Here is a 138,215-nt window from a genome sequence, read left to right as displayed (position 1 = left end):
ATGTATCGGTGAACTACACATACCTTTAATAACTTTTTTAAGATCTCTCAGCTATGCAGGTTTCTTCACGACGTTTTCTTTTACCATTAAAGTTTTAATACGCACGTAATTTCGAAAAATATCAGTACCATAGTTCAAAATACGGGGACTAACACTTGAAACTCGTACAAGAATATGAAAAATAATCCAGTAAAAGCTTCAACCGAGTGTGACGGAATACAAATCCGCACAAATATTACAAATCTCTTGTTTAGATTTGTCGTAGGGTCGACACAGATATTATTAGGGCTGGAAGTGACTTTGTAATATAGAACGTAGTATATAGTTGTATTTTGAAGGTGATAGAACTCTTTGTGATTCGACTCCGGCAACAACACCGCCACACCTATTTCTGTTATAATAGCAGCGTTAAGCGCTGCTGTGTTCTAGTTTGAAGGGTGTGGTAAGGGAGATATACTTTTCTGACGTGTTCCAGGTTAGTCCTCAAGGGTGGCGGCGCATCTGTGGTCAATCTCAGATAGGAATATGTAATCCTGTCTGGGTATTGATTACAAATGTCCATGGGCGGCAGTAGTCACTTACCATCAGGTGGTCCACTGGTCCGGTGGTCTTACCATGCTTGTCTGCTACTCCTATATTGAAAAAAATAACGAAGTAGTATATATTCGTTGTATTATAGAAGGTAGCAGAGTTATACCTATGTAGAATTAAAAGCTTATCGTGTGAATAGCAAACGAACATGCAGTCCACCTGATGGTAATGGTCACTGCGGCCCGTGAACATTTGTAACTTACTCCATATAGAATTGGTTCTATCAAAAGCCGATCACAGATGTGTTGCCACTTCTGATGATACACATAATCTCCTTATATCGTCAGTTATCCACAACCGTCCACGGAAACGCAAGAACGGCTTTATTTTAGAAACTGGTGTGACGGTGGTACCATGCCAATCGAACCTTACTCGTTCTGTCACTTTCCAAAGTACTGAAGCGTGCATCTAATTTACTCACCCATCGATCTTCCTATCGTAGCCAACGTTATACGAGTATAACCTCATTTCATAGAGCTGTTACGATCTACACAAGCCATATAATAGAAAATAATGGCACTCCAAGCTGTAGAAATTGGCACCAGGCCATCCGACAACGTTTACTAGCAATTTTTAGGGTTCCGTATCCAATGGGTAAATTACCCATTACATGGGTAAATTACCTAATACTAAGCCTCCGCTGACTGTAGGTCTATCACAGGGCTCTAGCTGTGAACCGTAATAGATAGACACTTGAAATTTACACAGAATGTGTATAGTGATGGCCGCTACTACTAAAAACAAAAATAAAAGCTTAAAAATAAATGGGGATCGCCATACACGAAACCCCTATTTTTCAACGTTTTTCGTTTTATCTATTAAACCGTCATAGGTAATAATCAGTTCAAATTCTCGGAATGCATTTATTTCTCTAGCTGCTATGATAACAATATATAAATAAAAAAACAATGTGAGCCGTCACGGGACGCCTGGCAGATGTGAAACATCGACATTATTTTGTAAAAGTAATATGCAGAAAAGAACATATTGTGATAGGAACTAAATATGTCATAATGATAAAATAAAATATTTCGATTTTTGCGCATGGCGACGCGTCGCCACACCGTACACACTACTGCATATAGACTGTATATACATATATACCATCGTATAGCGTGGCGACGCGATATGCGTCATGCATATCGCGTCACGATATGCATGACGCATATCGCGGCATGCGTCGCCACGCCAGAAATCGGTTTTACGTGCGGCTATAGATGTTTCACATCAAAAAATTAAATGGTAGGGGAGCCCACGATGCTAAATGTGTAGAAACTCGAGCGTCATTGGGACCTATACGATAGATTAGACGTTAGAATGAAGAAAATGTTATATGATATTTTCCGATTTAACTGGGTGTTTTCTTATTCTGAAGATTTGAAAAAAAAATAGTATGAAGAATGATGTATTTTCCTAAAAATTAGGGATTCATGCTAATAAGTGATACTATCAGATATCATAATAATACAGGGTGTTTTTTGACGTGATAACGTCTTATAAATTGATAATCACCAGTAAAATTGAAAAATAGTAACGTTCCGCCTGAGCCTGTGCGTGCAAGCGAGAGCGCGCAACAAGCGATAGAGAGGCGCGATAAAACAAACGATAGAGGCCTAAGCGTTGGCTTGTGACACACATATCTTTCTTCTCGCGTGACGTCAGAGCTAGCAGTTAGAATAGTTCTGCTACTGGAACGCTGCCACGCGAGCTTCTTCGAGAGCTTTTACAATAACCTCCGTTCACCTCGACGGAAGCTAATATTTGTAAACAAGTGATGAATACGCGACAACGTATTTTGTGTTTATTTCTATATTTTGATAAGATTTAATTGATTTCCTTCATTTTATTTACCTCAGTTAACTGTTTTTCTCAGAATAGTGGCAAAAAAGGTAATTAATTCTTCCATTTTAAGAGTAATATGATTAATAATAAATAAATAATAATATAACTATAACTAATTATTTGTGATTATATTTAAACAAATTGTTTAAATTAAATTTTAAAAAACTGTAAATAATATTTGAAAATTAAAAAACAACCATCGATTTGACTTTTTCAAGACACATTACACTTCAAACACTCCCCTTGATTTCATACTTTTCCTATCATCGTCCTATCCTTAACAGAATAATGCAGATTGGAGAATCTTAAATACAACACATGTATATAAGTTGTAAATAAATTGTTAATAGCACATTGTTACTTGTAATTAATCTATATAATTTAAGTAAAAAAAAAATTGAGTTAACGCATGTAAATAAATGTTAATTTATCTAAAAAATTGTAATTTTCAATTAACTCCTTTTTTGTATTACAAAAAATAATGATTATGACGTTATCACGTAAATCTATCGTCCGTAAACCGACTTTACAGACAACCAATTTGTTTTTTTTTCAAAATGACTATTTTTTCACTACTTCGACGTGTGGTAATCGGCAGATTATGATGTTTCCCGTTTTCTAGCATTATTTCCTTCATATTAAAAATAAAGTTGACCGTGCTCGAGCATGTCCAGTTCGGCTCACACTTGGACATTTATTTTAATAAATCTTGATATCACATCTAGTTATACATATTTCCTTTGGCCACGAGTCAATAAGCTAATGTAACCACTTAGCTCCATCGGTCAATATTTGTGAGGGACGTACTCAATTTGCCCTTTCATTGTACAAATGTTACTATGACATCTTTAGTACCTACCCTTCATTTGAATTATTATTAAGTGTTATATGTATAAAGGCGAAAGTAAATTCAACCTTCATTTTAAATATATTTTCGATCGATTTTTTTTAAAGATTGGAGCAGCAAACTTACACCGAACTCGATATTACTAAGTGGTTTGTGCTGTCCACGGACATTGTATCATCTCCATATAGAGCAGGAACTACCTGTACCCTTACCATGAGTTTTCAAAACATCCCACAATTTTTAGTTACGTTTACTCAATCCATTATTCTGTTCCGTTTGCTTCAGTAGACTGAGTAAACGTAACAATAAGTAAGTGCTCAAGTCTTTTTGTCTGCCTCACATGTTCGCAAAAAAGAGAGACAAAACATAAAGCGCCATTTTCTCAATTTAGACATTTAATGTTACGTTCCTGACACTATAGTTCTAATACAATCTGCTAGGGGATTGGAATTTCTCTGCTCGCTGATTGGAATTTTATGGGCAAATACGTAAACAAATACCAAAACAGTTATATTTGTCGAAACGTAAAAACTCATGGTAAGGGTACTGAAGCCGATATAATAGACACATCATAGATGTATCGCCAGTGCTGAAGACTAAGATGGTCGCAATCATAAATGCGTCACCCCTGAAGATGGTCGCAATCATAAACGCGTCACCCCTGAAGATGGTCGCAATCATAAACGCGTCACCCCTGAAGATGGTCGCAATCATAAACGCGTCACCCCTGAAGATGGTCGCAATCATAAATGCGTCACCCCTGAAGATGGTCGCAATCATAAATGCGTCACCCCTGAAAATGATCGCAATCATAAATGCGTCACCCCTGAAGATGGTCACCTCATAATAATATGTAAGTCAGCCAGCATAAGATTAAAATAAAATTGTTTTTTGGTTAAATTTATGTTTATGATCGAAGAAAATAGATTTAAAATCCATATTGATCATTTTTTTTCATTGCTGGTCATATATCCCATTTAGGATAGAAAAGACAAAACCCTGAGAAATGTTATTATATTGTTATTTCAAAAATTCGTGGTTACTCTGTAGCAGGCTTACGGATTTTCAAAATTTCCACCACTAAACCTGCGCTATGGATTCCTACAAACATTGATTATTTGCTTTTAAAGAGAACAAAAATAATGTATTAACGCCAAAAAAAAGTTAGGACATTTTATTTAACTGGGACTGAACATTACATACAAACAAAGCTTAAGCTACTTAAGTAGTATTTTTCAAACAAACTTTAACATTATCCATAATAACTCGTTTGGGTCAATTTCAAAATCCAATTGGCATAATACGATATATTTGTGAAGATCGCCAACTTAATATCGCATTCCCTGGGCTTCACCGCTAGAATACCAACTATTTTATCACCAGAAAAGATAGGCCCGAATTCGTGGACAAAACAATCCTCGTGTTCCGATAAATCAACGCAGATTAAACTGGAATCCATGTGGACCCCGTAGTTCTCAAAACACTTGTCATTTGGAGCGATAATCATGCTGAAATTTGCGAAATCGTTCGTCAAGAATACCTTTCTATCCATTGTGGCGACAGTCTTCCAAATACTGGCTTCTATATCCGTCGCTGGACGCTCATCAAACGTCGCTGACTTCAGAGAAAACGGATAAGAATCCACATTTAGCTTCGCGACGGCAATATCATACTTCGGAGTTGGGTTACTATTGTTAAATTTCTCGTGAATACGCCAGAATAAGACAGGATAAGTCCTTGTCACATTCCGTGCGAAGTCGTAAAGGAGGAGCACTCTGTGTGAAGATCCTTGTCTCCTGCAATGCGCGGATGTGACAATCCATTTGACTAAAATAACCGTTCCGAAGCAAGCGAACGACCAGGATTTTGAGGAGTTTCTGGCGATCGCGACAACGTATGGGAATCTGTTTGCCATTGGTTGAGTAAGGTTATCGTTCAAAGCAATCACTGCTATAGACTTGGTGACTTGGTAGACTTCTCCGCTGAGCTGGAACTCCCGTTTCCTCTCCTCCACGGTGATGTCTGTGGCGAATTTCACCATCACGCAAATAGCCATTATTGCGACGAAGATTATTAATGACAGAATGATACATGCTGCTTTCATTTTTGTACTTATTTCGGGTAAATTTTGAAATATTATCCTAGTGAAGGTTAGTGACAGGTCTGACAGGAAAGTAAATAAGTAAATACTTTTTATTGAAACGACAAAAGTAATGCCAATAATGCCAATGCAGCGTCCTTACGCTTCCCACGCCGTCACAATCTATTTTACTTATCAAAGCTGTGGATAGAGCATTTGCCTTGATCCGTGTAAGTTTGTCCATGGTGGTAGCATAGCTTTTAGGTAGAGATTTGGAGATTGCAGCAAACACCAACCGCGTGAATGCGGTATATGTATAGGTAACACATGCCTTACATCTTTTAGCATCGATTGGCGGTTCTGATGCTGTTTAGAAGCTACTTCTCACCCACATTGAAACAACAGACATAAAAACGTCTGTCGTAGCAGATAATCGTGAAAACGTGACGCATGCAATCGCAAAAACGCGTTGTATACCCCAACCAAACGCCAAAACATGAAACTCTGCTATCTATCTCTTCTCTACATCTCTTCAACATAAAAGTCAGTAGGAAAAGTTTTTATATCAATAGTTCCAGCACATAGAAGAGATTCGGCAAGTCATAAACAATAAACAGAATTTTATTACCCCGCTATCCCCTCGAGCCAATGTACCATGACGAGCGTCTCTTTCTCTCTCACACTGATTTATATACCCATCTCTCTCCAGTTGTAAGCATAATATTTCAGTTTACATTTGAAACTTTGCTTTGGTTACAGCGGCAAAATATATGACGCGTAGTACAGATAATAAATCTGTTTTGTATCTGTTAAATAGGAATGTGTTCGAAAGAATTGCAATGTTATGCATGCTTACAAAAGGAGGGAAAAATAAGAATGAGAAATATATTCTTAACTGTTTATGGAAGTTTTTTTTTACAAAAATACCTTATTTGACGGCCCGCGTGGCGAAGCTGTCACCATACCGGTGTGACGCGCAGAGGGTCCCGGGTTCGATCCTCGGCCAGACAGATATCTAAATTATGAATTTAGGTTTCTATTTCTGGGTCTGGTTATTTATGCATTTGTCTCCATGTGTGTCCATATTATCCACGATACAGGGAAATCTTATATTATTTTTCTTTATTTAAATTCAAATTATATTAATACTGAAGTAGCGAATGTGCATGGAGTCTACTTGATGATAAGTGCCACTCATGGACATGTGTTACCAATATGGAGCAGGAGGACTTCCTCCGATACGCGGTAAATACTTTACGTTAGAACGACTCCAGCGGCACCACTGCCACACTTATTCTGGTTCGAAGGATGTGGTAAGGGAGATATACATACTTTTCCGAGGCATTTCAGCTTAGTCCTCAGAAGTAGCGGCGCATTAGTGGCTGACTTCCGGTAGAAATTTAATCTTATCTGGGATTGATTACGGAAGCCCATAGGCAGCAGTAAGTTTACCATCAGGTGAACTGCATAGTCTGCTACTCTTATATTAAAAAAAAACATAAACACCAATGTAGGAACCTATTCATTTTGTGTACCTTGCTGGAAGTCGCACCCAAATCTTTCTAACAAACCGTTCGACTTACAAATAAAGTTATAACACTTAAGCTACACAATAAACAGTGCATAAAAACATAAAGCCCTTGTCTTATTACTTAAGATTATCGCCAGCCCTCCTACATGAAGCGGGGTTGAGTAATAGTTGTCATAACTCGATATAGCTGAGAGCACTTTAGTTGATTAATAGAACGGTTTTAACAGAATTGGCACTATGTTTTGGCGGATTTTGGCAGTGATTTGCTATAATGGCTATAACAAAATATGCAAATATGATTTTTGCAAAATTCGAGCATCTCTGAGTAGTCACCGCTGGATGGATATCTTTATAACAGTAACTAACGAGCATGGTGTCCATCTGATGGTCAGTTTCTTCTTTTTTTTATAATATAGGAGTAGCAGACGAGCATGCAGTCCACCTGATGGCAAGTGGCTACTGCTCATGGACATCTATAATATTCCTACCTGAGGTCAACCACAGATGCGCCGCTACCCCTGAGGACTAAGCTGGAACGCCTCGGACAAGTCTGTCTCCCTTACCACACCCTTCAAACCGGAACACAGCAGCGCCTAACACTGCTGTTATTAGGTAGAAATAGCTGTGGCGGTGGTGCCGCTAGAGTCGAACTACAAAGAGTTCTACCACCTTTTAATGTGTATTTTAAAAAAGCAAAGGAAACATTTATATTCATTTGTTTTTAAAAATGTTATGGACTTTTTTCCCCAATTCTTTTCCACAAAAGACACGGTATTAATGTTCAAAGATAATTCTTGTATAATCTAAATACTTTTAAAGAAATATTTTGATTTGATTTGATCTAATAGGCGATAGTGTCACCCCAGTGTCCCCACATGGCAAATTTTATTGCGGACGCGTGCCGAGATAGTATCTGTCAATATACAATTAAATTAGAATCACCCATTGAATTCTCATTTTTGTTTTGGAAACAAAAATTATCTATAACTATCGATCGATCAGTCTGCGCTGCAAAAAGATTTTTTTTATAATATAGCAGTAGCAGACGAGCATGCAGTCCACCCGATGGTAAGTGTCTACCGCCCATGGACATCTGTACCCCAACCCAAATAGGATTAGATATTCCTATCTGCGGTCGCCCACAGATGCGCTGCTACCTCTGAGGATTAAGCTGGAATGCCTCGGAAAAGTATGTTTCTCTTACCACACCCTTCAAACCAGAACACAGCAGCGCTTAACACTGCTGTTAGGCATAAATAGGTCTAACGGTGGTGCCGCCGGAGTCGAACCATAAAGAGTTCCACCACCTATCACCTTATCACACCCATAATCTAGAAGAAATCAAATAATAAACATAATTAAATACAAAGTTGCTTTATAGAATTTAACCTAAGAAAATCGATGAAAGCACAAAAAATCCTTGTTTACAAGCTTTTTTACGTAAAATATAAATCAATTTTTAGCTATTACTTTAATATATAATTTAGTGAATAAATAAATGAGATACCTCAAATTTATATATACATACACTTTACTATGTATAAGCAATAAGCAAGAGCCATAAATCAGGCAAATAGGCACTTTTATGTGCCTATCTGGCATCTCGTACGAGGGGAACACTAGGAAGAATAAGGAATAAAATGAATTAGATCTTATCTCGAAGAGATAGAAATTGCGAATTATTTATGGGATGGGTAAATTGTTGTTCAGTGTGACGCTTTTTAGATCCCACTGCTGGACATTGACTTCTCCACACAAGGAGGAGACCTGAAAAATGTTATTCACGTAATAACATTTTCAGGTGTGGATTAGTGATCAACCCTTGTTTTAAAACAAAGCATTCGACAACATTTAAAAACTGCTATCTGATATTAAGAACTATGTCAAATTATACAGAAATTTAAACATTTTTATGTAGAATATTTCATGTATCTCTAAGAATAATCGCTTTCTTTCAAACATTTATAATATTTAACTTAAGTAACTATTACTTTCTATAACTGATTGAGACTTGTTTAAACTCTTTCTAAAAAATGCCTAAAGTCTAGCAAATCTGAATTTGTGACCACACCATAATTAATTTAATGTAAATCTCTGTTCTCATATAAGTGACGTATTTGTCTTATTTTGAGAATAAAATTCTTTAAACCTACAAAGACTAATCGACCACACTGAATATAACTAAATAGGTATTTCGTTGGAAGCATGGGGAATTTAAAGATAAATAAAACTTTCCTACAATTTCTTTATACTACTGAGATAAGTAAATATAAGTAGTTACGAAAGTCCGGTAGTTGGTTCTTATCAGATAAAACTGGAGCGTAATACTTCGTAATTTTGTTAATCGCAGCCAATTTCGTGTAACATTAGATTCTTGAAAAACAAACTCGAAAACTAACCAATGCTAGCAGATTTTTCCTTTTCTTTAAAGTTTTAACGAATTAACTTAGGAAATAATTCTTATTTTAGGAAATTTTGCGATCTTTTCTACAAGTTTTGTGACTTAAAACTTTATTGCCTCTCCTAAACTAAGATGGAGGAATTATAATGCCTCTCCTAAAATACTTCTCAAAGATCATCCCCGCAATAAAACTCAAATTAATATTTTTGATAAATTGTCCGTCGTAAAACAATAACCATTTACATAAAACAAAACAATAACAGTTTTCACAATTATGGCTCTTTGTTCTCAACGCATTGTTAGCTATCACCATAATGTAGAGCGGATAGCAAAACTAATTGTGTTTCAAGCGAGCATCTTAATAAACATGCAAAAAATTAAGGGATTGAGATGTTCTTTGGTTGATATTCGTGTTTATGTCGCTGTATTAGACCCTTAGAAATAATACATTAGTTGAAAATTTAAAAAATGTAAAAAATTAAAACAGCTTACAAATAAATTTTAAGATAATCAATAAAAAGAAGTAGATACAATCGAATAATATAGCAAACAGTTTTACGAACTTAGGTGACTTTTTGACAAAAAAGTATTTACCTACGTATAGTTGAAAAATTTGTAACATGACAAATATGATTGTAACTCTTATATTTTTACTTTCGATGCAGATCTTCTGAGTGGTAATAGATGCCAAACGTACTGCCTGGCTCACTAGCTTTCTTTATTTTTCAACTTCTTTACGATTTAATTGGCCTAATTTGTAAAATAGCAAATATTGGTTAATAAGTAATTGCCTAAATGTAAATGCCTGGAGAAAAACTGTGAAATTTCGAACCTTGGTAGTCAAAAAAAGGTTAAGTTTTATTTTTACTAAGTCATTACCTTTTCCGTCCATACATTGGGATACATTATATAATGTCCCACAGAAGCTTTTAAAAATATATGCCTCTACATTATGTAACTTGTAGTTCAGATTTGGATCAAATATGTTTGCCATAACGCGACTCCACCCCAACTACCCATAGGGTACCCAAGCGCCCCCTCGGGACGAATAACATTTGTTATTTTAACCATTAACTATGGTTTAATTGTCACCACCAAAATGGCGTTGGCTGGCTGCCACCCCATCGAATGAATATTGTTTTAACGGAGTGACTTGTCGAATACTTATTGCTTATTTTAGTTTTTAAATTTTGGATATTTTTGAAAAGTGGCTGTTAAAATAAATTGTCTGCTTAAATTATGAGGTTTTTAGACCGATTTCTAGGTTGGATTTTGTGTAACTTTGTGCGATCATCTTAGTTCTCAGGGTACCTTTATTAAAAATCAATATATCATTTTTTTGACGTGGGGGAAAGCTTCCTAAGGTGCCATGGGAGCGACATGGGGTCATGTGGGATTCTTACCGCATTTATACCTCCAATTGGCCGTCCTCAGCGGCTCTTCTCTTGGCTCGTCGGGCCACGTCCAGGTGAGCATGAAGCTCGCCACTCCATCTGGTGTGTACAATGGTATTCAACCACACATACCGCCGTCCCTCCCGGGGTCGCTGGCCAGACAGTTCGAGCTCCCAATCTTGTCACCCTCATCCTCGTAAGCCCCCTTTTAGTCGTCTCTTACGAAAGGCAGAGGATACTGTACCCCTGCTTTGGTTCTGGAACTACAGGTACAGTACAATTTTTACCTAACAAAGATTGACAAATAACAAGAGAAAACGAGACAAACAAAACTGCCAAAAGGCAGAAGAAATTGTGAAATATCGATCATTTGGCAAGCAAAACAAACGATAGATTGATTATCAATAACGGGCGAAAGAGGACATTGTGAGTTATAAGCTTTTGTTGTATCCTTATTGTAACAAAAATAATGGCTTATGAATTAAAATCTGCAACATAATCCATCTACCAAAAACGAAGTCATGCTAATAAACTAGATGGAGCCAATTCACAGAACATAAAACAAACATTAGGAATCCTCGCAGAAACCTCGAATCAATCATCTAGATGATTCGCGTGTTTCTGTTGCCATTCATATTTATAATTCTGTTCATACTTACTTTTGAAATATTCTTTTATATTCCAGGATTAGTGACAAGAAAGTTTTGCAGTCACATTTTCGAAAAAAGAAACTTGACTGTGTAAAAAAGCAAATAAAGACGCCATTTTTTTTTCATGTAATGATGACACACCACATTCATATGTATGTACAATCTATGTTAAAATCCATGAAGCCGTTTAGGACACAGCATTTTTTTTTTATAATATAGGAGTAGCAGACGAGCATGCAGTCCACCTGATGGTAAGTGGCTCTTGCCACCCATGACATCTGTAATCAACCCCAAATAGGATTAGATATTCCTACCTGAAATCGGTCACAGATGCGCCGCTACCCCCGAGGACTAAGCTGGAACGCCTCGAAAAAGTATGTCTCCATTACCACGACCTGCAAACCAGAACACAGCAGCACTTAACACTGCTGTTGTTAGGCAGAAATAGGTGTGGCGGTGGTGCCGCCGGAGTCCAACCACGAAGGGTTCTACCACCTTCAATATGTACAGAGACGTACTTATCCGAGGCTATCCAACTTAGTCCTCAAGCATCTGTAATCAACCTCAGATAGAACTTCAATCCTATCTGCAGTTAATGTAACGGCAGTGACTACTTTCTATCAGATAAACTGCAAACACGTTACATACTTCAACTTCACAGAAATCTTTTAGTAAAGCCACGATGTTTTTCTATCAGAATTTCGGCGAAAACAAATATTTTTCCCCACATCCCCCTCCCGTCAAGAAAACAGATCGCAGCTTCCGGCGTCGCTCTTCCGGCGTGACGTCATCCGGGAAGCTCGGGCGGCCATTTGCCAGAACTTATAAAATTGATGACGTAACGCAGGGATTTTATGAAAGCTTTTTTGTGCTTTAGAAATAGGAGACAATTACTGCTGAGTTAATGTTAGATGGTGACGGATAGATTAATTATTGAAAGTGCTAGAACCTTTGTGATTCGACTCCGAAGGCGCCACGGCCATGCCTATTTTTGCCCAATAACAGCAGTGTTAAGCGCTGCTGTGTTATGTGTTAAAGTGTGTGGTAAGGAAGGCATACTTATCCGAGATGTTCCAACTTAGTGACCAGGGTAGCGGCGCATCTGTGGCAGACCTCAGGTAGAACACCTATCTTATCTGGAGCTTAATACCTACATGTTCATTGTAAAGGTATATTATGCAACAAATGATTAATAAATATATAATTATAAAAAATAATAATTAAATATTGGTTGTATTAATTATTCGTATTGTAACATTAATCATATATCGTAACGTAAAGCTCCAGCATAACTGTTTTCGTTACAAAAATAGTTTCTACAACACTTTTCTCTCTCATGTGCACCATGAGAGAGATAAGTGTTGTGAGAGAGAGCGCCATGAGAGAGATCAACGAATTAAACTTATAAATAACTAATTTCGTACCTACCTAGACCACGGATGAAATCACCGCCAGATTTTCTGATATACGGTTGTCAGACAAAATGTTACAAAACGGTATCGTGAGGGTTGATCAGAATCTCGAGTCACGTATGTAAATGCGCTCAATGAGGCGTGGGGCGCTGATCGGCGGGGTGGAGCCTGATGTATTACGGTACTTTATTTAAGAACATGTTTTGATGTTGAAGACACGGACTTTTTTGCCACTCATAATATAAACAGTTTGTGTTGTGAGCCAACAAAATGTGTCGGAGAAAATCGGAGAATCGATCTTTTGGACCCAAAACATCAATTATTTTAATCGACTAGTAAGGATTGAGTCGTAAACTATGAATTTGATAAAGTGATGATCTTTAGCAAAGTTGAAGGTACGAATTTTCATTTTTATGTACCTATGTTAGTATGTTATATTATTATCTTTTAAACGCGGGCGAAGCCGCGGGCAAAAACTAGTATTATAATAAGTTTACTGAGATATTAGTAGGTTTTAAGCCCTGATTCCAGAATTACCTATAGGTATACCTAAACAACTTATAATATTATTCTTTTGCTGTAGGTTATATCAATATTGGGTCTAATTTTGTTAAAAAAAAAATACGTATATATTCATAAGATGATGGTCTAGATTTTTTTATATTATTTTCTATTCATATATCCATAAAGCATTTAATGATTAAAAACACTTAAACAAATGCATCACTCATCTCGTCATCACTTACTGTAATTAGATTGTAACTGAGTGAATTTAAAACGCCATAAATCTTCGTCTATCGAATCAAAAGGACATTATGCCGAATGTTCACAGTTTAGCAACTCAACAGATAAATAAGAGTTAAGACACATACCCACTAATGTTTAGGGCTTAGGGTAAATGCATACTTACGTTTTATACAGTTTAAAAAATAAATTAAATGATTTTTCCCTCGGACGCAAATTTAAAAAAAATAATATTTGCGTTACGTTTATGTGTTTGGGTTACAGAAATTCGTATGTGTAAAATACATTTGGCCTTAATCGATTTAAAAATATTGAGAAAATTTGCTTTCAGAGACGGCAGATAGACTGACACAAGTAATTATGTAAGAGCTCTGTTTTTTTGTTTAGACCTACGGAACCCTAAAAAGTATGTTCCTCATTTTTCGTCGACGTCAACACATTACTGTCCCACTGCTGGACACACGTGTAGGTTATTACAATGTTTTTCTTCACCAATATAGAAAGTCATAAGTAACTAATTTCTTATCCGCATATAGTTTTGAAAAATCACAGGTGCGTACCTACTAGGATTAGAACTTCGAACTTCATTAGACTATTTATAATCAATCTATTTATTTTACTTACTAAAGATCCAAAATAGACAATTTATAATATGTAGAAGTTGTAAAGTGCCAACCTTTAGTTTTTTATATTTGATCCTCACGATAAAGCAGACGTGCCACCTGATGGAAATTAGTCAACGTCGCCTATGGACATTTGCAACACCAGAGGAGTCGCCAATGCATCGCCGGCTTTGAAGAACTCTTTTGGCACCTTTTTTGAAGACAAAACATTGTCATAACGGGCATGTATAAATTACCGTAACATACTTGAGAATCGGACAAGTTCCGCCTAATAATCGTGAAAGATAAAAACTTTTGACTATACACCAACCCTAATCGGATAGTAAAGACATTAATCCAAATTATACCGACGAGCGACAGGCGATTTTAACGACTCACGCTTCACTGCTCTCTCCCCTGACAGTTGTCTATGCTATATGGCTCTAGAATTGTTTATTGTTTAGTTAGGAGGGAAAGATTCGCGAAATAACCATAACTAAAGAATTGAGCGAAAATGTAACTCGTAGAAAATAAATTTGGTTTTTATTTAAATAAATAAGTTCTTATATTAAAGCATACATTAGTATGTATATCTATGTTTTTTTATAATATAAGAGTAGCAGACGAGCATGAAATCCACCTGATGGTAAGTGGCTACTGCCGCCCATGGACATCTGTAATCAACCCCAGATAGGATTAGATATTCCTATCTGAGGTCAGCCACAGATGCGCCGCTACCCCTGAGGACTAAGCTGGAACGCCTCGGAAAAGCCTGTTTCCCTTACCACACCCTTCAAACCGGAACACAGCAGCGCCTAACACTGCTGTTACTCGTATTAGGTAGAAATAGGTGTGGCGGTGGTGCCGCTGGAGTCGAACCACAAAGGGTTCTACCATCTTCAAAATTATGTAACCTATGTATTAAAGTTATAATAATCTAATAGTAACATGATGAAAGCAGCCTCTCAATCGAGGAGCCCAATGTTTTTGAAAAATCCTAGGTTTACCTCTGATTTTTCAAAGTTATGTGCTTATTAGGAATTAATTATCACTTGCTAAATGGTGAAAGAAAATATCTTTATTAAACTTCATCATCATCAACCCATTATTGTCCCACTGCTGGGCACGGGTCTCCTCTCAGAATGAGAAGGATTAGGTCATAGTCCACCGCGCTGGACAAGTGCAAGTATTGGTAGACTTCACATACCTTTTGAGATTTTTTTTTTTTAAATCTCTTAGATATGCAGTTTTCCTCACGATGTTTTCCTTCACCGTTCTAGCAAATGATAATTAATTTCTAAAACGGACATAATTTCGAAAAATCAGAGGTGCGTGCCTGGGATTTGAACCTCGGACCCCTCGATCGATAGGCCGAGTTTCTTAACCACTAGGCTATTACTGCTTTTTTAACTTATACCCTGTTATTAAACTTATACCCTGAATTCTTAAAAAAAAACTTCTCAAAGGTGTGTTAAGTCTACCAATTTGTACTTTGCCAATTCTTAATAATTCTGAGTTTGAATTTGAATGGAGACCCGTGTCTAGCTGTGGGACAGTAATGAGTTGACGAGAAAATATATTTTTTTGTGGTAAAAGAAATAGGTGGTAGAATTTTGACGATTCTTCTTAAGCAATACTACTTATTCCACACGTATTTCTACCTATAACGGCAATGTTGAACGTTGCTGTGTTATGGTTAGAAGGGTATGGTTTGAAGGGTATGGTAAGGGATATACTTTTCCAAGGTGTTCCAGCTTAGTCCTCAGGGGTAGCGACTAATATGTGGCCGACCTCAAGTACGAAAATAATACTATCTGGGTTTGATTACAGATGTCCATGTGCGGCGGTAGCTACTTACCATCAGGTGGACTGCATGCTCATCTGCTATTCCTATATAATAAATAAAATCTCGTTTGTTATTCTATTCTATGTGAAATAAAATCTACTTATTAAGGAGTTTAGTGGTCACTTCACCCTTCATAACTGACCACTAATTCCACCCCTAAAACAAATAAATTGTATTAATTTGAGACCAAGTCTCGCTTGATAACGGACCACGATGCAATCTGAGATATCTTAATGTTTATGGAGTTTACAGATGTTGATTTTTCATCTGGTTTGTAATATACTTGCCCATTTTCTTGTTGTAACGTTTTTAAGATTTTCTCATTTAGTTTAAAGTAGAAATTTGAATAAAAAATAATACTTAGACATACATTCTTTAAGTATAGAAGTATGGTAAGTGGCTACTGCCGCCCATGGACCAAGTCTGTGATCAACACCAGATAAGATTAGAGTCCTACCTGAGGTCGGCCTTATAATTTTAGCATCACACATACATACAACGTAAAAAAACACCCATACCCACAAACATTTTCTCTTTTCATTCTTTTAAATTGGGTACATAGACGTGGGTAGATTTTATGTTAGTTATTTTGTCCTCTTTTTCTACAATATGAAGATTTAGTTTTCTACTTTGTCCAAGTATTTCTCTATGATATAAAGATCTAATTTATTTTGTAGATGTTACGGGCGTGGTCATGTTGTTTAGTTTAAAATAAAGCAGTAGGTGTTAGGGGAGGTGCCTGCCAATCAGCAAGCAGGACAACAGGTGGTTGGCGGCCATTTTGAATTTCCACAAGGTACACCGTGGAATATAATTGTGGGTTGTGGGTGGTATTGGGATATTGTATATATGTTTCGAGATTTTACGACACAAATGAGATGAGAATTCAATCCGTTAGTGATGAAATCAATGTTTATTAATATTCAATCTATGGAATATTTTCCCACCAAAGACCGATATTTAGACTATTTCTACGTATAAGAAACTGAAAATTTTCGATCTTTGACAAGCTAAATTTGGATAGATTTTGTATTGATAACGAGCGTTTATGATGTTTTGCCTACCGTAAGCCTACCTAAAGTAAGACACTTTTTCAAGGCATATTCAAATTTTGAATTTTGCTAGACAAAATTTTGATAAATTCAGTGTACCAAAAACGAGGGATACTAGACATTAACAAATTTCAATTTTTAGTACCTACGATAAAATTTGATAGAAATTGCGGGTGTAAGTTTCTTTTATAATATAGGAGTAGCAGACGAGCATGCAGCCCACCTGATGGTAAGCGGCTACTGCCGCCCATGGACATCTGTAATCTCCCCAAGATAGGATTAGATATACCTACCTGAGGTCGGCCACAGATGCGCCGCTACCCCTGAGGACTAAGCTGGAACGCCTCGGAGAAGTATGTCTCCCTTAACACACCCTTCTAGCCAGAACTTCTTTTTAGGGTGGTAGAACCCTTAATGGTTCGACTCCGGCGGCACCACCGCCACACCTATTTCTACCTAATAACAGCAGTGTTAGGCGCTGCTGTGTTCCGGTTTGAAGGGTGTGGTAAGGGGGACAGACTTTTCCGAGGCGTTCCAGCTTAGTCCTCAGGGGTAGCGGCGCATCTGTGGCCGACCTCAAGTAGGAATATCTAATCCTATCTGGGGTTGATTACAGATGTCCATGGGCGGCAGTAGCCACTTACCATCAGGTGGACTGCATGCTCGTCCGCTACCCTTATATTATATATAAAAAAAAACACAGAACACAGCGGCGCTTAACACTGCTGTTAATAGGCAGAAATAGGTAAAAATCTAATTACGTTAGTTGAAATCGATTACCTTTACCAAAATTCTGTTATACCTTTTTTTTTTCTTTTTGTTTACGAGGAGAAAACCTTCAAAAGGTACCCGGCGACGGGGGTGCGACGCAGGGTTATGTGGGATTTTTACCGCACTAAAACCCCGCCGGTGGCCGTCCTCAGCGCTGCGTAGAGGGCACCGGGATCTCCAAAGGAACGCAACCGGAGTCTTAGTGCGTTGCCCCGTCGGGCTCTTCCCAGGTGAGCTTGACGCTCGCCACACCGTCTGGTGCGTACGACGGTATGCGACCACACATATCGCCGTCCTTCCAGGGGCCGCTGGCTGGGCGGTTCGAGCTCCCACTCTTGCCGCCCGCAACCCCGGAAGCCCTCTTTTAGTCGCCTCTTACGACAGGCAGGGGATACCGTAGCTCTATTCTGGTCCCGAAACTACAGGGACAACTGCTATTATACCCAAGGCAGAAATAAAAATGACCGTGATGCCTCCGGACGAAGGATTCTTCAAATCCAAAATAATGTAACACAGTTTTAACATTCTTTTTTAGAAAAAAATAAAAATAAATTAAATAACAATTTAATTTCTTAAAACGTTACAGTGTTACAGTTACAGTATTAAAACAAACAATTTTTACATTTGGTACTTACATTACATAATATCTAATACAGACACTTGAATGCTTATAACAATATTTAGATTATAATAAATAATAATTTACTTTTCTTGTATAATTTAATACATAAATTTATGACACGAAAAAGTATTATTGATTTTTAAGCCATTGCGAAGAAGTTCGCCGTTATAAGTAGCATATTATGGATTGTGTAGCACCTTATGATTGGATGTTTTTAGCGTGACTTACGAGTGAGTGTTCGTTACTAATGATTTTAAATTGATGACGGCACATCAGCTCATCATCACAGGTGAGAGAGCATTGACCTGCACAAGCAGTACTGGCGCGAGTGTGGGCAGCCAGTGCGTGTGGCTCGGTGCGTGGTTGCACCAGCTGCCCGTGCACACGCACGCGTGGAAGCGCGATGACGTCACATCAGCTCATCATCACAGGTGAGAGAGCATTGACCTGCACAAGCAGTACTGGCGCGAGTGTGGGCAGCCAGTGCGTGTGGCTCGGTGCGTGGTTGCACCAGCTGCCCGTGCACACGCACGCGTGGAAGCGCGATGACGTCACATCAGCTCATCATCACAGGTGAGAGAGCATTGACCTGCACAAGCAGTACTGGCGCGAGTGTGGGCAGCCAGTGCGTGTGGCTCGGTGCGTGGTTGCACCAGCTGCCCGTGCACACGCACGCGTGGAAGCGCGATGACGTCACATCAGCTCATCATCACAGGTGAGAGAGCATTGACCTGCACAAGCAGTACTGGCGCGAGTGTGGGCAGCCAGTGCGTGTGGCTCGGTGCGTGGTTGCACCAGCTGCCCGTGCACACGCACGCGTGGAAGCGCGATGACGTCACATCAGCTCATCATCACAGGTGAGAGAGCATTGACCTGCACAAGCAGTACTGGCGCGAGTGTGGGCAGCCAGTGCGTGTGGCTCGGTGCGTGGTTGCACCAGCTGCCCGTGCACACGCACGCGTGGAAGCGCGATGACGTCACATCAGCTCATCATCACAGGTGAGAGAGCATTGACCTGCACAAGCAGTACTGGCGCGAGTGTGGGCAGCCAGTGCGTGTGGCTCGGTGCGTGGTTGCACCAGCTGCCCGTGCACACGCACGCGTGGAAGCGCGATGACGTCACATCAGCTCATCATCACAGGTGAGAGAGCATTGACCTGCACAAGCAGTACTGGCGCGAGTGTGGGCAGCCAGTGCGTGTGGCTCGGTGCGTGGTTGCACCAGCTGCCCGTGCACACGCACGCGTGGAAGCGCGATGACGTCACATCAGCTCATCATCACAGGTGAGAGAGCATTGACCTGCACAAGCAGTACTGGCGCGAGTGTGGGCAGCCAGTGCGTGTGGCTCGGTGCGTGGTTGCACCAGCTGCCCGTGCACACGCACGCGTGGAAGCGCGCGTACAGCGAGATGCCGCGCGACAGCGGCACCAGCGTCGCCATCGGACTGCTGATGCAGCCGTCGTCTAAGTTCTGAAAGAGACAGGAGGTATGGTAAGGAGCAACCACCGCCTCAAGTGTTTCTAACGTAAAGAATTTCTGCGTTTTGATCAAAGGGTGTGACGAAGGATGTGCTGAGTTACATATGCAGCTATGATCTCAATCCTCAGGAGTGGTATCTATGATCGGCTTCAATTACAACATGTCCTAAGTATATGTAGTTGGTCACAGATGTCTATATGCACCAGTGTCCACTTATAACATTTAGATAACCGTGCAATCTGCAAGGTTGTTTTCAATGTATCAAGGTTGTATTCTAAAAAAATATGAATAAATTGTCATCATCTTCTTCTGACATCACAACTGACTACAAATCTATTGTTCAAAAACAACGTTAACTAATTGGACCTTCATATAGATAGGATCTCTTTCGTTTACCAATGTCCAATTGTTTTTGCAAAATTTATAAAATTGCAACTGTCTTACGCTCACTTTGCAAAAATATTACGAAATATGCTAGTTTAGAGAAATATTTCCACAACTCCTCAACTTTTCATCACGCAAACGGTAAATACCGCCACCGTAAGATATAAAAGAGCTTTGAGCCCCTTACATTGAGCGCCATTTCGAGTTTCGCCATCCGCTTGCTGGCGTAATGTCGTCCCATGATCGCTCGCTCCCGATTCCTGCAGGAGCGCTGCGTGTAGATGCCACTGAGGTCGATCCAGCGCACGGAGCACCCGCCAGACCATCTACCGTACACTGATCGCGGCATTGATGAGTTCACGTGGTAATGAGGCCTGGAATTATTTTGAAAGCCCTTTGTGGGTCGACTCTGGATACACTACCGCCACCGCCACACATATTTCCGCCAAATAACAGCAATGTTAAACGCTGCTGTGTTCTAGTTTGAAGGCTGTGTTAAGGGAATACATATCCGAAGCATTCCAACTTAGTCCTCAGAGGTAGCAGTGCATTTGTGAGCGACCTCAGGTAGGAATGTAATATTTTTTAAGATTGATTACAGATGTACATGGGTGGCAGCAGCCACTTACCATTAGGTAGATGGCATGCTTTTTTATAATAAATGCTACTTCTAGATACTAACACGTCCAGATACCGACAGTACTTCCGATACTTGGATATCTTGCCGCGAGCCGTCATGTCCACAGGCACCAGCGGTAGGAAGTCCCCAGCGAAGGCGTCAGCACATTGAGCGTGCCGAGGGACCTTCTCTTCCTCCAGACCACACACGAAACACTAGAAAATGTCAAGTTCAAAAATTACAAAAACTACACTCACAGCCTCACACTGGGATTCCCTGTGTCGTAGGTGCCATAGACACACACAGAGACAAATACACAAACACCCAGACCCAGAAACAGAAATCTAAATTCATCATTTAATGTCTGTCTGGCCGGGGTTCTAACCCGGGACCCTCAGCGCGTCAGAACAATATGGTGATCGCTCCGCCACGTGGGTCGTCAAAACATTTTTTGAATTCATACTTCTTTAGGTGCACCGTGAGAGGAAAAGTATTTTTGAAAGGATTTTTGTAGGTGTAAATATTTTGAAGGTGGTAGAAACTTTTGAAGGTGACAGAACCCTTTGTAGTTCGACTTCGGCGGTACCACCGCCACTGCTATTTCTGTCTCACAACAGCTGCGTTAAGCGCTGTTATGTTCTGATTTGGAGGGTGTGGTAAGGAAGACCTACTTTTCCGAGGCATAATCTTCAATCGATCTCCCTCCTATGGCCAACCTCAGGTAGGAATATCTAATCCTATTTGGGGATTACAGATACCTATGAGCGGCAGTAGCCAGTTATCATCAGGTGGCCTGCATGCTCGTCTGTTACTCCTATATTATACAAAAAATCAAGTTTAACCTTAGCTATGATACTTCCAGTAGCATTCGCGTCATAATCTATAAAGTGTCCAGCTTTCACTGTTGTGGTTGGGGTTCCACACGTGGGTATCGACAGCTTAAGTAAAGTCTCATTGAGATTGTCCGTCAAATTCATTTCGTAGTCATACGTCAGGTTCGATATGATTTGCAGCAGCATTGGGACGTCTAACTGAAATTTTGTCGTCGTCCGTCTGTATGTCCTTCTCGTTGTCGATTTCGTCTTTGATATTGATATGGCCTTCCCTGCAGCGTCGGTTAGAACGTTCGTGCCACCTCCCTTACCAGTCGTTTCTATATCACCTGACTCTTTTGTGCCTTGCGTTGAATCTCCTGTTCCTTTGTCATTTTCCATTTCTACGTTTTCATCGCTTGATATTACTGAATCTTCTGCGTCGCTTTTCTCGGGTACTTCCTCGCCTACCTCTGTTCCTGGCGTGAAAGGTTTTACTGATTCTTTTGTGTCGCCTTTGGTGGTTTTTACCACCTCATCCTCATGTTCTGCAGTGGGGGGTTTAACCGGTTCTTCTATGCCTTCAGTGGATTTTTTGGTTTCCTCTAGTTCTGTGGAAGCCTTTTCTGGTTCTGCGTCGCCTTTTTCAGGTTCCTCATCCTTTGCTTCAGCTGTAGCAGGTATTTCTTCTTCCTCTCCTGTTTCGGTCCAACTCACCACATCTTTCGCTGGTTCTGTTGCAGGTTTTGTGGGTTCTTCTTCGTCGCCTTTATCAGATTCTTCAGCTGGGACTGCGTCTTCTGGGGGAGGTGTTTCCGGCTCTTCATCATCAGCCTCTCGCTTTTCCACCACAACACCCTTAGTAGCATCCGACGTTGAAGGTGATTCAAAATAATCTGGTGGAGTTTCAGCCAATGTTTTGGCTGTAGTTATTGGCGTATGATATGACGTCACTTGCTGTATTGTGTCAACTTTGCCGGGTTCGAAGGAAACGACTTCCCAGATCTCTTGTGGTGTGTACATCTCATAAAATGGGTAATAGGGATGTGCATTACTTCTTCTGGTTAAACTTTTAGGAATTTTCGAAACTACAGCAGATTCGTTACTATACTGTGTGTGCAATTTCTGGTGCTGGTAATATGAGTTGTATGGGAGTGGTGTGGGATCAGCTCCGCGTACCTCCCGGAGCTGAGTGAACGAGTTTTCTTCATGCCCCGGAAGCATTTGTTGTATCGCTCCTGGAATATGTAGTTTATATTAGTGCGATCAGAAAATACGAGTAATACGACCTTATTTGTTCGACATCCAAAGGCAGAAGGAACTTTATTCAAAAAAAGAAGGACATAGACAAATAGAGAGACAAACGTTCATAGATTATAACACATGTAAGTGTTTATTTGAGGTTGCCATTATGTAAATATTATTCTAACAAGTACTAATTATGTTACTTATTTCTGTCCTAAGTAATTGCGGTGTTGGGCTATCTTCTGATTTGAAGGTTGGTAGAGAAACACTAATAAAATGAAGTTTAAATTACCTAATCTTAAACACGGTACCACAGATTAATAAATAGTTACTACGTAAGTGGAACTCTGCTGGCTTGAAGGGTGTGATAAAGGAGACATAATTTTCAGAGTTTTAACTCAGTCCACAGGGTTAGTAATCTGTAGCCCACCAAAGGTAGACATCAAGTCCTACCTGGGATTGATTGCGGATGTCCACGGGTGGTAGCCACATACCATCTAAGCTACATGTTATGTAATACGAAATGACTATGCTTTCTAGATAATGACGTATAATACCAGTATAAATGTATTGTGTGTATTAATTAAATTATTTCACAAAATTTTCATAAAAAAGCAATGATATGGGTTCAAAAACTCGGCGTCTTGATCGAGGGCTCGGAGTTTCAAATTTAATTTAATAAAATTTATGTTATGTGCGTATTATAAATTAATTATCCCTTGCTCAAACGGTGAAGGAAAACATCGTGAGGAAACCTGCATTCTTACGTGAGAAAACTAAAAAAAAATTCAAAGGAATGTGAACTCTACCAATTCGCACTTGGCCAGCGCGGTGGATGACCTAATCTTTCTCATTCTGAGAGGAGACCCATGCCCAGCAGTGGGACAATAATGGGTTGATGATGATGATGATTATTATAAATGATTATTACTTTTGACTTCTTCAATTTCCTCTGGACTTAGCGTCTTGATAGTCGGCTTGCTTTCAGTATTCTTGTTTGTAATGGAGTCATCAGAGTTATCTGAAAAAGTCAAAGTTAATAGTCACTAAGTTTACTATTATGTAATACAAGTTTACTTTTAAAGCTATACTTTTGCGCGTTTGGGAAAAAAATATGAGAGTGATTTTTACAAATCCGAGAATATTTAGGTCTCAAATATAGGTAGGGACAGCTCAGTGGTTAAAACTCGGACTTTCTTTTAAGGGGTTCAAGGTTCGAATCCCAGGCACCTTTGTTTTTTTATGTGCGTGTTAGCATTTAATTATTGCTTGATTTAACAGTGAAGGAAAACATCATGAGGAATCGTATTCGCTTGAGAGTTCTTTAAAAAAATCTTATAAGTGTGTGAAGTCTACCAATTCACACTTGGCCAGCGCGGTAAATAGCGTAAACCCCTTTTACTCTGAAATATATGTATTTATTGTTATATCTAAGTAGGTATACACAAAGTACTTTTTTTGTTTTCGAGGGGGAAACCTTGAAAAGGTACCCGACGACGTGAGAGCGACGCCGGATTAAATATTAACAAGATAAAACCCCCCCAGTAGTCGTCCTCAACGCTTGTTGGAGAACTCCGGGATCTCCGACGAAACAACCGGAGTTCTCCAAGCGCGATACCCCGTTCAGACTCTACCCTGGAGGAGCAGATTTCGCTCCTTCCACATCATCTGGTGTTTATGACGGTATGCGACCACATATACCGCCGTCCTTCCCAGGTTCGCTTAATGGATGGTTTCAGCTCCCACTCTAGCCGCCAGCAACCCCGGAAGCCCCCTTTTAGTCGCTTCTTATGACAGGCAGCGGATACCGTAACCCCATTCTAGTCCCGGTACTACAAGAACATTGCACAAAATACCAACCGTATACAGACTCTTGCAACTCATAACTGCCATAATCATACTTCTTGTAATCACCATACGGAGTTGTGGTTATGTGGTCAATCCCGTCAGCGCCCTGCAACGCTAAAACCACTGTAACAATTTCCAAAAGCATTTTGTCCAAAGAAAATACTCACGAGCGAATTTTGACCGAAAGTATGTGAAAATTGTCCGAAAAAAGAGAAATTACGAAATTTACATTTCGGTAGTTATCGAAACGAAAAATTTGTGCCGCGTTCAAATTATGTTTAGTGCTCGTGCAAGTAGTTTAGTACTTACGCTAGTACTCAGTAAAATCAGGAATTATTTTCATGTACTGTAATGTTACTACACTTGTTAGACATGCAAAGAATTCTGGGTTCAATCCAGCCACGCAGACATCTAAATGATTAATTAAAAATTCTATTCTGGGTTTGGGTTTCTGAATATTTCTGTGTGTGTATAAATAGATTGCACGAATGTAGTGTAAGCTTTAAAAATCTCCTTCTTAAGGATTTTATATGGAGTACTTCTGCGTTTCCGCATTAAATAAACAAGTCAGAATGTATTTTTAGAGTGAGTATAAGTTACTTACTAAACATGCCCAGCTTACTAGACAAATATTTTTTTATGTAACAGAAGCAGAAAACAATATGCGCCCCAGCTGATGGTAAGCGTTGCACGCCCCAATGGATATCTGTACCTTATGGACCCATAAAACCCGAACACAGAACCGCTACACTATCATTTAGATATCTGTCTGGCCGGGGATCGAACCCGGGACCCTTTGCGCGTCAGACCGGTATGGTGGCCGCTCCGCCACGCGGGGTCGTTATAAAATACTGTTTTTATAAAATAAAAATAGTTGTTGTGGTACACAAAGGAGCGACAAAGATTTTTATCACTTAAATAATTTATTTATTTTGTACTAAATAAATACTTAATGACCACTTAGACGCATAGTACTAGCGCAAGTAACTTTCTGTGATGTAAAGACAACAGATTTTGACAGCGTATGACATATTTTTTCTTCTAACTATTTGATGTAAATGATAATTTTTGATGACAAATAGAGTGCCAGGTGTAACGTAATATGTAACATAGATGTCGCCGTATTCGATAGTAGCAGACCGCACTACGAAACCGTGTACTTATTACTTATTAATCGAGATCTCGATTAATCGAATCGATTGCTTAACAAGAGGTGATAGAACCCTCTGTGGTTCGACTCCGGCGGCACCACCGCCACACCTATTTCTGTTATAACAGCAGTGTAGCGCTGCTGTGTTCTGGTTTGAAGGATGCGGTAAGGGAAACATAGTTTTCCGAGGCGGTCCAGCTTAGTGCTCAGGAGTAGAGGGGCATATATGGCTGACCTCAGGTAGGAATTTAATGTTATCTGGGATTGATTGCAAATGTCCATTGGCAGTAGTAGCCACATACCAACTTGCTTGCTTTTTGCAAATTCTATATCATAAAAATGCAATATTCCACGAGGAATCGTCTACTTTGGTCTGAGCATTAGGTATCGCCTCCCTTATATCTAAAGTACCTATACAAAGTAAATAACATATCTGATAAAACTTTTCCGAGGCTTTCCCCTAATCAATAGATTTATTTCAAAACAACTCTTAAACTATTGGGGTAAGGTGTAAAGTTCCACAAACGTCTGGATTGTAGCCACTGGCGCCACCCAGACATCGCTACGCCAACGAAAAATATCTTTTCATAATGATTTTTGTACACACAACCGAAAATGTACCCAATTTCGTGATAACAAACTCTAAATTCGGGTACGAAGCGTTTTTGGCAACTGAACGCATCTGAAAAGCGAGTCAATACTGAAAATGCGTGAATACACAAAAACCAACTCTATTTCAACCGTATTGAATGTTAAATGCAATGTCTAAAGTAATAACTTACAACGTTTCGTAGTCGTGTCGCATTTGGCGCCAGAAAGTCGGACGCCATCTTGTCGCGCGCGACTTCCGCGTAAGCCTATTATGGCTAATTTACGGTTATGGCAACTCCGAGCTTCCACTGTACGGTTGGCGTTCCGCAAAGTGTTTTTCTAGCAAATGTAATGCAAAGGCATTTTGGGGAGTTGTTTTTATTGCTTTGCGAAATTTTGCGCATCCCTTATGTAATTTTTCGGTTGGGAAATACCGTCTATTGTGTTTTTAGGCCCTTCTCCCTATCAATAGACCAATAAGAAAGTACCTACTTGTTTTCTACGAAGTGAAGTTGGTGTAAAATCCAAAATATATCCAATTTGTCTTACTATAAATAGTCAGTTTAGGGCGTAACTGAGTCGTAAATTTTGTCGCATCATTGGTCTTAGAAAATTAATAATTTTAGTTCATAGAGAAAGTTTAAATGCTCAGATCTTTGCATTGATGATTATATTACAAAGTACCTACAATTTCATCTAATTATCTATACTAATATTATAAAGAGGAAAACTTTATTTGCTTGTTTGATTGTAATGAATAGGCTCAAAAACTACTGGACCGATTTTAAAAATTCTTTCACCATTCGAAAGCTACATTATCCACGAGTAACATAGGCTATATTTTATATGAAAAATATTTCATAAATAGATTTTGAGGCGGTACAAAGTTTGCCGGGTCAGTTAGTCGTAAATAAATGGCTATTATTAAAACTATATTTCTACTACAGTCAGCGCCGGCTCTATCCTTTGTTCAGAATTACGAGTAAATAGATCAAGATTGTCTTTCATACGAGAATTAAAAATTAATTAATTACTCTTACTAAACGATATTATGGTTATTAAATTTTTAGTAACAGCATTTTACCCAAAATATTCACTAAACTTTACTAGATAAATAATTATATAGAATGTTAAACTTTATTAATACCTATAAAACCTTTTGCAGACTTGAAAATCTCTTTTGACTTCTATCAAAAATTTAAAAAATATTTATTTTACTTTCACGTGAGAGTATGTGACTGTTTTTAATTTTAATTTTCCCCCTTTTCGAATTAAATAAGAGCAAATGCTCCCAAAAATTATTTGTGTCTTGTTAGTGGTGAGGGTGGTAGAAGTGGCTTACCGGGATGAGGAACCGACGAGTGGTAGCTATGTACATTATAAAGAAGGTAATGTTGGAACAAACTTATAAAAAATAATTACAGACATACTTTTTCGATGCACTCCAGCTTAGTCCTCAGGGGTAGCGGCGAATCTATGGCCGACCTCAGGTAGGAATAAAATAATAGAATAAAATCTTTTTTTATAATACAGGACTAGCAGACGAGCATGCAGTCCACCTTTTTTAATAATATAGGAGCTGCAGACGAGCATGCAGTCCACCTGATGGTAAGTGGCTACTACCCCCCATGGACGTCTGTAATCCACCCCAGATAGGATTAGATATTCCTACCTGACGTCGGCCACAGATGCACCACCGCTACCTCCAAGGACTAAGCTGGAACGCCTCGGAAAAGTATGTCTCCCTTACCCTTCTACACCCTTCGAACCAGAACACAGCAGCGCTTAACACTGCTGTTACTAGTTAGAGATAGGTATGATGGTGGTGTCGCTGGAATCGAACCACAAAGGGTTCTACCACCATTCTTACTGAGATTGATTACAGATGTCCATGGACGGCATGCCACCCAACACCAGGTGGATTGCATGCTCGTCTGCTACTCCTTTATTATAAAAAACTTATATTTATAATACATCTGTTATTTTCAGATGCTAATGAAGATATCGAGCCTCTTACAGTCCGAAGATATGTAGCGAAGCGGACTGTTAAAACTTTAAGCCCTAGAGAAATTCAAGCAGTTAGGGGTAATTACCTTATTGTTAATCGAACCTTGATCCCTGATGACTAATAACAGTATTGCAATATCGGTAACAACTCCATATTTTAGGAGAATCAGTAATTAAAATATTAATGGTATTCGAAGCACTATGTTCTAAACTTACAAAATAATATAAACAAAAATACTTAGATAGATATAACTAAGATGTTTCAATTCAAGTATTTTTAAACTAACCCCTAAAAAATCATAAATTTGAAAAAAATATTTTCCAATATTTCCCATCAAAATTAGAATAATGTGCGAGGAATACAATTTGTATTTATTTTGATTGCAGGAGCCATAAAACAAATGCTTTCTGGTCATAAGCAAGACAGACTATTTAGTTCAATGCCATCAAATGAAAATTTTGAGAAAAGATCTATAAAAGACAAACGTCTACATGAGCCAGTAACAGACGATTCTTATGATAATCGGCAAATGAGAACAAAAAACACTTACTTCACAGAACATACAAGTGAAACCAAATTTGAAAGTACAACTCTAAGTACGACTGAATCTGAAAATGATATTTCAAGTTTAAATGACGGTGTCGACGCTAACTATGAAATTAATGAGTTTAACGCAAGAATACCTACACGGTCTTTAATACCACTCAGATTTGGTGGTATAGCACATGCAGATGAAATTACAAAAGAAAATTACCAAACTGAGACTAATGAAGAGCTTATAGGTGCTACAGAGGCGATTTCTATGAGACCTACCCTATTGAGTACATTCAGAACCGATGATACTTTATCGAACACAGAAGGCAGTACGAAGGAAGATTACCAAACTGATGCTAATGAAGAAATGAGCACAATAGGAGCAACTCCTACACGATCCTCTTTACCCATTGAATTTACGTTTCAACGAACATTCACAGATGAAGCTACAAAGGAAACGACAGATGCCAAAGACTTCATTGGAACAAGACACAATTATGCTTTATCAAGTACAGATGATAGTAGTTCAGTAGACTATCAAACTGAAGTAACTAAGCTAGAAAGAACAGGACCTGATTCAGCAACAATGGCTATAACCGGAGAAATTAAAGATAATGGAGTAAAAGTAACAGAAGCGAAATATTTTGGAACAAAAAGGCCTGGAGCGAAACAGATTGAACTGAAAACTAATCTGAATGATGCTGTAGTGAAGGATACTGCATTAAGAGACACCGAAGAGAACGACGAAGAGAAAGATACTGATAAAGATATTGAAGCGAAAGAATCTGAAGAGAAAGAGACTGAAGAGAAGGAGAGTGAAGAGAAAGAGACTGAGGCAAAAGAAACTGACGCAAAAGAGACTGAATCAAAAGAGCCTGAGTTAGAGGAGACCGAAGTGAAAGAGACTGAACCAAAAGAACCTGAGTTGGAGGAGACCGAAGTGAAAGAGACTGAACCAAAAGAGCCTGAGTTGGAAGATACCGAAGTGAAAGAGACTGAACCGAAAGAGCCAGAGTTGGAAGATACCGGAGAGAAAAAGACTGAAGCAAAAGAGACTGAAGCGAAAGAAACTGAAGCGAAAGAAACTGAAGCAAAAGAGACTAAACCAAAAGATACTGAAGCAAAGGAGACTCAAGCGAAAGAAACAGAAGTACAAGAGACTGAGTCAAAGGACACTGAAGCAAAAGATACTGGTAAAATGGAGAGCGAAGCAAAAGTGAGCAAAGTAGAAAAGGCTAAGACAACGAAATGGAACAAAGTTATAAAAACAACAAAGACGACAACAACAACAACAACAACAAAACGAACGACAAAGTTCCAACTGGACGTGCCAGCGCTGTTGGAGATCATCGCAAATCTCACTTACGATTATGAGATGAATTTGACGGACAATTTAAATGAGACTCTACTAAGGCTGTCCATACCGACGTGTGAGACGCCTACCACCACTGAGAAGATTCGTGATTTTATAGATTATGATGCGAATGCTACTGGCACTATTGTGGCTAAGGTGGGTTTTGAGTTTTAGGGTTCCTTAGTCGAAGGGTAAAAATATAATCTGTTAGTATGTCTCCAGTGTCTGTCCGTCTGTCACTAGGCTCTATTTATCTCTTGAACAGTAAGTAGACACTTAAAATTTTTAGAATATGTATAATCGTTGTTCATATTCTAAAAATTTTGGGCCACTATAACAAGAAATACTAAAATAAGAAAGCTTAAAATAATAGGGGTCTCCGTATAAGAAACCTGTATTAATTGGCGTTTTTCGCTTCAACTATTGAACCGTAATAAGTAGAGAAGGAACTTTTCGCAATGCACTTATTTTTATGGATGATACGAGTATAATAACAAATAGTAACAAAAATGATAATATGTTGTCCTACGGAACCCGCTGAGTGCGAATCCGACTCGCACTTGGCTAATTATTTATTTATAAATATATCTACTTTTCCCAAAGCTTATTCACGTAAACTTTCTACTTTTCAACACTAACAATTTAATTTCAAACCATGTTCATTTGTAGTGTTTTGTATGCGGATTGGAGGAAGAGGCTGTACCTCGGCACGCTCAATGTGCTGACGCCTTCGCTGGGGACTTCCTGCCGCTGGTGCCAGTGGACATGACGGCTCGCGGCAGGATATCCAAGTATCGGAAGTACTGCCGGTATCTGGACGTGTTAGTATCTAGAATATCGGCTAAGTGAATGTCTAATTAACGTGGAAGGTTTCGTATCACCAAAATTTTCTGTGTTTTGTTTTTACAGACTGCAAAGAGTTATGTTTTTCGGACGTATGTATGTATGTATGTATTTATGTATGTTTATATGTATGTATGTATGTATGTATGTTAAGAAATAGAACGAGCTGGAAAGATATAGAATGGAGAAGATAACACTTTTTGCTTACGTGGGGATGAATTAATATCATTGCACAAGTAACATAAGAAACTTCGTTCCAAAAATCAAAGCTATAAAACGAATTAAATAAAAAATCAATATGTAATACTCGTATATCAATAATCAGTATTGCCAACTAGGTACTGTTTTTTTTCCAAAATATGAGATAAAATATTTAGCGTTCTGTTAGGAATTTCTAATAGCAAAATATTGTTTGATATTTCATTTTGAAAAAAATACATATCTATGTACAAACTTAAAATGGCACACGTAAGCTATAGAGACTAATTAATTCCGGTCATGGAATTATCCTTAAGAATAATTTATCCATTTTACTCTACTGTCGAGGTAATATTTTTCGAGTATGTATGTATTTTTGGCACGTCCTAAAGTCCAAAACAGCTGGACAGATTAAAACATATAAGGTATCGTTGAATTCCTGTTTTTCATAACATTTCCGTAATTCCTTTTAACTTCCAGCCCGCACTACCTAGTAAACGCATCAATGCCGCGGTCAGTGTACGGTAGATGGACTGGCGGGTGCTCCGTGCGCTGGATCGACCTCAGCGGCATCTACACGCAGCGCTCCTGCAGGAATCGGAACCGAGCGATCATGGGACGACATTATGCTAGCAAGCGGATGGCGAAACTCGAAATGGCACTCACTGTAAGTGAAAAGTGGTAGAACCCTATGTGATTCGACTCCGGCGGCACGACCGCCACACCTAATAACAGCAGTGTAGCGCTGCTGTGTTCCGTTCTGAAGGGTGTGGTAAGGGACACAAACTTTTCCGAGGCGTTCCAGCTTAGTTCTCAAGGGTAGCGGCGCATCTGTGGCCGACCTTAGGTAGGAATACAGATATCCATGGGTGACAGTAGCCACTTACCATGAGATGGACTGCATGCTCGTTTGCTACTTCTACTCCTTATTAATTAATCCTGTTCCAGAGTTTGACGGAGGGCTGCATCAGCAGTCCGATGGCGACGCTGGTGCCGCTGTCACGCGGCATCTCGCTGTACGCGCGCTTCCACGCGTGCGTGTGCACGGGCAGCTGGTGCAACCACGCACCGAGCCACACGCACTGGCTGCCCACACTCGCGCCAGTACTGCTTGTGCAGGTCAATGCTCTCTTACCTGTGATGATGAGCTGATGTGACGTCATCGCGCTTCCACGCGTGCGTGTGCACGGGCTGGTGCAACCACGCACCGAGCCACACGCACTGGCTGCCCACACTCGCGCCAGTACTGCTTGTGCAGGTCAATGCTCTCTTACCTGTGATGATGAGCTGATGTGACGTCATCGCGCTTCCACGCGTGCGTGTGCACGGGCAGCTGGTGCAACCACGCACCGAGCCACACGCACTGGCTGCCCACACTCGCGCCAGTACTGCTTGTGCAGGTCAATGCTCTCTTACCTTTGATGATGAGCTGATGTGACGTCATCCATTTTTATAAAGAACCACTGACTGCCTGACAGCTCCCCACACTTGCACCAGTTCCAATGTATGTCAGCAAGCATTTGTCAGTAAGGTCAGGTAACTTAAGAAGCTTGTACTCGTTCTGAAAGAAGCCTTGTTCCGTGGACTGTGGGAATCTTAGGTTCTGGATGAAACGAAAGACATTGGATGATAACTAGAGCTGCGACTATAGAGACGTTTGTTGGTCGGTGATTTCACTTTGGAACATGAAGCAATTATGGAATAGCAAGGTACTGGTTGTAATGATGCGAGAGATTCTTAAATCTTCTGGGGTTTTTTGATCTTAGTGATTTAGATCCAAGAATTGAGATTGTGGAGAAAATAATTTTAAAACGTTTAGAAAGATATTTTAAAGACACAAAACACTTGTTGTGAATGACGGAAGAATATTAGAACAAGAAGAGATCAAAGAAATTTATTAAATTACTTTTGTTGTTGTTCAACATGTGTATTTTTGATAGATGATACAAAGGTGTTGGCGTACTTATTGGTAGTATTTGTTGACTTAATGAAAGATCAATTTTATTATATTATAGTCCGCACCAAACTCCTAGTCCGCTCTGAAGTTGCGAGCAGGTGTAGTCATACAATTTGCTATGGCGACGCAATTCGTTGCTATATTCAGAGCGGACTAGCAGTTTTACGCGGACTATATGCAAGATCAAGTGGTTTTACAGTTAAGTTGGTTCCCGTAATTTTACATGTAAAATGTTTGTTTGTATAAGAATCTGTTAAGTCTAATCCTATCATATTTTTATACGTCTTTTGTGAATAAATCGAAAAGGGGGAATTGTCTTTTGTACAGCGTTTTGTGTTGTACATTATTATTATTGTTGTTTTTTTATATTTACAAAAATAAAAATAAAATATTTATAATATTTTAAGTTTTATTCTTCCTCCAATTTGTCAGACATGATAAATATTTAATTTAATTTGGTAGAAAATTTATATATGTAATCATAATTATGTAAATTAAGTATGCACTATGTAGTTTTACAAGAAAAAAACATTATTATAATTTACTCCTGGATTGTAAAATACTGCCATCTATGAACGGATACACGAAATGTATTGCTTCGATTGTAGTTGTAGGCATGTCATGCATACAGTCACCTTCGTGTCGTAACGCCATCTAGTGTTGAAAAGAATTACCACGACATGCGCGCCTCTAGTGATGAAAATTGGAAACTTTCAATCTATCAGAATCACAGACCTGTATTTGTTTTGATCAGAATTTATAAGTATAGCAATAGTAAGGAACAGTATAAATTGATTATTTATTAAAACAAACCGTAAAGTATTTAATAATATATTTTTATTACGATATAAATATGTTTGTTGAGATATTTCGAAAAAATCTTTGTTGTTAGTTTCTAACGTCCATTAGTAAGACTAATAATCAATACAACATAATCTAGATTTGTAAATTTTTTTTAATAATCATTGTCAAATTATAAACTTGATTAGGCAAATATTGGTTAAGATTGATTTCATAAATAATACATGTAATATTGTTTTGTCTAAGCTTTATCTACTCTATTATTTTGATTGTGGATATAAGAAAAATTCTTGCTAGTAATATACAGGCTTATGTGTGATGTGTGCGAATTAATTTGCTATTCCACTCGTTCAACCTGTTTGCAAATTATATTTGGCATGAGCCACTACCATTTGTAAAAGTCAGCATACGAGATTATTATGACTTCTCTTTAGACTTAGCAACGTATCTACGATTGGAGGTCAATCCATAGTTTATAGTCCTTAACCTCTGTTAAGTTTAGGTGGTAGAACCGTTTGTAGTTTGACTCCGGCGGCACCACCGCCATACCTATTTCTGTTAAAACATCAGTGTTAAGCGCTGCTTTGTTCTGGATTGAAGGGTGTGGTAAGGGAGACATACTTTCCTGAGACATTCCAGGTTAGCCTTTGGGGGTAGCGGCGCATTGGTGGCTTACCTCCGGTAGGAAAATCTAATCGTATATGGAATTGATTACAGATGTCCATGGGCGGTAGTAGCCACTTACCATCAGGTGGACTGCATGCTCGTCTGCTACTTCTACATGTTAGAACCAGCATAGTTCGACCGGGGAGGTATAGTCCGCGTAAAACTGCTAGTCCGCTCTGAATATAGAAATGAATCGCGTCGCCATAGCAAATTGTATGACTACACCTGCTCGCAACAACTTCAGAGTGGACTAACAGTTTAACGCGGACTATACCACCAATCACCATACCTATTTCTAGCGTGAAGTAGTTCTGTGTTTCAGTGTGCGGGTGTGAATGCCAGATTACATTTTAATCCTCGGGAGTGACAAAGCATCTGTCATCAGCTTCAAATAGATCCACTGTCCTATGGAGCTGTTTACAGAGGCATGGGTGGCAATGGCTACCCATCAGATGAACGTGCACGTTTACTTTAAAAAAAAAACAATTTAAGTAATTTTTAAATAGTCATCATAAATAATTGCCTTATGAAATTAATAATTATCTTGTAAGAAGAAATATGTGCTTTTATTTTTATTATCTGTTAAATAACTGATAACAGTATTTAGAATCGACATCTCTCCGTTATCTCGTGGTAGGGGACATAGGTCAATGTCGCCGTGTGGGGTGACCTAGCTGTAGGACAGGTAAGGACATATTTAAAAATAAATTGGTAAAATATGGTAAGAAACGATCATGCAGTGCACCTGATGGTACGTGGCTACTGCATTACATGGACATTTATAAACAATCTCAGATAAGATAAGAGATCTACCACAGATGCGTTGCTACCAGAGGACTAAGTTGCAACGCTAGCAGAGGACTTAATTAGATTGCCTCGGATAAGCATGTCTTTATCACAACCATCAAACCAAAACACAGGAGCGCTTAACACTGGTGTTATTAGGCAGAAATAGGTGTGGCGGTGGTGCCGCCGGAGACGAATCACAAAGATTTTGCCATCATCTTATTGTAATTGAAATTCAGAAAAGATAGAAACAGATAAAAGGTTTTCCAAGGCTAAAGTTGATAACAAGTAAGTTCCTTTTTACTATATTTGATCACCTCATATTATCCCTTATTATCAACTGTATAACTTCAATAAGTACCTAGATGATAAATGAAACTTTCTTTTGGATATTTAGTTGTACTTTTTTAACAGACCAACCTTCAAACCAGAACACAGTAACGCTTAACACTGCTGTTATAACAGGAATAGGTGTGGCGGTGGTGCCGCCGGAATCGAACCACAGAGGGTTCTACATTCTACCATCTTTACAGTAAAACACGATGAGTTCTTCAATAAAATCACCGGAATTATCCGACTAAATAAAATCACTTAGCCACCATACCAGTACTATGCATGCAGTGTTAGCAAAGCAAGCTCAGTCTACCCAACCTGACATTGACTCTCACGCCATGGCGCGGGTTATAGTGTTTTACGTTCTTACCTGTTTATTTTATTACGGGGTAAGTTTATTGCTGATTTATAGAATTATAATTTAAAGATCAATTACTTAATAACGAATTACTGACTGATTCATGAAAGTAAATAAGCAAAAATTTTGCTTCATAAAATATATCGCAGATAAAAAGTTTATCTTACTCATTAAGATTACCGTGTAATTGTAAAATTCTTAAGTAAGGATATATTTACGTTTAAAATATTTGGATTATTCAGTTTTGGATATTGCAGTTATAAGACTGCAAAAAGTTGTAAAACTTGAACTGCGTGATAAGACTTGCATTTAGCTACATTTTATGTTTTAAATGCGATCAATTTTAATTGTATTTTACTTATAAGAGAACAGAAAACCTACATGAATAGTGTGTAATTATTTAACATTGGACAACCGTTGGAGTAGACGACTCTTGAACGTCCTCCTGCAAGGTGGCGCGATGATCTGCACCGCAAGGCTGGAACTACCTGGATGAGGAGAGCCGAAGAATGGGCTCAGTGGCGCACCTTTGGAGAGGTCTATGTCCAGCAGTGGACTAACGTGGGCTGAAGATAGCTAGATATTTAACACATCATTTATAGAAAAGATATAATTTCAGAATGGCGTGGTGACACCGCCGAAGCTAAAACTGAACGATGGTAGAGACATCCCCGGAATAGCGCTGGGAACATGGTTGGGTAACAACACAAAGGTAAATATACAATTTACCCTTTCAAAATAGTTAGAACCTTATTGTTCTATTACGAAAACACATGTTTTTAATAATATAGGAATAGCAGACGATCGTGCAATCTACCTGATGGTAAATTACTGCCGCCCATACACATCTATAAATAACCCCAGATAGGATTAGATATTCCTGCCTGAGGACGGCCACAGATGCGCTGCTACCCTTGAGGACTTTGCTGGAACACCTCGGAAAAGTATGTCTCCCTGACCACACCTTTCACACCAGAACACAGCAACGCTTAACACTGGTGTTATGAGACAGAAACATGCGTGGCGGTGGTGCCGCCGGAGTCGAAACACAGATTATTATATTATTTCAAAACTGATTACTTTCAATCATATTAAACCTTCCATAAAATTATTATTTAGTATTGTTTAAACCTTTAAGACCTAAGTTAGGACACGTGTGCCTTTTTTGCACTCTTCAAACCAGAACACATGAGCGCTACACTGCTATTATGAAAAAATTTAATCGTAAAGGAACAAAATAATAACTGTCTTCTCCCCACATGGCCGTGTGGAGCCGTCGTCGAATGAGGTGGAACTGGCAGTGACGTGGGCGGTGGAGGCCGGCTACCGGCACATCGACACCGCGTACGCTTACAAGATAGAAGATCAGGTCGGCAGAGGCCTGAAGAAGAAGATGGCGGACGGCGTGGCGAGGGAAGACCTGTTTATCACGACTAAGGTAATTAAGAACAGAAATGGAAACAATTCCACCTTTGGGATAGGAAGTTTAATAAAATATTTATGGTATCTATCCTGGATTAAAGATTAAAATCAATTATTTCGAATAATTCTTGAAATTTGTTCACATTTTTAAAGCAGTTGTTGTTGTTCACACTTTTTAATGTTAAATTCGGTCTCTTACTTACGGTGCAAGGTTCAAATTCCAGCTCCCGCCGCAGGACATTTGTAATCAACTGATAAGATTCGATTCCGACCTGCGAACGACCATAGATGTGCCGCTACTTCTGAACACTAAACTGGAATGCCTCGGGAAAGTATTTCTCTTACCACACCCTTCAACCAGAACACAGCAGCGATTATTTCTCAATTCATAGCATGGGAGAGACGGAGAAGCTTATATGTAAGGAATATCCCTTCCTTCTTCCAGTTATGGAATGACCACCACGCTCGGGAGGAAGTGGTGCCAGCGCTCCGGGAGTCCCTGGGAAAGCTGATGCTGGACTACGTGGACCTCTACCTCATCCATTGGCCGTGTGGACAATTTGTGAGTATTAGCCTTTACCGTGATTTGATTGTTGAGTTTGGCCACGAGAGATATCCTCGGACAGCAGCCGTGCTCCGACAGTCTCAGTTCGGAGCTTGTATATATGCAAGATGTTGAGAAAACTTCGATAGCGTGATTCAGCATTCGTGTAGCGCCATCTCTTGACGAGTAGCGAGAAGTACAATATAAGAACGCCACGCTAGCAATTTTTTTAATAAGATTGGATAAGAAAATGAGGATGCAGTTCACCTGATGGTAAGTGGTAGTGTACCACTACATCTATGGTTAGTGACGATGGTCCATGATCTTGAAATTGGTAATAGATGCATTGCTGAATGGACGTAGTTATAACGTATTTTATACGAGCTTTTGCCCCCGGCTTCGCGCGCGTTACGAAGTAATATTTTCATCCCCTATTTTATCCCCTTGGGGTTAGAATTGATCAAAATCCTTTCTTAGGGGATGCCTATGTGATAACATCTACCTGCATGCCAAATTTCAGCCCGATCCGTTCAGTGTTTTGGGCTGTGCGTTGATATATCACTACGTCAGTCAGTCACCTTTGAGTTATATATATTTAGATTTCAAAGCAAGCAGTTGTTTTTGAAAACTTTTTAAAAATATGTAAGTAAACTCGAAAATTTGTAGGATTCTGACAATTTGATAATTTTCTTAAAATTTGTAATTTTTACAAAATCTGTAATTCTTGTCTAAATAAAAGGAATTTTTAACGAAAATTTGTATTTTGTATTTCGATTTTTTTTGTACAATATTTTATATATCCTAAACATCAAACCAAGACCTTGATTTCCAGGACAACCAAACCTACGACTACACAGATTACCTGGAGACCTGGCGCGGCATGATCGACGCCAAGAACCTGGGCTTGGCGAAGTCCATCGGCCTCTCAAACTTCAACCAGGAGATGATGGACAGGATCGCGGCTAATGGGCTGGAGAAACCAGCTGTTCTCCAAGTCGAGGTTTGGCACCTTTATATTTTTCATACTACATACGTAGCGGCTGAGCTTGCAGTTCTTCTGGCTACTGCCGCCCACGGACATCTGCAATCAAGCCCTAATAACCTGAGGAACCTGGAATCTCTTGAATAGGTTTTTTTTGTAATATTAGGGTAGCAGACGAGAATGCAGTCCACCTGATGGTAAGTGGCTACTGTATGTGGACATCTGTAATCAATCCCAGATAAGATGTGATCACTACGAGTACCAGAGATCGGCCACAGATGCGACGCTACACCTGAGGACTAAATTGGAAACCCTCGGAAATGTTTTTTTTTCTTTTTATAATATACGAGTAGCAGACGAGCATGCAGTCGACCTGGCCCTGATAAAATTAAAGTCCTACCTGAGGTCGGCCTAAAAGGAACACCTCGGAAAAGTATACAGAACGCAGCAGCTTAACACCGCTGTTGACACAAGATTGAACAAAAATTGTTGAAAAGTTGAACAGAAATTCGTGGTGCCGCCAGAACCTAATCACAAAGGGTTCTGCCACCTTCAAAATAATTTTGTAATTTGCAAAGAACATAAAAAATAGTACATTTCCTAAATTAAAACTACATTTACCTTCCTTTTCCAGGAAATCCGTATCCAGACTATTCAACCATACACTACTATTCTTAAAATTGTTTAAATTTCTCCCCAGCTGAACCTCAACCTCCAACAGCCAGAGTTGCTGGCGTACTGCCGCGAGCATAATATCGTGGTCATGGGCTACACACCCTTCGGCTCCATATTCTACTCCAAGGCTAAGGAGGACGCTCCACCACCTCGCGTCGACGACCCCGAGCTGGTTGCCATTGCGAAGAAGTACGGGAAGACCGTTCCTCAAGTCGTGTTGCGATATTTGGTAACAAATCTTTCTACACTTGAATAGTGGTATAGTCCGCGCCAAACTTCTAGTCCGCTCTGGAGTTGTTGCACGCAGGTGTAGCGTAGAGCCAATGTGGTCGAACACAACTACAAGCATATATTCCGTAGCAACGTAAGGGCATACTAACTATGCTATGTCCCCGTGGGCCAGAGTAGCGGGGGGTGCCGGAAGGTCGCCTTGTCGTAGTCCCGCTGATATTTACACTTTACTGTTGCGACGCGACTTGTTTCTATATTCAGAGCGGACTAGAAGATTGGCGCGGACTCTAGAACCCTGTTGTTGTACTTGATGAAACCACCGTCACTCCGGCGGAATACACACAACACCAGTTTCACGCGCAGAGGGTTCCAGGTTCGATACCCGCCCAGACAGATGTTTAAATTATGAATCTAGGTGTTCGTGTATACACACAGCAGCGCTTAACACTGTTTTTATAACAGAAATAGGTGCGATAGTGCCTCCGGAATACTATTGGTAAATATATTAGAGGTATAACTTTTGTGTCTAAAATTTACTTATTTCGTATTTTTTTAATATTCCAGGTGGAGCTAGGCATTATCCCGATCCCCAAATCTCTAACCAAGTCTCGCATAGAACAGAACATAGATATATTCGACTTCAAATTGACAGAAGAAGAGAAGAGTCTTCTGAAGACCTTCGATAAGAAGTACAGGACAATCCCGCAGCACAAGTGGCTCGACCATCCTTACTATCCGTTTGAGAAGAAACAATAAATTATAAATTAAATCTTTTTAGTAATGTCGTTTTATTTTTCGTATTCTTCTCCGAACACCTTTCTTTCATACCTTTGGGATAGACTTCACATACCTGTGAAAACTTTTTTTAAAAGATTTCTCAGGTAAATAGGTTTCCTCACAATGTTTTCCTACACCGTTTATGTAAGTGATAATTAATTTCTAAAACGCAGATGAAAAATCAGAGGTGTCTCTGGGATTTGAACCTCGAACCATCGATCAAGTGGCCGAGTTTCTTATCCACTAGGCTAACACTACCTACTAAGATCATATACATAGCATAAACGTTTTATTTTAAATTTCTTTTTACCTTTTTTGCATTAAAAATCCTATGAAAATAAGTGAGTTTTTAATTTTAGGCTTTGTGCACGGAACCATACACTTAGAATTTTTTCGCCATCCTATATCTATGCACGGAACCACAAAAAGTAAAATAAGCCTATTATGTATAGTGGAAAAATTTAACAAAGGAACAATAACTCATTGTGACGTCACATCGGTCTATAAATAAAAAAATGAAACTTAGCAGAACATGTAACTAAGTTTTTTTTATAACCAATAAGCTGTGACTGCGACTTCGTTCGCGTAGACACAAAAAAGGCGTAGATTCAGAATATAACGTCAATTGTACAACGCCATCTATAGATGTAATAAGCATATATTACACTAAGGTGGTAGAACCATTTGTGTTTTGACTCCGGCGGCACCACCGCCACACCTGTTTCTCCCTCATAACAACAGTGTTAAGCGCTACTGTGTTCCGGTTTGAAGGATGTGGTAAGGGAGACAGACTTTTCCGGGGCGCTCCAGCTTAGTCTTCAGGGGTAGCGGCGCATCTGTGGCCGACCTCAGGTAGAAATATCTAATCCTATCTGGGGTTGATTACAGATGTCCATGGGCGGCAGTAGCCACTTACCATCAGGTGGACTGTATGCTCGTCTGCTACTCCTATATTATAAAAAAAAGTCTGCATACTTTTTTGCAAATTTATTCGACGTAAGTACAGACACGCGAAGCGTATTATATATAGATTAAGTACCATTAAAATGTATAAAGACGCAGTGTTATTAATTCTGCCTAATTAATTTTTTTAGCCTAACACCTGGCCTCGCCCACATCCCCTGCTTTTTCTATGATGTAAATTGGATGTAAATAGAAACATGATAATGAAGTAATAAAAAGTTCTTAAAAATAGCTAAGCGCGAGTTGAACTCGCATATGGAAGGTTCCGTAGCCGTACTAGGTACTAATTTTTCATTTATTTTTCAAGTGAAGACTTTTTTAGCGGCGTTGTGCATTTTTGCGATGGGTAAAAAATGTTAAACTCGTGTTAGGACACGTGACCTGATCGAAAATTCGTAAGACCCTCATGTTTGTGTACAATAGCTCAATAAATTTACCTTACCACATAAATAATACTACTTTTATACTGATAATTAAAGCAATTCGTGCAAATTGTTTCCCTAATAATTAAAAAATATCAAAAATGCACAACGTTAATATTCAAGTTTTCACTTCTGCCAGCACCCCAAGAGTGCTACAAGAGTTTTTTTTATTTTAAGTATGTGTTATCATAGCAGCCATGAAAATAATTTAAGCAGTAGTACATAAAACGAAAAATATCGGTTTCTTGTATAGTGACCCCTATTTATTTAAAATATTTTTTTTTTATTTTTAGTATTTTCTGTTACAGCGGCCACCATAATCTGTAAAAATATCAAGTGTCTATCTAATACAATTCATGAGACAGGCGGACAAATAGCGGAGGCTTAGTAGGGTTCTATTTTTAGCTTTCGGTTGCAGTACCCTTAGTACGAGTTTTTACGTTTGCTCGAAAACGTTCAACGTTTACGATTTCGCTCCTACAGCGCTCCAGGGACCATATCGGAACTAAAATTCTGCAGTAAAAGTTTAAATTAAAAATGTAAAAATAACTGCATTGCATATATTTTAAAATTAAATGTCGTTACATTTGACTATTCAGTTTTTTAAAAGTCATAATGCGAAATTTTAGTTCCGATAAGGTCCTCGCTGTGTGAGCGAATTCGTAAACACTGAACGTTTTCAATCAAAGGTATACTAACTTATTATATTATTAAAACTTATACTAAGGTACAGAACCCTAAAAATAAAAAAATAGTGTTAAGGAACTCCATTCGTAAGTTCAACTCATCATCATCATCATCATCATCATCATTAACCCATTGCTGTCCCACTGCTGGGCACGGGTCTCCTCTCAGAATGAGAAGGATTAGGCCATAGTCCACCGCGCTGGCCAAGTGCGTATTGGTAGACTTCACATACCTTTAAGATTTTTTTTTATAAATCTTTCAGGTATGCAGGTTTCCTGACCGTTTAAGCAAGTGTTAAATAATTTCTAATACGCACATAAATTTGAAAATCAGAGGTGCGTGCCTGCGATTTGAACCTCGGACCCCTCGATCGAGAGGCCGCGTTTCTTAACCACTAGGCTATCACTGCTTCAACTCGCACTTGTTAAATTATGATAATTAGTTACGTAATACTTAACATGAGATCTCAAGTCCGAGTTTACCGGGTTTCAACTTAATAAGTCTTTTTTATGGAACTAGATTATAATTGTGTTATTTTATCAGATTTAACCTTTGGGTAACTTACGAATACATAATGATATTACTCAACTATAACGAATTAAGTATGTACAGTACTTTTTACCCGACTGTGAAGGAAGGGTTATGTTTTTCGCCCGTATCTTGATTTGTTTTTATAATATAGAAGTAGCAGAATATGCAATCCCCCTGATGTTTAGTGGCTACTGCCGCCCATGGACATCTGTAATCAACCCCAGATAGGATTAGATATCCTATATCCTATCCTACCCGAAATCGGCTACAGATGCGCCGCTACCTCTGAGGACTGAACTGGAACGCCTCCGAAAATTATGTCTCCCTTATCAAAACACTGCTTTTATTAGGGAGAAATGAGTGTGACGGTGGTGCCGCCGGAGTCGTACCACAAAGAGTTCTACCACCTTAGCTATTAATAATAATTCGCCAAGTACGAGTCGAACTCGCACATGGAGGCTTCCGTACCATCAAATGTACGGAACGGATGTATTATTAACTTATTTTATAAAATAACCTTATTAAAATATGTTTTCTTGTTCTTATTTGTATTTATTGTAATAGCAGCTTGCAAACGGATTGTAAAAATTTCAACTGTCTTCCTAGTACGTTTAACAGTGAGATTGAAAACTGCCGAAAAATACCGGTTTATTGTATGGAGACCCCTTTTAATATTCAACTTTATTCTATTTTTAGTATTTGTTGTTATAGCGGCCACCGTTATCCTCTGTAAAAATGTGTGTGTCTATCTATTACGGTTCTAGAGTCTATCTCTGTCTCTGCCCTGTGACAGACGGACAAACGGACAGACAGAATCTTAGTAATAGGGTTCCGTTTCTATCCTTTGGGTACGGAAAGCTAATAGTATAATACAGATATTATTAATAGTATATTAAGTAATAGGGCTTAATCCTTTAAGTACGGAACCCTAAAAACCAAAACGTACAAACATTATAGAGTTCTTCAAAGAATGGCTTACGTCTGTTTGAATGCAAACCTTGTTTAGACCATTGTGGAGATAGGTCTTGTACGGGTGTGACTTATCCGAGTTACATTCTATTTATGTTTCATTATAAATATGACTTGGAAATCTATCGTGTTTAGTGTCTTTGTGCTTCTCGAGGTGAGTTTAATGTTTGTTATTTTAGTTTAGATTTTATTTAGACTTTTCAAGCTATGAAAGTTAATCACTGAGCATTCCAATCTCAGGGCTGCTGGAAGATTTTATGTTGAAATAATCAGTCCTTTGTACTATATTTCTATAAAGTTTGCTATTAAAAATTGTTTTTTCCGTGTACAAAAACTTATAAATAAAATAAATAAATAAGTAGGCGTTCAAATATATAAGTTTTTAACAACCAAATACTGTAAAGTCTTTAAAAATAAGAAGTGTTACATTTATTTACATACGAGCTTAAATTCTTATTTAAGCTATTTTATAAATAATCAATAAATGTAAATGTAAATTATTATCAAAAATAATTATTGATTGATCAAGTGGACACACACACATAAATAAAACTGTTTAAAAAGTATTTTAATTGAAATAACAAGCGAGCATAGAGTCCATGTAATGGTAAATGACCACTGCCGTTCATGGACATTGGATTGCAATAGGATTAGAATAAACAGGTATTAATTAATTAGTAGATATAGGTACTAATCTAATGCGTCAGGGTATTACCATAGTAAAGTTACTATGGTATTATGTTATATAAGCACAGTTGAAAGTGGTAGAACCCTTTGTGGTTCGACTCCGGCGGTACCACCGCCACACCTATTTGTTTTAACAGCAGTGTTAAGCGCTGCTGTGTTCTTGAAGAGTGTGGTTAGTGGGACATACTTTCCGAGGCGTTCCAGCTTAGTCCTCTTATAGATACAAAAATGGGTATAAATCCAAATTTTGACACCCAATTTAATGGGTATCCAATTTACCAATCAGTATTTTCTCGCATTTTCACCTTACTTACATAATTACTTAAATATTTGTACTTAACTAATACCTACATTTATAGTCTAAATAAAATTATTTATTGACAATATTTTTGTTATTGACGTGACAGAAAATAGTCCTTTTATTTGAAGAACAATTATAATTAGATTTAAATGTGGTAGAACCCTCTGTGTTTCGAACTTTCGACCCCTGTGGCACCACCGCCACAAATATTTCTGCCTAATAACAGCAGTATTAAACGCTGCTGTGTTCTGGTTTGAAGGCAGACAAGGGAGATATACCTACTTTTCTGAGGAATTTCAGCTTAGTCCTCAAGGCTAGCGGCGCATCTGTGGCCGACCTCAGGTAGGAATATCTAATCCTATTTGGGTTTGTATTTCCAAGTGCTGTTTTCCTTTTGATCTTATTTTTATACATATAAGTGTTAATGTAATATATAAATAACTAGATGTCATTGTGTAAGTACACGCTCATGTTTCATCATCAACCCATTACTGTCCCACTGCTGGGCACGGGTCTCCTCTCAGAATGAGAAGGATTAGGCCATAGTCCACCGCGCTGGCCAAGTGCGTATTGGTAGACTTCACATACCTTTAAGATTTTTATCTCTCATGTATGCAGGTTTCCTCACGATGTTTTCCTTCACCGTTTAAGCAAGTGATAATTAATTTCACTCATGTTTACTTAAGCCCTAATCTTAATTGCTCAAATTTTAATTAAACTTTGTGATTACATGATGATCATAGAAAATAGAATGATGAATAGAAAGTTAGAGATATACGTAGTTTTTTTTTATATAGAAGTAGCAGACGAGCATGCAGGCCACTTGATGGTAAGATTACTGCCCATGGACATCTGTAATGAATCTCAGATATGGTTAGATTCCTACCTGAGATCGGCCACAGATGCGCCGCTACCCCTGAGGGCTAAGCTGGAACGCCTCGGAAAAGTATATCTCCCTTACCACACCCTTCAAACCAGAACACAACAGCACTTAACACTGCTGTTGTTGACCAGAAATAGGTATGGCGGTAGTGCCGCCGAGGTCGAACCACAAAGGATTCTACCACCTTAAAGTTTTAGAATCTAGAGTCAACCTATAGGTTGCGCTACCGCGATTTTTTTGCAGGAAAATAATCAAATATTCATAAAAAAACAAGTAGGATTATGTAAATGGAAAACCACAAAACCTTGACGTGCCTTGACCCGTCGATATGCATTGAATCATAATAATATTACAATAAATAAAGATAGAGGCTAATTAAAATACCTACCTCAGATAAAAAGCATAACGTATTTATGTGCGCGGAAGAAAGCAAATTTACAATCATGGGCGCCGGTAGAGGGTGCAAGGGGGTGTAAGGTCTAAGCTGGAACGCCTCCAAATAGTATGCCTCCCTTACCAAACCCTTCAAACCAGAACACAGCAGCGCTTAACACTGCTGTTATTACAGAAATAGGTGTGGCGGTGGTGCCACCGGAGTCGAACCACAAAGGGTTCTACCAACTTAATTCGGGCCACCTAAGTTACTCATCAGGTAGCGACGCATTTATAGGCGACGTCAGGTAGGAATCTTATCATATCTGGGGTTGATTACAGATATCCATGAGCCGCAGTAGCCACTTACCATCAGGTGGACTGCCTGTACGTCTGACCTTATATCATAAAAAACATAGCGATTTTTTTTTTATTTATTCACAATTTGCACTTGGGTGACAGTGCCATGTTATTTCGTAGTCTGCATTTTTTGGTCTGAGACGTAGATAAAGAAAAGTATAATATGTAAATTCTGTCTATAAATTAATTATGACTTCTTTATAGATTTCCATGAGAATTCTCTTAAAACATATATTTACTAAAAGGTAACATTTAAGATCAACGTTGCGGAACGGTCACTATAGTGGTCTGACACGCAATTTTCCGGGTTTGATCCCCGGCCAGACAGATACCTATATGAATTTAGATTGTTGTTTTAGGTTTAAATGTATGGGTAGCCGTCTTTGTGTATCCATGGCACCCACGTCACAAAAAGTCCTAGTGTAAGACAATGAGTGTAGAAATTTACACTTCTTTTAAATATACCTTTGCCTATGCCTTATATTTTTTGAAGGTGGTAGAACCCTTTGTGGTTCGACTCCGGCGGCACCACCGCCACACCTATTTCTATCTAATAACAGCGGTGTTAGGTGCTGCTGTGTTCCGGTTTGTAGGGTGTGGTAAGGGAGACAGACTTTTCCGAGGCGTCCCAGCTTAGTCCTCAGGGGTAGCGGCGCATCTGTGGCCGGCCTCAGGTATGATATCGAATCCTATCTGGGGTTGATTACATATGTCCATGAGCGGCAGTAGCCACTTACCATCAGATGGACTGCATGCTCGTCTGCTACTCTTATATTATAAAAAAAAACATATATAAAATTTAAACTGTAGGTACCTATTAGGTATGTTTTAAATTTTCCACTACACGTAATTTCATAATAACTAATAACTTATACAAAAAAGGCTATGAAAAAAGGGTAGCAATAAATAACAAAGGTATCATGTTTTGTAGTTTTTGCTCTGTCTTAAAAAAGAGCAATTATTGTTCCAAGCCCGAAACTTGACTAATTTACATTGCAAACACTATTACAACCAAAAATAATAAAAAGCAACCAAATGTAATTATAAAGATTTGAAGGTGGTAGAACCCTTTGTGGTTCGACTCCGACGATCATCTGTTTCTGTTATAACAGCAGTGTTAAGCGCTGCTGTGTTCTGGTTTGAAGGGTGTGGTAAGGGAGACTTCTGCGAGGCATTCCAGCAGCGCTGAACACTAACGTTATTAGACAGAAATAGATATGGCGGTGGTGGTGCTGGAATCGGTTCACAAATAGTTTAACTTCATTAAAACAGACACACACATTCATACATCTCCATACACATAGATATACGAGTATATTGTAAATCTATGCATCCATCCTTATAAGTCCACTACTGGACTTATAGGCCTGCCCTAATTGTGCCACTCGAAATGGTCCTAAGCCATCTGAATCCAGCGGTTTCCCGCCGTCCTCTCAGTTCACCAGTCTACCTTTTGTTTTTAATATAATATAGGAGTAGCAGACGAGCATGCAGTCCACCTGATGGTAAGTGGCTACTGCCGCCCATGGACATCTGTAATCAACCCCAGATAGAATTAGATATTCCTATCTGAGGTCGGCCACAGATGCGCCGCTACCCCCGAGGACCAAGCTGGAACGCCTCGGAAAAGTCTGTCTCCCTTACCACACCCTTCAAACCGGAACACAGCAGCGCCTAACACTGCTTTTATTAGGTAGAAATAGGTGTGGCGGTGGTGCCGCTGGAGTCGAACCACAAAGGGTTCTACCACCTTAAAACTAGGGTTCTACCTGGTCGGAGAGGTCCTGAACTCCTTTTTTGATTACTCCTTGTGCTTTTTTTTTATACACGTAAATACATCGACGAATTCACAATGATAATGTCTTAGATACTTATAATCCTTATCCTTACTAATATTATAAATCCGAAAGTAACTCTGTCTGTCTGTCTGTCTGTCTGGTTGTCTCTTCTTCACGCCCAAACCACTGAACCGATTTTAATGAATTTTTTTATAAAGATAGTCTGAGACCCGAGAAAGGATATACAGGATAGTTTTTATCCCGGAAATCCCACGGGAACTAGGGATGGAGATCTAAGATCGATTAATCGGAGAATCGATCTTTTGGACCCAAAACATCGATTATTTTAATCGATATTAGTAAGGATTGAATCGTAAACTATACATTTGATCAAGTGATGATCTTTAGTAAAGTTGAAGGTACGAATTTTCACTTTATGTATGTTAGTATGTTATATTATTTTCTTATAAACGCGGGCGAAGCCGCCGACAAAAACTAGTTGTACATATTCGTAAAGGTTACTTACAAGGCCACGGACCGCAATCATCATTGTTTTTTACACGCTTTTTGCTACCGGAGCTTTTAGAGGTCCATAATACATATAAGTGACCTTAAAACATCGTAATAAATATATTTTCAATGAGTTTCCTAAAACTTAAGTAGTATTTTATGTAATAACAAATGATAACAATACAATGTTTAAAAAACAATTGAACAATATTTAAACTAAAATTAACACAAAAATTTAATAAATAAAATAAATGAGCCAAATCGCTGCTCCGAGAAAGCGCGAAAAACCTTTTATTTTTTTTTTCTTCTCGAGAGGGAAACCTTCAAAAGGTACCCGGTGCCGTGGGAGCGACACGGGGCTATGTGGGATTTAGGATACTAGCAACATTATCTCGCTGATTTTTTTCTTAAAATAAATAGGTACATAATTTCATAACAAAACATTTTCGAATTAGAACTTAAAGTTAAGAGAACTTGGAAGTTTAGGTATGCTACGTAATAATAAGCTACTTTGTCCAAAATATCATGCTTGTATATAATATTGAAAACTCATATTTATGAAATATCACCGTCCCAATTAAAATTAAACCCAATTAAAAGTTAAAATCCATCAAGTTTGAGCTATATACATAATAAAATGATATGAAATATATTTATTTTGTATAGGCCAACGGCGGCACTTACAAATTGTCAGTTACAATATTTTCTCAAACTACTACCGGATCGGAACGCGACCTCTACTGAGAAGATCCGGTAAAAAACTCAGTGGGTTTGTCTTTTTTTAATAATAATTATTCTCTTTTTTCATATGTACTTACATACGCTTGAAAAACATTATTCTCCACAGTTGGATAAAAAATTGGCCAAGTGCAAGTCGAACTCAAGAACGGAGGGTTCCGTACCACCAAAAAACTTTCGAAATTGTGGATTCTTTTATAGCGACCGCTTATTTTCAACTCCCCTATTTTTAGTATTTGGTGTTATGGTGGCCACCCTTCTACGTACTCTGTAAAAAAATCAAATGTCTATTGATTACGGTTCAGGAGATAGAGGCCTATGACAGACGGACAGACGGACAAACGGGCAGACGGACAAGCGGACAGACAGACGGATAGATGGACAGACGGGCAGACGTACAAACGGACAAGCCGACAGACGGACAGCCTTACAGACGGACAGATGGACATATGGACAGGCGAACAGACGGGCAGACGGACAAACGGACAAGCGGACAGACAGACGGACAGATGGACAGACGGACAGACGGACAAACGAACAAGCGGACAGACAGACGGACAGATGGACAGACAGACAAACAGACGGACAGACGGGCAGACAGAAGGACAAACAGCGGAGGCTTAATAATAATAGGGTTCCCTTTTTACCCATCGACTACGGAATCCTAAAAAGTTCTTTATGTATTCATTAGTCACGCGAAGTCTTTATCTAGTTTTTATTCTAGACAGGAACTTTAGAATACCATGAACAAAGTCATTTGTAATGCAAAATTCATCGCATAGTATTGTTATTGCAGCTTGCGGTATTACAATAATGTTTTGTTGCGGGCGAATAACTAAATTAGGTAATTCAACAAGAGCCTAGTGTATTGAAGGCTTCTTATTAGACAATATATATTTTTTATAATATAGGAGTAGCAGACGAGCATGCAGTCCACCTGATGGTAAGTGGCTACTGCCGCCCATGGACATTTATAATCAACCCCAGATAGGATTAGATATTACTACCTGAGGTCGACCACAGAAGCGCCGCTACCCCTGAGGACTAAACTGAAACGCCTCTGAAAAATATGTGTCCCTGTGTTGGCCGCTGCTGTGTTACGGTTAGAAGTGTGTGTGTGATAAGGGAACCATTTGTCCGAGACGTTCCAACACTTCTCAAGGGTAGCAACGCAAAGGTAGCGATTGAGGCCGACCTGAGAATGGGCATGATGACAAATTTTGAAGTTTTCTACTATACTGTAGGTACATGTCTACTGATTCTAAAAATCGTTTATTTCGGCAATAAATTTAGTATTGACGGAAATATTAGCATTTTTAAAACAAATTTTGAATTAAGCGCGAAAACACTCACGGGTGCCATGGCGTCCGCGAGTGACGTCACGCTTCAATATCCCATAGAAAAGTTCAAGCAATACGGTGACACACCAAAAATATGACGTCATATCGCCCCGATAAGCGTTTTACACAAGATGGCCGACTGCATTATTTTAAACTTTTATTTTATTGAATATATAATGAATCCTAAAGTTTTTATTAAAACTGGACTATTTTTGAGAATGCTTTCAACATTATTGTTTTTAAGTACCTAAATTACTTATTCTTCGATTTTTTAATACTGTCATCATGCCCATTGGCGCTCATCTTATCTGGGGTTGATTACAGATGTGTAGCTGTTGCCACTTAAAATCAGGTGAAAGACCACTATGCTTCGACTCCGGCGGCACCACCTCACCTATTTCTATTATAACAGCAGTGTTAAACGCTGCTGTGTTCTGGTTTGAAGGGTGTGGTAAACAAGCCATTCTTGTTCAAGGCATTCCAGCTTAGTTCTGAGGGGTAGCGGCGCATCTGTGGCTGACCTCAGGTAGATCTTATATCTTGGTTGATTACAGATATCCATGGACGGCATTAGCCACCTATCATTAGGAATCCATGTCTGTTTAAATGTTCTATATTAAAAGTATGTATTTGACAAAATCACATAAACAATATTGTCTTAAATAGTCTTTTAATAAAATGTCTGATTTTACGATACGCCTGCAACATACACAAGTATAGTAGAAGGCCAACTACTTTGTAAAGATCGTTTCTTAGTAACGGAGCTTTGGAGGTCGGCATATTAATTAAAATTTTAACTATACATTATAGATATTTGTGATAAAATATGAAAAGAGACAAAAAATCAACGGGTTGTACTCCGGGAGTACTAGCAGAAAAGAACTTCGATATAGTCCGCGTAAAACTGCTAGTCCGCTCTGAATATAGAAATGAATCGCGTCACAATAGCAAATTTTATGACTACACCTGCTCGCACAACTTTAGAGCGGACTGGCTGTTTGGCGGAAACTATACCTAACCTGAATAATAAAATATAACAAATAAAAAATGAAACCGACACCCATTTACATATATTTTCTATGCTGACACCGGATGACATGACTTTTGCAGTTTGCTTTGCCGTCTTTCGAATTTTCGATCAGGCCACGTGTTCTGGTGCGAGTTTAGCATTTTTATCCACCACATAAAGTGGAGAACGCTGCTAAAAAATCTCTTCAAAAATATAATAGTTCTTCATACTAATCATTTTTGTATGAGTACAACTCAAAAACCTATTAAATGTCTGTTAATAATGTTTGATAGCAAGCAAGTTAAGGTGTTTGATAGTAGTTAAGAAACTCGGCTTCTTGATCGAGGGGTCCGAGGTTCTAATCCCAGGCACGCACCTCGGATTTTCCAAAGTTATGTGCGTATTAGAAATTAATTATCACTTGCTAAACGGTGAAGTAAAACATCGTGAGGTAACCTGAGAGATTTAAAAAAAATATATATATCAAAGGTATGTGAAATCTACCAATTGACGCACTTGTCCAGCGCGGTGGACTATGGCCTAATCCTCCTCATTCTGAGAGGAGACCCGTGCCCAGCAGTGGGACAGTAATGGGTTGATGATGAATAATGTCTAGATTTAGATTTTTAAATTTATTTAGTGCCTAAATAAAAAATTAAAGACTTTCATTAATAAATTCCTGAAAATTAACAATTAATGTATATTAATTAATTAATTATAAAAATTGTATTTTCCATAAATTACAATTAAAACAGTCATCGTACATTACTTAAGTATAATTTTGTTATATAAGAACCAAAACATTATATGTACTTAGATAAAGAAAATTGTACAATAATGCAATAACGTAATTAAAAGTATATTTCATGCAATTAAGTTATTTTCCTTATTACATACCAACTGTCGTGTCAATTATCTGTAATTATTTAATGACTAGACCATGTTTTTATGATGAAAGAAACAAATATTTCTACTGCCATATCTGAATACGGAAATATATCACGATCACGTGTTTTGCTACCCCTTTTTAGGGTTCCGTACCCACGGGGTAAAACGGAACTCTATTACTAAGCCTCCACTGTCAGTCCATCTGTCACAAGGCTCTCTATCTCGAACCGTTAGACACTTGAAATTTTCATAGACTGTATATAATGGTGGCCGCTATGACAACAAATACTAAAAATTAAATATATATATATATATATATATATATATATATATATATTTATATATTTATATATTTATATAAATGGGGTTGCTATAAAAGAAACTGCTACATTTGGATGTTTTCGCTTTATCTTTTGAACTGTAATAGGTTGACTGTTCTAATTTTTACAGAACATCCACGTCTATGGCTGCCAAAATAAATACTGATAATCAATAAGTAATAGTTTATGAAAAACTAAAAAAAACACGCTTTTATTGCTAATCGAACTAAAAACTAGAAAATAAATCAATCAATCATAATGAATCGAAATAAAATAAAATTATAATGAAATTTACGTTATTATAATAATAAATCAGAGTAAAAAGAGTGGGGTTACAGATGTCCATGGGTGACTGGACACTTACTGTATTCAAATCATAGATCTTAATTGCAAGAATAACAACTTAATGAATAACTTAAACACAAGTATAACTTGTACACAATGTTATCTATTGTCTATACTAATATTATAAAGAGGAAAACTATGTTTGTCTGTTTGATTGTAATGAATAGGCTCAAAAACTACTGGACCGATTTTAAAAATTCTTTCACCATTCGAAAGCTACATTATCCACGTAACATAGGCTATATTTTATATGAAATATATTTGATAAAAAGATTTTGAGGCGGTACAAAGTTCGCCAGGTCAGCTAGTTATAAATATCCATAACAAACAATTTCATATTGAGTATTTGTGTGTTAAAGTTTTTAACTGTTTAGGGTACCGTACCTAAAGGATAAAAACTGAACCCTATTACCAAGATTCCGCTGTCTGTCCTTATTTCGAAAAACACCGAAATGTGTCAGTATTTCGGTGTTTTTCGAGCAATTAAACCACAATAGGTGAACAGTTCAAATTTTCACAAAACATTTACATACTAGTTATGGGAGCTGGGCGTCAAGGAAAGAATCGATTATTTACGCTAACGAATTAAATTCTTTATTTAAATTTTTCACAAACTTTTTAATAGGGAATAATAAGAAATACATGAGATAGGTAGAGTCACTTTCCGCGATGGAGGTGAACTGTTCCAATGGCGGAAGGCCATCTGCGCATGGGACGCGCCTCGTCAGCGTTGGCCGTTCCGCGAAGGCGCTATGCAGCGTGAGCGCGGTGTAGGGCTGCGCGATGCAGCCTTAACCTGTAGGGCTGCCTCTTACACGTAACTTACTTCTATGGTTGTTATGATAACAAATACTAAAAATTAAAAAACAAATAAAAATTTGTGGTACGGAATCCTCCGTGAGAGTTCGGCTCGCACTTAGGCAATTATTTATTTTTACCCGACTATGTCACGGTACAGATTACAGATCCTTATACTGTGACTATGTGTAACGTAAAGTTCTTCGAGCGTATGTTAGCACGTCAATGTGTAAGTCTCATTCTTTGTGACGCTCTACAGCTCTAGCTTGACGAATTAACTTAAGGTGTCGTTAGATTCGTCTAAATTGTAGGAGTGATATAGACTATATTTTTAAGTCGACTGTTTTGTTTTCATAATAGTAATGTTAATTATTTTTGTCATTTTAGGCATGCAGCACATCAGGCGTTCCGACGGTGACGCTCAACGATGGGCACCACATGCCGGGCTTCGGTTTTGGAACCTGGCTTGGTTTTCAAAACGATGTGAGTTTTGTTTTTACCACGCTTTTATTAGCTTGACCTGTACCTTGAACGGAATCTTTGAACTCAGAAGGTGGTAGAATCCTTTGTGGCTCGACTCCGGCGGCACCACCGCCACACCTATTTCTACCTAATAACAGCAGTAACCTGCTGGGCATAAGTCCCTCGGAGTGACATAATCCCTATTTTTTATTTTATTTTATTATTTATTTCAGACAATATAAACAAAGATACAAAGTATATTTGTATAGTATATATACAGAAGTCCATGTCACACCTTACAGACTAACGTACATGATAATATATAGGTACTTAAAGCTAAATATGTAATTATATTATAGCCTAAATAGTCCACCGCGCTGGCCAAGTGCGAATTGGTAGACTTCACACGCCTTTAAGAACGTTTTTTGAAACTCTTAGGCGTGCAGGTTCCTCAATCACCTTCACCGTTTTAAGCAAGTAATAATTAATTTATAATACGCATATAATTCTGAAAAATCAGAGTTCGTGTCTCGTGCCCCCCGAATTAGAAGCCAATTTCCTAACCATTAGGTTATCAGAGCTTTTGATGTGAAACATCTATAGCCGCACGTAAAACCGATTTCTGGCGTGGCGACGCATGCCGTGGCCACGCTATACGATGGTATATATATACAGTCTATATGCAGTAGTGTGTACGGTGTGGCGACGCGTCGCCATGCGCAATCGAATTCAATAAATAGTCATCGTTATCTGGAAAAAAATCGTAATATTTTATTTTATCATTATGACATATTTAGTTCCTATCACAATATGTTCTTTTCTGCATATTACTTTTACAAAATAATGTCGATGTTTCACATCTGCCAGGCGTCCCGTGACGGCTCATATTTTTTTGCAAATGGGCATATATGTTACTATAATATATTAAAAATTGTTTTCTTTTCCAGTTACAAACTTTGCAGACAGTCAAAGACGACTCAGTTCAAAAGGCGGTTGAAGCAGCTATCGACACGGGCTACAGACATATAGATACTGCTGCCATCTATGATACTGAAGACCAGGTACCAATCAAAAAATTTTATAATCTAGGTCAGAGGTCTGCTCGCGGTCCGCGGGCCCCAAGTGGTCCGCGACTTCCTCCTTGCGGCCCGCGGATCGAATATATCGTTTATATTCGCGCTCAAATTTTTGAGAATATTTGTGTTTCTACTTGTCCTACCATTTGTTTTGTCGTCAAAGTTCTTTCTTGTATGCATTAAGTATTCATAACTTTCAAAAGTATGCAAAAGAACGCAAAATCTAGCGTGAAGTGTTCTTGCGCTTCTGTGGGAGGATGTGGATGCATAAATTGCGTGCATACTTGCATGTGGGACGACCATCTAATTCCTCAGCAGTGGCGATATATTTGTAGCCGACTTCAGGCATATACTCCTGTGCTATAGAATTGTTACGTATGGAATTAATTACAGATGTTCTTTGACAATTTGACTGCATCTGGACTGCATGCTGTCATGACTCGGCTGGATTCTGATTTTTTTCTTACCCTATTCTAAGGAAAGATTTCGGAATTAAATGGACTTCAAAACACAATAAAAATAAAAGAGATCCTCCTGTACTTCTATATAAATAAACTGAAATATGTGTTCCAATTATTTATTGTGTTATAGACACATGGAGATTAAGACATAACAATATTGTTTTCAATAAATTGTAAAAATGTAATTGTAGAGTTACCTACTTCACATTTTCCACAGTAAATATTTGCGTGTTTTCACAGGTGGGTCGTGCTATCAATAACAAAATATCTGAAGGTGTGGTGAAGCGAGAAGATCTTTTCGTTACAACAAAGGTTGGTAAAACATAAAAAAATTACTAAAGTTTATCAAATATGTAATGAAAATCGTTATATGGTTACAGCGCCATCTATTATGGGTTCGAAAATTTAAAATGGCAATAACAAAAAGCGGGATTTTTTTTTCTTTAGCAGATAACGTGATGAAGTGCCGACATTACTTATATTGATTATATATAAAATATTATTTTATTTCAGTTATGGAACGACCACCATGCTCGTTCTGATGTAGTGCCCGCGCTTCGGGAGTCTCTTTCAAAACTTAACTTGGAGTATATTGATTTGTATCTGATACATTGGCCAATGGCACAATTTGTAAGTATTATATCCCAATTATAACAATTTCATTAAATAATCAAACTTAGAATTTAAAAAACAAAAATTAAAAATATAGAACATAGAATTTAAAGAACAAAAAAACTTAGATATTTATCAACAGATGGCAGTGTATGCCAAGAATGTGATTAAGTCTACTACACACTGCGTTTTTCGAATAACGTTTCATTTTGCATTTAACGTTTTTTTAAAGCATTTTCCTTCAAGTAAACGCAGCTTTGTTTTATTATTGATCGTAACAAATACTAATATTTGTCTTGTTAAGCGCAATTATTGATGAATATTACCATTTTTTTGATTTTTTAGAAAAACGGTTCATTTCAAGACATCGACTATTTGGAAACCTGGCAAGGCATGATGGACGCTAAGAATTTAGGCCTCACGAAGTCTATTGGTGTTTCGAACTTCAACCAACAGATGTTAGAGAGGATTATAAAGGAGAGTGGCGTGAAACCGGCTGTTTTACAAATTGAGGTATTCAATACAAATATATACGAATAAATAAATAACATAGAAGTGTCTTTTTGTAGTGTCAGAATAACTAATTGCGTGTAAAGTAAGTTTGACCGACTGACTGACTGTCAGTTTGCTCTGGCTAAATTACGAAATAGCTGGACCTATTTTAATTGGAGTTTCACTGGCACTTAGCTGATATTATGAGGAGTAATTTATTTATGATTTGTGCATCATTACACACATAAATGTATTTCTTTTTGTATTCTTTTCTGTTATATTTGTATAGCGATAATAGTTATGCAGTAATATAAAATATGTATATGTATATGCATGTGATCGATAAAATTTATACATTATGTATACATATTTTTTTATAATTTCGTTTAATTAAACATTGAAACAGAAAATATATTACGCAATACGTATCCATCTTTCAAATTCCTTCTTTAGACAAAGGGACTCACCTGTTTAATTTTTAATCCATTTCCTTTCCAGACGAACCTGAACTTGCAACAGCCGTTACTGCACCAGTACTGCAAGGAGCAGCAGATCGCGATCGTCGGCTACACACCCTTTGGCTCCGTGTTCCGATCTAAGCCCGACTCGCCCCCACCCCGCGCTGACAACCCCACGCTCATCAGTATCGCTGAGAAACATAACAAGACTGTGGCTCAAGTGGTGTTGAGATATTTAGTAAGTAATACTATTTTTTGTAGAAAGCCTGTAGTGACACCTATTAAATATAATCAAACGTATACCTACAATACAAAAATGGATAAACCAAATTTGATATTTTATATAAAACTAGCCGACCCGGCAAACTTTGTACCGCCTCAAAATATATTTATCAAATATATTTCATATAAAATATGGCACTTGTGTTACTCGTGGATAATGTAGCTTTCGAATGGTGAAAGAATTTTTAAATTCGGTCCAGTAGTTTTTGAGCCTATTTATTACAATCAAACAAACAAACAGAATTTTCCTCTTTATAATATTAGTAAAGATATATTTTACGGTGAAGACTAATGTCGTAAGGAAACCTATACTGACCTACTTACCCACACCTACAAAGAGTTCTTAAAAAAATCTCTTAACTGTGTAGTCACATTTGGACTATGACCTAACCTTTTTCACTTGTGCTAGACAGTAAGGAAATAATGGGTTAACGATACGATAATTAAGGAGTTAGATAAAAAGATAGAACAAGAATAACGATTTTATTTTTGCAGATTCTATAGGACTAGGCGGTTTGGGTCATAGCTGAAACCAAATGCTAGAACGCCTTATATACAAAAATACTATCAATAATATCTTTAAATTGTAACACCACATTTATTTTCCAGCATAAATAGGCCACTTTAATATTTAAACGACGCACTAACATAATGTTTTTTTTCTATTTACAGGTCGACATTGGAGTAACACCCATTCCTAAGACAGTGAACAAGTCCAGGGTGGAAGAAAACTTCAATATTTTCGATTTTGAACTCACGGACAGCGAGAAGACGGTGCTGCGTGGCTTTGACAAACAGTACCGTTTTATAGACATCCCCTTCTGGAAGGATTCGCCTTATTATCCCTTTGAAAAGAAGTAGTTTTAAGTATAAGTAAGATTATTAATAAAAGCAATAAAGGACAGTTTAAAACATAATGAAGAATTTTTTTCTTAAAATAACCCTAATAGATTTTTGGATACTATAAATATATATAGAGCGTTATATACTCTTCTGTTTTATAAATTGTCTTTTCTGATATTACTGCAAAAGATAAAACAGAAAAAATTGTTAATTTGAAGTTAGATTTCCTAAACAATGTACTCAATCATAAAAAATATTTAAATAAAGTGTTTATCCTCTGGCCGATTTTATTCATTGGTTATATTTTGTACATTGATCCAGCTGAAAATTAGCTTATTTTAATACAATCAAGTTGCGCTTGGTTAGTTTCAAGTAATAAAGTAGTCTTCAATTTAAAAATTCTATGTTAACCAGCCTTAGATACTCATTTTATGAAACAAAAAATAACAACAATTTAATTAGTATTATATAATTTTTGATGTTATATAGATTATTCAGTATAATAAATAAATACATCACAGTAAACATTTAATTCAAATGGATTGACGATAATACATCGTTGACGATAATACATATAATATTTCCATAAAGTCTACTTGGTACTAAAGTTTGAGAATGACAAACACAACTACGCTTAAGCGCGTGATGTATTCCGCAGTGGGTATCTATTCTAATATTCAGTACTAATATCCTAAGTATGTCTACATTATGTAAAATTATATTAAATATATACAGTATTTACTACTTAATAAACTTATTTTATTTTTAACGTATATAAAAAAGTATATATAAAAAACTTAAGTAAAGCTTCAGAAACTAACTTTTATTTAACGAAACGGAACGTCAAACGTCTTCCCATTCCATTCGTCGGATGAAATTATTTTGACATTCGCTTCTTTAAGTTCGGGTGGTGTCTACACCATGTCTTTAGCAAGTTTAAAATTATTGCTGTGCACAGTGCTTTGTGTTTTAGTGACTACGAACACACAGACGATACACAAACGTTTTGAGTACAAATATTCGTTTAAACCGCCTTATTTAGCGCAGAAAGACGGTTCAGTTCCCTTTTGGGAGTATGGTGGCAGTAAGTATTGCTTATTTTTCATTTTTTTCTATTATACGTGATATTTAAAGACTAGAAATGCGTAGAATAATCCTTTGTGTGTGTCTAGTATGGTTTTATATACGTTTTTATGTTAGAAAAGTTATAAAAATATATAAAAACGTAGTGTTGTTACGGTATATTGAATTTGACAGAGACACGTCAATGGTATCTGTCAGGAGGGACAAGGATAGCGCTACGTGGAAGTGGGTACGTGTGAAAGAGAAAGCAACGCGTGTCGGATCTTGTTTTTTACTTCCACGCCAGCATCAACATAATTTCGGATCGCATTGTTTTAATTTAAAAAAATACAATTTTTATTTTCTATTCTCCGATTAAATTTTGGGGTTTAAAAGCAATCGTTCTAAATTTAATTTTGATTTTATATGCAGTTTAATTCAGAATTCTCTTATTATTATTATAATTATTATAACCTTTTAGATAGTATAAAGAAAATCTTTTTAAATAACAGCTACTCGATGTATAGGAGTACTAGTATTGATCCCATTCTGCCAGCGCCAACCGTGGCAGAATGGGGTTAATACCAGTATTGCCCACTTTGCCATGGTCAGGACTTGTATTCCTCACACATGTCGGTCACACATGATTTACTTCACTTGAGAACTAAGTTCAAAGATCTCAAATAATTGTATCATTTATCACACCCTTCAAACCAGCACAGCAGCGCTTTTAGGCAGAAATAGGTGTGGCGGTGGAACCACCAAAATTGAGCTGCAAATGGTTCTACCACCTACAAAAGTCCACATCATGAGAGTGCAACTTCAAAAAAGTAAATTTCAAAATCATAACATTTTTGTTAGGGTTAGACTTTTTTTATAATATAAGAGTAGCACACGAGCATGCAATTCATCTGCTGGCTACTGCCACTCGTGGACATCTGCATTCAACCCCAAACAAGATCAGATTACCACCTGACGTCCGCCACAGATGTGCCACTACCCACTGACTGCCACTGCCACTGAGGACTAAGTACTAAATCAGAACATAGCAGCACTTAACATTGCTGTTATGCAGAAATAGGTGTGGCAATGGTGCCAGCGGAGTCGAACCACAAAGGCTCTACCTTCAAACGAATGTTCATAGTTTGTGATAATATTGACATATAAATTCATGATAATATCGACTTGAATTCATGCCTGTTAACTATTTTCATAACAAACAAGTCTTAAACACCTCTACAGTAACAATATATAGTCCACGTAAAACTGCTAGTCCGCTCTGAGAATATAGAAATGAATCACATTGCCATATTGTATGACTACACCTGCTTGCAACAACTTTTTTTTTTATATTTAAACCTGTAATAAAGCAGACGTGCTACCTGATGGAGAGTAGTTAACGTCGCCTCTGGACATTTGCAACACCAGAGGCGTCGCCAATGCATCCCCGGCTTTGAAGGGTAGCTCTTTTTGTACCATTTTTGGGGAGCCCCATGTCATAGCCCTCCGGGAATACCTCGGGAGGAAGCTCATTCCACATCTTACACATCCATGGCAGGAATGGCCGTGCAAACCGAGAGAACTTCAGAACGGACTAGCAGTTTGGAGCGGACTATACCTACGGCTCACAGCACATAGTTTTTGCAACGACGCAAGATTAATGTTGTCACGCAATCAATTTGCCTAGTTCATAGTTTCTACTTGTGAGTTTCATAAACATCTTTCTTGCGAGCTTGCCAATTGAATCTATAATTATATACAGTTTAAGTTCATAATACCTTTGTTTTGCGTACTGTAACTAATAAGTGTAGAATCAGCTCTCACACATGTGCAGTTTATGCAAATTTTCACTTTGCAATATGACTTTTGAGTTGAATTCTTATAAACAATGTGCTGAGTCAGATGTGTTATGTGGTTCGAAGAAATTAGCATACTATGTTTTATGTCAAGAAAATTAAAATTTTATACAATACTAGACAATATATTTTCATAATGTAAAAGCAAATGGGTATGCATGCCACTTGATGGTAAGTGGCTACTGCCTCCCATGGACTTCTGTAATCAACAACAGATAGGATTAGATATTCCTATGACTCATAAGGTTTTACAACTCTTATCTTTGAAGGTAGTAGAACCCTTTGTGGTTCAACTCCGGCGGCACCACCGCCACACCTATTTCTGCCTCATAACAGCAGTGTTAGGCGCTGCCGTGTTCCATTTTGAAGGGTGTGGTAAGGGAGACGTACTTGTCCAAGGTTTTCCAGCTTAGTCCTCAGGGATAGCGGCGCATCTGTGGCCGACCTCAGGTAGAAATATGTAATCCTATCTGGGGTTGATTACAGATGTCCATGGGCGGCAGTAGCCACTTACCATCAGGTAGACTGCATGCTCGTCTGCTACTCCTGTATTATAAAAAAAAAAATACCTAAGGTCTACCACAGATGCTATGCAGCACCTGAGGACTAAGTTCCTAGTTAATGCCTAGGATAATATGCCTCCCTTACCACACTTCAAAGCAGAACACAGCAGCGCTTAACACTGCTGTTATAACAGAAATAGGTGTGGCGATGATTTTGTCACAGTTCAACCACAAAGAGTTCTACCATCTATCATCATCCTCTATTGAATATAGTTGGAATGTGGGGAACTACTTTTGTTCAATAGCATTAAGGGTACTTTAATAACAAAATTTGCATATTATAATAAAAGACTCAATAACAACTTCATTTTTTATTTTCTCTGACAATCCAATGTATGACTTCTTATTCTCTAAACATTATAATAACCTTCTTTTAACCAGCTATTAAACAGACTCTTATTAACATAGAATAATTAAAAAGTATTGTAATGAAAATATACTCTTACAGTATTATAAAGTTCTGAACTCAAATATGATGGACAAAATATTTATATACAAGATTGTTTTTAATTTTTTTTTTGTTTTTTGTTCCCATGAAAAATATTCTACTATCCGGGATTACCTAATATAATTCAATTTATTAATATAAAAATAAGTGTTTGTCAGTATGTCCTTTATAGAATCGTAATATGCATTTGATCATGTGATGATCTTTAGCAAAGTTGTTGTGCATGAGCCCACGAAGGTTTCTGAGTTAGTACGACCTATTATCGACAAATAGCGCCACTGTCATTCTAATGAAGGTACAAATATGCAGTTGGCATGTTATTTTTAGGGTTCCCTTTCTAAAAACGGAACCCTATTTCTAAGACTCCGCTGTCTGTCCGTCTGTAACAGGGCTCTATCTCCTGAACCGTAATAGATAGACACTTGAATTTTTTACAGAGTATGTATAAGGGTGGCCGCTGTAACATGAAATACTAAAAATAATAAAAACTTGAAAAAAATGGGGGTCGACATACAAGAAACTGCTATTACTCGACGCTTTATCTATTGAATCATAATAGGTAGAGAGTTCAAATTTTCACAATATATTTACTTTGAAGGCTGCTATAATAACAAATACTTAAAATAAAGAATATATGAAAATATTGGTGGTACAGTACCCTCTGTGTGCGAGTTGGACTTGCACTTGGTCAATTTATTTAAAACGCGGGCAAAGCCGCGTGCGCTACTAGTCTATTAATCTATACATATAAATAAAATTGGAGTGTCTGTTATTAATATTGAAATAACCGCTTTTTACTATATGCATATTAATATACAATACACATACCGTACATAAACCAAAATAACATTTTTACAATTTTTGTCTGTCTGTCTGTTTGTTCTGTCTAATCTCTGAAATGGCTGGACCGATTTTGACGGGACTTTTATTGGCAGGTAGCTGATGTAATAAGGAGTAACTTAGACTATTTATATTGTATGTTATGCATATTGTTAGATTTCTTTTTAACGCGGGTGAAACCGCGGGGCACAGCTAGTAATTAATATCTTTATATATATATATATATTTCTTATGTGCGTGTGTATGTCACTAAACTCCTATTAACGGACGGGACTGATTTTGATGAAATTTGTTGTGTGTGTTCAAGGGGACTTGAGAATGGTTTAGATTCACAATGTAATCCGCGGGAAAAGGTTTTTTTAATTAATTTTTAATTCGTAAGTAGTTATAGAATCGGTAACTATGCATTTGATCAAGTGATGATCTTTAGCAAAGTTATTGTCCAAGAGCCCACGAGGGTTTGGGAATTGGTAAGACCAATTTTCGACAGATGGCACCACTGTCATTCCAATGCAGGTACACATTTTCCGTTTTATGTAGGTATGTCATATTATTTCTTTAAAATGCGGGCGAAGCCGCGGGCAACACTAATATACATATAATACCAAAATGTTAATGGATCTTATCAGTCCAATGTTTTTAATAAACATTTCAGCTACTGTAACTAACTAATACATGTTTTATCTTATTTATTGTCCATCAGATAATCTCCTGATAATACTTATAAGGTTTATGTGTCATAAAACATAACACATTATCAGTAAGATGGATAATTTTATTAAGAACACTAGTAGTGACCGCGGCTTCGCCCGCATTTAAAAAATAATAATAAAATGACATACATATAACTGGTATTTGTACCTTCATTGGAATGACAGTGGCGCCATCTGTCGAAAATTGGTCGCATCAACACTGAAACCTTCGTGGGCTCATGCACAACAACTTTGCTAAAGATCACCACATGATCAAATGCATAGTTTACGATTCTATAAAGCACAAACATCAATTTTTAATATAGATTTTTTACAGAAAGTCCATTTTTAGCTCGCCAGAAATAGGTGTTGAAGGTGGTAAAACCATTTGTGGTTCGACTCCGCCGGCACCACTGCCACACCTATCTCTGCCTAATAACAGCAGTGTTAGGCGCTGCTGTGTTCTGCTCTGAAGGGTGTGCTAAGGGAGACATACTGTTCCGAGGCATTCCAGCTTAGTTCTCAGGGATAGTGGCGCATCTATGGCCGACGTCAGGTAGTAATATAATGCTATCTGGGTTTGATTACAGTTATCCATGGGCGCAATAGCTTACCATCAGGTAGACTGTATGCTCGTCTGCTACTCCTATATTTAAAAAAAGAAATAGATGAATACAATATATAAAAATTTGTACTTGTTATAGATGAACAGTAATAAAACTTTATTGTGATAATTTCATTATTACTTGTCTGTCATATTTTACGAAATGCCGGTGACCTGGTTATGTGCCGTAAGCAACTGCGTGCCCCCGATTCAAGGAAACGTGTGTTGTCAAAATGGCATGAGTTGCAATTATGTTGTTGGAAGATTTCGATGCAAGACTTGTTTTAATGAAGATCTTTATCGTAATTTGGTTTTACGTTGGTTTTAGGGTTCTGTACTAAAATAATAGAACCCTTCTAGGGTCTCTTGTGTGTCTACCTGTCTGTCTGTCACAGTCAATTGGCTCCGAACCTACTGGACCAAATAAGTTTTAAATTTGGCAGTTATATGCTTTTCCGTGTCGCAAAGAGGAAGGTATAACCACAAAATATTAGTACAAATTAAGCAACTGAATTTTAAAAAGGGGGTAACATTTTTGGGGGTGATATAAATATTTCAAAAAGTTTTGCAAACTGTATCGTGTAGCATATTAACTTCAAGGGTTTATTGTATAGATCTCAAATATATCTTGTTTAAAGATCTACAATAGATAGTTTTGTAATGATCCATGAAAAAAAAGGACCGTTGATCATTCCTATCTTTAGTCGATAAACAAGTTTTCCCATACTTTACGTATGAGAATATATGTTAACCATATGCTACATTATACGGAACCCTCTACACGCGAGTGTAACACGCACTTTTCATAGTTTTTTGCAGAGACTTGCCCTGACCGACCGAAAAAAAATTCGGACTATTGCACTTAAACTCGCTTGCAATTGAACATATCTAGTTCAATTTTTTTTTTTTGTAATATAGGAGTAGCAGACGAGCATGCAGTCCACCTGATGGTAAGTGGCTACTGCCGCCCATGGACATTTGTAATCAACCCCAGATAAGATTAGATATTCCTACCTGAGGTCGGCCACAGATGCGCCGCAACCCCTGAGGACTAAGCTGGAACGCCTCAGAAAAGTCTGTCTCCCTTACCACACCCTTCAATCCGGAACACAGCAACGCCTAACACTGCTGTTATTAGGTAGAAATAGGTGTGGCGGTGGTGCCGCCGGAGTCGAACCACAAAGGGTTCTACCACCTTCAAACTTCAATTGTGAATATTACGTTTAAATATTAATGTTCTATCTCTTTCCCCCCAGACGCGATAGCATCTGGCGAGAGCGTCCGTCTCGCTCCCTCGCTGCGGAGTCAGAAGGGCGCGATATGGACGAAGCAGCCGATCAACTTCGACTGGTGGGAGGTGGACATCATGTTCAAGGTCACTGGCCGGGGGCGGATTGGTGCTGATGGGCTGGTAAGGTTCCTTTTAAGTTGTTAATTGGTATAACGAATCATGTTGGTATAACATATACACTGCCTTCCACGGACATCTGTCATCAACCCCAGATAAAATAAGATACCTACCTGAGGTTGGCCATAGATGCGCCGCTACCCCTGAGGACTAAGTTGGAACGGAGAAATATGTCTCCCTTACACACCTTTCAAATCAGAACACAACAGCGTTTTACACTGCTGTTATTAGGCAGAAATAGGTGAGAAGGATTAGGCCATAGTCCACCGCACTGGTCAACTGCGGCTTGATAAACTTTTTGGTAGTTTTTTTATAGATCTCTTAGGTGTGCCGTTTTCAGGATGTTTTCTTTCATTGTCAAATTTGAAAAATCAGAGGTACATGCCCGTGATTCGAACCTCGAACCTATCGATCGAGATGTAGACAACTAGACTATCACTACTTAGGTTCTACCGTCTTCTAAGATGAAGCGTTTGTTCTCCCCAGGCGTTCTGGTACACGACACAGCGCGGCGACTACAACGGCGATGTGTTCGGCTCGTCGGACCGGTGGAACGGCCTCGCGATCATATTCGACTCCTTCGACAACGACAACAAACACAACAACCCGTACATCATGGCCGTGCTCAATGATGGCACCAGGAACTTTGATCACAAGAGGTAAGTCGCAGCCTCTGTGTACTCTGGTACACGACTACACGACACACGACAACAAACACATACATAATGGCGGTGCTCAACGACCTCAAGAGGTGAGTTAGATGTAGGCATGTTAAGTATGTAGATGGAAAGGCTTTGCATAGGGTTCCGTACCCAAAGGGTAAAAACGGAACCCTATAACAAAGCCTCTGCTGTCTGTTTGTCACAGGGCTCGGATCTCTTGAACCGTTAGACACTTGAATTTTTTACAGAGTATGCGTAACGGTGGACGCTATAACGACAAATACGAAAAAAAATTAAAAAAAAACTTTCTGGGTCTAGACCCAGAAAGAAACATCTAGATGTTTCTATACTTGTCTTTGTGTGTGCGTTCATATCATCCACGACAGGAAACCCTAGTGTGTAGAAAGCGTAATTTTTAGAAACATAGGAGTAGCAGACGAGCATGCAGTCCACCTGACGGTAAGTGGCTACTGCCGCCCATGGATATCTGTGGTCAACCCCAGATAAGATTAGTTATTCCTACCTGAGGTCGGCCACAGATGCGCCGCTACCCCTGAGGACTAAGCTGGAACGCCTCGGACAAGTATGTCTCCCTTACCACACCCTTCAAATCAGAACACAGCAGCGCTTAACACTGCTGTTATAATAGAAATAGGTGTGGCGGTGGTGCCGCCGGAGTCGAACCACAAAGGGTTCTCCTGTAAACGTCCACATGTCCTACTGTTCTTCTATTAACACCTGCAATGTGTTTGCAGCGACGGCTCCACGCAGCTGTTGTCGGGCTGCCTGCGCGACTTCCGCAACAAGCCGTTCCCGACGCGCGCGAAAGTCGAGTACTACCTGAACACGCTCACCGTGTACTTCCATAATGGTAACTACTTGTTTATTATCTCTGTCTCTCGCTCTCTCTCTCTTTCTCTCTGTCTCTCTCTCTCTCTCCTTCTCTCTCTCTCTCTCTCTCTCTCTCTCTCTCTCTCTTTCTTTATCTTGCTCTCTTTTTCTCTGTTTTCTTTTACGCACATTTTCTTTTATGCAATGATAACAAATTTTCTATTCTATTATTTTAATGCTTATTTTCTTTTCAACAATAATAACAACTTTACTACGGTAACTACTTTACTATTCTTGTCTGTTTCTTTAGCTTAATGCTATTTTTAGTTTCCAAAGTGGTAAACTATGTCTAGATTTTTTCTTTCTTTCGTTTTTATTCTCCCATTCTCTTATATATGTCATTGTTTTCCTCCCTTCTATATATTTCTGGCCGCTATGATTATTTTCTTGCCATTATTTTCTTTCCACTATTGTACTGTCTATTCCTAGAATTTTGCCCCTATCGCTCTCTCTTTTATCTAATCTTTCATGTCATCTTTCTCATTCTTATGTTAATTCTCTCTTCTTCTTCCTTTCTTATCCCATCTCTCTCACGTCCTTCTTACAAATTCAGTCTACCTCTAAATTTTATTCTCTTGCTTAATAAAACACTCTTTCTTCTATTTTTTATTTGTAAACTTTGCTTATTTAATCCTACTTTATTCCTATCATCATTTTTACACAATATCAAAGATATTCTCTTAACCATATCTCCCCCCAGGTCTGACCAACAACGAGGTGGACTACGAGCTGTGTTTCCGAGCTGAGAACGTGGCTCTGCCCAGAGGCGGCTACTTCGGTCTGTCCGCGGCGACCGGCGGACTGGCCGACGACCACGACGTCATACACCTGCTGACCACCTCGCTGCACTCCACGCAACAGTCCTCGGGTGAGTGGGGGTACAGGGGCAGGGGCTCCCCCGGGGGGTCGGGGTCTCGGGTGATTGGCGCAGGCTGGGAGTATAGGAACACGTGGGCACGTGTGGTAAGGGAGACATACTTATCCGTGGCGTTCCAGCTTAGTCTTCAGGGGTAGCGGCGCATCTGAGGCTGGCCACAGGTAGGAATATCTGATCCTAGCGGGAGTTGATTACGTATGTCAGTACAACAGTAGCCACTTCCCATCAGGTGAACTGCATGCTCGTCTACTACTCCTACATTAAAAAAAAAAGTAAACGAAACAATACAAATCCGATGTGTTCCAATTTAGTCCTCAGGTAGCAACGCAACTGTGGACAACCTCAGATAGTACTCTAAACTTATCTGGGTTTGATTATAGATCTTCCACAGCAGCAGTAGCCACTTACCATCAGATCAACTACATGCTCATCTACTACTTGTACATTATAGACAAAAAACTAAAATGGAACATTTCCCAGGTCAACAGATGAGCAACGACGAGCAACAGAAGCTGTCTCAGGAGTACGCGGAGTACCAGAAGAAGCTGGACCAGCAGATCAAGGACTACAGGAAGGAGCATCCCGATGAGGTGAACTTGGTTTTGTCCAAATTTTTTTGGCTTTTAATCATGAGCCCATTCAATTCAAGCTTTTAACCCCCGAGAGGGTTTTTAAAAGTAAATATACATATACACACATATATAATACAGTTCTTAAAAAAATATTGTTGAAAATGAAATTGTTTATTAAAACTAAAATTGTAGAATAAATCAGTATAAATTAAATGAATTTACTGTTCAATATAGCTTCTAGTAGAAAAGAGATAACAACCATTAGATTTACGCATATTATTAATAATCAATCTATCCAATTATCTACCAAGGATTGAAATTTGACTATGTCTAGAAGTCTAGAGATTCTAACAGCATAATTCAAATATCGATCTTTATTACACAAAAACATTGGATAGATCAATTATTAATAATAGTTGGCAAATTAAGATTTCAGTATATTATTTATTTATATTTTTTTATTTTTCTATTATTGGAAAACATACAATGTAACATAATTAGAAGGAACTAAACACCATTTCAAAAGTTATGACCAACTGAAGCAATTTAAAGCATTTGCATTATAATAAAGAGTTACATGAAACCAATCCTGTGTCAATTTGATGTCTTTGTTATTTGTATAAAACGCGTCAAAGTCAGGGAATTCGTAACTCAATATCTCCATCTCTCTCTGTCGCCAGGTGCGCGACAAGGACGGCGAGTTCGACGACTGGTTCGAGTCTGACGGGCAGCGGGAGCTTCGCCAGATCTTCCAGGGTCTGGGTGTTATCCAGGACGTCATGAGGGATTTGCATAAGAAGGTTGATGAGGTTGGTAACACACATTTTTTTTTTATAATACAGTAGACCTCCGGTAATCCGACAAACATTATGCAGGGCAGTGTCGGACTATCGAATTTGTCGGATTATAGAGCACTGCCTAAGACCCCCTATAGTCCGGAATTTTCTACAAAAGAGTACCTTGTAATCCGACAAATTACATATCCAATGATAAGATTCTATATGTTATATGTACATATGTACATACTTTGAAGTACAAATCATACTTAATTTATGTATGTCGAATTTAGTAAATTAAATAACAATAGAGAGCTTACGTTTTATTATAAAATACATATGTACCAACTATTACAAAATGCATAAATGCACATACATATGTACCAAGATTGTCAAATACATATGTAATACATATTCAAAGTCATGTCGGATTACAAGGGGCGCCGGATTAGACAGGGGCCGGATTATCGGGGGTCCACTATATAGTAGTAGATGGGTATGCTGTCCACCTGATGGTAAGCTACTGTCGCCCATGGACATCTGTAATCAACTCTAGATAGGATTAGAGTCCTACCTGAGGTCGGCCACAGATGCGCCGCTACTAACGACTAAGCTGGAATGCTTAGGATAAGTATGTCTCCCTTACCACACTTCAAACCAGAACACAGCAGCGCTTAACACTGCTGTTATAACAGAAATAGGTGTGGTGGTGGTGTCGTCTGAGTCGAACTATGAAGGGTTCTACCACTTTCAAAATTATTCACTTTTAAAATGTTTGCTTGATTGTTATGATTTGATTTGATTAGTTATGGGTCTGGGTGTCTATGTATTCGTCTCTGTATGTGTTCATGACACCCACGACACAAACAACCTTATGCAAGGGACAATGAATGTCTTTAAAACTAAAGTCCGCTCCACATTCTCGCGAGAAAAGCACGGGAAACTATGGAGAATATGGAGTCGATACGAATCAGGTTTTTCTCGCGTTCTCGCGAGATTCTCGCGAGAATGTGGAGCGGGCTTAAGAATATTCAAAATGAATTTCATTAAAAAAAAACATGTTTCTCTCTCGCTCTCTCTATCTGTCTCAGTCACACATCATTATCTTTCAGGTGATAGGCAAGCAGACGAACTCGATGTCGCTACTGTCGGCGGTATACAGCCAAAGCCAGGGACAGCAGCCGCTGCAGCCCGGACAGGCGCCCGTGCAGGTCAACTACATACACACATTAATAAATAAATAAATGAATAAATAAAATAAATAAGAAATAAATACCAAAATAAGTAATAAAATAAATTAATTAATAATAACTAAAATAAATAATAAAATAGGTAAATTAATAATAAAATAGATATAATAAATAATAAAATAAATAAATAAATAATGAAGTCATCACGGCGCTTCATACGATTGCTTAACGTTCATTATTAATAAACAATCTATCCATTTCTTACCCTCAAAACCATCATATTCTCTCATACTCATGCTCAATCCATGCACAGATCGAAGTTTTTCAATTTCTAGTATGAAGTAATTGTCAAATGCCGATCTTTGATAGGCAAAACATTGGATAAATTGAATATTAATAATGGACGTTAAAACAATTCAAATAAAACATTGAGCGGACAAGAAACCTTTTACGACACTTTCCATTTGGTGACCCTAAACAAAAAAAAAGACAAACCCACTGAGTTTCTTACCGGATCTTCTCAGTAGAGGTCGCGTTCCGATCCGATAGTAGTTTAAGAAAACTTTTCTAACTGACAATTTCTAAGTGCCTCCGCAGGCTTACACAAAATAAATCTATATTTCACTAGATGGCGTTGTAAAACAATATTTTAATAATTTCCAGATGCCATCACTGCCCATCGGCCGCCAGGACTGGGACACGCTGGTCGCCAACAACCAGATCATGATCAACACCATCGCTGAACTCAAGTTAGTAGAACATTCTTTGAACTATAACATCTTTACGTTTGACTTGGGGTACAATTAGGGAAGGCGATGCGAACGGAAGTTGAGAGGGAAATATAAGTTAGTGAAGATAGAAAGAGACAAGTGAAGTTTCGTATATTTGAATATTTGTATATATGTACAGGGTGAATTTTTCAAACGGGCCTTCAGGGCCAAATCCGAAACTATAAGGATTAGCGAAAAATGCTGAAAGGAGTTACGAAGCCGATTTTGATAAAAACTAAAACTGCATCATTTGTTTTTTAAAATATCTTTTTCGCTAGCCGGGAATCGAACGAGTTCATTTTGAAAAAATATACACCCTCTATATTATATCACTATCTGATAGTGTCGCTTATAAGGATCAAATTCTAGAAAGTAATGTTATGTGACAAATTATGGAAAAAGGATTTTTTAAAGAAAAGACATTTTTTCATACATTGGCATACTAATTCTTAAGGATTATACATAACATATGACATAAAAAAATGGTGCAGTTTTATCAAAATCGGCCTCGTATAGGCCTTCAGGGCCAAATCCGAAACTATAAGGTAGTTTCGGATTTCGCCCTGAAGGCCTATTTGAAAAATTCACCCTGTATATTCGAAACTATCAGGATTAGTGAAATTGACAGTTGACTGGTTATCATTATTATTAAATATTTTTTTATTTATTATTATTTTTTTATTGTGTATATGTACTTTGCCGAATAATTATTTTTCTTTCTTCATAGCTTTCTATTCTTTACACATCATCCACGATACGGTACTAATCCCACGCTTATTTCACAGAGGTTTCATAATCGAGGTGTCTCGCAAGTCAGACGCGATGTTGTCCGGCGGCGGCCAGGGCGGAGGCGGGGCTCCGAGCCAGCAGCTCGTGACGGAGATGAGGGACAACCTCCACAGCCTCAAGCAGAGCGTGGCCGGCGTGGCGCAGAGGTATGTGCCACTTTTGTACACTAATAATAATATTATAAAGAGGAAAACTTTGTCAGTCGTCGGTTTGCACGGACGTTCTTGTCACGAACGTGCAAGATGTGGAATGAACCTCCTGACGTATTCCCGGAGCGCTACGACATGGTGCTCTTCAAAAACGGTGCAAAAAGAGCTCTCATACAAAGCCGGCGATGCATTGTCGACTCCTCTGGTGTTGCAAATGTCCATAGGCGACGGTGACTGCTTTCCATCAGGTAGCACGTCTGCTTTATCTTTAGGCTCGAATATAAAAAAGAAGTTAGTTTTAATAATAAAGTGTATTAACATGACAATGTTATTTCCTAATCTTATATAGAAAATTCTCGTGTCACAGTGTTAGTTACTGCACTCCTCCGAAACCACTTTACCAATTTTCACCAAATTTTATATGCATATTCAGTAGGTGTGAGAATCGGCTACTATCTATTTTTCATACCCCGAAGTGATAAGGGTTGGTCACTCTTAACATTTTTTATTTATATGGCAACACAACGTTTGCCGGGTCAGCTAGTTTATAATATAGGAGTAGCAGACGTGCATGCAGTCCACCTGATGGTAAGCTACTGCCGCCCATGGACATCTGTAATCGACTCCAGATAGAATTAGATATTCCTACCTGAGTTCGGCCATAGATGCGCCGCTACCCCTGAGGACTAAGCTGGAACGCCTCGGAAAAGTCTGTCTCCCTTACCACACTTCAAACCGGAACACAGCAGCGCTTAACACTGCTGTTATTAGGCAGAAATAGGTGTGGCGGTGGTGCCGCCGGAGTCGAACCACAAAGGGTTCTACCACCTTCTCAGGTAGCAGGTAGCAGCAGGACTGTACGCTTTTCTGCTACTTCTATAGTAAAAAAAAGTTTTCCGTCATTGTTCAAGCAAATGATAATTAATTTCTAACACTCATAACTTTTAAAGATCAGAGATTCCTAGGATTCGAACTTGAGACCCTTCGATCGAGAGGCTGAGTTTCAAACATTTCGTTATTACTGTAAAAAACGAAAAAACTATTACTGACCAAAGAATATTACAAGATGATATCACAAATTTCTGCAAATCTAAAAATTTTTACTAATTATTTTTTAATGATATATTTCTGTTACTGGGCCTGGGATATTGTTTATTTGCCTCTGCGTGTGTGTAAGTATAGAAAGTGTTTTTTTTTCTTTTGTAGCGAATTATTGCGAAATACAAGTTTTAATCCTAACTTTACACCATGGCCTTCCGCAGAGTAACGCCTGATAATTAACAACATTATGTGTTACAATTATTTTATGTGTTACAGATTATCGACTCCACAAGTGGTCGCCCAGCCGATCTGTCCGGCGGTGTCGTGTGCTTCCACCACGATGTTACTGCTGGTCGTCGCCGCCCAGCTCGCCGTCATGTTCCTCTACACGCTGTACAAGTGAGTCCACTAGCCCACTGTCCCACTGCTGGGCACCGGGCCCAGTGGGAGGTTTCATAGTATACCGCGTATTAATGGGTGGATTTAGGGCATGAGCAAAGGTCTGAGTGGGTGGGTTTTTAGTCCATTCCGTATTAATGGGTGAATTTAAGGAATAGTATGAATAGATGCATACACACATGCATACATACAAACGTATCCATAGTATATGAATGAGAACATTTTTAGCATATGCAGATGGTAATTTTTCGAACATAATTTGTTTGTATGAATATGTATGTAGGTATTGATGAATGGTTGTATCTATGTATGTCTCATTCTTTGTCACGCTGCAGTCCAAACGGCTTGACGAATTAACATATGAGATGTTGTTGGATTTGTCTAAATTGTGGGAGTGATATAGACTATTTTGAAGCAGTTATTGTTTTTTTAATAATTAAAGAACGAAAGTTTCCTAACGATGTTTTCATACACCGTTATAGCAAGTGATAATTTGTAATAAGAACATATTTTTTAAAAGTCACCACAGGGATTCGAACCTCGGACACTCGGACACGGACCGAATTTCTAACCACTATTCTATCACTTTTCAATGTTTATATGTATCATTAAATTTTTTTCTTTTTTTTTTGTTTTTATTCTAATTGTTTTTTTTTTATTATTTTCAGGGAGAGAAAGGAGGCACAAGCGAAGAAATTCTTCTAGAGAGCGAGATGACGTCAGTAATTTCACACTACTTACTTGCCAAGCGAATATGTGCTCAATTTTGTGTGTGTTAGGGCGGGAATTGTGAAGCAAGACTTAAAAAATACTAGGGTTGCCAACTATCCGCTATATAGTATTTTACTATATCATTTTATATAGTAAATATCGATAAAAATATATAATATCGACAGTTTTTTGATTTAGTAGCAATTGGAGGTTAAATGAAGCGTCACGTAAGATAAAAGTGTTATACCCCTTCCGTGTGGTTTTTTATTCACTTATAATTATAATTCTTAAAATTATATGCAAATTTCGATCAGATGAGCACCGTGCGCTGCCTGTTGTGTTGATATTAAACTAAAAATGACATGTAATTTATAATTTTGAACTTTGGCGCGGAATACCTAGCCGCCGTTTGTTGGACTCGTGACGTCATAACGGTAGTAAACATAATAACGCATAGACTCAGCAACCCAAAAAATATTTTGTTTAGTATCAAAGTGACGTCACATTATTTTGTTAAAATAATTGTAGTTTAAAAACTAAAAACCACGCTAAAATCGCACAAGCAAAATCGTTAATCCTTATTCCTGACGATCCTGATGAGGAGAACGGGATAAAATTATTAAAATTTTGTATTGTCATCGGTTCTTGATAATTGTTCAAAATTTTAAATTAATCGGACAGTTCAAAGTGGGTAAAAATCGAGTTCAAAGATTCCGTTACATATACATACATATATAGATACAACCCAAGCTAATAAAAGCGAGATAAAATGTTGGTAACCCGAGTAGTACTGATATTTTGTCACAAAAAAACAGTCACTCGAAAATAATATGCAATTTTCGTCCCTAATACCAGTGTGGTGAGAGTGAGAATCGCGTGTATTTTTTGTATACTTTATTTACGGTATACTTTGTATTTTCTAAAAAATATTTTTTGAATTTTGTTTAAGTGATATATTGAAAGTAATATTGAGGGATTAATGTTCAATACATACATATATTATTAAATGTATTATTTGTTGTCTGTTAGTATGCTGTCTCGATTATTTGGTATTTAATGTAAAAAAATATATGAAAATATTTTTTGTCATATTATTTTAAAAAATATTTCAGTCATTATAAGCGCAAGATTTTGTGTAAAATTTTGAATATTAATTATAGTTCTTCGAATTTTAAAACATTTTTTTTAACAATTGTAAAGGATTCAACTGAGGGCGGGAGACACGGAATGATAGTCGGTTGGTACTTGCACAAAAGCGTGTATTCATAAAGACGGCGTAAAGCGGACTGGCGCGGCGAACGGGGGAACGAGCGAACGAAACTCGCGGCGCCGGAGACGTAGGTAAAGGCGCGAGCGAACCGATGCTATATAAGGCGGCGTTACAGTCTCCCCCTTTTGACCTAGTCAGGTGACCTCACGACAGGTCAAACACCAGTAAAACTTACGCGACAGGGTTTTTACGAGGACGACCGCGCGGTCTTTTAGGACATACAGGCTCCGGCTGATCGTCCTGACGAGCGTGGTATCGACGCAGATCCCTGGTGTGGTACTTCCCCAAAATTTCGTCAGGTCTACCACAACGAGACAAGATGTATGTAGTTGGACTAACCTTCTTAGTTATAACATACGGACCATCTTGCCGTGGGGCGAGTTTTGAACTGAACCCCTTACTAGTACTACTTAATATATGACCGCGTAACAAGACTAAGTCACCTGGAACATAACCCTCGGCGTTTTGACGAGTCTTGTCCTTAACGCGTTTCCTCTTATCTTGCTCATTCTCGATGCTTTCCTTAGCATCTGAGAGAATACCGGCTAGCTTGAGCAAATAAGGCGTGATCTGAGGGACATAATTCTCGGTCTCAACTATCGCTCGAAGGTCACTTTGAACAGAGATGGGCGAACGCAATTCCCTGGCAAAAGTAAGAAAGGCAGGAGTCTGCTTTGTTGCTTGGGTCAACGAAGTATTCAAAGCGAACCGGATAAACGGCAAAGCTTCGGCCCACTGTCGGTGCTCCTTCTCAACTAATATGGCGATTTGGACTTTCAAATCCCTGTTCTTCCGTTCCACGGGATTAGCTTCTGGATGGTACAGAGGTATCAGATTTTGTTTGACTCCCAGAACAAACATAGCGTGCTGCATGACATCAGCTACAAATTGCACACCGTTGTCAGAAATCATACGCCTCGGAAGTCCAAACCTCATGAAGACTTCATTGACTAATGTTTTCGCACAGATCTTGGCCGTGGCCTCGGTGAGGGCAAAGAGTTCCACCCACTTGCTTGTGGTGTCCTCGACTATCAGGATCCACCTCTCACCTAGAGGTCCTTTGGGTAAAGGCCCAAAGAGATCGACGGCGACAACTTCAAAACGCTGAGCCGGAACTGGTGTTTGGAGCAACCCAGCTGGTTTCACATTGCTCGGCTTGTAGCGTTGACATTCTACACAAGTCTTGAGATATTCTGTTACATAACGACGCATCCCGGGAAAATAAAAACGTTCGGCAATGCGGTGAAGAGTTCTCTCTATACCACCATGACCGGAAGTTGGAGAATCATGACATTCCAACATAACCTGTTTCCTAAGGCTTTCAGGAACGACGAGCTGCGGTTCTTCGGTGTCAGCCTCGATGTACCTGTACAACACTCCTCTAACAAGGTGGTATCCTCTTTCGGTCCACGTTTTAAGAGCTACTTCATATTTTCCTTCCAGGTCTTTAAGGATCTTCGAAACTTCGGGGTCATCGAGCTGAGATTGACGGACGTTCGTCGCATCCCATCGAGGTACCTCTACGATAACTGTACATACTCCACAGGACTCGCGAGTATCCTCTTCGCAGGGCGGTCGACTCAGCGTATCCGCGATGACGTTGGCCTTTCCCGGTGTGTAATCGACTTGAAGATCGAAAGACTGGAGCTTCATGGCCCATCGTACCAATCCACCGGTTGGTGACTTCAGGGTAAGTAACCACTTGAGCGGTTGATGGTCGCTGGCAACACGAACTGGATGTCCATCAATATATCCTCGGAACTTCTCACAAGCCCATACGACGGCAAGAGCCTCCCGCTCGGTCGTTGAATAATTACGTTCTGCTGGCGTGAGAAGTCGGCTCGCGTACTCAATGGGTTTTTCTTCACGTGATGACTCCCCCTGGAGCAAAGCGGCGCCTAAGGCGTAATTGCTGGCATCAGTGCGGATAACAAACGGCAAACTATAATCCGGTTGGGCGAGTATTGGCGTTGAGGTGAGTAACCTTTTCAGTTCTGTAAACGCGTTGACTTGTGCGTCACCCCAGATCCAAGACTGAGCCTTTTTAGTGAGCATCGTAAGAGGCTGTGCGACCTTCGAAAAATCTGGCACGAATTTCCGGAACCAAGAACAGGTCTGCAAGAAGCTCTTGAGATGCTTTACGGATGTAGGTTCTTTCATATCAGCTATGGCCTTGATCTTATCAGGATCAGGTGATACTCCTTGAGGCATTATGATGTGACCAAGATATTTCACACTCTCCCGAGCAAAAACACATTTATCCCGGTTGGCTCGGAGGTTGAAGACTCTAAGACGGTCAAATACAGCACGGAGATCCTCAAGGTGTTTCACGAAGCTGTCAGAAATTATAATAAGGTCATCGATATAACCTAAGACTGTGGTGTTTTTGAGAGAAGAACCCGAACGAAATCGGTCAACGAGGCGTTGAAACGTCGCGGGCGCATTTCGTAAGCCAAAGGGCATACGTTTGAAACGGTGAACCCCAAAAGGTGTGACGAAAGCGGTTTTATCCTGGTCGGTTTCTCGAACACACACCTGCCAGTACCCGGCGCGAAGGTCTATCGTGCTCATGTAACAACTCTTACCGGTGTACTGCAGTAGGTCGTCGATGATCGGCAATGGATAGGAATCACTCTTGGTGACGGCATTAAGCTTTCGATAATCGACGCAGAAACGGTAAGTACCGTCTTTCTTTGGAACGAGTAATGCTGGCGCAGCCCATGCAGACTCGCATTCTTCAATAATGTCTTGCTGTAACATCTTCTCGAGCTCGGCTTCCATAATAGCCCTCTTAGCTGGAGTGAGGCGATAAGGAGGAACTGCAATGGGAGGATGATCACCCGTTTCTATTCGGTGCTCAGCAAACGGTGTTGGACCTCCCCCTTCCTTAAAAACGTCTTCATACTCCTGAAGTACTTCAGCAAGTGTTGTACGCTCACCTGGTTCCAACATCGTACCCTCGTCTGCCCTCAGAAAATCCGCGGAAGCACACCCCATAAGACTGCGGAAAGACTCGCAGTGCAAGCGGTGAGTAACATGAGGTCGATCAGCCGTGAACCATGTATTACGATGCATGTTAATAGTAATGCGCGCTTTGCGCAAGAAATCGACGCCTAGAAGAGTTTCGTTGTTGACGGCGTGCGGAAAAATAACGAAGGTGGTAGGTATTACTACATCAGTTCGATCGAGCCTTACCTTTACATGTACTAGTTTGACATCCAGTGTTTGAACGACTCCGTCCGCGAGCTTCACTGACATGACACTATCGCGAAAAGGTAAATTTAGCCTTTGGAATAGTGCATAAAGTGAGGCTCCAGCAATGCAACGCTTGGCAGCCGTGTCAACTAAACCCGTACCGGTATTACCACAAATCTCGATATAAAGAATGGGACGGCCCTTACTAGAATCTGAAACACGCGATTCAGTCGGTCGCCCCGTCCGCAAAACCGTTCCGCTCATAGGCAAACATGCATAAGTAGGTACAACATCATTCTTAGATACATTATTACTATAACCGTTGAAAGGTAACTTGTCTTCCAGAGGCAAAAGTTCGCGAGTAGGTATGTTATCACAAATTGAAGACTCAAAATCATTAGCCTTGGACGCTGTCGGCATGCGTTTGAGTTTCGACTCGGGCCGTGAAGACAAGTGTCCTTGAACCTTACACTTTTTCAAATTTCTTTTACACATTTTATCTTTTGTAACATTACGAACATAAACAGAATCATGATTTAAACGATTACAAATAGAAACATCACTCGAACACTTGCAACCCGAGTTAGAGTTCTGTAAAACATTAATGGACGCGAAAGAGTTACATTTTACGCAGTTAGGACGGATAACACCTATTCGACCGCAACCGTAACACGAAATTTGAGAACCGGACACTTCACTCTTACTTTTAATTTTCGGACACAAATCGCGCGAATGTCCCGATTTACGACAATAAACACAGAAAAGTTTACCTGCACTCGACGAAAGTCTTACTACTTTAGTCGTGTCGTCACTCGTAGAAGTAGCGGTCAGCACCGGCGCGTTTGATGCGTTTCCCGCGCTTCTAACCGACGCGACGGCCGGCGGCGGCGGCACGCTCGCACAAAGGGCGGGCGACGGCGCGGCGGCGGTCAAAGTCGGCGGCGGCGCGCTACAAAGGGCTGGCGGCGGCACGCTTGTATTCAAAGCGGGCGCCGCAAAGCCGCGCGCGGCGAACGAAGGGAGCGTTTTCTTTTGATACACATGAAAACCGCGCAAAGTACCGACAGTACTTGGATACGCTGGCGCTTCATTGATGGTGTCCTCTATGTGTCTGGCTTTACTTATCAAATCTTCGATGCTGTGAACGGATTCTCTACTGACACGTTCACGAATTATGTTGTTGAGTAAACCGTAAATCATATCTAACTGTATTCTTTCTTCGATGGTATAGGGTAGTTTCGCCATCAGAGCACGGAGGCGAGTCACGAAGACCTCTGCACGTTCGGAGCGCTGGTCTGACGCGAAGATATCCCTAAAAATCTTATGCGGAGGCCTAGGAGCTCCATACATTGAACGTAGGCGCTTGAGTGCGTCGTCCCACGATGCGATCGACGATTTAACTCCCCTGAACCAAACAGCGGCCTCTCCCTCTAGGAGCATCGGAAGGCCACGTAGTGCATGGTCGTCACTGATGTTAGTGCACTCCTTGTACACACATATAGCGTCGACGAATGCTTCTACGACTTCTGAGTCCTGCTTTGATCCGTTGAAACGAGCGGTACAATTCGCGAAGTTTCCAGTCTGAACCATTGATGACATGCCTGGAGACGTAGGGCTGGTAGAGCTCTGGTTGAGCGTGTGCGAGTTCAGAATAGATTCAATAAGCTCACGATTCGACTGAGCTTGAGCTCTGGCGAACGCTGACAACAACGGCTCCAGCCGATCCTCGTATGACGAGTCCAAGTTCTTGTCAGTGCCCTCTGCACTGTCCAAGGATTGTCTCTTACGACGTGGTCGAGGCATGTTTAAAACTTAACACTTAACACAAGTACACGAACACGATAAACTATAGTCACAGGCGTGTCAACACAGTTGAACACGATCGTTAACACTAATTAATTTACGAATGTGAGTTCTAAAAATCCTTTAGATGCCACGAGTTGGGACGCCACTGTAAAGGATTCAACTGAGGGCGGGAGACACGGAATGATAGTCGGTTGGTACTTGCACAAAAGCGTGTATTCATAAAGACGGCGTAAAGCGGACTGGCGCGGCGAACGGGGGAACGAGCGAACGAAACTCGCGGCGCCGGAGACGTAGGTAAAGGCGCGAGCGAACCGATGCTATATAAGGCGGCGTTACACAATTAATAATAATATTTTAATGGCGAAAAATTTCGGAATTATGTACACTACTTGAAATACTTTATTTTTTCTAGATTTTTTTTATAAATTCTGTGAAACGTTTTAGATTCCAGTCCATTGGCTAGTAACCATATGTTCAGTGTTGCCAAGATGCTAATTTTACCATAATTTATGCTAATTATATTTCAAAATCGAGATTTAATTTTCTACAAAAAATACTCTTTAAAAGACACCAAGAAAAAATGATTTTTGACAATTTCTGCCTATTCATTTTATCGATTGTAGGCAAAAATTGGTCGGATTGATTATAAAAAACCGGCGTACATGCATATCACCTTAAACTTTTTCTTAGACTGTTTTAATACTCAATTCGTTTTTTCTCTACTTTTTTAAATTACTTTGAAAAACTAAGATTTCTACCTGGGGAAATTGAAAAATCGACGATGAAGTTAACAAATAACTATAAATAATAAAGTATAGATTTTTAAAAACCGCCACACGTACAGATAAGTTTTTTGGACTATATATATTTGCTATCGTACCATAGACATATATATTTTTTGTTTTTATTATTTTCTTGTGAACTAAGCATTTAATGGTTGTAATACGTTGTTCTAATTACAAACATATTTCGAACGTATATTTTTTAATTTATCAAAGCACAGTAAATTGAAATGAAAATATTTTTTATCTGTTTACATTCGAAATTATTTTGGTATTTTATATTGTGTGGTAAGTAGTGTGAAGTTATTTGAGATTTTTTTACCAACTTGAGTGTATGTACGTATGTGCGTAAGTGAAATAATTTCTGTACATAATATTTATATTTCTCTCTAGTAAAATTTTATTATTTGTCCAATTCTGACTTTTATTTTTTCCTTCATGTCCCTATGTAAATTCTAGACTTGGAAATCTTCGTTCGATATTAAAACTATTTGATTTTTAAAATCTTCACAGAAAATCAATTTTAAAAAGTACATAATAAATTTGTTGGTGCGTGTTGGTGTGTGTTCTTCTTTTTTTGTAATATAGAAGTGGCAGACGAGCATGCATTCCACCTGAAGGTAAGTGCCTTCTGTCGCCCATGGACATATGTAATCAACTCCAGATAGGATTAGATATTCCTATCTGACGTCGGTCACAGATGCGCCGATACCCCTGAGGACTAAGCTGGAACGCCTTGAAAAAGTATGTCTCCCTTACCACACCCTTCAAAACAAAACAGCGCTACACTACTGTTATGAGGCAGAAATAGGTGTGGCGGTGGTGCCGCCGGAGTCAAACCACAAGGGTTCTACCACCTCAAAACCTTGCACCTTCTTTTACTCGTATTATTAAAATATGACCACTCCGCAGGATATGCAAGCAAGCGCCTTTCCATTTTTTAGTATTCACTTAATATAATTCCTTATAAAAATAAAAGAAATTATTCTCTTTATACATACATACAAAAGTACATAAACTACAGTACGTAAAATACAGTTACATACAAAAGTTTTATAAAAATATTTAAATATATTTATAAACTTTAATCATATTCAACATTATTTAGATACAAAAAATGAACGCAAAACCCATTTCATTGTCACTTAATTTGACAGTGACAAATCTTTTCATTTCATTTTGACACTTTGTTTTTTGTAACTTGTGCCGGTACAACGAAAACATTGAAAATAATTTCAATTTTCATGTTATAACTCAAATTTAATGTAGATTTATGTTAATTTCACTAAATTACCCGAACTTTCCCAAATATGGCTGCGCAAAAGCAACCAAAGGCCGAATTAATAGCTATTTATCGATTGGAGTTTTATAAGAAACAGCAAAATTGGAAACTTGCTAAGGACGCCAGGAAGACACCGGATACCGATTCTGTTCCCGCTACACCTGTAAAGAATACGTACGCTATTTATGTTTAAAAACCTTTTTTCGAAATAATATATCTAATTTTTGCTTAGAACATTATTCTTATAAGTGGCTGTGAGTCTTGTGGTTAAAACTCAGCCTCTTGATCAGGGGGACCGAGTTTTGTGTACCAGGAACTTTGTATTACATCGTGAGGAAACCTACAGACCCAAAGAGGCCACAAAAAAGGTAGACACAGATGCATTGCTACCTGAGGACTAAGCTGGAATGCCTCAGAAAGTATATTTTCCTTACCACACCCTTCAAACCAGAACACAGCAGCACTTAACAGTGCTGTTATAACAGAAATAGGTGTGGCGGTGTGCCATCGGAGTCAAACCACAAAGGGTTCTACCACCTTCAAAATATACCTTTCAAACTAGAATATAGCTTACACCCCTGTTATATGACAAAATAAGTTGAGTATGTTAGTCTACAGTCAAATATATTTTTTTTTAATATATAAGAGTAGCAGACAAGCATGCAGTCCACCTGATGGTGAGTGGCTACTACCGCCCATGGACATCCATAATCAACCCCAGATGGGTTTAGATATTCCTACCTGTAGTCGGCCACAGATACGCCGCTACCCCTGAGGACTAAGCTGGAACGCCTCGAAAAAGTCTGTCTCCCTTACCACACCCTTCAAACCGGAACACAGCAGCGCCTAACACTGCTGTTATTAGGTAGAAATAGGTGTGGCGGTGGTGCCGCCGGAGTCGAACCACAAAGGGTTCTACCACCTAAAATACCTACTTTTAAAATGTCTAGTACATTATTAAACAAATTTCAAGTACTAATTTTAATTAATATTTTTTCAGTAGAATATTGAATGAAACATACAATATAGATACTGATGAAGACAATGTGCACAACACATTAAATGATGCTTTCATTAATGATGATTCAGGTATATAACATTACTATCCTTACTAAATAAACTTTACATTAACTATTCTAACTTAATGACCGTCAGTCATATATTATTAATGACAGGACGGACTTTTAATGGTGTGAAAAGTTTTTTTATGACGGAGGTTGCGAACAAATACAATCCACTTGATGGTAAGTGGCTACTGTTGCATGTGAACATCTGTATTCAACCTGAGATAAGATTAGAGTGGCTACTGCTGCCAATGGACATCTATAATCAACCCCAGATAAGATTAGATTCCTAACTGAGGCCAGCCAAAGATATATTGCTACACCAGAGGACTAAGTTGGAACACCTTGGAAAAGTATGTCTCCCTTACCACACCCTTCAAACCAGAACACAGCAGCATAACACTGCTGTTATAACAGAAATAGGTGTGGCGGTATTGCCGTAGGAGTCGAACCACAAAAGATTCTACCACCCTCAATCTTTACTTCCAGCAGTATGTACAATACACTTCATTATTACCTATTAAAAACACAATTTATACTTAACTAATCTACCAACCTCTTCTGCACTTATAGATAAAAACGCCCCAACTCTGCACGTATCGCACAGCGGCCTTCAAACCCAATCCCTAGAGCCCATACACGCTTGCCAAGTGTGTCAGCAGCGAGACAGCCAACCGGCAAGCCCCTGGGCTGATTACGTGGATGACCGAGACCCCGGGGATTGGGTGGAGGGGCTCAAGTGCGGGGGTGACAATGAGTTTGAAGGGTACGATGGCAGGTGGATAGATGGGATGGTTTGGACTAACTCTGGACTACCTCAAGCTTGGGCAGGAGGTAAATGAGTCTTATTTCATGTTTCAATGACTTGTGCAGTAGCATAAATGTTAAATAGTCTCTGGTTTTTATAAAATTAGAGTGTGCTTGCAGCCCACAGCAAAGGAAAACTATACGAGGAAACCTGCATACCAAATTGATCTATAAAATAACTTTAACTTTTTTATTAAAATAACTTTAACTTCGTATTGGCTCTCTGACTACACCTGTGTACAACTTCAGAGCGGACTAGAAGTGTGGCGCGGACTCTACTCGTGTCTAGCAGGAGGACAATGACAGAATTGATAGTAATACAAAAAAATAACAAAACCAAGACTTTCCTACCCTCTTGTCATCAAAATAAACAAATCAAAAACTTGCCACCCCTCTTTAGCGCGTTTGTAGTACCTTAATCGCCTGACCACTAAAGGGCTATTTTAATAAAACTGTACATTTATTAGAACTGTACCATTCTTCCTTCCCCAGAAATGCCGGCAGAGGTGAACTTCCTACAAGGTGCCAACTGCCCGGAGAATGTGATCTGGTCAGCGGACAATATCCTCTGTAGCCAGTTAACCCCCTGGCCGGATGATCAGCTATGGATGCCGGAAATTGTAAGGAGTTGAAAATGTGTTTATCTATTTTTGAAAATGTGTGATAAGTACTGTTTTATACAATTTTGTAGATCCACACGATCCACACACATAAGAGAGGGTTCTACCTCTGTGGGTCGAGTAGCAGACGAGCATGCAGTCCACCTGATGGTAAGTTGCTACTGCCGCCGATGAATATATGTAATCAACTCTAGATAAAATTTAATTTTATCTGAGATCGGTTACAGATGCGCTGCTAAGCTGGAACGCCTCGCAAAAATATGTCTCCCTTACCCACCCCACACCCATCAAACCAGAATCCAACAGCGCTCAACACAGCTGTTATAACAGAAATAGGTGTGACGGTGGTGCCGGCGGAGTCGAACCACTGAAAGTTCTACCACCTTTAAATAATGTATTATTTCTAATAAAAACTTTTATTGGAGATTAATTTCACTATATGTTAGTTTTGCGCACGCAACTATAGTTTCATTCTGTCTCACTCTCACTCTGATTCACTTCTGTCTCACTCTAATTTAGCACAAAACGGTATATATCTTCTGTGTTAATTATCATATTACAGTGGGGAGATGATAAATTACTCAGACAGTCGCTAGAGAGTGTGGAAGACTTTCTCATCGGCGCTCACAGCGCTCCACATAGCTCAGAAATAGAGCTGTGTTTGACATCAGGTTAGTTCATATTCATCATCAACCCATTACTGTCCACTGCTGGGCACGGGTCTCCTCTCAGAATGAAGGATTAGGCCATAGTCCACCGCGCTGGCCAAGTGCGTATTGGTACACTTCATATAGCTTTGAGAACGTTTTTTTTATTATTTCCTAGCTGTGTTCCTTATGATGTCGTCCTTTGTCATTTAAGTAAATAATGATTAATTTCTAATACGTTCATAATTAAAAAGCAGAGGTGTGTGCCTGGGATTTGGGACCCTTGGACATCCTGAATGATCGAGTTTCTAACCACTATACTATCACTCTAAATCTTATTTCCTCTGTTGACAGAACTAGATACAAATGTGAATGTGAAGCCAGCGTCGCTCAGTGAGCTGTTGAGGCAGGCTGGCCACACACGGGTGAGTATTACTTCCCATTCCCTTGCTGGGCACTGGTCTTATTTCACTACTAACAGAGTTTACACCCCTCTGAAGCTTACATAACTTGTTTTACTACTCAATATGAAATAGTGCTTTTTCAAGTTGGTCCTTCGAGCCGGATCAATTAAACATTTATTTAGTTTACATAATTTTATGGTCTACGTGTATATAATATGTATCCCAAAACAAAATTCAGTGTTAGCTTAGGCCAAAATGGAACCCAGAACCCGTCATAATTTCCCATTCGGTGACTACTACGCGCACTTAAACAAATTTAAAATTTTCCAGAAATTCCGAAGCACTCTCTCTCTGAACATATGCACCGCGAACCACTTCGAAGTGACCCCCCGGACCCTCACGGACAGCTACGACACGTTCCCTACAAGAGACATCGACCCCCCGGGGGGTACCGACCCCCTAAACACCTTACACACACACATACAAGCGGACAGAGTTATATCTGGATCGTATAGGAATGTGTTCGTGGGGCGCGGGAGGGGGAGGTTGCCGGAAGAGGGGGAGGGGGTGGGGAGAGGGTACAGGGTTTGAGCTTATAATAGTTATATATATAGTTGAAATAATAATAAAAACCATGTGTGTACTTATGTACGCATTTCAGAATTTATACATTAGCGTATATATAAAATAAATTAATTGTCTACTATTAAAACAAAAACTTGATTGCTTAAAAATATAGTCCATGGTCACTAACTTTTTAAGGTGGTAGAATCCTCTGTGGTTCGACTCCATCATCACACCTATTTCTTTTATAACAGCAGTGTTAGGCGCTGCTGTGTTCTGGTTAGAAGCGTTGCACCTTAGTCCTCAGAGGGTGCGGCGCATCTACTACCGACCTCCGGTAGGAATATTTGATCTTATCTGGGGTAGATTACAAATGTCAAATGGCAGTAGCCACCTACCATCAGGTGGACTGTATGCTCGTCTGCTATACACACAGACAATTTTGTAGGACTACACTGAAAATGTCACATTATTACATCATAATGAATAATGTACGGTATACAGTGTCGACCCTAGCGGAAAACAATGGCAACTATTGTACTTAAAACGATCTCCATTTATATCCAAAGACTTAAAAAAACATACCTCATTATTGTTAAGACTTAAGTATATACGAAATAGTAATATATTTTGATACATTTACGCCTATTATCAATACTTAATCTATCCAAATGCCTACCAAAGATCGATTTTTGACTATCTCTAGTATGAAGTAATTGTCAAATGTCGATATTTTGGCAATATAATTCGATCTTTTGTATTTCTTCGGATGGATTGATTATTGACGGGCATTAAAGTGATCTGTAAAGTGATAAAAAGTGTTCAATTGTTGGATTAGCATGTTAGAAATAGTGAAATTATGTTAGACATTTATATGATATAAAAAAAACCTTATTTGGAGTTTCCATATTTCCTCAAGAGATGGCGCTAGTATTCTGAATCACGCTATCGAAGTTTTCTAGTTGCATACCGATACCTTAATTCGCAAATAAGCCAACTCCACTTTTTCTCAAAATGATTTTTTTAATTATTTTGATTTCATTCAACGCCATTTACTATCAAAGTAAATAAAAAAAAATATTTTGACAAAAAGTGGAGTTGGCTGATTTGCGAATTAAGGTATCGATATATATCTTACATACTTGCGAGCTCTGATCTTCTTGATTTGCAGAAATTTATAAGCCTTATTCAATCGTAGGACAGTCAGCAAAAAAAACATTAATAAAACTAAATATCTTATTTTAAGGTCTCTTTTTAGTTTCAAACTATGTAATTGATCTCCTTAAATAGTATTATAATTGAAAGGAATTTATCAAAAAATATTTTTCAAATATGTACACATATGCACAAATGTGTACATATTTGTGCATATGTTCCGATAATGTAAACGAGTATTACATTATCGGAACTGTAATATTTATTACATTACTGTATTACATTCAGTTAGGATTAAAACTACTTCGCAACAATCCGCTACTAATATGTATCATGGTGTATATATTGTGGGAGGGTGGTACATACTCCCTGCTTTAAAATATATAGGGATCGCGCCAAACTGCTTGTCCGCTCTGAAGTTGCGCACAACTACAAGCATATACCGGGCGAGAGCGGCGGGGGGTGCCGCAGTCCCGCTGATATCTACAATTTGCTATTCGACGCGACTCGTTTCTATATTCAGAGCGGACTAGCAGTTTGGCGTGGACTCTAACATCATACATATCGGATGTTACGAAGTAGTTTTAATCTTAATAGCATGGATTTCCGCAAAGTAACGCCTGATACAATTAACTATGTTTCTAAATTTTTTTAGTACTTAAATATAATTATATGTACTTGACTATTTGTCAAAATGTGTTGATTTATTTACAAATTCTATTAAAAATACATCTATGTATACTGTTATTACTCTAATACTATTAGTTAAGCACTAAATTGTTAAGAATGGTGTTTCGAGTTCCAAATTTATAAACAGTATTCAATATTTATACTTAATTACTTAAGTAAGACAATACGTCTTTTGTACTATTCTTGTAAATAAATGTTTTGGAAACAAATGGTTGTATTTTCTTTGTGTTGAATCTATTATAACTTATATGAGCCGTTATTTTTAAAATGAATCCATCCTGTGTTGGCCTATCGAAAATTTACGTTCGACTTTTTTTCTTACAAAAAAATTACAAATTTTCGATCTTTGGCACCCAAAATTGCTATACATTGAGTACTAATAATGTGGGTAGAAACAAAAATTCCGCCAAAGTTGTTTGTCCCTATTTACTACCAGTCGTCGTCTTGCGCTCGCCACGAATGGACGTTATTGATGTGCTCTCGATAGTTTTCCACGTAAATTGACCCTGCAACTGCGTGTGTGACTTGTGAAGGGTGTTCTTGTGAAGTTAGAAGGTAATAGAACCCTATGTGGTTCGACTCTGTCGGTACCACCATCACACCTATTTTTATCCGGTAACAGCAGTGTTAAGCGCTGCTGTGTTCTGGTTTCAAGGGTGGTAAGGAAGACATATATTTTCCGAGACGGTCCAGCTTAGTCCTCAGAATAATCAACTCTATCTGGGGTTGATTACATATGCCGTGTGCGGCAGTAACCACTTGCCGTCAGTGGACTACATACTCGTGTGCTACTCCTATATTATAAAAAAAGATGTGGATACAGACTACTTAGGAAGCCCAGGCCGTGCCTACTTCTTTGAGTCTGTGACAGTGTTGGATACATCGACCCAGGACACGATTCGAGCCCGTCGATTGAATTGGAAGGCAAGGTTTTATTTACTCATTTCCTTTGACAAAGATTGTGTCATACCTCTTACAATTCTAAACATAATACAGTCCATGGTATCATGCTTTATACCGCATAATTTGAGTATTTGTTTTTATAGCACACAAGGAAGGTGGTACAACCCTCTGGTTTTACTCCAAAGGCACCACAGGTACCTATTTCTGCCTAATATTAGCAGTTAAGCGCTGCTGTGTCCCGGTAAAATCATACTTAATTTGAAGCGTTCCAAACTTAATTCTCTGGCCAACCTAAGATAGGACTTTAATTTTATCTGAGGTTGATAATAGATATAAATAAGGACGTTAAGCAGTAGAAATGAAACCAATTACCAGTCTTCATATATTTATTGCCGTTTTGTGGTTAAGTACAAGAATTTCAGCACCTACTCAGTTTTAATTAACCTATGTCATAAAAAATCTAAATATGTTATCATATATATAACTAGATGTGCCATGGAACACCATTTTGTTTGGGAAGAGGAAATCCTTGGATAGTACACACAAAAATATGAAAAAATACACTTTGTAATTTTAAAAATAATACAGTAAATATTTAGTAAATAACTCATCGTTGTCTGATCATTTACATGTTTAATTTTCATAATTACAAACTAATTATTATGATAACGATATTCAACAGTAAAGGAAAACGTCGTTAAGAAACTTAGAACCTAATTTTAATCTGGATCAGTATCTTGCCTACCAAAGATATCTTTCGATTTCTTTACTAGACATTTTCAAATTTAGATGTTAAGTAAAAAAATAATGGATAGATTGATTAATAATAACGGACATAAACCATGAAAAGAGGAGTAACCCAACAATGTAATGTTAATATCATTTATAAAGATTTAGAACTTATTCGCTTAAAGACACATCTAGTGTTAAATCTGTACATAATTGTAAAAATATACTATATCCTGTAAAAAAAACAGAAAATTCCTAATTATTCCTAGTACAAGTGTATAAAGGTGGTTTCTATTCCTAAAACAATAGTAATTTGGAAAATAATAACGTCAAATTAAAGTAAAAATATTATTACATTACATTTCTAATCTAATAGGAATATTTAGTTAACACGAAATTTGCGCAAAATATATTGCGCGTATGAAAAAGATAACATTGCTAAAAATCAATTTAATCGAAGTAGCAGATGAGCAGTCCACCTGATGGTATAGTCCGCGCCAAACTGCTAGTCCGCTCTGAAGTTGTTGCGAGAAGGTGTAGTCATACATTGCTATGGCGACGCGATTCATTTCTATATTCAGAGCGGACTAGCAGTTTTACGCGGACTATAAGTGGCTACTGCCGTATGGACATCTGTAATTAATCTCAAATAAGATAAATGCTACCTAAAGAGTGGGATGAACAAGAAACGTATATCACCATCTGTCCTTACGTGGTACAGCCATAGATTAGTAAAGATTACTCACTCCTAACAAGAAAATGTACCCAGTTTTGAGAATTGAAATAGTTGCGTAAAAAGTTTTGCCACGTCTCTGTGCTAAAATTCCCCCAAAATATTTGAAATAATTATTTATTTATTATGTAAATTACGCAGTATTAGTTATTTATTCATAATTTTTCTCTAAAAATGTTTTTATTTGTCAATAATTCAAAAAAAGAACTTACTATAAGCCGTTTGTGGCTTCATTCAATTTCAAGGCGGCGAAGTATCTTTACTAATCTATGAGTACAGCATATGATCGAGTTTAGGTAGAATCTATTTTATATGAAGTTGGTTAGATGTCTATACAGTGACTTACCATCAGGTGGACTGCATGCTCGTTTGGTATTTAAATTTTATACAAAATTGATGGACTAAATGTACCAAGATTCGTGTTAAGTTAAATTTTAAAGCTATACTAAATTTTATGTGTATCTGATCTAAATAAAAGAGAAAACTGATATTTCTAAAAACTACAAAATAAATTCGACAGTGAAAAAAAACGTAAAACAGATCTTAATTTACATAAATATAATCTTACAACTAAAATAAAATCGCGCCCCATATATTGTGAACAACATCCGTTATTTTGGGCATGTAAACATAAACATAACATCACTTTCTACACTCACAGCCCCACACTAGGATTCCCTGTGTCGTGGGTGCCATGGACACACACATAGACAAATACACAAACACCCAGACCCAGAAACACAAATCTAAATTCATCATTTAGATATCTGTCTGGCCGGGGATCGAACCCGGGACCCTTTGCGCGTCAGACCGGTATGGTGACCGCTCCACCACGCGGGTCGTTGCTTTATACAGGAGGCAAAAAGTAGTGGAAGAAAATGAATAAATATTACATACGAATTAGAGCTATTAAGCTTATTGCGGGATTTGCTTTGTTGAGAATCCGATCCGTTGTCCGATCCAGACGCAATATAAAAATCATTATTGTTACAAAACTTTCAAAATGTCTTACGGTTATAGAAAGTGTAATATGTATTTAAAGTAAATAATACCTTCTACTAAAATTCAATGTCATGGTTACGATAGACAATCAAATAAAAATTAAATAATATCAATATCAAATTTCTGAATGGCCAAAATCGAACCTGGATCTTAACAACTCAACTGTTATCAAAACCGTTATCAACTTTTGAGTTTATAATACTCAAAATGGATTCAAAACACTTGGATGTCATAGATTAGTAAAGATTACTCACTCCTAACAAGAAAATGTACCCGGTTTTGAGAATTGAGATAGTTGCGTAAAAAAGTTTTGCCACGTCTCCGTGCTAAAATGTCCCTAAAATATTTGAAATAATTATTTATTTATTATGTAAATAACACACTATTAGTTTTTTATTCGTAAATTTTCTCTAAAAATGTTTGTATTTGTCAAGAATTCAAAAAAAGAACTTACTAATAAGCCGTTTGTGGCTTCATTCAATTTCAAGGCGGCGAAGTATCTTACTAATCTATGTTGGATGTATTAAAGTTCCAAAGAGTATAATAGATAAGTTTGACAAATTGTTAACAATATATGGAGGCGGTTTAAAATATATTCAAAAAGAAAATTATTTTCAATTGAGCACCGACACGGCTCCTTACAACGAATATTCATATATTTTTTTTTATTTTATTCCAAAAATACACGCTATAAGAGCCGATATAATTAAAAACTTAAACATAAACATTAATAATACGAAATTTATGTTATAATATTATGCAATTGAATTTGGAGTTTTCTTTAGGCCTTATAATTAACATAATTAATACAATACATACTTCATACTTATTTGAAAGTTAGAAAAAAAAAACTGTTATCACTGTTTGAAAATTTCAAAAATACAATTTATAAAACATTAATAATAATATTAAAAATAATTATGAAATAGTTTACTTTTCCAAATCAACCTTCAACTCTATTTTTAAGAAATATATGATATATACAAAAATACAGTTTCTAGCAATTCACCAATTTTTTATACAAATATATAAGTTCCGTGCGTGTGGTTTTCGAAAATGGCTATGTTATATTCATATGGCCATATCTTGCTCGCTTCATAAGCTATTTTTTATTTTGGAAAGTAAAAAGTTTTTGGTTTTGACGTTACTTTAGTAAAATTACATGATTTGTCAATAATATGAATATTCATAATTTTGTAACATTATTACTACTTATAAGAGATAAGTAGAACATTTCAAATATGATATTTTAACGTTATTATAAGAAATGCGTAAAATTTGTCAAATATTAATAAATGTAACAAGTAACTTCTTATATATTTTTGTCAACATTATGATGGCCAGTGCCGCTCCTGATACGCACAGAAAATTTTGTTACACTTTATAATACATAATTTACAAACTTAACTCAATTATCAATTTTTATACATATTTTTCACAATTGTTTCTGGTGACCGCACTTACAGCTATCAGAAGCTTTAAGATTTCATCTCGATAATTCTCTACTGGATGATTTCTCCCATATAATGAGTATACATTTTGAAAATTTCAAAACTATCATTCCTAATTTTAATAAAATATTTCAAATTTTTACCCCATAAACCTTATCGCCACAATAGCGGATTACCCCTCTATTACGGTACTTATGGGGAGAGAGATCTCGTTCTAGGTAATTTTGAGTAAATTTTTAACTGATTATAAAAATAATCTATGAATTTATTAGATAACTATGTCGTTATCTAGACATAAATGTTATTATTTAACACGAAACAACAATAATATTGTTATTTATACACAAAAATGCTTTATTTTTTATAATGATTTGTACAAATCGACAAGTGTGCACAATATTAGGCGACTCATAGGAATGTAAGATTTTGTGCTTTAAGTATTTTAACAAAAGCATATTAAATATGTATATATAATTATTATTATTTACAAAGCGGACGGAACTGCCAGTCTTGAGTTTATATTCGATTTTATTTTTTACATTTATGAACAATTTTCATAATATTTTTTAATAATAATCTAGCAGACGAGCATGCAGTCCACCTGATGGTAAGTGGCTACTGCCGCCCATGGACATCTGTAATCAACCCCAGATAGGATAAGATATTCCTACCTGAGGTTGGCCACAGATGCGCCGCTACGCCTAATAATATTTTAATAGACCAACCATTTTTTAACCAGTGAAGTCAATTATTTCAATATAATGGAAGCCTTAATCCATATATTCTGTAGCTTGCAATTATTTTTACCACGCTTTTATTAGCTTAACCTGTATGTAACGGAATCTTTAAACTCCATTTTTCCTCACTTCCGGTCTGATTAATTTCAAATTTTGAAATATTATCAAGAACCGATGACAATACATGAATTTAATAATTTTCATCAGAAACGTCAGGATTAATTAATTTTAACCAATTTAATTTAATTTAACAAATTATTTTGATCCATGATTAACGATTAACGATTTTCCTTATGAGATTTTAGCGTGGTTTTTAGTTTTTAAACTATAATTATTGTTGTTATCAGTCAAACTGCATCGGTGTGTATGGGTGCAGTTCAGCTGTCGCTACTGCCGCTGTCTGAAGACCCTGATGACTCTGTCTCCGTGTCCTTGGTTTCTGCCTTGTCTCTGAATATTGAAAAATTAATTTGAAATATTAGTGTTGAAAAAGCTTTTTTGCATGGAAAGGAAATTCATATTTTTTATTCATTTTTTTAGAAAAATGCCTGGTTTCCTATTTTAACGAAGTCATAATTCTTTTGGGGTCTATCGAAATAATATAACAGATTTTATTACCGAACCAACATATAAAAATCGATAACATAGTTGGTTAATAAATGGCTCGTGTACAACAATAACATCCTTATAAGCGCTGCTGCGTTCTGGTTTGAAGGGTGTGGTAAGGGAGACATACTTTTCCGCGTTCCAGCTTAGTCCTCAGGTAGCCTCATCTGTGACCGACCTCAGTTATAACCAATCCTATCTAGGGTTGATTAAATATGTCCATGGGCGGCACTTACCATCAGGTGGACTGCATGTTCGTCTGCTACTCCCATATTATAAAAAAAAATAAACTTGATTGCGACTGAGAGTTAAGCTTAGTATAAGTTAGGTTAGGTTAAGTTTAGTCATAAATTAGTAAAGATACTTCGCCGACTTGAAATTGAATGAAGCCACAAACGGCTTATTAGTAAGTTCTTTTTTCGAATTCTTGACAAATAAAAACAATTTTAGAGAAAATTTACGAATAAATACTTAATACTGCGTAATTTACGTAATACATAAATAATAATTTCAAATATTTTAGGGACATTTTAGCACGGAGACGTGGCAAAACTTTTTTACGCAACTACTTCAATTCTCAAAACTGGGTACATTTTCTTGTTAGGAGTGAGTAATCTTTACTAATCTATGAGTTTAGTATTGAGTGAGATATACGAGGCCTCACCGGAGCCGGCCCCGGCCAGTAAGGATAGCCTCGTGCACGCGGTCCTGTGCGTCCTGTGCGGCCGCCGTCAGTCTCTGCAAGCGCTCCTGTCTATTATCCGGGACTTCTGAGACAGGAGAGCTCGCCGGGATCGACAGCTCGCCTAGCAGGTTCCTGTGGGATTGTTAAATTACACGGTATTATTGACTTCTAAAAGGAGTAGGTTTTGTGTACAGCTGTTATCTTATATATAAAATTCTCGTGTCACAGTGTTAGTTACCGTACTCCTCCGAACGGCTTTACCGATTTTCACCAAATTTTAAATGTATATTCCGTAGGTCTGAGAATCGGCTACTAACTATTTTTCATACCCCTAAGTGATAAGGCTATTTCACCCTTAACATTTTTTATTTATATGCAAACACAACGTTTGCCTAGTCAGCTAGTAATAATACAATATAAAATTTTGGCAACCTTTTTTTTTAACAAATTTATTTTCACTGGTACCTGATTTAAAAAATCGGGATAATTTGCATCCTCTGAAATTGTAGAAAAATCAATACAATTCGGTAGGACACAGCCAAATTGATCCAATATCGTTACAAATACCGAAAAATCGGTAATTTCGAGAACACTGCCCTGTAGTGACGTCACTTCTTGTATAATAAGAGACAAACTCACGCGACATCGTCAGCGGCGCGCTTCCAGTCGAAGAACTCGTCCCCCAGGTTGAAGGTGAGGTTGCTGCGCATCACCAGCTTCACCGGCCCGCGCCCAGACCGCGGCCGGGGCACCACCTACACGCACACATACACAACATACACTTACATGAAACACATACGTCATTGGAATTATATCACTTTTGGAAACCTTTGGACAAGTGATTATTTTGAAGGTGGTAGAAAAAGTCGATTTTTTTTTTGTAATATAGCAATAGTAGACGAGCATGCAGTCCACCTAAGGGTAAGTGGCTACTGTTGTCCATGGACATCTGTAATCAACCCCCAGATAGTATTAGACATTTCTACTTAAGGTCGGGCTCAGATGCTCCGCTACCTCTGAAGAAATTACTACCGCAATTTAAGCAAATCCAACAACACCTCATGTATTATAATCCATTAAGTCATTTGTTTTACAGGAAATGAGACATACATACACTCAAAAATTACCTTCCAGTTACGTAAAACATCGACACCCTAAAATTGATTAGTAAATATTGTAAGTTATGCAAAAAAAAACACTGTGAAATTACCATTAAAATTTACTATCGTTTGCGATTTCAATATTAAAAAAATGTGTGTGACTCGGGACGCCCGGCCGAAAAGATAATTTTCAGTATTCAATATTGAAATTGTTCAACTTGAAGTAAACTTATATTATTTAAATTTTATGTATATATATATGTGGTTTAATCTGTTCAAAATACGGTTAGCTCTGTGGATTAGAGCGAGAGAGGAGCCTGTCGCTGTCATATGCGCGAGGGAAAGGTCGCCAGACAGAAGCCGTTTATTCTCCTATAGGAAGATATCACTTCAAAAAAGTTCTCATAACGTGTCAACTCACATAGTCGTAGGGTTCCGTGTCGGCCGCACTGTCGTCTATGTCGGGCCGGGCCCGCGGACCGCGCGGAGACACTGGCGGAGGATCTATGAGATAACATAAAAATATTATTAATTAGCTGACCCGGCAAACGTGTTGCCATATAAATAAAAAATGTTAAGGATGAACAACCCTTAGGGGTATGAAAAATAGATAGTAGCCGATTCTCAGACCTACTCAATATACACAATTTGGTGAAAATCGGTAAAGCCGTTTCAGAGGAGTACGTTAACTAACATTGTGACACGAGAATTTTATATATATGATAAAGTTATAATAATTGACTATAATATGTGCATAATATCAATGTTGTTACTGCACATTCTGTATTTGAGAATTAAGATTGTTTGAACTTGAAAAAAGTTTAGTCAAAAAAAGTTGAATTAAAAATTCGAAAAATTAAACCAAAGGCCTTTTTTATTAAGAAAACCTTATGAAATGATTAATAAAATAAAAACATTAGTAGGCTAAGATAGAACACCTATTTTTTTATTTTCTTCACCAACCATGTTTCTTCTTTTTGTTTCGTAATTAATAACGAAATTATAGTGTAACGTGCTTTTGCCCGCGGCATCGCTCGCGTTACGAAGTAATATTTTCATCCTCTATTTTATCCCCTTGGGGGTAGAATTGATCAAAATCCTTTCTTAACGGATGTCTACGTCATAACATCTACCTGCATGCCACATTTCAGCCCGATCCGTCCAGTGGTTTGGGCTGTGCGTTGATAGATCACTATGTCAGTCAGTCACCTTTGAGTTATATATATTTACATTTTGACAAACAGGCAACAAGTGATTACAGTAAAACTATCTCACCCGCGGGCCAGTCGGGGGCGGAGCGTAGCTCGGCCTCGCCCACAAGGGGCGTGTCCTCCAGCGAGTCCGGCCTCTCCCACTGCCGGCTGGACATCGAAATGTAACATATTATAAATAAGGGCAGATGATATATCTTTTATAATATAGGAGTAGCAGACGAGCATGTAGTCCACCTGATGGTAAGTGGCTGCTGCCGCCCATGGACATCTATAATTAATTAGGTTTATACCGTAAGTCGGCCCGGATAACATTACATTCCTATCTGAGCTTTGCAACAGATACTTGGGTATCTAAGGACCATAGAATATTTCTCCACACTTTTTCTTAGATTTCGTGTTTTTGTACGACTTAACTGCGCATGTCGGCTTTGTTCCGCGAAAATTACGCCATGACAGCCTTTAAACGGCTGACAGAATTATCAGCCGTTTAAGCCATTTAATGGCTTCCTTCAATTACAAGGCGGTGAAATATCTATACTTATCTATGCTTAGGAATATGCTGGAACGCCTCTGATAAGTATGTCTCTTACCACACTTCAAACCAGAACACAGCAGCGCTTAACACTGCTTTTATTAAGAAAAATTAGATACGGCGGTGGTGCCGCCGGAGTCGAACCCGATCGATAGAGAAATGGATGAAAAAATAGTTGATTGCAACTTACACTTTGTGTACCCGTGACCGCCCCCGCTTCCGCTTCCGCTGAAACACAAACGCTTTGGTTTTAACACAGCTTTATCTTGGCTTTGGAACATGGCAACACTGCTATATTGATATTGTTAGGAACGACGGTAGAAAATCGAAAATTATTTTTTAAAATAAAAAAAGCAGTATAATAATTATTATTAGTAATTTGAATTGAATGGAAAAAATCATTTATATTAGATAACATTGTTTAATATACTAACCTTAGGCATCACAGTGGGTTCGCTAGGCTTCACCTCAACAAAGTCTTCGATGATGATCTTCTTGTCCCCGGGCTCGGGGTCCGCGGGCCCGGCCCGGGCGTCGGGGCCCGCGGGCTCCATCGGCTGTATGGGGCTGATGGGAACCGCTGGCTCGTAGGGGGGCACCATTTCAGGGGCCGCTTTGTATTTCTTTGGCCAGGGTTTTGGCTGGAACGTCAGTATTATATTTTAATATACATTTATTTATTGAAATTGTACGTTGTTGGTACGTTTGAAAAAAAATATAATAAGAACGAAAAGAAATAGGTGTGAGGGTGGTACCTCCCTACACCGAAGTGGTTCTACCACCTTCACATTCCCAATTTAAAAGAAATCATTGTAAAGTTCGCTACCTGAGCGTCAGTAGGTTCAACCGTTCAGACACAGACAGACACAGACGCATACACACGCATACATACGCAAACATTACACTCCACAATCGGGTGAAAAGCAACAAAGTTCCCTCCCCCCCCCCCCGTTCACAAACAGACACATACACAAAAAACATTACCTTCCGCAATTGTGTGAAAACCAATAAAACTACCCACCTGAGCTCTACCGTTCACACACACACACACACACACACACACAAACATTACCCTCCACATTCGGGTCAAAACCACCAAAGTACACTACCTGAGCATCCTGTGTCCCCGGCGGCAGCTCCATCTTCTCCAGCACCTTCACCGCCGTCACCGCGGCGCCCTTCTTCACCAGGTCCGTCACTCTGTTCTTCTCGAACATGCGACCGTTGTTTATTACCTGCAAATATTTAAATCTCCAAAAATATATAACATTAATTGGTCAATAATACAACATTAATTGGCCAAAAATACAACATTAATTGGCCAAAAATACAACATTAATTGGTCAAAAAATACAACATTAATTGGTCAAAAAATACAACATTAATTGGCCATTACATTATAGCAACCATGTAGTGTAAAAATTTGAACTACCTATCTATTATGGTTCAATACATATAGCGAAAAACTTTTGAAATATAGAGGTTTCTTGTATGGAGACCTTGTATTTTAATTTTTTTAATTTGTAGGATTTGTTGTTATAGCCGCCGTTATACCGCCGTCTGTAGAAATTTCAAGTGTCTATCTATAAAAGTTGAAGAGGTAGAGCCCCGTAACAGACGGACAGACAGCAGGGTCTTTGTAATAGGGTTCGTTCGTATCCTTTGGGTACCTAGCAAGCAACCCACCTAAATCTCTTAAGGACAGCTACAGGAACTCTTTCCAACGATAAATCACCGTTGCCCAGCAGTAAATAGATATTGCCCATCGGTGGCCACCCACCACCCACCTTGATGTCGCCGTCGTTGAGCACCGCGACCAGATCCCTCACGAAGCTGTCATTGGGCAGCAACCGGCGGTGTTTGCAGTAGAGGTCCGCCTCGAGGTGTTGCTCGGTGTTGTTCGGCAGCGAGCGGACGAGCTTCAGGATGAACTTGTTCTTCTTGCGAGTGCGAGCGTGGGGGCGGGGCCGCCGCTTGTGGGCGTGGCGGCGGGGCGGGGCCGAGCCCGTCGACAGCAGCGAGCGGGAGATGCGGCTGCTGGGGGAGATAGGGTCATGGAGATTTTTTTGTTTATAATATAAATAAGTGTGGCCAAGTGCGATTTAAACTCTCTCATGGAGAGTTCCGTACTATCAAATTTCGATTCAGGAGATACAACTCTGTCACAGACAGACATAAAACAAGAAAGAACAAAGATAAATAAAGACACAGAAAAAGAAAAATACACATAAAGTAAAAATATAGTAATAAAAAACAAGCATGCAGTCCACCTGATGGTAAGTTACTGTCGTATGGACATTTATAATCAACCCCAGATAAGTTTACAGTCCTATCTAAGGTTGGTCGCAGATGCGCCGCTACCCCTGAGGACTAAGCTGGAACGCCTCGAGTAAGCATGTCTCGCTTACCACACCCTTCAAACCAGAACAAAACAGCACTACACTGCTGTTATGAAGCAGAAATAGGTGTGGGGGTAGTGCTGCCGGAGTGAAAACAACAATAGGTTCTTCAAATCCTTTGTCCCTGTAGTTCCGGGACTAGAATAGGGCTACGGTATCCCCTGCCTGTCGTAGGAGGCGACTAAAAGGGGGCTTCCGGGGTCGCGGGTGGCGAGAGTGGGAGCTCAAACCGTCCAGTATGCTACCCCGGGAAGGACGGTGGTATGTGTGGTCGCATACCGTCGTAAACACCAGGTGTGTGGGAGGAGCGAAAACTGCTCCCCCAGGGTAGAGCCCGTTGGGCATCGCGCTTGGAGTGCTCCGGTCGTGTTCCGTCGGAGATCCCGGAGTTCTCCAACAAGCGTTGAAGACGGCTACCGGCGGGGTTTTAATGCGGTAAGAATCCCATATAACCCGGCGTCGCTCCCACGTCGTCGGGTACCTTTTGAAGATTTCCCCGTCGAGAAAGGTTCTTCAAATCCTGTATCCAGCATAAGCATTTTTCATTTCGCCTAATTCGTTTGAAAAACAAGAAAGAAGCATGCTTACCGTCGTCCTCTGAGCCTTTGCAGTCGTACTTCTTGTTCTGTCAGCTCTACATTATCTGTTGACAACGTCAATTTATTATTATCTGTTATACATGTATCACTAAAGAATCTTATAATATAAGAACAAAATACCGACTGCTAAAAAAATAATAGTGTACTTCAGGGCCAACTCTGCATAAGGATTAGCAAAAAAATCTGAAAGGAGCTACGAAGCCGATTTTGATAAAAACTAAAACTGCATGATTAGTTTTTTAAAAAATCTTTTTCCCTCACCGGGAATCAAACGAGGACATTTTTGAAAAAAAAAAACACTACATTATTCCACCACCGGATAGTGTCCTTTATAAGGATCAATTTCTGGAAAGTAATGATGAATGGCAGATTAAAGGAGAAAACTCATTTTGAAGAAGATACATATTTTTATATTACTCTGGCAGCTAAGTTCCCGCCATTCGTTAATTGAAACATTTCGTATATTAACAAATGTTTAATATAATCAACTTTACTAAATATCATCACATGATCGAATACATAGTTTACGATGCTACAAAGAACATACAGACAAACATTCATTTCTATGTATATAGACATAGAACCCACTCACTGTCAGTGCCGAAGCCGTTCGCCTCGCTGTAGTCGATGTCCCAGCGCTGGGCGGCGTCGGTCCCGCAGCGGAGCGCCACCACGTCCGCGCTGGGCTCCGCCCCCGCCGTCAGGCACAGGCCGCTCTCCACGTGCCGGAGCTGCTTGGTCGGCAGGTAGCGCCACTTCTGTGACGACACGAGTGTTGTGACGTCATTAGTTATAAGTAACGACACGAGTGTTATGACGTCATTAGTTACAGACAAGACCGGTTTCCACCTGACGGAGCTGCTTGGTCGTGGTGTTGGTACAAAATATAATAATGTCATTAATATTTTTAGTGTTTCGTACGTAAAGGGTAAAAATGGAAACCTATTACGAAGCTTCCGTCTGCCCGTATCTTCGTCTATCTATCTGTCATAGAGCTATATCTTGAACCGTATTAGATAGAAACTTAAAAAAAAATACTAGTAATAAAAAGCATGAAAATAAAGGACGTCACCATCTCCCATTTCAGCGTTTTTCGTTTTATCTATTGAACCGTAACAGATAGATAATTGAAATTTTCACAATGCGTTTACTTCTATGCTGTAATAACAACTACTAAAAATAAAACATAATGAAAATTTGGTGCGGACCCGCCCAGTGCGAGTTCGACTCGCACTTGACCAACTTTTATTTTGACGTGACAACGTCTTATAATTCGATGGAGCCGGCTGCACGCACCAAGAAACATGACTCATGCGGCGTTACCTCGCTCTGAGGCGTTCCATTTAAGACTTGAAATGCAAGCGAGAGCGCGGAACGAGCGACAAAGAGGCACAATCGGCCTCCGCGTGTGTACCTCCTTCTCTATATCCATACAAAATATCTATCAAACAAATAAAATTGAAACATTCTTTTGATTAATGCAACCATTCCATCAGTATTTTCTTATGACGTTGTCACGTTCAACTATCGTCAGTAAACCGACTTTACAGACAACCGATTTTTTTTTAAACTTTACCGACTTAATCTTACCAGATAAAACCAGTATTCGCCGAATGAAGTTACATGAACAATGTGTAATGTACTCACCTGTCCGCGCTGCTTGCCGTGGCACGTGATCATGAGCACCGGCCGCCCGTACTCCTCCTCCTCCGGCTTCTTCCTGCAAACACAATACATATTGTTATTAAACTTGGTCCTAAGCCGCATCGAAGTGTGGCGACTCGTCAACAGATGGCGCTACATATACATATACGCTATCAAAGTTTTCTCAATGTTGCATATATATAAGCTCCGAATTGAGACTGTTAGAGCACGGTCGCTCTCCGGACATGATCATTTAGCACACTGGGAGATCTCCTTTTTCCAAAGTATGGTTCAGGCCAGCGCGAGGTACTGCGTGGCGCAGTGTGCTGGCTGGCTGGCTGGCTGGCTGGCTGGCTGCGGACACACTCGCCTGGTGAACTGCAGCTCGGCGCAGCGCTCCTCGTCGCGCAGCTCGCCGGCGGCGGACAGCGCGAGGTACTGCGTGGCGCAGTGTGCTGGCTGGCTGGCTGGCTGGCTGGCTGCGGACACACTCGCCTGGTGAACTGCAGCTCGGCGCAGCGCTCCTCGTCGCGCAGCTCGCCGGCGGCGGACAGCGCGAGGTACTGCGTGGCGCAGTGTGCTGGCTGGCTGGCTGGCTGGCTGGCTGCGGACACACTCGCCTGGTGAACTGCAGCTCGGCGCAGCGCTCCTCGTCGCGCAGCTCGCCGGCGGCGGACAGCGCGAGGTACTGCGTGGCCTGTAGTCGCGCGTGGCAGGGATACACGCCGAGCGCTGCGGCCTCGGTGTCCCGCTGCAGTGTGTCTAGACACATGCCTGATGACGGATTCTTGAATCTGGCGAGACCAAGCAAAAACAAAATTAAAGTAAAACTATAAGGGCACCTTTACAAGAAGGAAGAGTAGTTGTTTGTTAGGGGACTGGATACCTCAAAGCGTTATGTAACATTCATAATTTATAATGATATTATACTAAAAAGATACATGTGCATGTGTAAGCTCTACACTTTTACAAATTCTTTTTTATTTGAAAGGTGAACTTGATCGAGAGCCAAAATCAGCAGCTCCACTTATTTTAATTTATTTTAATAACTTTTTTATTTTTAACGTAAAATTAGTTGAAAACTCTACTTGTTAAGAAACTTATTTTTTTTTAAATTCTGAATATAAATCCAATCACAAGTTGAGCCAGTGCGAGACGTCACGGAACCCACCTGCCGTAGCCGTACACGTCGCGCACGGGCACGAACTTCTCGCGGTAGACGGTGTCGAGGTACCACTGGAAGCCGCGGCAGTGCAACTTCTCGCGCAACACACGACGGTGCGTCACGTCCCCGATGCGAGGGTTGTTCTGGAAATAATAATAATAATGTCTTACTTTCCAATTATATATAAAACTATCTGGAGGCACGGCTGTGCCCCCGCCAAGTCGAACAAAAAATGCGTCACGGCCTCAAAAAATTGTCTACTCTTTTTTCGAAACAATTTAGGTCATTTGCTACCCCCCCTTAACTTCGTCGTAGATAAAACTAGAAGTCTGACAGAGAGAGCGCTAAACATCCGTTGCTAGTATTCAATTAGTGGAATTACCTACACGAAAAAAAGTAGAACTATCTACAAAAATAGATGAGATGCCACCAAAGACATAACATGTAAAAAAAAAACAATTCTCACGACCTAATCCTTCTACCGTAAAAAGTTGTGAGACCAATGTAATACCAAGTCGGTGAAATTATTCAGTCCCTACTTAGGGGACCTTCTGTCTTATATTATTTCGTAATTAGCAAATTTAACAACATCTTATGAGACCATATATTTAAAATATTTTATGCTTTAAATGAATAGATTCACTTGGCAATCGTAATAAACAATCTAACTTAACTTAATGTAATATGTATTACGTTATGATCGCCATTTTGGGGCGTAAGCCTTATTAGATTTAGACTGATGTCTCTAAGGTATTCAGTTTTTTGTGACAAAGTTAGATCCTTTAATACATACGAACTAACAACAAGTTAAACAAAAGTTAGTAAAAAGTGTTACAGGTAGTACTCACCCTAAGGTCCGGGCGATGCAGGTAGAACAACTCCGCATAATCATCCATCCAGACTTCGGCCATCCGTGCAGTGTTTATGCCTATAAATTTTTTGATATTAGAAACATATTGACTACTTACGAGTATAATTGTTTCAAATAATGTGTTGACATTTAATTAGACTTTATGTATTGTTATTTGACCTAATGAACTAAATGCTTTACACAATAAATATTCTATTTTATTCTAATTTTATGTACAATCTTAAATAAGTTTCAGCTGAAAAGTACTCAGTTATTTGGGAGCTATATTTAATGAAGCTGAAAACGAAATATATTTTGTAATCCAGAATAACCCTTAAACTACAAACAAATGTGTAATACTACTACGAACATTTAAAAATAATATATTCACTCTAAATCACTGTTTTCGGTAAAAAATAAATAGCAGCAGGTATATTATCAATCTATTTATTTAGTAAGCAAGTTAATTAATTGTGTATTAGTATAGGCAGTGATAGCTAGTGGTTAAGAAACTCGGCCTCTCGATCGAGGAGTCTGAGGTTCAAATCCTCTGATTTTTCAAACTTATTTGTGTATTAGACCCTTACCCAGCAGTGGGACAGTAATGGGTAGATGATGATGAATGTGTGTGCTGTGTGTGTGTTACCGTGCGTGTCGGTGTGCGCGGGCAGGCCGTACGGGTGGAAGCTGCGGAACACGTGGCCCACGCGCGAGCACGGCAGCGTCTCCAGCGTACCACCACCTGGGATAAAACAACGATACCACCATATGATATATTGAAGGTGGTAGAACCTTCTGTGGTTCGACTCTGGAGGCACCAGTGCCACACCTTTTTCTAATAACAGCAGTGTAAAGCGCTGCTGTTTTCTGGTTTGAAGTGTGATACGGGAGACATACTTTTCCGAAGCGTTCCAGTCTTTAGGGGTAGCGACGCATCTGTGACCGACCTCAGGTAGGAATATCTTAGTCTATCTGGGGTTTATTACAGATGTTCATGAGCGGTAGTAGCCACTTACCATCAGGTGGACTGCATGCTCGTCTGCTACTCCTATATTATAAAAAAACTAAGGTTCTCCAGGACCTAACCCCATAAGAGCACCGCTCACAGAAAACTCCGGTTGTATTCCATTGAAGACTTTCTCGTTCCGTTGAAGACATTAGAGGTTTAGTGAGTAAAAATCCCACATAATCCGTCGTCACTATCAAAGCACCAGGTTCCCCCCTCGTCAACAAAAAATATCGCCTAGCCTGTGGGGAGATCTTTGCTGCGCTTCTTCTCCATAGCGAAACACCTTCCGAAGCGGGGTTAGTTTGTTGACTTACAAAACGTATTCTATATAAATCAATTTTAAATAAATAAGATTTGAATTTGAATTAAGTCTTACACTGCCAGATCCTGAAGGACATCTCGAGGTTCTCGCCGCCCCAGCCGGCCATCTGCTCGTCGTACGCGCCCAGCTCCCAGAAGTACGCGCGGTTGATCGCGAACAACCCGCCCGCCATCGTCGGTGACCTGTTACAAGTTACAACCAACGCGGTCTTAACACGCTAAATTATTAACTTTCTTTCGTAGCAATTGAATAGCGTTGAGGGTTTTGGGAGATAATTCCCAGAGGCATAGCCCTGTGCCACCCTCCGCGTCGCAGGTTGTGGAAAGCGAAACAGCCTTCAGATATGACAGCTAGCTGCTACGGCAGTCGCGGAAAGCTGGGCGGTCCATCTAGAAGGGTGCTGGGTATTCTTGTGGCGGAGATTTGACCATTAAAAAGTACAACAGCATGGAAGCATTTCCCTACAAACCTTATAAGACCCACAACACATTTGTTTATTGTCGACAGACTGATCGTAAAGTCGAAATTCGTACAATAAAAACATTTCTCTAGTTGTTTAACAGAAAAATACGTTTAAGCACTTTGATAGAGGGATTTCTAATATGAGAATAGTTCTCACTGCATATTTATTAAATGAAATAAAAAAAAATATATGAACCGTCAATATTTTTATTTAAGATTAACATCTTTTGTATTTTTTTTGCGCGACGCTTCTACTAAAACCATAATCAATAAAAGTAGTATGCATACCAAGTGGGTGCTATGTCTGAGCCGCGCCGCTTCTTCTCGCGCTCCGGCACGTCCACCCACGTGAAGTGCCCCATGAACGTGAACCCGCCCACCTGGAACCGTAAACGTGCTACAATTACTCAGATTAGGGCAGCACCACCACAGTTATACTGCCATAGATCGTTTGTCCACCGCCTCCGTCACCGAACCGTCACCGAGTACGAGATAACGGCGCCGAAGTAGCGGTATAATCCTCGCTAAACTGCTAATCCCCTCTGAAGTTGTTGCGAGCTGGTGTTGTCATACAATTTGCTATGGCGACGCGATTCATTTCTATATACAGAGAGGACTTGCAGTTTTACGCGGATCATACATACATTTACTACAGCCGCGTGTCCACAGCACGTCCGTCACTTCATATTAAAGGCGGCCCGAAATAAACTCGTTCTCGTCGACGGTCCGGTGTCGGAGGCGGTGGACAAACGCCCTAATATAATATTTCATCCACACTTTTGGCACTTTTTTATAAAATTAGAAGTAGACGAAGCTGCAGTCCACCTGATGGCAAGTGGCTACTGCCGCCTATGGACATCTATACTCAATCCCAGACAAGATCAGACTGCCACCTGGTCGGCTTGAGATGCGCCGCTATCCCTGAGGAGGCTGGAACGCCTCTGAAAAGTATGTCCCTCTTAGCACACCCTCCAAACCCGAACACAGCAGCCCTTAACACTGCTGTCATAACAGAAATAGGTGTGCCGGTGGTGCCACCGGTCGAAGAACAGAGGGTTCTACCACCTTTAAATTATGCTGTATTGCATGTCTTCTGATATTGACTTGTAACGTCAAATACAATTGCGGTCTGTGAAATTATGCTATTGCCAAGTGCTCGGTCTGGACCACCTCGCATCGTAGACTTCGCCTCGGCGCATGTGATGTTTCGAAGGGATTTAATACTGAGCAAAGCATTTAAGATTAAATTCAAGAAGGAATTCTGGTTAGAGTTGCTTTAATTAAAATTGTCTATTTGGCAGGGAATCGAACCCTGTACCGTGGTCAGCAGTAAAAACAAAGCAGAACTTCTGCAAACAAAGCTTCAAATGTAATACTAAATTTAAATTACATAATATTATACTTACTCATACTATATTATACTTAAATAATAATATTTTTACACAAAACTCTACAACAAGATTAAATCTACAAAGCATTAGAGAGGGTTAAAATATTAATACCACACCATTACCTAAAAGAAATGATTACACTGTACTCAAAAACTACACGTATATCTCTACTATTATTTACTAACCTAACCTAACCTCACCAATATAAAGATTGAAAAATTTATTCAATATTGGTAATTTATTCAATAGTAGAAGCTCCATTGCTTTTCTTCTGCGATGAAGGGTCGGTGAGCAAATAATTACAACACTGCATGTGGATGCACCTTTGGCACTTGCCGCAAACCTCAAAACAAAAACAAACACAAACGTGTGATGCGTCGCACACAAAAGTTCCAATACAATATCGAAATAATATTCTTAATACATATGAATTAAATAATTCTTACTTTAATATTCAGTAATATATAATTTTAGCAGTGCTTTTAATGAAAACTTTAATGTAGAGAGGAAATGCAGAAAATGATGGTGCCTCTGAAGTCGAATCACAAAAGATTCTACCACCTTCAAGACCACCTTCACAATAGAATTACACAGACGGGCATGCAGTGAAACTGATACAAATCCTCAGAAAGAGTCCTTTCCAATTAGTAAATCGCATGCATCAAAAATGTTTATATGTATTCTGTTATTTAACGCACAAGGGATCTGGATCACTTCTCTTAAGCTCAAGTCATCGTGACATATTGCATCTTTAATAGCACTACATTCCTAGATCGCTAGACTTCAGATCAAGCAGTTATTAGGTCGTTCATCCGGTTCCCAAGCCCTTATTTACCAGAGGTTTATTAGTAGACATGCCATGCAAACTCCGCACATCCTCCATCCACGACCTGGAAGTGTTCAGCCGCGTCAAGCTGGAAGGTGGTCTGGTCTATGACGTCAATGAGGGGCGTGAGGACCGCATCCCTCTTGTGTCGAACCCGCTGGAGCAACGGCCTCAGCCAGTCGGTGCTGCCCTCGCAGTGAGCATCGAGGAATATCAGCACGTCGCCCCGAGCCACCCGGGCGCCCTTCATCCTCGCCCGCATCAGACCTTGCCTGTGTTTTATGACATAGAAGTAGCAGACGAGCGATCCATCTGATGGTAAGTGGGTAATGCCAATGGAGATCTATAATCAACCACAGATAGGATGTTAGTCCTACCTGAAGCCGATCACAGATGCGTTGTTATCCCCGAGGATTCAGTTGGAACACCTTGGATGAAGTTTGACTTCTTTACCACATCCTTCAAAGCGGAACTCAGCAGTACTGAACACTGCAGCTTTTAGGTAGAAAAAGGTGTGGCGGTGATTCCGCCGGAGTCGAACCATAAGATTCTACCACCGCCATCATCACATAGCTCTTTTTGCACTTTTCTTAAAAACCTCTACACATCATAGTGCTCCGAGAATACCTCGGGAGAAAGTTGATTCCACATGTTGCACGTTCGTGGTAATGTATTACTAAGTAAGTTTTATATTTTCTGTAGAAGGCACAAAATAAAAACTGAAATGTAATTAAATTTTTCTACAAAACAGCAATCCCTAAAAAATTAACACACCAAACAAATAGCTACCCAAATAAATCGTGAAATGTTAGATATAATAAAGTAATACAAAAGATATGAATGAAGTGACAAGGAAACTAAGTTAAGAATGCAACTTAAAAATATTTCACACAGATGCAAAGATGAAACCAAATTAATTGATGACATTTCAAGAAAAGAAAAAGAAACAAAGAAATCTTAAAAAAACCAGCAAAACCAAGAATTTAAAACAAACTGAATGAAATGAAAACAAAACTGAAATTCGGAATTACAAATAAAACCCATAAAACTCACTGAAATTTTAACCAAAAACCTATGACTTAAGTATACTTCTCTCTGTCACCGTATTAAACATGAGTGAGACGTCAAAAATAAGTACCAAAATTTAAGTGGTTTTCAATGTGCAAGCAAACACGTGAGTAGAACACGAGACCGTGAAGTGGATAAGTGTATTTATAAAACAAAGTGCGAATGAAACAACAACCGAAAAGTCGTCAATGGGTTGCTTTTTGTACAGCGGGAAATGTTTGCTTCATTCTAGGCGGAGAACATGCTGGTTCTACGGCTTTGCTTATGTTTATTATTAAAAATAAAATCATGATCGATTCAATTATTTTCTTGACTTTATAGAATCGTCAGAAGCTTTTGATACAATTTACTACTTAAAATAAACTTTCTATTAACGTAAATATGTCTTAAAATATGAAATAATATTATCATTCTATTTATAACATGCTTTAAGTTAAATATTCCGTTTAAAATTAATATTTTAATACTGTACAGTACATTTAGTTACGGGACGACCACAGGGGAGCATGCTAGGACCACTATTACTGCAAAACCCGACCGCACCTGAAAGACGGTGGGATCTTGGACGCTGTAGTAGAAATCTGAGGAATCAATGACATCAATGATTGGCACGACGACCGCGTGGGAGGACTCCTTGATCCTCTGCAGCAGCGGCCGGAGCCAGTCCTGCTGGCCCTCGCAGTGTGAGTCCAGGAACACCAGCACCTCGCCCACCGCGAACCGGGCGCCCGCGAGGCGCGCTTGCGTCAAACCAACACTGTTGGACATTGGAGCTCGCTTTAAGAATTTTACGTACAGAGAGAAGGGTATGCGAAAGACGGACCACATTTGCATAAGCCTTGCAGAGTTTAAGTAATTAAACGTATGTGATAAAAGTATGAAATAGAAATGACGCTGGTTTTGGTCGATTCTCGTATTGGACGGACATTTGTACTCAGGAAGTTTTTTCGCGTTTAGACCGACATAGTTGATGAACGTTTATTAACCTTGCTTAAAGAATTTTATGTATGAAATAATTGAATAAATACGCATATATAAAACGCGCTTCTGTTAAATGGATCCTGTTGGAGGGACGATTTTATTAAACTTACAGAACTTATTTGTTTGGGCAGAATGAAATAAAAAATCTGGAAACAATGAATAACACATCTCAAATGATAACGGTAATGAAATGAATCGAGTTTATTTTGGAATTTTGGACATGGAAAAGCAACTTGTAAGAAAGATTATAAACGTTGCAGAATTTAATGAACTCGTATACTGAGAGAATGAAACAAAAAATCGGTAAAAATGACGAATACAATACTCGCTTCGATAAAAGGAGATATTTTGCAAAGAAAACATTAATGGCTAGTAAAAATGAATTTGATGATAATAATTTTGGAAAAGTGGCAAGAAAATAAACGATAGATTTAGATGATAAAGGGTAAAATATGACAAAAAAATATAGAAAATTACTAATAGGTCAATGTCTTTATAAGGATACAATAGATATATAGTTATAACTCCTATTCACAACGCTACAGGACCCGCTACTTAAATGATCCCTTACATTTTTGTGGAAATCTATAAGACATCCCTATATACTCAAACTATTACATTACATACAACTTCAATAGTTTCTACTACCCTCTCTTTAGTGGAAAGATATCTAGAATGTTTATCAGTACTACAGAACCCCACAACTTCTTCTTCACCTGAAAGTCTATCAAATCCCCCGGTTCGTACATCAAGGTGTCCTGTTCCACCATATCTATGATGGGTGTGAGGACGGCGGTTCGTTCCTGTTTGATCCTCTGGAGGAGAGGCCGAAGCCAGTCCACGTTGGCCTCACAGTGAGAGTCGAGGAAGATCATGACGTCAGCGGTAGCGTTCCGGCTGCCGGCCAACCTGGCCTGCGTCAATCCTACCCTGGGGCCAGTGTCATGGTGACGTTAAACAGGATTTTGAAGGTCGTTTCAAAGAATATCTTTTTTACGAGAAGACTTGAAAGTAATTTGGAAGAAACTATTGCTTAAGTATAAGAAGGTACTTTTTGAAAGATAGACTTGTAAACAGATTTTTGGATTGATACGAGTGGTGATACCATATAATGAAGAACAAAATATAATTGCTGTAATGCAAAGGAAGAAAATTCCTGAAACATTTTGAAATTTTCCGGCATATACATACACTTTATCATCATTTAAAAAAAAACATTTATTAAACTGTGTAAGATCGTGAGGTCATCAACCCTATTTTTCTATACCACCAACCATACACTTTTTATTACCTTTCTACCCATCTTTCCTTTTGGGTATATTCATATCTGTGATCAACTTCTAGCAATACTGTTCTTTTACATTTGGTAGCTGGTGACCTGCAATGACTGCTCTATATCATTGATTGTATATTGGTGCTATATGAAGGTGGTAGAACCCGTCTTGGTTCGATTCCAGGGGTACCACCGCCAATCCTATTTCTGTCTTATAGCAGCAGTATTCAACGCTGCTGTGTTTTGGTTTGACGGGTGTAATAAGGAAGATATACTTTTAAGCATTCCAACATAGTTTTTAGGGACAGCAACGCATCTGTGGCAGATGTCCGTGGGAGACAATGTCCAGTCACCATCAGGTGGACTGCATGGTATTTTGTTACCTCTGTCTATATATTTAAATATGAATGTGTCTGTATGTTCTTTATAGAATCGTAAACTATGCATTTGAACATGTGATGATCTTTAGCAAAGTTGTTGTGCATGAGCCCACGAAAGTTCGACCAATTTTCGACAGATGGCGCCACTGCCATTCCAATGAAGGTACAAATTTTCATTTATATGTATGTCATGTTTTTTTTAACGCGGGCGCTATTAGTCGTATATAAAAAGGTCTGATTGCATAATTTGGTGCATTTACAACACAAATCATACCGATCCGGTAACCGCACGACGCGGACGAGGTCGGGGGGCAGCCTGGTGCGGATGTAGTGGCTCAGCTTGCCCTTCAGGTCGGGCAGCGTGGAGTTGTCGTCCACCAGGATGATCTCCTTCAGGTACACGAAGGGTGAGGTCGGGTCTTGGCCAGGGTACCCTGGAAGATTATAAGGTATAGATATACCCATTTTATTAAGTTATATTTCTTGCGGGGCTGTGTTTTGATTATTAATAAAAGCGGTTAGTATCATAAAGTGGGTTATCACTATTTCTGGTTTTGCAAAAAATATATTGCTTCGAGAAGAGAATGGTCAGCCGTGCCGCTTTTTTTTGCTTGACTTGGGGGGGGGGGGGCACTACCGTGCCCCCAGATATTTTTACGGTATATGATACGATACGATACGCTATATACCATATGATACGCTACATTACGTGTGTCGTGTCATATCAGTCAATCTTTTTTTATATTACTTGTTTCGTAATAGTTCCACTTACGCGTGCATATATTCATGCCTTTTGTTACTAAAGAGGCAACAGAATAATAACTAAGCCCTTTTAGGTAAATATTGGAAATAAACATAAATCAATTTTATTCATTGATAATTGATTTTGGTGACCACACTGCAGCATTTATATTTGCCTTATGCTAGTTACTCTAGTCACTGCTAGTCACTGTTAAATGACACAGATATTCTGATGTGAACAGAGTACTGAATGCGACAAATACATTGATTGTAATTTTTACGCACTTTTAATTTTCATTCTGCTCTGCTCTTTGCATTCAATCATCTATGTATTTGGCCTAAATTTGGTCCATTATTTACGATCACTACGCACCGTGTTTTATTACAGATACGAACGGGGTATTAAAAAAAAACTACTTCAGACCACACAGGCAAGTAAAGTAATAAAAGCTTACCCAAAGTCATGGTCCTGCCAGTCTCCCTGTCAACATAGTTCGCCCTCGAGTACCAGGGCTGGTCCCGGCGGGCGCTGTTCACCACGCTCCATATGGTCCGCACCACCACCGAGTAGGGCTCGTTGTGGAATATCAGGATCACTGACGCTGACGGCAACTCCGCGTCGTAAAGCACCCGCTTGCACGCTGGGTTGCGGTAATCTAGAACGGAAATGATTTTTTATGTACTAGTTAGTATATTTCTGCCTCATAACAGCAGTGTTAGATGCTGCTGTGTTCTGGTTTGAAGGTGTGGTAAGGGAGACATACGTTTCCGACGCGTTTCAGCTTAGTACTCAGGGGTAGTGGCCGACCTCAGATAGGAGTATCAAAGCCTATCTGGGGTTGATTACAGATGTCCATGGGAGGCAGTAGCCACTTACCATCAGGTGGACTGCGTGCTCGTCTGCTACTCCTATATTATAAAAAAAGGTAGAGGTAGACAGTTTTAATTATCGTAATGCTTGCTTCTATGGCTACTACAAGAAAAGGTGGTAGAACTCTCATTGGTTCGACTCCAGCGGCACCACAGTCACACCTATTTCTGCTTAATAATGGCAGTGTTAAATGCTGATGCGTTATGGTTTGAAATGGTGGCAAGGGAGACATACTTTTCCGAGGCATTCTAGCTTAGTCCTCAGGGGTAGCGGCGCATCTGTGGCCGACTTCAGATAGGAAATTTATCGGAGGTTGATTACAGACGTACATAGATGGCTTTAGAAACTTATCAAGTAGACTGTATGCTCGTCTATTACTCCTATATTATAAAGAAAAATGACCTAATGGTTGATTATAATAATTTTAACATATGTAGGATTGTTTTGAATCCAAGTATAATGTGAATTTATTTTATGTAAATATTTCAAGTCTAAATCACTGTCATATACCATTTTCGCAATGTTACATAATCAGGTTTGACTTTTAACTTTGCTATTTATTTATTTATTACTTGTACCAACAAAGTAAACACTATAACATTGGATTCTAGGCAGCTATACAGTAATAATCTTAGTAAGAGTTACATTATAGGTACAAACTACATGCAAAACATATTAAGAAAAATTATCGAATAACAATGCAAGAATAATGATCAAAAAGTTATAATTGATAAATTGCATTAATAAAAATATTTTTCTCCAACACATTCCTACCAGATCGCACATATTCAAATTAACAAATATAACCATTTAGAATCCATGCAGCATGCGACTCACAATACATCCTACACTAATTTCACGCTTTTACAACCGTGACATTTTATTGTTGTAACGGACCACGGAACCAAATTGACACACTCGATAATTTTAATCAATTTCAACAAGCTTCACACAAATAGCTCTATATGTAGGAAATAATAGAAATATTGCATGTAAAATTTAAACTAGTATTTCATAAGATCAATATGCTTATGTAATTATATAAAAATAGGAATTAAAGATTTTCAAAGCTGCTTTGTGTTTTGAAAGTTAGATATGTGATTTTTGGGTAACTTTTTGACAGAATTCCAATTCTGAGAGGGTAGTAAGGGCTTATATTTATTATATTTCAAAATTATTAAGATTTTTTAATGAAATATTGAAAAACTACATAGTGAAGGTAGTAGCCACATGAAAGTGTGGTTTATATATAAATGTAACATGTGGATATGAAATATGTTAGTTAAATGTTTACTGCTGAATATATCTTCTCACAAACATGTTCAATAATTAAGTATGATTACAGATGGGGTATTATTTTGATTTCATATTTTTTCAGCATTCAGTTACCACTTAAAGTATTCAATATTTACCATCTTATTTACATACATATTATAAGATACAAGCTTTTGCCCGCGGCTTCACTCGCGTTACGAAGTAATATTTTCATCCCCTATTTTATACCCTTGGGGATAGAATTGATCAAGAGAGAGAAGAGAGCTTCCAAAACTGTGTAAATATTATAACAATTTTTATTTACACAAAAAGTAATTTTGGGATAATTTACCAGAAAAAAATAGACACTACAAGTTTTCTGGTAAAAAAAATATATTGCAAAGACAATCTATTTAATTTCCATTAACAAGCAGTAATAACTGGCTCAAATCACGCGAGTGCAGTGCTACTTGCACTCAGCAAACACCACTTATCCATTATAACAGTACTCGCGACAATTAGACCGTACTCACCTTTCAGAGTGCGGTTGTACGCAATCCTATCACTTAGATACACGTTAATGGCCAGCTTCTTCTCGGACTCCTCGCCGAGCCTCTTCGCCTCTCCCACGAGATGTGCCGCAACTCCCCCCTCGCCTAAACCCGGAATAATCCGAGCCTCGTCTTCCAAGATCTGCCTTTCGTATTCCTCCTCTACAGGATCTAAGTACTGAGCGCGCGCCGATCGCCGCCCGCCCCGCCATCGCTCGAAACAACTCAACAACGCCACTACTATTAGAACTAATATCCCAATTTTAAACGCTTGATAACACTTGCGTACAGGCAATTTCATTTTTTGTTATTATTTTTAACGGCGCCGCGTTCGTGCGGCCTCCCGCGGACTGACTTTGACACTGACGTTCTGTTGACGGGCCGTTGTTTACAGCGTAGGTTTTAAACAGGAAAGTGAAATGTAAACAAACATTCAGCCTAATCTTATCGGATGTTGTTGTGTTGGATTATTTTTACTTGTTTCAGCATTGAAATATTTTTTTCAATTTACTTTTGAAATAAGAGAAAAAAACCGAAATCTTCTATTTGGCTGATTTAAGGAAAATACGTTATAATTTTTACTCATGACTTTGTATATATTTTGCATACATCAGCGGATACCGGAACCATTTTACAAAACAACCAAAATATACCTAATTATTTCTGTTATATAGGTTGAAAAAATAAATAAACAAGAACTTGGTTATAAAACTTTATTTAATACAATTATTAGCATCAACCAATCAGTGCGTTTTATACAAAAAAAAAAAACAATCATACAAACATAAGTCACTGGAATGTCAATCACCACAATAAGTTACTAAAACTTTAAGACAATGTTTCTCAAAGTACTACCCACGTATAACGACACATAATTATAATTTAACCGTAATACACCACAAACTAAGAATTACGATCCAGTGAAAACATCCAAAACGCTTTCTACACTCACAGCCCCACACTAGGATTCCCTGTATCGTGGGTGCTATGGACACACACAGAGACAAATACACAAACACCCAGACTCAGAAACAGAAATCTAAATTCATCATTTAGAAATCTCGGCCGGGGATCGAACCCGGGACCCTCTGCGCGTCAGACCGGCATGGTGACCGCTCCGCCACGTGGGTCGCCAAAGCACTATAAATATTAAAATACCATTTTACAAGTCAAGTTTGAAGATCGAATTCTTCCTAATAACAGTAGTGTTAAACGCTGCTTTCTTCTGGTTTGAAGAGTGTGGTAAGGGAGACATACTATTCCGAGGTGTTCTAGCTTAGTTCTCAGGAGTAGCGGTGCATCTGTTGCCGTCCTCAGGACGGAATCCTATCTGGTGTTGATTACAGATGTCCATGTGTGGCAGTAGCCACTTATCATCAACTCTGCTACTCCTATATTATAAAAAAAAAGTTACATGTCTTAAGCGTGTTATTTATACAAGTCACATTTATTACATGGCCTATTCTCGACCACAGGTATATGACGTATGTAATTAACTTCATTTTCCGGCATCACTATTAACATTTTTGGTAGTTTCCCTAAACAGGGCATCCATAGAGCTGAGCTGGGCTTTGGAGAGCTTCGCGCCCTTCATGTCTAGCACCTTGTGGAACTCCGCGATCGTGCTCTCCGGCAGGAGCTGAACGAATTGGGCCACAAACCCTTCTATATTCCCATCCAAGGGCGCCATGACTAACTTCAAGATCATCTCCGCTTTCGTCATCAATTTGATGACGACTTTCGTATACGTTGTTGGAGCTTGTCGCTTCACCTCAGAGCCGATAGATGGCAGCTCTAGTAGCGCTGTTTTTAGCATATGCGTGTCTAGGAGGAGTTGCTCGGAGCCGACCGTCGAGATCGGCTTACATTTGTATACATTCTGAATGAATTTGGGAATGAATGAATTCGCGAACCGTATGCAGAATTGCGTGAAATACTTCCTCGAGGACGCCAAGTTATCTCTCAGATTGGGGACGGTATTCTTCAAGTGCATGATTATTTGGGTTACGTAGGAGCTCTGGTCGCCTACGTTGTCGAAGTGCAGCCAGGATATCTTGGTCATCGCTTGGAGAGCTGGCTCGCAGGCTAGCTCCAGGTCTTGCACGAGCAACTGGATGCAGTTGCTGATCATCTTGTGGAAGAGGTCCTGCTCGGGCACCAGGTCGATCTTGTCCGCGAGGCTCGGCGCCACCTTCTCCTTCAGCTTCTGCTCCAGATGGACTGTAGTCTCCAGACAGTACTCTGATGTCGTGATCACGCTCGTTATTTTCGCTATCTCCTGTTTCGTGTATCTGGAAAAGTTGAGAATAATGTCATTGTTTTGATATGATTGGGTAAATGAAGAATATTTTTTTTATAACAACTACAAATTACATTTTAATTACATTTTTGCAATACATAAAATATATAAGTTTCATATATATTTTTTTCAATAATTTTTTGGTGGTAAGCAGCGTGTGCAGGTTGGTGACGAGGTGCGGCCCCCCTCCCCCCCGCCCCCCGCCCCGCTCACCTGGCCGCGGCGTCGTCGCGCAGCAGCGTGTGCAGGTTGGTGACGAGGTGCGGCCCCCCTCCCCCCCGCCCCCCGCCCCGCTCACCTGGCCGCGGCGTCGTCGCGCAGCAGCGTGTGCAGGTTGGTGACGAGGTGCGGCCCCCCTCCCCCCCGCCCCCCGCCCCGCTCACCTGGCCGCGGCGTCGTCGCGCAGCAGCGTGTGCAGGTTGGTGACGAGGTGCGGCCCCCCTCCCCCCCGCCCCCCGCCCCGCTCACCTGGCCGCGGCGTCGTCGCGCAGCAGCGTGTGCAGGTTGGTGACGAGGTGCGGCCCCCCTCCCCCCCGCCCCCCGCCCCGCTCACCTGGCCGCGGCGTCGTCGCGCAGCAGCGTGTGCAGGTTGGTGACGAGGTGCGGCACGGCGCCCAGCGACAGCGCGGCCCCGCCCCCCGCGCCGCCCGCGCCGCCCGCCCGCGGCAGTGCCGCTTGCAGCACGCTGCCCGCGTACTCGCGCAAGTACTTCTGGAACACGCCCGCGAGCTCTGCGGAGGACAAGGGGAATTACCGTATTAGTGACTTGGTAAGAGATGGCGCCACATGTATGTAGATTTACGTTATTGATTTGTCTAAACATGTGCAACAACATTATTGTTCAACTCCGGAGGCACTATTGCTATACCTATCTCGGCTTAATAACAGCAGTACTCAGTATCCACTTTGAAAAGTGTGGTACAGGAGACATACTTATCCAAGGCGTACCAACTAGTCCTCAGGGCAGTAATGCGTCTGCTTTGAATACAAAAAAATAACTAAGACTAAATCTGTTATTTGGATTAGAATCTAAATGGCACGACAACTTATAACTTTACCATTCTGAATTAAAAAAAAAATAGGTTGTCTGTAAAGTCGGTTTCCTGACGATAGTTGAACGTGACAACGTCATAAGAAAATACTGATGGAATGGTTGCATTAGAAATTACGGACGCATCGCTCACTCATGTAGGAGAGAGAAATATTTCGAACGCTGCCGAACGCGGAGGCCGATTGTGCCTCTTTGTCGCTCGTTCCGCGCTCTCGCTTGCATTTCAAGCCTTAATGGAACGCCTCAGAGCGAAGTAACGCCGCATGAGTCATGTTTTTTGGTGCGTGCAGCCGGCTCCATCGAATTATAAGACGTTGTCACGATACAATACAACAAAATAATATTTATTTTAATAACAGTTACTATACCTTTTTTTTTTGTTTACGAGGGGGAACCTTCAAAAGGTACCCGACGACGTGGGAGCGACGCCGGGTTATGTGGGACTTTTACCGCACTAAAACCCCCCCGGTGGTCGTCTTCAACGCTTGTTGGAGAACTCCGGGATCTCCGAGGGAACACAACCGGAGTAACAGTTACTATACCTAGCATAGGATCCCCGGTGGTGAGCCTCGCGCACTGCGCCAAGCACTTCTTGTAGAAGAGGAACAGGTCCGCGCAGCTCGCGATGACCGCGCCGCTGCCGCTCCCCCCCACCGCCCCCCCGGCACCCGCACTGGCACAGAGCTCCGATGACTTCGCGTCCTGCGAACACACGGAACGTGGTTGAACTACACGTTTTCGTTTGCCGTTACAGCAAGTGATTATATTTAATACGCACCCATATATCAGTAAAGATTACTCACTCCTAACAATAAAATGTAACCAGTTTTGACAATTGAAATTGTCGCTGTTTTCTTTTATGTTCCAACCTAACCTAACCAATCCTATAGAATTTCATAATGGTTTGTTAGCGTGTTCGATCCCCAGTCAGACGCATACCTGAATAATGAATTTGGATTTCTGTTTCTGCGTACGGATGTTTGTGTATTTGTCTATGTGTGTGTCCATGACACCAACGATACAGGGAATCCTAGTGTGGAGCTCTGAGTGTAGAAAGCGTTTATTTAAGCGTAGTCTTTACTTCTAGAACTATATGGTCGTATAATAAAAATGAATGTGACGGTATACCTGCACGAACCTGTCCATGAGGGAGCGAAGATGGGTGTCCAAGGAGGTGATGTAGAGCGATAGGTGCGGCTCGAAACAGCCCCCGATCAGACCCACCCACGGGGATGTTGCCGGCTCCGTACCACCCTACAGACAAATAACACAGATAACATATTTTCATAACTCAAAGAAAGACGAAATAAAAAAAATAGATGCTCTAAGATCCCAATGTGGTTCGACGTTCACGGAGCTGGTAAATGGATGACGCGTTTTAGGGTTCTGTACCAAAAGGGTAAAAACGGAACCCTATTACTGAGACTTCGTAAGTATTTGTTGTTATTACGGCCACCTTTAGGTATCTTCAGTAAACTTTTCATGTGTCTATCTATTAGGGTTCCGGAGATAGAGCCCTGTGACAGACGGACGGACGGACAGACAGCGAAGTCTTAGTAATAGGGTTCCGTTTTTACCCTTTGGGTAGGGCACCCTAAAGACAATAGTATATAAAAAAGATGTAATTTTTTTATGAATTATTATTTTTATGAAAAATGTCATCTTCAATATTTAAATTCGTAAAAAAGATTAATATCTTTTATACACATAACGCCATCTACTGTATTCTTGTAAAGTCACAAAACTGTTATATAATTCTAAACCAAACAAAAGCAATATTTGATAGAACATAACAAGAAACTCACATCTTTTTCGTCGTCAAACGAGATTTCCTTCTCCGCCTTATTGTCCACATTCTCCGTACCTAACTCCGTACCTGAAAGATAATTGTTGTATACATATAATTAATAAGCAGTGATAGCCTAGTGGTTAAGAAAATCAGCCTCTTGCTCGAGGGGTTCGAGATTCAAATCCCTGGCACGCACCTCTGATTGTTCGAAGTTATTATCACTTGTTTAAACGGTGATGGAAAACATCGTGAGAAAACCTGCATACCTGAGAAATCTTAATAAGTTTTCAAAGGTATGTGAAGTCTACCAATGTGCACTTGGCCAGCGCGGTGGACTATGGCCTAATCCTTCTCATTCTGAGAGGAGACCCGTGCCCAGCAGTGGGACAGTAATGGGTTGATGATGACATGTAATTGCAGTAATAAACTAGATTTGATAAATTTTTAGTATCACCTGAAAAGAAATGTAGGGACATGTTAATAAATAGTATCATGTGAAGAAATCTGTAGTATCACATGAATAAAATTTTAGGGTTCCGTGAATAAATATATAGTGGCATTTGAATGGATTTGTGGTGACTTGTGAATAAATTTGTAGTGTCATTTGAATGAATTTGTAGTTACATGTGAATGAATTTGTAGTGTTACGTGAATACATTTGAAGTGACATGTGAATAGACTTGTAGTGTCATATGAATAAATTTTTAGGGTCATGTGAATTAATTAATAGGATCATTTGTATAAATTTTAATGTGAATGAAATATATTAATAGGGTCATGGGTATTTCGTAGAGTCACGTAAATAAATATGTGGCGTCGTTTGGTAACATAATATTATGTAATGTCCGTGTAGTCAAATGCCATAATACTCATAATGACAAAATAGCATGAATGCACAACCTCAAAGCATCAACACAACAACTGGTCGCATTCAGAGCCGAGCCACTCACCGACGAATCTCTTATGCAGCAGCAGCTCGAAGTTGTATGTCTTCTGTATCGCGTACAGCAACAGCTTCACGTCCACTTCGTTCTTGCGCGACTGCATTATCTCGCTCAGCATTTGCCGCGTTATCTGGTAATGGTAAACAATTGTATATAGCAGATGAAAGATATAATATTAAAGATATAATAGTCAATACATTTATGAAAATATTATGTATGTAAGAAAACACACTGATATGTTTGAAAAAAATAGTAACCACCATAACTTTAATACCAGAAATAGAAATAAATTAGCAATTCCTAAACATAGATTATGTAAGGTGGCTAGATCTTTCGTGGGCAACTGTATTCGCTACTACAATAAAATACCCGACCACATTTTGAATCTCACAGAAAAAAAGTTTAAACATGTCGTTAAACTAACGCTATGTAAAAAAGCGTACTATAAAGTAAGTGATTATTTGACTGACAAAACGGTGTGGTCTGAATTAGCTCCAGCTCCACATGTACCATTACGTTAAGTTAACATTGTCAAAAACATTTTTTTTAAAAGATGTGTGTTATGGAGTTTCTTTCGCCGCTTCTTCTCCATAACGAAACACCTTGTGAAGTGGTGGTAGTTGCTTTGACATTCAAAAAGTGATCTGTAAAGAACCTATTTTGAATAAAAAATTTTGATTTGATTGATTTGATTTTAACTGTTGGTTTTCTTACTGCACTAGGTAATGTTTTGTATTGTATGTATATATGTTTCATTCCTTGGCATAGCTTACAGTCCAAACAGTTTAAATATTTTATACATATTATGTATATGTGAAGTGTCATTGGAGTTGTTTTATTACACACATTGGAGTGTTGTATAATTGTGGAAAAAGTGTGGGGTGCTTTTTGAAAATTGATAAGTGGAGCACTCCACGCTTTTTTCACAATTATACAATTTACTGTTCCTTAATTGATACCTAGATTGAAAATTATTTTCTACTTTTTAGTTGATTTTATCATAAAAGTGTGTTTTTTAGTTTTTTGAACTATATTTATTTTATAATAATTACTATAAAAAAACATATAAGAAATAAAAAAAGTTTTATTTTTTTTATCTACTCTCACATTGGTTAGGGTGTGTGAGCACGTCAATCGCCTGTTATTAATAATCAATCTATCCTCTATGGCCTAATCCTTTCTCATTATGAGAGGAGACCCGTGCATAGTGACGTAACTACAGGATGCCAGGACTGGCAAAATGCCACGGGACCCCGGCCTTAGATGCTGCAAGTTCAAAAGGGACCAAACTACTAATCAGCAAAAGAAGGTCGACCAAGACGAAACAATAATAATTACTAAAGTAAAGTTCACAACAAACTGCTAGTCCGCTCTGAATATAGCAAATTGTATGACTACACCAGCTCGCAACAACTTCAGAGAGGACTCGTTGTTTGGCGCGGATTATACGACACTACCCGTGCCCAGCAGTGGGACAGTATTAAGTTGATGACGATGACGATGATCTTACCTTACAGAATTGGTGCGCGATCCTCTCGCTGAGCCTCCAGGGCGGCGGGAAGACGTTGGCGAGGGAGTCCTCGAAGGCCAGCAGGTGCTTCTTGAGCCACGCGTAGCGCCGCTCCACGTGCGCCAGCCACGCGCCCTCCTGCTCCAGCGAGAACAGGTGCACGTACTCCTTCGGGGGGAGGGGGTGACGCCATAGGTTATGCGGTTACGTCACACGTAGGTTAGACTGCAGGGAAAAGGAGTACGTGGTCCTGAGGGGGGGGGGGGAGGGGTAACGTCCCGAGTTAGGTTGCGGAAGACAGGTGCAAGTACTGTTGCGGGGGGAGGGGTGACGTCACTACTTATGTTATGCGTACGTATTACGTATTGCGTCATGGGGGGTGACGTCATGAGTTCGATGGGGAGGGACAGGTGCGCGTGCTCCTGATGTCGTCACGAGTTAGATTGGGGGGATAGGAGTGCGTGGTATTGAGGGGAGTGACGTCACGTGTTAGGTTGTAGGGAGCAGGTGCGCGTGGCTCTGACGGTGTGACGTCACGACACACGGGGGACAGGTGGGCGTGGTACTGCTGGGTAACGTCACGAGTTAGATTGTGAAATAGAGGCGTGCGTGCTCCTGCGGAGTGTGACGTCACGAGTTACATTGTAGGGGACAAGTGCGCATGGTCATGGGAGAGTGACGTCACGTGTTGAAGTTAAGTGCGCGTAGCCTGCCACCACAGATTACGTTCATATTCTTATGTAGGATAGAATTGAGGTTGGGGGATATACGTAATACGGGAAAGAATGGGACTTGTGATGTGGGGGAGGTATGGTTTCAGTAGGAAATTTGTTCACTCAAGAAGGATTTACCAACAATATCATGTTCATGAGTTACACAATTTATAACCCAAGTATGAAGTTTTTATGTGAGCAAAATAGATTTTTTTTTCGAGCAAGATTTACACCTTGCCGGTACCCGGGCACCAGTGGCCAGTGCGCAGCAGTTACCCGGGCACCAGTGGCCAGTACCTGGAGCTGCGTGTCGATGAACCAGCGCAGCAGCTCCTGCTTGACGGCGGGCTCCAGCGCGTCCAGCACCGCGCAGGCCTCTGCCAAAGTGCGCTGCGAGACGCCCTTGCCCGTACCTGGGGATGGGTGCCCATTGGTGGTCACTCTGCGTAATCCAGCATAAGGCCCTATTTTTATCTACAGACATTTTTTTCATAATACAGGAGTAGCAGACGAGCACGCAGTCCACCTGATGGTAAGTGGCTACTGCTGCGAAAGATCTATAATCAACCCCAGATATGATTAGATTCCTAACTGAGGTTGGCCACAGATCCACACGAGGTTCAGAGGCGTTTCAACTTGCCCCTGAGGACTAAGTTGGAACGCCTCTGAAAAGTATGTCTCCCTTATCACACCGTTCAAACCAGAACACGGCAGCGCTTAACACTGCCGTTATTCGGTAAAAATAGATATGGCACAAAGAATTCTACCACGTTTAAAATAGTGAGCATAAAAGTAACATAAATAGTGAGCAGTTTGGCTCAACTTAAGTTACCTGAAAGTTTTCAAGTGTGTATAGTCGGCGCCAAACTGCTAGTCCCCTCTGAATATAGACATGAGTCGCGCCACAACAGCAAATTGTAGATATTAGCGGGACAAAGACAGCGCAGCCCCCCCGGCAGCCCCGCTGGCCGCTTTCGCCCATGGGTACATAGCAGTTGCGTTTGTATGTCCTTATGGTGCCACGGAGTATATGTTTGTAGTAGTGTTCGACCTCATTGGCTATCTGACTACACCTGACTAGTAGTTTGGGTCGGACTCTTACGGGTACTTAAGTGCAACCCCTGGTCAACATGACCCTAGTCAATACGTACCAGTGAAAGCGTCCTTGAAGTCTGCGAGTATCTGCTGCGCGAGCTGGTCGCGGATGGCGTGCACCTCGTCCCGCAGCGCGCCCAGCTCGCCGATGTCGCGGTACCGCTCCAGGTGTTGCAACACCTGTAAATAACATCAACCTGTAGGAGTGGAATATCCACAGAGGGTGGCAAGGCATAAAAGCCTGCTGGATACAAGTCTAAACTGGCGTTACAGGTTAGTAGATTGGTAGTGGTAGGAGACTTTGTGGTTAGATACTAGAAGCACCACCATCTAACACACTTATTGCTGGTAAATAATAGCAAAGGTTCGAAGGTGGTAGAACTCTTTGTGGCTCACACACCTTTTTCTGCTATAACAGTAGTGTTAGGCGCTGCTGTGTTCTGGTTTGAAGGGTGTGGTAATATTTACAATAATACATCTTTATCCACTAATATCACAGTAGTAACACTAATCTTTTTTTTTGATAATATAGGAGTAGCAGTGCATGCAGTCCGCCTGATGGTAAGTGGCAATACCGCTCATGGACATCTGTAATCAACCCCAGATAAGATTAGTTGCCTACCTAAGGTCGGCCACAGATGAGGCTACCCCTGTGGCGAGGCTACGCCAATGATGCACCTGCTTGCATCCAGCATGGTTTCATGCCCGGCCACCCTCTGTGAATACTACAGATGGTAGAACCCTTTGTGGTTCGACTCCGGCAGCACCACCGCCACACCTTTTTCTACCTAATAACAGCAGTGTTAGGCGCTGCTGCGTTCCATTTTGAAGGCTATGGTAAGGGAGACTACTTTTCCGAGGCGTTCCAGCTTCGTCCTCAGGGGTAGCGGCGCATCTGAGGCCGACCTCATGCAGGCGTAATACTATCTGGGGTTCATTACTGATGTCCATGGGTTACAGTAGCCACCATCAAGTAGACTTCATGCTCGTCTGCTACTCCTATATTTAAAAAAAATAAGACTGTTTGAGCCCCGAGTACCTCCATAATAGCCTGCAGCGGCAACACCAGCTCCTTATACTGCCGCTTCTGTGCCAACGCTCGCAACGCGGCAACACCACCGACCAGCATGTGGAGATGGTTGAGCGCCGTGATCGCCGCGGTCAGGTTCCACTTCGCGCGGTCCAGCTGTTTGATCTCCGCTGTGATCTCGCGGACCATTGATTCGCTGCGCTCCGCTTTTTTGTTTATGTCTGCTACCTGTTGACAAAATCTGGTTTTGAAGGTGGTACAACTCTTAGCGGATCGACCGCAGGGAAGGAAGTAGTAAGGAGACATACTTTTCCGAGGCGATCCAGCTTAGTCTTCAGGGGTATCGGCGCATTTGTGGCCGAGTTCAAGTATGAACTAATCTTATGTGGGGTTGATTACAGGAGCATGGGCGGCAGTAGCCACTTACCATCAGGTGGACTGCATACTTCTATATTATAAAATAACACAAATGATCAAATGTCACCAATGTTTTTTGTTATATAATTTTGCAATGCAATTTATTCAATATAAAATCATATTTCTAAATTGCACTTTTCACTGTCGCTAAAAATAGTAACTTGAATACACACAATTACAATTACAAGAATTAGAAGGATTTTACAAAATTTTATATGTCACATACATTTCAGTGATGGGTTCATTCCGGAGATTTTTTTTTTCATTGACCACTAGAGGTGCAATTCGCCCTGTGTTGCGAGTGCGTGTGCGGTGGCCCACGTCGCCCACGCCTTACGCCTTTACGAATACGACGCGAGGAGTAGTGTAATAAATCATAGCACCACCACACCTGTAGCGCCAGCTCCGAGATACACCTCCTCGCATCCAGCAGCGCCTCATGCCCGGCGGCTCGTTGCGAGTGCTGCGCGCGCACCAAGCGCCGGATGTCGTGCTGCACCGCGGACAGGCGGAACTCGCAACGTGTAGCCGCGCTCTCCACACCCGACAGCGACTGCTCGGTCGGGAACACGCGGTTTATGTACGCTACGGCGTCGAACTGGAAATACAAATTTTAATATAATCTTATATATAAAATTCTCGCTATAAAAGTCTACGACCTACTAGCTTCATGTTGGTGCAGAGACCTAGAGGCGCCAGGGATGCAACGATATGCGAAAGTTCGATAATGACTAACCACTAATATCGATGTAGGAACCATTGCTAATAAGATATATTATATATAAAATTCTCGTGTCACAATGTTAGTTACCGTACTCCTCCGAAAAAGTTTTACCAATTTTCACTAAATTTTATATGCATATTCAAAAGGTCTGAGAACTGGATAGTATCTATTTTTCATACTCCTAAGTGATAAGGGTTGTTCACCCTGTTGTTTTTATATGGCAACCTAATCTATGATGGCAACACAATGTTTGCCAGGTCAGCTAGTCTATATATATAAAAATCAATTGCTGTTCGTTAATTTCGCTAAAACTCGAGAACGGCTGGACCGATTTGGCTTATTTTAGTTTAGAATAATTTATGGAAGTCCAGGGAAGGATTTAAAGGTGAGTAAATATGTAATATAGTTCATAAATATATTCTGAAACGGTACAAAGTTTGCCAGGTCAGCTAATTATACATAGTTTAAAAATTAAAAATCACGCTAAAATCGCACGCAATCCTTAATCCTGATTCCTGAAGATCTTGAATGAGGAGAATGGGATAAAATTATTAAAATCATGTATTGTCATCAGTTCTTGATAATTGTTCAAAGTTCCAATTTATCAGACTGTTCAATTCAATGGGTAAAAAAGTTTCTGTTACAACCCAAGCTTATATATGTATGGTAATAAATATGTAAAGTTTTTGCTAAAGTTATTTTTAGTAACAATATTTAACAGATTGGATGAAACTTTGCCACAGGAATAGGTAGGCTTCAGAAAAAAATTTAGCACAGTCGACCATATAAAACTTTTTCAAAGTTATGTGCATATTAGAAATTAACTATCACTTGCTTAAACGTGAGGAAACCTCCATACTTAAGGAATCTAACGAAAAAAAGATTTTTCAAAGGCGAAGGAAGTATGCCTATTCACACCTAGCCAGAGCAGGACTATGGCTTACCTTCAATTCAGTGAGGAAACCAATGGAACAGTAATGGGCTGCTGACAACATATTTAAATGCAGTGGTAAGGCAGACAGGCTACTCCATAGAAAGTACAAACAAAATTTTAAATATAAGTTTTCTCATAGTACCTAATCCCTGCTTGTCGTATTTTCATTAGAAAACCATTAAAATATGGGAAATAATCATTATTAGTCAAAGGGGTTTCCATTATTAGTCCACACAATCAGTGCTGATTAATTGTGACCTGTTCCTTTACTGGTAATGCCTGACCTGTAAGGCCAAATGTAAGTAATAATATCTGAGATTCAGACCATCCAGTGACTTCTGACAGTGAAGAGTTTATCCAGAGCATTAGCAAAATAACAAAATTACAAAATCTGCAATTTTCAATTGGAATGGAAATTATAATAAAACTTTATTATTCTATAATCTCTTATATAATATGATACCCCTACCACAATACCATTTATCAAGTAACATAATAATTAAGGCAGTCAACGTTAAAATGAAAAAAGGTTTTTCAAAACAAAATGACCAAACATACTTCGTCGCTATCGAATTGTTCAGTTCCTCCCATTAGTTCTTCGATCCTGCTCATGACGGAGCCCGGCAAGTTCAGCTGCACCTCGGGCCCGCTGTCCTTATCGTCCAACACGTCGTTGGAGTCCATTTCCCTAATTTTTGGAAAATAATATCCGAAAAATAATAGTTCCTATCATGAATCAATAACGTCACATACTGCTTGTCAATAATGTCAATTGTCATGTTGACGTTGACAGCTGACAGCATGATTCTTGGATACTTGTACCAGCGAGAGATTATTAACATTTCTCACGTGGTTTTGCCTATTAATCTAAGTTACTTATATGAATGGATTTTGAATTTCTTCGCATGAATTTTATGTATTTCCGATTTAAAGTGACTGACATAATGTAATACAAGATTGAAAGTGACTGAAAGGTACTTCTCAAAAAATCATCATCACATGTTACTTTTGTCTCTACTAGTCATTGTTAGCAAAATTAGCCCACAATGACTGATATACAATATTTTTAAAAAAGGTTTAATGTACTATTTATATGTAATTAATATTTTAATGATAGCATGATTGTGTTTTGTATCTTATATCCACTATTATTAATAAAATAATAAAATTAAAATCTGATAAGAATCCGTAAAATGCTCCATACTCCAATAAACCAATGTTTAAAACAACAAACATACAAGGCAAATATTTTTCATGAAATGAATAGTTGAACCTATTAGTTAGTACATGTATCCAAATATTTGACTTGACGTAGCGTAGATCGGTCGGCTCATTGTTTTCTTTTCCTTCAATTTCTCAGTTTTTTCAACGCCGTCGCCGTGCGTTGTCGCGTCGTGCACTCGTGCGGCAAGATGAGCGGTCGCGACCTCGCTCCGATATAACCCTATAGTGTTAATTTTCTACTGTTTTGTATTTAATCGCCAGTGCAAGTGTTAGTGCAGTGCAATGGCTCGGCTAACGGAGGAGATGGTGATCGCGCGCTCCAAGCAGTCGGACTTGACGGCGATAAAAAAGCTGAATTGTTGGTGAGTAGAGCCCTTGCTGGGCTGGAGCAGGGCTGGCGTGGATAATAGCGTTCCGCTAGCGCTGACCTCGGGTGCGTTCACCCAGCGACTTTTCCCGCGATCGAGCGCATTGTTCTTTATGTTAACAGCTCCATCGGTAATGAACTTAGCAGCTGACTGCATCGCACGTTACGTTCTACGGAAGTGCATTCGAATTTTAAACCGTTTGAGAACAGCGCATCTTTCACTTTCTCGTGGATAAACTGTTTTATAAATTAATTACTATCAGACGTTGATAATCATGTAATCAAGCCGTTTAAAAAGTGCTGAATTCAATCTCCTTGAAATCTTATATGATTTCATTGTTAACTTTTTAAAAGATAAACGTCACTAAACTTTTTAATAATATCATAATAACAGTAGGCAAGGGATTATGATACATAATGCCTTTCACTTTTTTTCGATACTTTGATAACAAAATTATATAATTCAGTTCTAGTTAGATTCTTGTAAGCATATGCTGTGTACAAAACATTTGTTTACTGGCTAGTGAGTCATATCATATCAGTGGGAAGTGATACAAGAATGTGACTATTTATGGCAGTATGGAGATAATGGTGCCCCCATGTGTGCCTTGTTTATGTTTTATAGGAATGTTTTGTTATGTTCTATTTAATTTATTTATAATTTATTAGAAGACATACTAATTAGAAAATAAACATTAGCTAAAGTAACTATTGGGCATTTTTTGGACATTTTTGTTTATTTCATTTTTTTTCTTTATTCACTGTCCAAAGGATATCTACAGATTGATCATAATAAGAAAATATTAAAGAAGAATTGAAGCAAAGCATATATTATAATTTATAGTTTTTAATTTTTCATAAAAAAATACACAATTCATTCATTTATTTACCTATTGTTTGTCTCATTCTCTCATAACATCCCAAACACATGTTAAAGAGGGACAAACATAGTTTTTATTAGAGTGATAACTAGACTTACCTAAAGTTAATATGCAAAATCAACTTATTCTTTCTCTCATACTCTCATAACATTCCAAACACATGTTAAAGAGAGACAACATATAGTTTTTATCAGAGTGATAACTAGACTTACCTAAAGTTAATATGCAAAGTCAACTTATTCTTCGTCTCATTCTCTCATAACATCCCAAACACATGTTAAAGAGGGACAAACATAGTTTTTATTAGAGTGATAACTAGACTTACCTAAAGTTAACATGCAAAATCAAGTATAGGTTTAATACTTGATTGATGACCTCACAGCCTTATTAAGATGACCAAGTTTTCCACAACATGGAGGTGCCACCCACACAATGTTAGTCACTTGTGGATTTGTTTATCACTAGTTTTTGCAATACTCCGTATTTGTGACCTGAATAGTTTTAGCGGGAAGTGACGGAATATATTATAAGAAATTATAGGAATTTTTGTAACGAAAAGCTTTTTATCTTTGTGTGAAAGTTTTGTCAAAATTGATTTTATGAATCTTTGATTTTACGATAATTTTACATATTATTATGAACATATTCTATACTTGTAGCCCTGCTAAGAGAAAACACACTAAGAATTGTAATATTCAGAATATATTTACCACACAAATCCATATTCGGTAATTAACACACCATTCATATGTCTGCCTGACTAAGAATTGAACTTGGGACCCTTTGCATTTCAGATCAATCCAGTGACTGCTAAAATGGTCTGTTATATTTGTATGATGCAAATAAGCAAGTAATTTTAGAAATTTATAATTTAATTTATTTAGAATTTAGTCCATTGGTCCAGAAAATTAACTAGCCATATATTATAAAATAAAAAAAGGTTAAAGGTTTGCTTAAAAAAATAGAATGTCCTTCCTACCATTCAGACGAATCCAACAAAAACTTATATAAAACCGTTTGGGCGGTAGGGCGTGCCAAAGATACATAAGTACGCCCGAAAATCATTATTCTCCACATTTGGGTAAAAAAAATATAGTCACTCTCACAATTTAGAGGAATTCAACGACACCTCATATGTTAAATCGTTTGCTGTGATAAAAAACGAGACATGCGTACATATGCTCAAAAAACATTACTCTACGTAATCCGGCAAAAAACCAGCTAATGTGACTCCCAAAATTTAGACAACTCTAATGACATATCATATGTTGAAATCCGTCAAATGGTTTGGGCTGCAGCGTGACAAAGAATGAGACGTACTTACGCTCAAAAACATTCCTCTCTGCGGTCACTTAAAAAATATAGTCAATGTAACTAACTTTAGACCAGAGGTCGGCAACGTCTTTAATGTAAAGAGATTTAAGGGCGCACTCATAGATTAGTAAAGATTACTCACTCCTAACAAGAAAATGTACCCAGTTTTGAGAATTGAAATAATTGCGTAAAAAAGTTTTGCCATGTCTCCGTGCTAATGTCCCTAAAATATTTGAAATAATTATTGATTCAGTACGTAAATTACGCAGTATTAGTTATTTATTAGTCAATTTTCTCTAAAAATGATTTTTTTTGTCTAGAATTCCAAAAAGAACTTACTAATAAGCCGTTTCTGGCTTCATTCAATTTCAAGGCGGCGAAGTATCTTTACTAATCTATGTGCGCACTAAAATTTATTGAAGGGCGCAGTGACGCCCGCGGGCGTCGCCTTGCCTCTGCTCTAAACGAATCTAACGTGAAGAATAAGTCACACGTACATACGCGCTCATACATAAAAACATTACTCTCCACTAGGTAAAAAACCATAGTTTTATATTAAAAGTGTCTGGCGTGTCATAAGCTTGGCGCCACGGTGTCGACACTAAATTGTGTACAGACACCAGTTGCCACTTAGCACTCATTTGTTAATGTCTGCCTGAGAACACTAATCTCAATGAATGGAGGTCGAGGCTCGAGCTAGTGTGGAATTTCTAGCTTAAATATCTCGGTTACTTACTTGGTACGGTTATGACAGTGGTAAAATTATATTTTCATTTTTTTAATTTTTTTATTGTATAGGAGTATGAGTATGCAGTCCACCTGATGGTAAGTGGCTACTGACGCCTATAGACATCTGTAATCAACCCCAGATAGGATTAGATATACCTAGCTGAGGTCGGCCACAGATGCGCTGCTACCCCTGAGAACTAAGTTGGAACGCCTCGGAAAAGTCTGTCTCCCTTACCACACCCTTCAAACCGGAACACAGCAGCGCCTAACACTGCTGTTATTAGGTAGAAATAGGTGTGGCGATGGTGCCGCCGGAGTCGAACCACAAAGGGTCCTACCACCTTTCCGATTGTAATGAATGAATTGTAATGAACATGACAATAACGAGGCTTTTATGCTTCATAATTATAGTTAAAAAACCAAAAAATCACGCTAAAATCGCGCAAGGAAAACCGTTAATCCTGATTCCTGACGATCCTGATGAGAAGAATGGGATAAAATTATTAAAATCGTGTTTTGTCATCGGTTCTTGATAATTGTTCAAAATTTAAAATTAATCGGACCGTTCAAAGTCGGTAAAAATCGAGTTTAAAGATTCTGTAACGTACACACATACAGATCAAGCTAATAAAAGCGTGGTAAAAACTAGGGGTAGTTTTAGTTGATTGTGCATTTTTATTATTTTTATAAATTATTACAAGTATTGATACGTAAAGCAATGTTAATAACAACGCAATCTATAGGTGGTAGAATTCCATTAATAACGGAGACATTATTTTCCGAGGCGTTCCAGCTTAGTCCTCAGGAGTAGCGGCGCATCTGTGGCCGACCTCAGCAAGGATACTAATTTTATCGGAGGTTGATTACAGATGTCTATGAGTGGCAGAAGACACTTTTTTTAATATAGGAGTAGCAGACGAGCATGCATTAAGTAAGCTGGAACGCATCTGAAAAGTCTGTCTCTCTTACCACACCCTTCAAAACGGATCACAGCAGCGCCTAACACTGCTGTTATAAGGCAGAAATAGGTGTGGCGGTGGTGCCGCTAGAGTCGAACCACAAAGGGTTCTACCAATACTTACCATCAGCTAGACATGATTGTCTACCAATCCTATATTATAAAAAAAACTTATCCATATTAGTTTAAAACACCAAATTGAGTTATACCTAGTTAGACCACGCTCACCCACACTTACGTAAGCACCTTTCGCGACACGTCACGAGCCATTATAATTGCCGACAGCTTTTATGTACTTTCTAACGTTAATTTCCGTCTGAAGCAGAGATCATCTTAATTAATTTATAATTAAGACGCGATAGATTATGTGTATTCATTAATATTCGACCGTCATTTAACGAAGTTTCTCTTTTGAAATACTTGTTAATAAATATAACATTTTAGCAAACTTTTTTGGGGTCCGTAGTAAAATTTTCGAAAGTAGTTTAAATTGTTAAGAAAAAAACATATTAAAATTTAATATTAAATGCACAAAATGTAGTGATAAGTTAACAATTTAAGCATTTAATTAAGACAAAACTCTGTTACTTTTACAAGAAATAAAATGCTTGTTATTTATTTTATTTATTTAGTATAATGTTATTGTAGTACTAGCTGACCCGGCAAACGTTGTGTTGCCATGTAAATAAAAAAATGTTAAGGGTGAACAACTCTTATCACTTAGGGGTATGAAAAATAGATAGTAGCCGATTCTCAGACCTACTGAATAAGCATATAAAATTTGGTGAAAATCAGCTAAGCCGTTTCGGAGGAGTAGTTACGGTAACTAACATTGTGACACGATAATTTCATATATAAGATTTACTCGTATTATAAAAACAACAACTTGTCTTTAAAAAAAACTGAAAAGAGATGTATTCTATGTGACACCCACAATTTAGACGAATCCAACGACACCTTATATGTTGGAATCTGTCAAGTCGTTTGGATTTTACGGCGTGCCAATGAGACGTATAAAGATACACAAGCTCGGGAAACATTGCTCTCTGTGGTCGGGTATATATGGGACCCTATTACTAAGCCTCCGATGTCTACCCTTCTTTCACGAGGCTTTATCTCTTGAAGCGTAATAGATAGACACGTGAAATAGCCGCTATAACAACAAATATATACTAAAAATGTTGTTTTAAAAATATACAGTTGCATTTATTTTGTGGTAGGGCAGAACCCTCCGTGCGCTAGTTCGACTCTCACTTGCCCGTTTTTATTTATAACACGAATAATAAAATATCGTTTTAATGTTCAATATGCCATAATTATAACACCGACAGTAATAACTTTCCATTAAAATAGTGCAATCTTAGAACAAATATCGAAGCTCTACTTCACTATCATTGTTTACTTATGATAATGATAAGAGAATTTACACGTGAAAGTACACATTAGGCCAATTGATGGTATCTTTTTATAATATAGGAGTAGCTGACGAGCATGCAGTCCAGTGATGGTAGGCTACCTCCGCCTATGACATCTGTAATCAACCCCACATAGGATTAGATTCCTACCTGAGGTCGGCCATAGATACGCCGCTACTCCTGAGGACTAAGCTGAAACGTCTCACATAAGTTATATAGGAGAAGCACATGGGCATACTGTTCATCAATGTTAGGCTACTGCCGCCTATGACATCTATAATCAACCCCAGATAGGATTAGATTCCTACCTGAGGACGGCCGTCGGCCACAGATGCGCCGCTACCCTTGAGCACCAAGCTGGAACGCCTCGGAAAAGTATGTCTCCCTTACCACACCCTTCAAACCGGAACACAGCAGCGCCTAACACTGCTGTTATTAGGAAGAAATTGGGGTGAATACGTGTAAACAACTAATAAGGAAGAGTTGTTACTACCAAGTATCAGTTAACCCTTTTGACTTTCGTATCTAAATAGCCCCGACCTTTATCTACAGAGGGATAAAAGACCCTTTTATGTGTTGACACCAACTTCGCAATGATAAGTGGGATGTACGGGTGCCCAAGTATACTGTCGTATACATTGTATGTTTGGTTTTATCGTTAAATACCAGAAAATGACAATTCCCCAAAAAAATAATAAAAAAAGGTTTAAAATATCAACAATTTAATTTTTTTATCTGTTTATTGAAACCGTCCTCATTGATCATAACACCACCACTACATCTAACACACCTTTATTTTTTTAAAGGAAAATAGTCTTTTTTTTATATACAAAGTATATTACCTTTGACAAATTTGGGAGAACATTATTATATTTTCATCGATTCCCTATAATATAGACTCATTTTTCTAAAGAAATGGTATTGTAAGGGTGAAAATTCGAAGGTGGTAGAACCCTTTGTGGTTCGACTCCGGCGGCACCACCGCTACACCTATTTCTGCCTCATAACAGCAGTGTTAAACGCTACTGTGTTCTAATTTGAAGGCGTGTGTGATAAGAGAGACGTAGTTTTCCGAAGCATTCCAGCAAAGTCCTCAGGGGTAGCGGTGCATCTGTGGTCGACTTCCGGTGGAAATTTTGTCTTGTCTAGCAGATGTTCATGAGCAGCAATAGCTACCTACCATCAGGT

At 39.0% G+C, this 138,215-nt stretch overlaps 8 protein-coding genes across 11 annotated transcripts in view; 5 read left to right on the top strand and 3 right to left on the bottom strand.

Moving 5' to 3' along the window:
* Window positions 1-4,439: 4,439 nt before the first annotated feature.
* On the bottom strand, window positions 4,440-5,456 carry LOC140748775 (trypsin beta). Its single transcript, XM_073081646.1, has one exon. It carries the CDS (start codon window positions 5,382-5,384, stop codon window positions 4,533-4,535), a length of 852 nt encoding a protein of 283 aa, XP_072937747.1. The 5' UTR covers window positions 5,385-5,456; the 3' UTR covers window positions 4,440-4,532.
* A 13,184-nt stretch (window positions 5,457-18,640) lies between these two features.
* LOC140748777 (uncharacterized) lies at window positions 18,641-25,032 on the bottom strand. Its single transcript, XM_073081648.1, has 6 exons — window positions 24,785-25,032; window positions 23,856-23,945; window positions 21,710-22,917; window positions 20,931-21,082; window positions 20,436-20,622; window positions 18,641-19,855 (listed from the first exon to the last, which is right to left on the bottom strand). Exons 1-6 carry the CDS (start codon window positions 24,915-24,917, stop codon window positions 19,652-19,654), a joined length of 1,974 nt encoding a protein of 657 aa, XP_072937749.1. The 5' UTR covers window positions 24,918-25,032; the 3' UTR covers window positions 18,641-19,651.
* An 11,224-nt stretch (window positions 25,033-36,256) lies between these two features.
* On the top strand, window positions 36,257-40,983 carry LOC140748596 (aldo-keto reductase AKR2E4-like). 2 transcript variants are annotated; one of them, XM_073081429.1, is made up of 7 exons: window positions 36,257-36,382; window positions 36,971-37,063; window positions 37,625-37,789; window positions 38,219-38,335; window positions 39,150-39,317; window positions 40,000-40,203; window positions 40,770-40,983. In XM_073081429.1, exons 1-7 carry the CDS (start codon window positions 36,272-36,274, stop codon window positions 40,959-40,961), a joined length of 1,050 nt encoding a protein of 349 aa, XP_072937530.1. In that variant the 5' UTR covers window positions 36,257-36,271; the 3' UTR covers window positions 40,962-40,983. The 2 variants fall into 2 exon arrangements, with proteins under 2 accessions (XP_072937530.1, XP_072937529.1); XM_073081428.1 differs by having other exon boundaries at window positions 36,971-37,064; window positions 37,614-37,789.
* A 3,565-nt stretch (window positions 40,984-44,548) lies between these two features.
* LOC140748597 (aldo-keto reductase AKR2E4-like) lies at window positions 44,549-59,643 on the top strand. The gene is made up of 8 exons (XM_073081430.1): window positions 44,549-44,708; window positions 55,271-55,366; window positions 56,293-56,406; window positions 57,123-57,194; window positions 57,396-57,512; window positions 57,840-58,007; window positions 58,485-58,682; window positions 59,399-59,643. Exons 1-8 carry the CDS (start codon window positions 44,664-44,666, stop codon window positions 59,585-59,587), a joined length of 999 nt encoding a protein of 332 aa, XP_072937531.1. The 5' UTR covers window positions 44,549-44,663; the 3' UTR covers window positions 59,588-59,643.
* Window positions 59,644-60,421: 778 nt separating this feature from the next.
* ergic53 (lectin, mannose binding protein ergic53) lies at window positions 60,422-76,628 on the top strand. The gene is made up of 12 exons (XM_073081702.1): window positions 60,422-60,653; window positions 66,891-67,045; window positions 67,529-67,701; window positions 68,460-68,575; window positions 69,296-69,463; window positions 69,953-70,062; window positions 70,725-70,853; window positions 71,933-72,031; window positions 72,674-72,759; window positions 73,566-73,715; window positions 75,036-75,158; window positions 75,827-76,628. Exons 1-12 carry the CDS (start codon window positions 60,491-60,493, stop codon window positions 75,861-75,863), a joined length of 1,509 nt encoding a protein of 502 aa, XP_072937803.1. The 5' UTR covers window positions 60,422-60,490; the 3' UTR covers window positions 75,864-76,628.
* A 7,478-nt stretch (window positions 76,629-84,106) lies between these two features.
* Window positions 84,107-87,395, top strand: LOC140748635 (uncharacterized). Of its 2 annotated transcripts, none has more exons than XM_073081480.1 (5): window positions 84,107-84,378; window positions 85,208-85,293; window positions 85,842-86,102; window positions 86,568-86,695; window positions 87,258-87,395. In XM_073081480.1, exons 1-5 carry the CDS (start codon window positions 84,233-84,235, stop codon window positions 87,369-87,371), a joined length of 735 nt encoding a protein of 244 aa, XP_072937581.1. In that variant the 5' UTR covers window positions 84,107-84,232; the 3' UTR covers window positions 87,372-87,395. The 2 variants fall into 2 exon arrangements, with proteins under 2 accessions (XP_072937581.1, XP_072937580.1); XM_073081479.1 differs by having other exon boundaries at window positions 84,108-84,378; window positions 85,205-85,293.
* Window positions 87,396-96,087: 8,692 nt separating this feature from the next.
* Window positions 96,088-130,897, bottom strand: Vps53 (vacuolar protein sorting 53). The gene is given in 38 exon segments (XM_073081296.1): window positions 96,088-96,160; window positions 96,981-97,133; window positions 97,641-97,756; window positions 98,523-98,605; window positions 99,377-99,462; window positions 100,038-100,075; window positions 100,282-100,488; window positions 100,957-101,082; window positions 101,635-101,881; window positions 102,835-102,889; window positions 103,438-103,603; window positions 104,493-104,565; window positions 104,750-105,283; window positions 105,661-105,797; window positions 106,503-106,582; window positions 107,151-107,246; window positions 107,890-108,017; window positions 108,586-108,677; window positions 110,579-110,786; window positions 111,113-111,141; window positions 112,126-112,339; window positions 112,836-112,842; window positions 113,261-113,493; window positions 114,491-114,650; window positions 115,413-115,613; window positions 117,616-117,882; window positions 119,131-119,924; window positions 120,486-120,663; window positions 121,526-121,685; window positions 122,112-122,237; window positions 122,789-122,859; window positions 123,723-123,846; window positions 125,227-125,394; window positions 126,237-126,352; window positions 127,091-127,214; window positions 128,074-128,292; window positions 128,873-129,079; window positions 130,698-130,897. Coding segments are annotated over 38 exon segments (6,222 nt in total). The 5' UTR covers window positions 130,824-130,897.
* Window positions 130,898-131,534: 637 nt separating this feature from the next.
* The window catches only part of LOC140748671 (uncharacterized), a 59,571-nt gene continuing 52,890 nt past the window's right edge, over window positions 131,535-138,215 (top strand). For both annotated transcript variants that reach the window (XM_073081516.1, XM_073081515.1), the window contains exon 1: window positions 131,535-131,725. In XM_073081516.1, coding sequence (XP_072937617.1) covers window positions 131,646-131,725 — 80 coding nt within the window. In that variant the 5' untranslated portion in view covers window positions 131,535-131,645. The remainder of the gene's footprint in view (window positions 131,726-138,215) is intronic.

Source organism: Epargyreus clarus, unplaced genomic scaffold, assembly GCF_041222505.1.
Source record: "Epargyreus clarus isolate Ecla_fem2 unplaced genomic scaffold, WU_Ecla_fem_2.2 ptg000016l, whole genome shotgun sequence".
Lineage (NCBI taxonomy): Eukaryota > Metazoa > Arthropoda > Insecta > Lepidoptera > Hesperiidae > Epargyreus > Epargyreus clarus.
This window is presented reverse-complemented; position numbering and strand designations above follow the sequence as displayed.

What these genes read in the sequence shown, in the direction of transcription:
- LOC140748775 (XM_073081646.1), bottom strand. Translation starts at nt 5,384, where the DNA reads ATGAAAGCAGCATGTATCATTCTGTCATTAATAATCTTCGTCGCAATA.
- LOC140748777 (XM_073081648.1), bottom strand. Translation starts at nt 24,917, where the DNA reads ATGCTTTTGGAAATTGTTACAGTGGTTTTAGCGTTGCAGGGCGCTGAC. An exon ending in TACTGTCGGTATCTGGACGT is followed by an intron (nt 20,623 to 20,930) that starts GTTAGTATCTAG and finishes AAATAATTCCAG; the next exon opens with GCCTCATTACCACGTGAACT. An exon ending in AACTCGAAATGGCGCTCAAT is followed by an intron (nt 19,856 to 20,435) that starts GTAAGGGGCTCA and finishes TGTCTCTTTCAG; the next exon opens with AACTTAGACGACGGCTGCAT.
- LOC140748596 (XM_073081428.1), top strand. Translation starts at nt 36,272, where the DNA reads ATGCATGCAGTGTTAGCAAAGCAAGCTCAGTCTACCCAACCTGACATT. An exon ending in ATTGGCCGTGTGGACAATTT is followed by an intron (nt 38,336 to 39,149) that starts GTGAGTATTAGC and finishes CTTGATTTCCAG; the next exon opens with GACAACCAAACCTACGACTA. An exon ending in AAGTCGTGTTGCGATATTTG is followed by an intron (nt 40,204 to 40,769) that starts GTAACAAATCTT and finishes TTAATATTCCAG; the next exon opens with GTGGAGCTAGGCATTATCCC.
- LOC140748597 (XM_073081430.1), top strand. Translation starts at nt 44,664, where the DNA reads ATGACTTGGAAATCTATCGTGTTTAGTGTCTTTGTGCTTCTCGAG. An exon ending in GGCTTGGTTTTCAAAACGAT is followed by an intron (nt 55,367 to 56,292) that starts GTGAGTTTTGTT and finishes TTTCTTTTCCAG; the next exon opens with TTACAAACTTTGCAGACAGT. An exon ending in TCTATGATACTGAAGACCAG is followed by an intron (nt 56,407 to 57,122) that starts GTACCAATCAAA and finishes GTGTTTTCACAG; the next exon opens with GTGGGTCGTGCTATCAATAA.
- ergic53 (XM_073081702.1), top strand. Translation starts at nt 60,491, where the DNA reads ATGTCTTTAGCAAGTTTAAAATTATTGCTGTGCACAGTGCTTTGTGTT. An exon ending in CTCCACGCAACAGTCCTCGG is followed by an intron (nt 69,464 to 69,952) that starts GTGAGTGGGGGT and finishes AACATTTCCCAG; the next exon opens with GTCAACAGATGAGCAACGAC. An exon ending in GTGGCCGGCGTGGCGCAGAG is followed by an intron (nt 73,716 to 75,035) that starts GTATGTGCCACT and finishes TATGTGTTACAG; the next exon opens with ATTATCGACTCCACAAGTGG.
- LOC140748635 (XM_073081479.1), top strand. Translation starts at nt 84,233, where the DNA reads ATGGCTGCGCAAAAGCAACCAAAGGCCGAATTAATAGCTATTTATCGA. An exon ending in GCTACACCTGTAAAGAATAC is followed by an intron (nt 84,379 to 85,204) that starts GTACGCTATTTA and finishes ATATTTTTTCAG; the next exon opens with TAGAATATTGAATGAAACAT. An exon ending in ACCTCAAGCTTGGGCAGGAG is followed by an intron (nt 86,103 to 86,567) that starts GTAAATGAGTCT and finishes TTCCTTCCCCAG; the next exon opens with AAATGCCGGCAGAGGTGAAC.